The 121896-nt window shown below is 45.4% G+C and overlaps 1 protein-coding gene across 1 annotated transcript; it reads left to right on the forward strand.

The window, feature by feature from the left end:
- Positions 1-37898: 37898 nt before the first annotated feature.
- Positions 37899-118047, forward strand: GALNT10 (polypeptide N-acetylgalactosaminyltransferase 10; the record flags this gene model as incomplete). Its single annotated transcript, XM_084268441.1, has 12 exons — positions 37899-38060; positions 77792-77897; positions 78745-78883; positions 82234-82400; positions 101275-101460; positions 103089-103272; positions 104154-104271; positions 112094-112201; positions 114057-114278; positions 114986-115102; positions 116989-117138; positions 117880-118047. 12 exons carry the CDS (start codon positions 37899-37901, stop codon positions 118045-118047), a joined length of 1827 nt encoding a protein of 608 aa, XP_084124567.1.
- Positions 118048-121896: the final 3849 nt, after the last annotated feature.

A 121896-nucleotide genomic window follows, 5' to 3' on the forward strand; every position in this document is an offset into this window, starting at 1 on the left:
AGGGCTGGAACTCCAGGAGATGCTGTGGTGTCTCCAGCCTTTCCCTCTCCAGCCTCACTGTATTCTCTTTCCCCCACTCCAGTGACTGTTCATTCACCTCTTTGATCACATAGGTGCAGGATAATGCCATGTACTGGGTGCTGAGCAAAGTACCTGCATGAGTCACAGCTCTGCCTGTCCCCACCCACGCCCCAGCTCCATCCCCTCTGCAATCTGTGTGTGTTCAGTCTGTGTCCAGCTGTACTGGAGCCGGTAGCAGTTTGAGCAGCACAGCTGGGATCCTTCCTGATGACCCATGCCTGGCAGACTCTGGCTTTCCTTAGATGAGGCCAAACAGGAGCTCTGGAAAAACCCATCTGAATCCAGTGTCAGACTGGGAAGATCTCCTTACAAGACTGGCCGGGGCCCCAGGCAGAAGCGATGCAAGGAGGAAGGGGGGAGCTCAGCAAAGCAACTCTCTGGTGACCCCTCAGCATGTGCTGATGAACACTCAGGCAGTGTCCACGTGTGCAGCACCAGGAGGACTTGTAAGCTGAAGGCCAGTGGGGAGGACAAGCCCACAGGGATGGCGCCTGCACTAACACACACACAGAGCCTGGAGCACTTGCCAAGACCCCATTTCTCAGGAAAATGGCCTGAGGCTCACAAGGACCTGCTTGCCAGAAGGGAAAAGGTTCATCTCCAGCACATCCTTCACTTAACAGATGTGTTTCAGGTCCTGCTAAGCTGTAAAGAGACTGGCCAAAAGTCCTTGATGGGTGCAGATGGGCTCAGCTCCATTAGCCATCATTAATTAGCCAAAACACACTGACCATGGTGAGCCACAAAACCAACCTGCTGCTGGGAGGAGGCACGGCCAGAGGCAGCTGTAGCCAGATCCAGTGCAGGAGGCTGCAGAGCACAGGGGAGGAGAAGCTGGACTTGCATGAAACATCCTGGTGAAAGTATGGGAGTAGTTGGAGCAGCAGTTTGGGGTTTCTACATTACTTGATAATTTCAGCTGACAGATGGAAATATCCAAGAGGAGCAGCTCGTAAATCACACGGTCTGTGGTTTTCCCCTCTTCCCCTGCTGTGTTATGATGGAAAATTGCAGCCAGTGTTTCCAAAAGCCATGAAATACCGTGCAGGCCCTGGCAAGTTCACATCCAGCTGAAGCAAACTGCACTCCAGCTTGCGGCTCGCCTTTGAAAAGGTCACCGAACCCAGCAGCTGCATTTTGCTGAGTGTAATTTGCACCTTTCCCCCAGCTCATTTGGCTGCTCTGACGCCTTTCCCATCAGCGTTGATTCAGCATTCTTCTCCTGCCAGCCTCGCACCCCTGGAACACAATTGCAGCCAGTGGCTTTCTGGTAGGAAATGTGGATAAGGGCGTGGGCAGGCAGCTGGGAGAGAAGCAAAAGGGGATTTTTTATATGATTCTCCAATAAAAAGAGGAAAGTTGGGGACTTTGCTAAAAGTTACCAAGCAAAGGAAGATTCTTGGCCCCAGAAGATCTTCTCTGCTGCAGCCTCCCTTCCTGGCTGGGCAAAAGCATGGTGAGTGCTGCGGCAGAGACACCTCATGGTGCTTGGTGCCGTGGCTCTGCTTCCAAACCCACATTCTCTGTCTGTGCTCAGTCTCAGCAATGCAGCAGTAAATTGTCACCATCCTTTCCCCAGTGCTGCCCTGGCTGCCCTCACACCCTTCCCTGTGCCTCTCTGATCTACTCACACAGCTCAAGGCGAGCAACGTGCCATTGACTGGGAGCAGCAGCATCTTCATGGTGCAGCTCAGGACATACAGGGGTCCTGGATGTGGCCCCTTGGTTACCCTGGAGCTATGCTAATAGCTTTCTATTTTAATTACCTGTGAGCCATACCGTTCCTTGGGGTCAGGGTAAATCTGCACAGCACAGAGGAAGGCTTGTTCATCACCCAGCAGCTTATAGTTTTGCATAATAAAGGTAAAGTGACACTGGGGACATATGTCTTTTACAGTCCGACATCAGCCGTCTGCAGGTCCAGAGAGCCACGAGTGGGAGGGGAGAGGGAAGGCAGGCAAAACAAACAGATAAATCCCTGGAACATATGGCTTGTGCTTGATATCTTTACGCATGAGGCACCCCACTTAATAAAAGTTTAGAATGGAAAAGCCAAATAAAATTGATAATCTGCCCTGGGAGGGTGATTCAGATGAAGTAAGCACATTACAAGGGGGTGACTGATTTACAATTTTCTTCTATTTGCAGTTTTATGACTATTACAGTTATTCTTGTGAATATAATTCATTACTGTGCTATTATTCCCAGAAGTGAAAATCAAAGGTTTATCAGCCGACACCGGCAAGCATGAAATACTGCCCCTACACACAGCTCCATGCTGGAGTCAAAGCCTCAAACCCACCCAGGAGGCAGAAGCTGAGTGCTCACCTCTCCCCATCCCCAGGTTCCCTCCCAGGATGTGGGCAGGAACAGGCAGCTCAAAGCCAGCAGCATCTCCCAGCTGGGCAGGGAGGAGGCGATGATCCATGCAGGTACCTGAATAGCCAGGATCCCATCATCCAAAAGGTGACAGGGAAAGGGAGGATGGTTCAGTTCTTTGGAAAAAAAATAATCCAGGAGCACAGACTGGGTGGGAGTCCTGGGCTGGGCACCGGCAGAGGGAGCTGCAGGAGCTGGGTACCAAAGGGGATCAGGTACAGCCAAGGTCTGAGCACAGCGTCTTGCAGTGCTGAGAGGGACTGGTGGGGCAGAGTGATGGGCCCAAAACCAAGAGAGCAGGACCTGGAACCACAAAGGATGAATTTGAGGAGAGCTTTATTTTGACTAACAGAAATTGGACCAATCTGGAATTTCATCCAAGCTAAAAAGGAGTGGAGAGAGGCCTGGCATTAAATTAGGCTGCTGCTCAGTGGACACCTGACCCTATAACCCACGTTTAACTCAAAAGCAGTCATTCCTGTGGTGAGGTTTCTCTGGTGGCAGCCCCAGCCAGGCGCTGATGCAGCTGGTGCAGCCCGACAGCACAGCCCTCCCTGGCTGCATCCTGTGGGCTCTTGGGACTCTTTGCTCCCATACACTGGCCTCAGCTGAAAAAAATCAAAGAGAGATCTCTTTCCTTTGCTCCTCTATTCAACAAGTTTCTGTCTGAAATGCCACCCTGTTTGGCTCCATGGCAAATCCTCATCCCAAAGGCTTATTTTGCAGGGCACCAGCTACTCCTGCTGTCCTGCTCTAACACAGATGGATATTAGGTCTTGATTTAAAAAATAAAACCCTCCAGAAGCTTGTGATAAATAGAGACCTGCACATCATGGAGACCCTGCAACAAGCCCTGTGAATGTGGAGAGGAGAAGAGAGGAGATGGAGCCCAAGACCAGCACATCTGAGCCAGACCAAGGGCCCCTTCACCTAGCCCTGGCCAAGACTGTGTGGGATGGAGAGAGCAGGAGGGATCAGACAGATTTGAGGGACGCTTCCCTGGCGTCCACCCATCTGGGTCCCAGAGATTGTCTTGGAGCTTAATAGCTCTTGATGGATTTATTTCTTCCTTCCTAGAATTTGTCTAATTACTTTCTGAAGCCTTGCAAAGTTTTGGCATTCACAGCATCTTCTGGTAATAAGTGTCTGGCTGAAGGGCACGCTGTGGGAGGAGGTCTGTGTGCTTCCAAAGCCTCAGGCTGCGGTGCTGGGATCTAAGTCACATTATGAGGATGGGAAACATGAACGCAGATTCAAAGAGTTTATTCCTCATCGCTACAAAGTGCCACAGTGGGAGCAGAGTCTCTGAAGTTTCAATCGCTTGAGAGGAAATAAAACTGTCACCAGCTGCGTTGTCAGAGTCTGTCCTCAGCCCTCAGCTCTCTCTGAGGCCCTAGAAATGGCACATCCCAGAGCAGCTGAAAACAAGCTCCCAGGACATGCCACAGTTGCTGTTTAACAGCTTCAGAACAGGCAAAAACCCCCAAAACCCCAAACAAATGTGCCCATGGCCGTGAAGTGAGCTGAGCCTCTGCCCGGGTTCAAAGCAAAGCATGTGTCAAGTGCTCTGTAGGAAAGGGGCAGTTTGGTGATGCCAAGAGAGATAGAGAGATGCAACCAGACCAGCAAAGGCTCAACCTAAGGACAGCCCCTCCTGTGGCCCCTTTGACCGGCCGTGCCAGCTCAGGCCACTCATCCCTGTCCCATCGCCATGGCCCCACGCCAGGCTGGGGCTGCCCTCGGCTTCCCCGGCGCTGCCACCACGGCAGCTCTCAGCCAGCGTTCCATGCAGCAAGCAGTTCCAACTGGCCATGCACAAAATAAATCCTATTAAGCTGCAAACAGCATGAAGTAAAGGCAAATCAGCTGCAGCAATAACCCCTGTGCTTTCCCTGCCAGAGGCTGGGGACAGGGTGCAGTGGGGCCCCGAAAGTGCCCAGCAAGGACATAGCTCCAGACTGAGCTAATGGCACATGCGTAGCCCAGAGACTTTAGCATCATGGTTAATTGTGATGAGCAATAAAATTCCAGCTGGGGATGAAGGTCCCAGTGCCTGCCAATTAGTCCTGGCATCCTGAAGACAGACTGTAATGGGATTATTGAACCGGTCTTATTATGCACTAAAGTGTTCAGGGAACCTCGCCACTGAGCTGCTGCTGCCGTGCTGCTGAGAGGGATGTGCACACCAGCACATGTTGGGATGGGCTGTGGAGGGAGCTGGGATGGGAACCAGGCACCCACATGACCTTCCCATGACATATAAACACTTTTCCCACTCCTTGGCTAACTCAGTCATCATGCCAAAGGTGTTTGAGTCGACAAGCCAGCACTGAAGCTGGGCAGTGACTGAGACTTTGCTGTTTAAGATAAAAATGGATTGATTTACTCCCCTGAAAGACAAACCCAAAGAAGCTGCATCAGCCCCCAGCTGAGAACATTTTAAAGGCACCGCTGATGCAAGAAGCTGTTTGCTTGGCCATCTTACTCTAGTGGCAGGTATTTGTGATTCAGAGCTTTTTCCTTGGCAGACCTGAAGAGATTTCATGGTTTTAACACTGCAATTAAGGACGGGAGGATGGCCTCAGCCTGCCAGAGGAGCTGCCACTCTCTGCAGCTCACAGGTGACATTTGAAGCTGGTGGGTTCACCACGGCAGAGGATGGAGGGAGCATCCTGCAGACTCCTCGTCTCAGCTGCTGAAAATAGGTGACCCTCTGGCTCTGCTTGCTGCAAATGTTGCTGGAGGGAACTTTCTTTGTTGGAGAAGAGACAAAAATCACAATTTAGATGACAGCAACACTGGCAAACCCCAGCCATGGAAAGAGCAGGTACACGCAGCACAGGGTGCTGCACCCTCGCTTCTCCCAATGCCTCCCAGGAGGGTACTCAGCGCAGTTGGCAGCTCAGGAACAGGGCCCATGCCTGTATCCCACTCGGTGTGATCCTGGTCCCTTCCTGGAGCTCTGAAGCCATTAATCACCCCCAAGAGCTGATGTCCCCCAAATTGTCAAAGAGTGCACATGGCTCCCATTCCCCTCAGTGCCCATTGCTCACTGCTTTCTGGCTGCATGGCCAAAATGTGACTTCATTTATCTTGATACATATTTATTTATCTCAATAAAGTAATCTTGTGCTGAGAAAGGTCACCTCCTGCTCTGGTACAAGGATCTGTCTGTCAAAGGGATCTCCTGACTCCTTGATAGAAGGACCCAGGAGCTTTGTGCTGGGGGCACCATCCTCTCCACTTGTCCCCAGCCACCCTCAGTAGTTCAGGACCCAGGAGCAGGAGCCCAGGCAAGCCAGGGATGCTGCCTGCCCCAGCAGAGGACCACAGCCGTGGCAGGTTCTCAGGCAGGTGACAGAGTGGAATCGGATGCCATTTGTTAGGCAATAAAGGGGCAAGATGAGCAGAAAACAAGCAAGGTGGGAGAGGAAGGGCTCTGGGCTGTGTCTGCAGGAAGTATTAGCAGGACATGTGGAGATGAAAAGGTGCTTGATTGTTAGGGTAACACTTACTGCCTGTGGCTGCCTCTTCCCTGCTTGGCACAGCTCGTCCTGCGCCCGAGGGCTCGACCAGAGCTGTGCCATGGCCCAGGAAAAGGTCAGCAAAGGTCCTGCTGCCAGAGCCAGGCTGCTGTGCCCACGCTGGGCTGCAGCCAGCTGATCCTAAAAAAACACCCCAAGCCATTGAGGGGGTCTGAATTATATCTGCAGTCCATAAGGAGCTTTGGTTTTCCACCTGGGAGCCTGGTGTGAGGTGTCTCAAGGTGGGGATTTGTTGCACCTTTACCAACCCAGGCAGATGCCCTCAGGCTCCTGGGAAGGCTCATCCCAGACCATGTGCACATCTCAGAGCCCAGGGAGATGCAGGGAAATGCCGCAGGAGCTGCCTGTGACCCGTGGCCTGACCTGCCATCCCCACAAGGCCAAGCAAAGCTGACAGCCCGCAGCCACACTCTGAACCGACTCTGAATCCATCATTTCCACTGCATTAATTTCTACTTATTATTGATCACCTTGTAACACACTAGGACTGTGCTGAACTCCACCAGCCATGAGTTATGAGCCCATCAATATTTGGCCATGGTGAATGGTCTGCCCTTAGAAGCCACCCTTCCGTTGAGGAGGAGAGAGAAGACGAGGAGAGGAGAAGAGAGGGGTCTCCACGCTCCCACTCTGCGTATGGCTGACCACGGTAGCAGCCATCAGTGGCAAATCCTATCGTGGCCATTCAAGGTACTCACCTGCCCTTGATGGAGCACAATGCACTTATCACAGAGCCAACCACTACATGGGGTTCTGCTGTGGGTACAGCACAGCCTGTCACTTCTGCACTCCAGAGATATTTGGGAGCCAGAGAAGAGAGAGGGAGTGGAGTGATCTCAGTTGTTCATGTTTGTGAAGGCTGTAGGGTCAGTAGCCAGGATTCATCCTGAGTTAGAGGTGAGCACCAGTGCAGAGTGTTCGGTTTGCCCAGGCCCCATTTCCCACCAGTGGGATACAGACCTACTTGCTGGAGCCGCTTCTCAGCCCACAGTTGTGTCCCAGCTCACCTCTCACACTGGCATTGCCCCAGCCATGTGTGTGCCTGCCATGAGATCCCAAGCTGTGCCTAGAAAAGGACTAAAAAGCACACAAAAACCTCTGGAGCTCCTTTGTGGGTTGGTGCCATGACCTCCTCCCAAGAACATGTCTGAGTTATTTAATCTGCAAATTGCCCTGAAGTCCCCAAGGCAGGAGAAGGCTCAGGCAGAAGCAGGAGCAGGAGGTTTGCTGGTGTCAGCAGCTGCAGGGTAGAGGGGGCAATGAGCTATGAAGATGTGCCAGGCTCATCACAACTGAGCCCACTGCTCAGTTATCCCGTGGGCAAAGCAGGGGTTTATGACATGTGAGAGCACCCCCAGACACCCCTTGGCACCAGGCAGCTGCCCCCAGCCCTGCTCACCCACCCCAGTGCTCTGCAGAGTTCTCCCCAGTAGCCGCCGCAGCCTTCGTACCTGCTGCCTAATGACATGTGCAGCCAGCAAGGGCAGAGAGGGGAGTCTTGGTGTTGGGGGTCTCCCAAAAGCAAACAGAGCTTTGGTTTGTGAAAAATTAGCTGCTCAAGGGCTCAGCTCATGTTTGGGACTCGGGTACAACAGTCACACGAGTGCTGTGAGTCAGCAGGCATCCACAGCCAGAGAATGTGCTGCCAGGGCAGCCTCTGCCATCCTCAAGGTGGGAGAAATATCAGAGGGGGGTTGCTCCTCGTGTGGCAGGGCGGGAGGTGAGCGGCAGGCAGAGCCCAGCCCCTCAGCAGCGCTTCACGCGATTAAGCGCATTAAAGGATTGAGTGGCTGTGGCATCAGCTGCTTTGGAGATGCTAGGAGGGAGGAAGGATTGATCTCTTCCCTGCTGACAGTTTCTGTGACCGGCAGCAGCAATTAAAGCATCCCTGAGGAGGATGTGGAGCTGCTGCAGCTGCAGAGCACTAATGACAGTGGCAGAGGCGAGACAGGAAGACTTGGTCTGGCGATGCTGCGCGCTCACGGCTTCACACCCAGGGGATCTGAAGTGTGCACCAGGAGTCCCAGCGCTGTCGCTTGTGTCCCACAGCACCATGACAGCTCCTCACCCTGAAGAGAACACATCAGGATGTCCTCAGCTTGTTAATGGGGTCCTTCTGCTGCGGAGAGGAAGCGGAAACTGTCTGCCAGGACAGGCAGGAGTGAAGTTAAGGTTGGGCTCTGGACAAGGGCAAGATCAAATTGCTCAAGCAAGCAGTGTACTCCAGCATTCCCCCTCACCCCCACCCCTGCCATAGAATTCTCTGGCACTGGGTTTCTCTCTTGCCCCTTTCTCCTACCCTGAAGGTCTTTCTGCACACAGGAGGCAGCTCTTCCCAAAGCCCCTGCCTGGAAATAGTGCTATTGATTGTCGTGGCACATCAAGGGACCATCTCTCTGGGTGGATGGGTTTCTTTACATTACAAGAGCTGACATGCCTTCAGATGACCTGCTGTAAGTTGCAACACGAGGGAAAGGACAAGGACAGCTGGTTCTTCTTGCTCTGGGACAAGCACAACCCAGTATTGCTGCTCCTCACACCCAGCTCAGCACCTGGCCTGTGTCACCAGGCAAAACCACTCTTGCCTCAAGAAGCTCCCCAGCTCTGACACCTGAGTGTATCCTCCAAGAAAGCAGAAATCCTCCTGTGTGGGAAGCCATGCTGATGGCACCACCACACAAAGCAGTTTCCTATGTGTTATATTCATATTTTTTGTTGTAGGTCATTTACAAGCCACAGACTCAGAAATGCTGCTTTCTTTGCCTTCAAAAGAAAAACAGAGCAGCTCTTAAGGGCATTAAAACCCAGCACACACAATTTATCTCAAACCACCCGAACTTCTTGTGCTGGTATATAATCTGCCAGCATCTGCCCTGGGAGATGTTACGCAGCATTTCCCTGCGTGGAGCCCCAGTCCGTCAGAGCCTTGGTGCTTTAGATCATATTTCCTCAATAAGACATAAGCTGTTGGAAATAAAGAGCAATCACCACAAAAAAAAAATGACAGGAAGCCTGCAAGCACATATGGAGGAAAGGCAAAGCAAGTTTTGGGTTTCCCATCTACACTCTCTTGAGTGTCCTATTAAATCTGAAAACCAACCGGAGGCAGAACGATCTAAAGCCCAGCTGCTTCAGAGCTGTGCAGTGGGAATTGCTCTCAGCCCCACACTACAGTTTGTCAAACAACATTTTCATCTTTAGAGGCTCTTAATTAGCCCCTTTGTTTTTTCACCAAAACCCCTGCATGTTGGGATGTGCGACACTGGGTGCAGGATCCCAACATCCTGGATGCTGCCGCCCTATTCCCACAGGACTGTCAGGTCCCTCTATAATCCCTATGGAAATACACAGCCCCCAATATTTTTCCCAAGACATTTATTTCTTGGAAACAGGCTTAAAATCATCCTTCCTGGCTCCATGGCTCCAAAGTACTGATGCTATAATCAAATGGCAACAGCCTCAAACCTTTGGGCAGAGGCTTGTCCCTTGGGTTTGGCCCTCTCCTGAGCCAGGCTGCTCCCTGAGGCTCCCAAAAAGAACACAAGGCACCCACAGAGCTCCGGAGCAGCTCGGAGGGGGCTGCATTGTGCCCACAGCCCCTGCCAGCCCTTGCAAGAGAGGGGAGGATGATGTCACCTTCCCACTAACCTCCAACCGAGGAGGGAAAGCACAGAGATGAAGCAGGACTTAAGCATCACGGGGCTTCTAAGCAACTCAGAGGAGGAGCAGCCAAACAGCTCTCCCTTTATTGATTTATTTATAGAGAATGAGATATTAATGCAAGACCTGTTGTTTGAACTGGTTTCTTCTTGCCGTGCTGAGAGAGAGAAGCCCTGCTGTGCCGGGTGTGCGTGCGTGTGAGTGCGGGCGTGTGCGGAGTGCTAATCCCTGCCCCAGCCCCTCTTTGCTCCAGCTGTTCCTTCCCATGACTCGCTTTGACTCCTCAACTTCCTATCCCCCTTTCCCCACCCTAAGCAGGGAGCGGTTGGCAATTAAAATATTAGCAGGGGGGGGATGTTTCATAATGCACATGATTATTCCTCAGTCCAAGGAATTTCAATTAGCTGAAAATACAGAAGAACAAGTTTTGGAGGTAGGAGCCCACAGCCTGGCAGTGAGACCTTGCTGAATGCCTTCTCCTGCCCACACTGGGCCATGGATGGTCCAGTATTGCTTGGTCAGGGGCTGTGCATCCAGATTTTCCTGCAGCTTTATTATTATTTTTATGTCCTGACAGGCTTTACAGCAGGGGTTTTATATTGGTTTTTGGTTTTGCTCAGCAGCATAACAAGACGAGGGGATATATGGGCAGTTCTGGGGTTACTGTTACAGCTTTTCTTAGCAAGATCATCACTTTTGTCACGACCCTTGCTGACCGTTTTCTCTGGCTTTGGTGGTCCCAGAGAGTTGCAGCCCACATTAGTCTCCAGCTGTTGTCCAAGCAACCCAAGCAGTGATCACAGAGAAGCTGTTGTAACTAAATAGAACTTCCAAGAGCTTCAGGGTTTTAAAAGTCTTGTGAGGTATTTCTGCTGTCATCCATTAATTCTGACTTGGGCAAAGCCCTGCTTACAGGGGACAATGACAAAAAGCATCCTCAGCTGGGAAGCTAAGGACTAACGCAGCAGTCTGGAACGAGCAGCCAGGGACTGGGAAAGCAGCCGAGGGCTGTGTCAAAGCCAGGAGCTATAAACCAGCAAAGGGATAAAAAGAACCAGGGTGTTATTTCTTAATGATGCCACACTCAGGACCCAGGTGGGGAAGGTGTGAGCTAGCTCCAGAGTGAGCCCAAGCTAATCTGGGAAGAGCTGCCCCACAGCAGAGGAAGCGAAGGCTCTGCCCAGTCGTGAATCTGGGGCTGTGATTTTGAGGGCAGTGGCTGTGAGAGCAAGGAGCATCCTTCAGCTGAGGTAGTGGTGAGAATTCGGGAAACCACCAGCAACCTTCGCAGGCTGATTCCTGGTCCAGCCCCATCTGAAAAGCAGGGCACTCAAAACACAGCATCCCTCATGTTTTACCTTGTGCAGGCTAATGAGAATCACTTGTTAAAAACCCTGCCACCCCATCCACCCTCCTAGCAGGAGTGTGAGGATAAAGATCCAGCAAAAATCATCTCCACCTTGACTTTCTGGAGTTAACACTTGAGTCTTCTGATTTCCTTTAGCTGGAGCCCCAGGATGAGCACTGAAGGGTGAAGAGATGCCAGCACCACAGCGTTGTTCCTTCAACATCTCTCAAGGAAGGACAGGGGCTGATGATTTCCTTTTCACACCCTCACCTCTGACAATTTGCAGGCACAGGGACATTTCAGTGCCTTTGCAAACACTTCACAAATATTGCCCCATGTGTTTTGCCAGATGCTGGTTTTTTATCTCTCAAAAGAAAAATCCCAGTTGTGATGTGATCCGTGACGGTGCTAAGAGAAGTGCAGGGACCGAATGTGTCCCTTGTAAGGATGCACTTCCTAGAGCTGTGTTTTATCTAGCACAAGTGCAAGCTAGTTATCCTGCCAGTCCTTCCTTGGAAGAGGCTATGGAGGAATCTCTGGGGGTTTTACAACAGTGGCACACCCCTTTGGCAGGCAGTGTGCAGGCAGGGCGTCCCTGTGGGATGGGGCTGCTCTACCCAACCTCCTCATGGCTTCCCCCGAGCTCTGCTCTACCCAGTGCCACTTCTCACCACTCAAAAAAAGAAAAATAAAGGGAGAAAAAAAGGGAATTTTTAGAGGCTTAGAAAGTCTTTCCCATAGTAGGAGCTGTTGTCCCTGCAGAAGCCGGGGCAAGGCAGGGCTAAACCTGCCCTCCGGCAAGAGGAGAAATTGCTCATTGGGCAGTGTAAATATTTCAGCAGCAGCATCTTCCACATCTGAGTGCCCTGTCCACTCCTGCAGACTCGCTGCTGACTCCCTGGAGCCCTGTGCAGAAGCCAAACCAAACCCCCAGCCCTGCAGCCAATGCAGCTGAATCGCTGCCAAGTATTTCAAGGAAAAGTAGAATAAATTAAAAAAGAAAAAGGAACAAAAAAAGGTGAGTTTACGTGCTCCTAAAGCCTGGCTGGGCTGTGAAATGCTTGGCTCTGCATGGGGCTGCAGCCAAGTCGGGGCAAACAAGAGCCAGGATGAGGGGATGAGCGGAGCAGCACTTTGCTCTGCAGCCAGCCCCGAGCCCTGGCCAAGGCAGCGTGTTCAGACCCTTGATCTTTGCATCGCCAGAGAACTAGACCTTCAGGGGCATCATCGACCCAGGTCCCTGGGTATGGTCACCATGGATTCTTGTGGCCATCCATCATCAGAAGCTGTCTGGGCTGGCAGCAGGGCAAAGCATCAGCCGCACAATGAACCCTGGGGCTTCCCGGCAGCCAAGGGCTGTGAGAAGCCACCTCAGGGACACACACAGCAGGGACACTTGTCCACAGCCCCTGGGACTGGGAAAATATAAAAAGGCTCAGCCTGGAGCAGAGGAGATTGAAGGGAGAGAGGGAAGATACTGGCACATGTGTCCCAGCTCCAAGGAAAGGGTGGATGGAGGGGGATTAAGAGGAGGGGAAGCAAATATCGACTGGAAATGGCATTGGTAGAGCTGGTCCTGCCCCAGAGCTGAGAGGGGTGATAACTAGTGACCCCTTCCTATGAAATCTGCCTGTGGAAGATAAAAATAATGCTGCTCATCCAAGATTCACAGATGGCACATAACCTACATCAACAAGGCGTTACGTACACATTAGCAAAGTCTCCCTCCCAGGAACTGCAACCACCCAGACTGAGGAAGCATTACCCTGTTATATTTGGGAAGGAGATGAGCAATCTTGTATGGTTCCCCTGCATGGGACAAAGCAAATAGGGCCGGTTTCTTTGGCAGAGCCACAATAAATGGCAGAGGAGGAGGGGACAAGGCTTTGCCAGTGCTGGGTGATGCAGAGCAGCAGTGAGGGATGCTGATGGAGCATGGCTGAGGCTGTCTCCTTCCCATGCCAGGTATCTGCAGGACCCAGCTGCTGCAGGATTGGAGCCAGGCTGGGCTGGTGCAATGCAACTGAGCCCAAATCTGTTAAGCAGGGGGAAACGGTACCAGGAGAATGACACTTCCAGCTTTAGCAGAGGGAGCGCGCTTGACAGGAGGAGTTAGCAGAGAGATAAGATGCTCAAAGGGGTGCTTGATATACACAATCAGAAAATAAAAAGAAGGGGGAAAAGGGGCAATCAAAAGCAAAAGGGGTAAAGATGTGAGATAGAAGCAGAGCTGTGGATACAGGCAAAAAAATCTTTGATGGAGACACAGCTCAGAATTCGTCTTTCCCAAACTGCTGGAGGATTCAGGCTGACCTGGGCATCTCTATTCTTCATCCCACAGGAGACTGATAGCAGCTCCAGGAGGAACAATGCCTGTCCTCAGCAGCCTGTGGTCAAAATAATAATAATAATAAAAAAAAAAGGAGGCAGAAAGCAATCAAAGCCCAGGAGAGTGAGGTGAATTTAAAACTAGGTAGGAATTTCCCAGGAGACCAGTTCACTGGCTGAAAATACCAGTCTCATAAAAATGAAAATTTTTCCTTTGGGAAAATCTGAAGATTGATGAAAAATTATGTGTTTCCTCTGGGAGAAGGGGCGGGAGAACTGGAGACATTCACCTAGTCCCATTTCTGCCTTCAGGGAGAAAACAAAATTAATGGGCACAGGTTGAGCAGTCATGGGTTGAGCCAAGAAACTCTGCTGAGCTCTCCTAAAGCTTTTTCCACCCACTCTCATGGGGAACAAAAAAAATTTTAAAAAATTCTAATATTGCATTTTGCCCCAAATCAGGTCAAAAAAATGGCTTCAAAATCACATTCTTGAGCATGGGATGGGATTTCATTTTCTAGCTGGCAGCAGTGAACTTGAATCAGCAAAACCCGTCCTCTCTGCAGTATGCCCTGCCCAGCCTGCCCCAGTGTCACCAGCTTAATTAGCTTCTGTCCCCAGTGGCTACAGCTCAGCTTTACTTCATGTGAAAAACCCTGATGCTGTGCTGGCTGAGCTGGGCTCCAACTTGCACCAGGGAGAAATCAGTGTCTTCATCCTCATTTTTTTTCGCCCCAAGACTTCATGCCTGGAAGAAATTAAAACTTGGAAGATGGCCCCAGGTGGATTCATACCTGCCTCAGTCACTCAGTCTTGTCTTTTACCTAAGGAGCAAAACAGGGAAAAAGAGACCTAAGGGAAACGAATCCTCTGCCAGGCTTTGATGAGTGGCTTTCCAGGCTGCCGGTGTCTGCCTGCAAGTGGGATTAACTCCTACTATGGGCACTGTGGGGGTGAAAAATATCCTCACCATGTGAAGGAGAGTGCAAAAAGGGGCTGGGAGTAGCCTGTGGGGGTAGAAATCAGAAATACAGGCTGAGAAAACTGAATTTGAGACTCAAAAAGAGTGGGTTGTAACAAAGCGTTAGTGGGAGAAATGAAGGCAGGGAATGGAAGTGTTGGTTCTTCATCCTCTGCTGTTCAGGACGGGGTGGGATGGACTGAAAGAGCAGCAAGAACATTTGGGGTTAGACATCAGGGACACACTTTAAGGGTTAGGGAGAAAACAGGCTGCCATGGCGAAGAACAGACCAGAAGCATGTCTTTCTGGAGTGCAGGTGGAGCTGCTGGGATGCAGGGCTCTGGGCTAGACAGCTTGCCGAGGTTTCTACTGCTCCAGCCCAGGGTCTGGCCCTGCCTCCCTGCCTCCCTGGGGAAATCAGTTTACAGTCACTTTCTGCCACTTCAACACCCACAGAAGACTTGGGCATCCAGGTGGGACCCCAGGGAGGGAACTGGATTTACTGAGCTGCAGAGCAAACCTGCGCATCCCCGTGTCAGCTGAGCTGAGGAGTTGGCAGCACGTGTGGCAGGGCACACACTTGAAAATTTGGCATGGGCTCAGCAGCAGAGTGGACTCAGAAAACACCTCAGAGAGGTTTGCTGAAGCAAATTTTTTTCTTGGTTGTCTCCATCAGCTGGATCAGGAATCTGCAGCTGCCACCTCAAAGCACAAAAGCAATCCCTTTCCCACTGGATACATGATCAGGGACTTCTTCAAAAAGACAGTAGAAGATGGCTGGAATATTTTCTCCCAAGAAGAGGAGCAGAGCCAATGGGCAGGACTGCATCTACCAGGCTGGCCTGCATTTCCCTGCATCCCATGACTATGTCCTGCTCCCTTTCCCACGGCTCAGCCACCAGCCAAACCTGCCCCATCCACACCGAAACCACCTCCCCACGGCAAGGAGCAGCGGTGCGCGCAGGTAGAGGGTTTCATCTCCCTCTCAGGGCAGAGGAGGGGAGCAGGAGGGATGCACAGGAGGGGGTAACCCTGCCTCTACAGAGTTTACCAGCCTTTTATGGTGCCTGATTTTTGTCATCTGCAAAGCTATCAGCTGAAAACGTCAAATTAGTGCTGTTAGTCCACTGCGCGGCTCTTATCTGCGTCTCTCAGGATGGAAGACACTTCAAGATGATTATTGTTCCCCACTGCTCCTGAAATGAAATCGGCCCTCCCGGAGCGCTAAAAGGGAACCGAGAAATTGTTTGCCTGAATTTGCATGAAAAGCCTTGGAGACATAATGAAAGGGGGTGACAGGCCCAGTGTCACCTTCTGCCAGCTAAATGATGGAAGAAATTTTTTCCTTTGTGTTTCTGCTTCATTTTTAGGGCCTTGATTCCTTCTCCTCCTCCTTGCCCCACCTGCTCCCGAGCTCCCAAGCCCTGCGCATCTGCCCACCAGCACTGTCTGTTTTGGAGCCTGGATTGTATCTCAGCACTTGGGGAAGGCTGGACTGTCCTCCACGGAGATAGGACCTTATTCATGGCATAGCAACATTGTCTGTGTGCCCAGGGACTGGGTCTCCCACCTTCACCACCCTGCCCTGCTTTTCCCCAGGTTGGGAAGTCCTGTACACCTGAAAGGGACACAGTCACACTAATTCAAGTCTCCACTCCATCATTGCAGCTTGGTACTTTCCTTTCGATCCACATGCCTGGCTGCGAGTGAGCAAGGCTGCCATGGTCTCACAGGACAGAGGGATGGCTGTGTGCCTACCAGGCTCTTTCTGATTGCCACAGGATCATCAGCCTAAACCTGCAACACCCTGTGTGGGGCAGGAGCCTAATGATGGGGCTGCGCTTGCAAAATACATGTGGTGTCAGGGCAGGCGCTGCTGGGGTTTGCCTGGGGAAGAGGTTCCTTACTGAGCTGACTTTACAACTTTGCTGACTCCTGCAGTGCCCAAATCAGACTCCAAATCCAAGCCTGGCTTCACCCAAGCATGCTGCACACTGTGTCCTTGCCCGTGCTGGGCAGCAGGCAGGCTGTGCAGGCAGCTGGCTCGGGGTGAGCTGCAGCCAACTTCCAGCTGTGAACTTGCTCACACATCGTACTTAGTGAAATTGCTAATTCTCACCAGCCTTGTGGTGTTTGCTGCCTTGGTTATCCCCAGCTCACAGCTTTCCTTTGCAAAAGGAGAACCCTTCTGGATTTCACACTTGTGGAGAAGGCCTGGAAATCATGATGCAGAAAAGACTGAAAGCTCAAAAACCTGAAGTCAAATACTGAGGCCACAGAAAATATGTTTAAAACAGAAAATTGTGATCTGTTTGACCTGGGACCAGGAGAGGAGACAAGATACTCGGCCTCACTTCACTGGGTCAGGGCCGGGCATTTCCTCCCTGGCAGTCGTGGAGGTTGCTTTTGGAGAGTCCAGCCTCATCAGCTCCCCTGTTCCCAGAAAACTTCATCCTACACATGTGTTCCCTCTCGTGCCTCCCAGAAGGGCTGTTCTAGCATTCTGTATGGGCGCACATCCCTCCGGCTGGAGGTATAGGGACCTTAGTCCACTTCATTTCTCTTTTAATTATACACAAGGAAACACCCCAGAGGCAGGACCAGCTTCTGCTGGGATCACTTCCTCCATCTCAACATTTATCCCTAAGCTAATTCCTGCAATTCCCCTGGCAGGACATCTTCTGCTACCAATTACTCAACATAGGGCTCAGAGATCACAGCCCCTCTAATAAGAAGAGGCTGTTCCCTGTGCCAGTGCTGGTGATGAAGGGCAAGGGGAGGGAGAGCGAAAGGGCTGACGAGTGCTGCAAGCACCCACTGTGTCAGAGGGGGAGGTTCAAAGCAGAGATAACTCATTGCCTGGAGATGTTTTCCCCTCTCATCATCCGGGGAGGTGGACAGAAGCTCAGCAGACAGGTGGAAATGGACCTTTCAAAGACAGAGACTCCAGCAGCAAGCCCTGAAACTGGCCCTGGGACAATGCTCAGGGCACAAGCAATTAGCTCTGGCTTCGTTCCACCAGACCTGCTCCTTCCTCACACCACTGACAACCTCAAAACTCCCTTTCTTCTCAGTTGGTACCTTGGTCCTGGCCATGCCCAGCCCTGGGGCCACCGGAGCTGCCATCACTTGGGTGAACCAAGCAGTCGTTCTCAGCTTCAGATGGCAATGCCTCCCAGAAACCCAGGTTTTGGGGCACTGTGATTTAATTAGGGTGGCAGGAGGTGGGGTTAGGAGATTGGCTCCCAGGTAAGGAGCACAGGCAGGGGGAGGGATGCATGTGTTACTCTGTGTGTTGCAGTTCAGATGGCTGGAGCTCCAGCTCCAGCTGCCAGCTGCATCAGGGCTTTTGTAGAGGGTTGCAACCATATGACACACAGAGGATGCAAATCTGCCCCGCCACAGGGCCGTGTTTAGAGTGTTTAATCCTGGCCCCTCACTGGCTGTGGCTCTATGAAGGACCCAGATGGGTCTGTCACCCATGTGTGTTCCCATTTTCCCCATCACCCTGCCCAACCAGCATTTTTTCCTCAATCTCCACATTGGTTTGGGGAGCTGTGAAAGGGCTTTAAAGCACGGTGGCATCCCCCCAGCCCCAGGTGGAGTTTTGCAGAGTTGGTCTGTGGATGCATCGTGGCAGAAAGAGAGATGGGTGAGTGCTTGTGTTGCCTTGTGCTGTCCCTAGGAAAGGATTCCTGTCCACAGCAGGGCTCTGAGTGATGAAACACAATGCAGCAGCTATTTCCTGGGGAATCTCTGCAGGAGGACAGCCAATATGGGGCTTCCACAGTGGGACACTGTGGAATATCACCTGCTCCACATCCTGATGTATCTGCCCCTGTCAGCAGAGCAGCACCATCCCCCCAAACTGGTGCAACGCCTATTAGCAAAGGGCACATGGCTGGGATGAAATCCAGGCTATGAGCAGCTCACAGCACTGGAGGAATCCTCACCCCACATCCCTTGGGTGCAACACGGGCAGCACCCACAGCGGTCATGAAGTCCCACAGGGTGTTTCCTCCAGGTCTCTGCCTGCTTTTCACGCCCTGAAACAGCTCCTGCTTCCCTTCCCAGTGACCAGGAGCCCACTGTCTGTCTGTGCTGGCAGCACCCCGTCCCACACAGGGTTGCAGGCAGGCTGCAGGGCATCTGCACATGGGAGAAAATACAACCAGAGTCACACGAGTGTTTTCACTCAGAAAAACCACACTGACACATTCTCCCCCTTCCCTACATTTCCACCTCCAGCAGCACCGTGGGAGTTTTCTCATCACTTCACCTCCCACAGCCAAGCGAAGGTGGGATGTTGTGTAACAGGCACCCGCAGGAAGGGAAACTGAGTCACAGTGGGTGGGTGAGGGGTTGGGCTCTGTCCTCCAGGGAGGGCAGTGAGTGAGCTCTGCTTGACCAGGGCTACGCAGCCCAGAGGAGTCTCCTCCAAACCCAGGCTTGGGCTCAGTGGGATGCCTCCTTGCAGCAGACCTCGTTGCCATGGCGGGGAATAAACCTGCCTGGAGCGAGAGAGAAGAGAATATGTAAACAGCCATCGCATCCCTGGGAAGGCTCGTACGCTGCGGCTGGCTGCGAGGGGACAAATTCAGATGGAAAAATATATGGCTGGGAATTAGGAGAGAGCTTTTGGACTCGAATAGAGACTAAAAAGCCTGGCTGCAGAGTTAGAGAAGGAAACAATTAAAGCTCCCGTGGTTCGGTGGTGGAATGAAAGCAGCATTTACGTTGGAAAAATGTATATATAGCCAAGGAAAACTGGATAGCAGTCGTTACGTTCTGGAGGATGTGAAATGTTAAAAATGCAAAAAGCAAGATGAAAATGCCAGGGAAAAAAAAAAAAACGTGCCCAGAATGGCTAAGGGCAATAAGAAAGGAGTTTTTAAAATTGTATTTGTATTATTACAGGCAAATGCTTAATAGAGGCGGCAAAACTGCTAATGATGATACATATCAGGCAGAGACCGGCAGCAAATATTTCTGTTTGGTATTTGGAAATGAGCAGGCAGCTATATTTGTCTCACGTCAGGCTGCTGGAGCGCTTTCTAGTTCATTAATGATGTGGCCTTATTAAATATCATCTGCCAGGAATAAATACTGGAGAAGTGGTAGGCCAGGGTGCCTCGGCTCTGTGCCCTGCCCAAGCTGTGATCGTGGGTCTTGGAGCGAAGCCTGGAGCTGGGGATGCTTCAGGAGGTAAAGTGGGACGTAAAGGTGAGTTGGCTCCTTGGAGAGGAGACGTGGGATGACCCAGATTGGTGCTGCCTGCTCAGCTTGAGTTTAATCCTAGGCAAAATAAAAGAGAAGCTGATGTAAGATTCAATTAATAAAGAATTAAAGGATAAAAATCTAATTAATGCCAGTCCACGTGGTTTATGGCAAACAGCATCCTGTCAAACAAAGCTGGTTCTTTCCACAACGGAGTGATGAATCAGATCTGTGGAGGTGACACACTTTGCAGGGCCCTGGTTCTGAACAGGAGGGTGTCCCGGTCTCCCCAGACTGGCACAATGCCTGTGAGCAGAGGGCGTGTGTCTGGGATGAAACATGGGCTACGAGCAGCTCACGACATGGCAGGGACCCACGCCCTGCACAGCCAGGCTCAGCCAGGCTCCCAGTCCCACCAGCGGTCCACAGCACGCACAGGGCGACACGCAGCCAGCACAGTTCTGCCAGCCCATAAGCCCTACAGGGCTGGAGTCAGCTGAGGCAGGTGTCCCTTGGTAGCTGTCACCAGGCTGGAGGTACACTTTTTGTCCTCCTTGACAACCTGTGAGCCAAAACGATCTCCATTCAGCTCCTGCTCTTCACTTTTCCCCTTTTTCTCATAAATCCCTTGCTGCTTTCACCTTGATTTCTTTTTTCCCTTTCCGTTTAATCAGCAGCTTCTTGGGGTCAGATTTTGGAGGCAAAATAAAAACTGCAGGTGCCTTTCCCAGGGGAAGGGGCTGCATGATTTCTGAGGACAGGAGGATGCTTCCTCCACACCCAAGGGAGTGTGCAGGGGAACTTTTGGGGCCAGAGAGGAGTTCTCCCTCTCTGTGTGTGGAGCTGGGGTGCAAAGAGGTGCTGTATGCAGGGATGCTGGCTCTGGCACTGGTGGCAGAGGCAGTGGAAGGTCTCTCTGCTGTCCCCGCCCCACTAGCACATATGCAGCCAAATTACAGACCTGCAGATGAGGCACACAAAAGGGGATGTGCATCTGTGTCATGGCCAGGTAATCAGCCCGAAGAGTTAAACTCATAGAGAATGTTGGGCAGAGCTGGATGTACTGCCTGCCATGGCACCTGCTGCTCCATCACCTGCAAAGGCACCCAGGGTGCCTGAGCGCACCACTCATATCTCCTCCATGGGCAGGGGTTTTGCCATGGACTGCACATCACTCCACTTTTCTCCAGAGGAGGAATTATCCTTACAGGGACACACAAAGGTGTGCTACGCAGGGTGTTCAGCCAGTACATCAGCCTGAGATGCCAGCCCTGGGGAGGGGCTGTGAGAGCAGCTTGCAGGGTAAGGGGCTTGAAAAGTCTGTTTATCAATTATAATAATTGGGATTATAATAAAGGGAAAGAATAGCTTCTGTTCAAGGCACATGAGTGGAGGGGAAGAGGGAAACATTGTGGAGGTCCCAGCATGTGCAGGAGCACCCTGACACCATGAGCCCAGCCCACCGCAAGCCCCCGCAAAGCCCCGTCCCCACGCAGCTGTCCCCTCCCCAGGGGCCATGTCCCCAGGTGGGGAGCACAGAGGCACGTCTGCCTTGGTTTTATCTGCGCTCCGAGGCTCAGCCCGTTTCAGCCTTATTGTGATTCCACGTCCTCATAGCGTCTCCTGACACTGGATCATTTACAATGCCCAGGAGGCAAATACAATGACTCATTATTATTAGTTAATGAAGCATCCAAGCACTAAACCCACAGTCTGCCGAATGGATAAAGAGCTCAGGCTGAATCCGATTTACCACGCATCTCTCTGGTTCCTCTGGCAGCGATGGAGCTGCTGCCCGCCGCAGCCCCCCGCCCCTTTATCTCCACTATGGATGCGGGCAGCAGCCTGGTGCTGGCAGGGAGCAGGGCTGGGAGCATCCATCCTGCTGCAGGATCTGGTGAGTGGTGCTGGCTGTTTCTGCAGTGTCACCTTGCAGAGCAGAGACCACCAGTAAAGCACTGGTATCTCCTCTCCTGCAGTGTCCTGCAAAGCCCTGATGCAGCACCAGCTTCAAAGCCACCATCCCTGAGGGGCAAAGGACCCTGCTCTGCATTCTGAGCCTGCACAAGGGGGCTGGGGGAGATAGGGGCAGGGGGAGGCACGAAGGACACAGCACGTCCTTGCCTGGCAGCACAGATAATGCAGAGTCTCTCAGCCTGCATCTCCCTTCCTAGAAGGATAAATATTTGATAACAAATTACTTTGAAGATAATCCACTTAATCCTTTGCCATGTCTCCAGGTTTCACTGTAATTAAAGTGTGATTAATTTCCTAAAGAAAACCTAAAACCCCATGCCTCTACTCACCCCCCTCTCCCCAGGGTGCAGGAGATGGGCTCAGCCCCATGATGATGGGGTCCTGCTGAGCCTGCTGCCGGTGGCTGTGCAAAGCCCAGGATTGGACTCACACACATCTTGCACAGCTCAAACCACCAAGCCTGGAGCAAGGACACAAAAGCCAGACACGCCTCTGGCACTGGGAAAGGCTGACACAGGCATGCAGCCCCCAGGAGCTGCTCACCCAGATGTGTACCTGGACTGGAAAGGGGCCTTTTATTCCATGTCATGTCCCCCTGAGGTCTTCCCTTAGCCCTTGTCCGCTGCCCAGAGCAGTTGATGTCCCACCGGTGTCGCAGTTTTAGAGCTGAGGTCTGCAAAGCCAGTAGGATGCTCACTTCATGATCTTCTGCATCTCCCAAGGTGCAGCTCCACACTGTGGGTTTCACATGCTCAGCCTTTTAACCCCCACCTTCATAGAGGCCAATATCTATTATAGTGGGCTTGCTTGTGGTGGGGAGCTGATGGCACATAGCTGGTGTGGGCTGGGGAGCAGTGCAGAGGGGGGGTGTGCAGGATGTGCCCCGCTGATGGAGCAGGATTACCTTTCCAGTCCTCAAGTGCCAAATCCAGGGTTGACTCAGCTGATCAAAAATAGAGAGTGAGGGGAGGTGTGAAAGTCAGCAAAAAAAAAAAAAAGGAAAAAGAGAGTAAAAGGGAGAAAAATAAAGAGAAAACAACCAACCTGACTAAGGCGATCTGCATCTGCCTCTGCCACCCCTGAAGTCCCAGGGCTTGGGCTAGGGGGACCCAGCTCATGTTGGAGTATTTCAGAGCTGAGCAATACCTCCAGGGAGCTGTGCTGACATCGCCCCGACAATCCCAGCCATGGCAGTGCTGGTCCCCATAGGGCCGGTGGCAGCTGTGGCTCAGTGTCACACCTCGCAGTGCACCAGGAAGGGAGCCGAGGGGTGAGGATGGGAGTGCTGGCGGCAGGTGACGCTGTTGGAAGTGGAAGGCAGGACCGTTGCTTGGTTCCACAGTTCTCAGCATGGCTATCGGGGACTCAGACACTCAAAGACATCACAAGGCGCAGCCCAGGTGTGTCCTTTGTCCCGGCACAGATTGCAGCAAAACCTGGTTGGATTTTCTAGCTGTTTGCTGGTTGGTGTTGAAGTGGAGCAGCCCAAGAAACCCCAGCTTCCCTGCAGGCCATTGACACCTCAGATTCAGGCAATGTCTCTGGGACAGCACAGGCTGAGTTTGCCCAGCCCCATGTGCACCCCCATTGTCCCATTGTCCCCTGCCACCAGGGCAGGGCTGAGGAGAGGACAGAGGCAGCCCTGGTTGCTGATGCTTAAATAGTCCCCTTCTCTCATGGCAGAGCAGGTTTCGCAGCCGACATTGGGAGGACGGACCTTGCTGCCTGCAACTCTGACTCTTGGGCCTGCATGACCAGTGTGACCACCTCCCTGTCCCTAGGGAACTTCCCAGGACCAGGCCAACTCCTTTCAGCTTGGGTTTTTGAGGCTGGATGCCCTGAAGAGTTCCCAGCCCCAGCACAGGCGGAGAGGAGACTGAGCAACCAGGAGGGTAAAGCTTCAGGAGGCTTTGAGGGGAGCTGTGCCTGCTTGGGGACATCACAGCACATCACAGGGATGAAGCTACCACTCTTGGCATCAGGGAAGCCAAGCTGTGCATGGCAGTCAGGGGAATGTTGACTTGCTTTGCCCGCATCCAACAAGGATGCAAATGCTGGCTAAAATTAACACCATGCCTTCACTGCCCCAGTCCTGGCAGAGCTCTCCTTATCATGTGTCCCAGGATAGTTGTGTCTTCAGGTCAACCCTGTTAAGAGAAGCTTTGGAGGTCAGGACCATTTGTCAAAGACTAAAACCCCCTTGGGCACAGGGAGCGTGGGAGAGGAACAGAGAGCTGCCCTTATCAGATAGTTCAGCCCAGAGTCAGTTCTAAGGACGCAGATGAAGCTGCATTATTCAGAAAATCAGGTTTTGCTATTGAATCCCAATAGCCCAACAGCACTTTTGAAGCAGCAGAGTGGGCACCTTGCTGCAAGTCAGGATGCTGCCCCGGAGCTGCCTCCGCACCAGGCACGTATGCACGGATGGGAAAATTTACTGAAGACAAGGAGCAGTTGGTGAAGGCTGCCAGATTGTCACAGGAAAAAGAGTTACACTGCTGAGGGATCACGTAGTTATTCATCAGAGATGGCAGCTTCGTTGCTGGGATGAATCAAAGAGCCACGTCAGCCTGTGGTGGGGGGACTCTGCCCGCAGGGTCAGCAGAGGCTGTGCAGCCATCAGTGTACGTGCTGCTGTGAGCTGTCAGCACGATGCTGTGCTCTACAGGCTCTCAGAGAGTTTTCCCAATAAAATACTACTAGCTTTTGCATCAAAAGGTCTGGGGTTTTCATTAAATTAAAAGAATAAGGAATAAAACTCAGCACATTCCTGTTTTTTCTCTTGCTGGTACTCAGCACAGTGCAGTCTGCAAGGTCAGCGAGCTCTGCTCTGTGTACTTTGCTTTGTTGTACCCCAGGGTAGCCCAGAGGAAAGGAGGAAACAGTTGCTTTCATAAGCCTTCCTCCTTTCCACTTTCCTCCTACTCCTCTTCCCCATACTGAATTCAGGTTCCCAAACAAAACCAGGAAAGAAACCCATGATGGTAACAGACCAAGACCTTCACCCAGCCGCAGCAGGGAGCATCCCACTGGGCTTTCTGCATTTCAGTCTCCCCTGATAGCACCCAAACAAGCCATACTGTAAAAGACCAGGGGCAAAAGAGGCTGAAATCAACTTTTCCCATGACCATTTTGCCTCCAAAAACCACTCAGCAACACAGGAACCCCAAAAGCCCTTCCCTGGCTCGGTGACCCGGATGGCAGTGATATACAGGGGAAAGGCTGAGCATCCCTGCTGTCCCCTGACCCCTAGGATGCCCCTGGGGGTTGTGAGGCATGTGGGAGTCCACCCAAGGCAAGGCCAGCAAAGTTTTGTATTTATTTCCCTTGAAAACATCTCCTTGAGAGGCACTTAACATTATGCTTAAGTTACAGCGAATTACACATTTTATTTAAGAGCAGGCACAAGGAACAGGGTAATTCCCTATAGACTAATGGTGCATTTCTCCTCACAGACAGCCAATTAAATATTTAATCAGCACAATAGCCGGTTAAGTATTGTATATGGACATAAATACAACCCAATACATTTCCACGCCACATTAAGCTGAAGCTTGTAGTCACTTGTCTCCCCAGCATCAGGCACGACAGCTTGGTCAATGCATCCTTCGAAAGCAGTTTCTATTTATTTTCTATTGTATTAAGTAGGCATCATTTCCATCCTGTCCCAGCCAAGTACATTAACTCTTCAGCAGCACCGTATGAATAATCTGCATCAAATTGTGGATTAGAAGATTACTGCCTTCCTGCTCAGCAGCTTTCTGTGAGCTGACTGCAAATTTCCAGGAATAATTTATCTTTGGGTGGCATCCTGGAGCTGCAGTGGTGGCTGGAGAGCTCCGCACTCCTCGAGTGCTTTAGAAGAGATGGAAGATTTAGCAATTAAAGACATGAGATAGAGGAAAAGAGGAAAGAATTCTGCTTCTCCTCATTTAATGGAGAGGGCTGAGGTTAAAAAGACATTCAAACTCAGGTTTTCAAACAGGGAGGGAGGGAGGGATGGAGTTTATGGCATGCTCCAAGCCTGCACCAGACCACTCAGCATAGGAAGGCACCTGGGCTGTGGCTGTGAGCATGAGTGGGGGTTCCCATGGATAAGCAGAGCTGGGTCCCAAGGAGGGCACAGCTGGATCTGTGCATGCAGGACTATGCCCAGCACAGCATGCAGAGAGAGAAGTGCTCACCCCATTTTCCCACCACCTAGGAGATGTGTTGGTTCCACGAGTGTCTTCCTTCGGGCTGGATTTCTATTCAGCTTTCTTCCAGCCTCCACTTCAAGCTCTCATCGGCTCGATTAGAACTGTAAGAATAAATCTATTTACAGCACATTGTTGCAAAATGAATCAATAAACCTGAAGCAAACACAAGGCCAAATCCTCAACAGCCTGAGCTGTTTTGTGTCTGCTGTGGCGAGTGCTGCCTCCTGCATCCCCCCTGGGTTTCTCAGGTGAGTGCTGTTCACAGACACAAGGGTCTATCCTGATACAGAAAGTTTAGCATGATGGGTTATTGGCAGCTGGGTTTATTTTCTGGCTTCTGAGTGACTTCAGATATGAGTCAAAAGCCTTCTTCTCAATTCTGCAAGCCATGGTGATCAGTGCTGGTAAAGTAACAAATATGAGTCCCTGCTTGCAGACATAAGCTGCTCTTGGAGACACTGGCATGCTTTCACACAGCACCTAAACACAGCAGAGACCGAGGGAGAATGTGATGTGGTGTTAGATGGCACCTTCCTTGTTCAAGGTGTTTCTAGGGCTCTGCAAAGCACAGAGATAGCAAATTGCGGGCAGTGGGAAGCTGACTCCGACTGCCCCGTGTTAGGATGGAGCTCCCAGACACCAGGGACCAGTTAATTAGAGAGACATTGAGGTAAGTCCTGCAAAGCATCACTGTTAAAAGAGGAAAGAGGCTTCTCAAGGTTTGTGAGGCACCATTTGGAGAGCTAGATGCTGAAGGGGTGGTGTGTAGAGGAAGATCAAACATTGGGAGGGACACCCATTTGTGGTTAATTTTATCTTAGAATGGTTGCTGTAGGAATCTGTTAGGTTACATAAGTGTTTTGGGGAAGCAAAGGCTGTGTGGCTTGCTGGAGACTGACTAACTAACTGGGCACTCCAGCATCTTCCTGGCCCCATGACCAGTTCTGATGGGCTTGGCCTGGCTGAGCAGGTTCACACCTTCCCAGTGAGCTGTGGTGGCCAGTCGGGGCTATGATAACAGGCTTTGCGACCTCACCATGCTTTCATCTAACATGGTATTTCATCCTCAGCCAGCCTATGGGCCAATTACATCATCACAGCTGAAGCACAGCGAGGCTTTAAGCCCCATGAATGCCCCCAGTTATGTGCCTGTTGCCTTAATTGCAACCTGAATTTCATCAAAGGTTAATTTGATCCTAGACATGGGGAGCGATGGAGCTGGGAATTTGCCTCCAAGTACCTCCCAGCTTCCTGTTCATAAATCTCCTTCCATTAGGAAATGACAGGCAAGTGCTGAGGGTGATTTCCACTTTTCTGTCTCTGTTGCTCTTAGTTCAACCTCTGCAACAGCTGCCAGGCGCCATAAATCACTGAGCACAGTCCTGGAGCTGGGGATCACTGTCTTGTAAAACAAATATCTTTCAGATTTTGTTGGGCTTGATGCCGGTTACGAACTGTTGGGTGTTGGGTTCTTCCTCCTCTCTTCCATTTATTTCCCAGCCCTGCGTCTCTGCTACTCCTTGTCTGCTATATATCTGTGGTTTATTGTTATTTCTTTCCCCCCTTTGTTTTAATAACTCTTTTACTGTGGATTCTTGTAAAAACAGCTGCTCTAGCCAGTAAAAAAAAAAAGGAAAAAAGAATATCTGAAACAGATGCCCTGGCATTGCTTCAGCTGTAATCTGCTAGATTTATAATTCCTCTTCGGTTCAATATTGATTCAGGATAAAGCAACTCAAAACACACTGGCAGCTCACAGCTTTTTGTAGGCTTCTTCTATCTTTCTTCTGTTCCATGGCATTTCTTTTCTCTTCATCCACACAGTTAGAACATATAAAGGAACAAGCCGCTGCAAGCTGACGAGAGACACCCAGGTGCCTGCAGAGCAGAGGGTTTATGTCTGGGAAAGCTCAAAGGAGTCTTGTCAGATGCTTTTTTATTGTTTTAATTTCTTCCCTCTTGTCCAGCATTATCTACCTCCTCTCAGCATCCCCTTTAAGTCACTCCCCTGTGTTTTAGGGACTTGGAGAGTCCCTGAGGCTCACATGGAGACAGTGACAGCCTGACAGCCTTGGGATGGGGCATGGTACCTGCTGCAGCATGTGGTTGTGGACATCCCTCTCAGGTTCTGGGTACAGGAGCCTGTGGGGTGGGTACTGCAGCTCCTTCTCTGTCCCCTTGTTGCTGAATGGCTGTGCGCGGGGTAGGAGTGTGTCCCTTGGCACCATGTAGAAATGGAAATAACAACATTTCCCTTCGGTAAAGTGCCTTGAGAGCCCTCAGAGATGTGCAGAAGAAAGCTTCTTTCAGGCACAAAAACCCCAGCATTAACTGGACGGCTTCTATGCCTACCGACAAGCACTGGGAGTCCCTGCAGCCTGCCTGTGTGCAGCTCAAGGGCCACACCATCCATCCACCAGCATACAGATTTCTTCTGGCTTTCCCCATGCTGGTGAGGCTGTACCTCAGTGCAGAGCAGAAGGCTTGTTTGGACCGTAGAAGAGGGATCTGCTCCTCTGAGCATTTTCCTACACATCAGACAGTGCCATCTCTCTCACACATCTCAGCTTCTCTCAGAGCTATTTGATTTGAGTGGTTTGGACTATTTGTGCCTGACTCTTCCCTCACAAGCCCAGTCACCCCTTGCTTCCTCCTGACAAAGCTCTGCCAGCCCCACAAGCTGTGTCTTCCCGGCAGAGCTCTTGTTTGGGCACATAACTTAACCTATTGATTTCTTCTTCAGCAGAGGAGGTTGCCAGGGCTCTCTTTATCTTGTGAAACCCCAGATGGTCTCCAGTTACCACATCTCACTCAGATATGGTACCACCTGCACTCTCCAAGCCCAGTGTAGCCCTTTGGATCCCCCCCAGGTTCTCCTTCAGGCTCCTTCTCCCCCTCCAGCTGCCTTTACCTCCAGGAAGAGGGAGCAGCACATGAAGCCCAGCAGCCACACACCTCTGTGTTCATCTACAGCCAGGCACTGAGGTACAAATTTAGGAAGTGGAAGTAAAGGGTCAGTCCTATGATAGGGTGAGAAACGCGGCTCCTAGCAGAGCTACACTGCTGCAGGGCATTTGATTTGGGAAACAGGCTCCAGCTCTCCCCACCAACAGCCAGCCTGGTGATTCAGTCAGGCAAAAAGTTCACTGATTCTGCAGCTTCCGTCATGTGTCAGCCTGGGGCTGGGAAGCCCTCGAGCTATCCTTTACATCGCTGCATCTGGGACGCAGAGCTGCTCCTAGAGATGCTCCCCAAAGCTCTACATCAGCAGAAGATCTGCTCCGTGCTGTCTGCCCATGCACCTTGTCCTCACCCAACATGGGACCCCATAGTGGAGTGGGTGATTTTTCCAGCTGGCAGGAGGGATGGGAAGGAACATGGTTTTAGCAAGCTCAAAAATCATACTGGTGGCAGTGACTAGCTGCATCCCAGCCTGGGGTGGGACAGGATCCCACAGGGAGTGTGACCACACAGGGAGGTTTGTCTGCCCCGACAACAACAGTGCCAGGAGCTGGCAGACCTGCTGCCAACCACTCTGGGGTCATCTGAGTTTGATTATTTGTCAGCTGCCTTCAGGGTGCTGGAGGATGATGTACTCAGCCAAGACATGCACATGGGTTCACAATGGAGATTCATTAGGCTGATTGTATAACCTGCTCGACACAGCTATGAGAGCAGGTGGCTGACACAGCTCTCTAGAAAGATTTGCAGTCTCACTGTTCTTTCTCGGTCAGTCTTTGTTTCTGTGAGGAAAGGGGCATCTGGACATGATGGTGGCTGGGGAAACAGCCCACACAAGTCCATAGGGTGGTCCATACTGCTGTAATCCCTGTGTGAGGAGCTGGCAAACCAGATTTCCCAGCTGAGAGCATCTTTTCTCTGCTGCTGGACACATTTACGGTGTGTGTGTGAGGTCCTGCTGTGTTGGCAGCAGGTAGAACACTGTCCAGAGGAAGGAAAGGCAGATCTCTGGCTCTGTGTGAGTGAGCAGTGCTGGGTCTCTGCCGAGAGCTGGCAGGGACCCAGGGTGGCTCTTGAACCTTGATAAATCACAGCAATTCTCCTGCCCTTCTTGGACTGCCCAGCAGCAGAGCACGACGCTGCTCCCTGAACTCTGCTTCACCCGGTTCCTCCCTTGCTCACTCTCCAGGGCAAACTCACGTGTTGGCTGCAAGCTGATATCCAGGAGTCCCAGAACTGACCTTTTTTTTGTTTGTGTGTGTGTGTGTGTGTGTGTTCCATTCTCCAACAAATCAAGCAAGTGACCATCAGACCTGCAGCTGGACATGCTGGGTCACAGCAGACACTGAACGTTTCCTCTTTGCTGCTGCCATGCAAATATGGGGACCCCTCATACCACCCCTCCATCTGCAGCCTGCTGTGACAGTGACAGTCTGTGGCTGTCATTTCACCCCCTGCTGCCTCACCATCACACAGACAGGACTCAGCCTCAGCTCTCCCTCTAAGGATGAATTTTCTGGACTCCTCTGAAGCTTTTAGGTGTGTTTCCCTGGAGGGAGAGTCTGGGGGAAACCCCATGGGAAGTGCTCTGTCTTGCAGTGCTATGTACTGCAAGATGATGGTTATTAGTACACTCAAAGAAGCTCTCAGCTATCTTTCATCCTGCTGTATCTCCTGGGAATAAGGCAGAAACCTCTGCAGAGCACCTTGTTCAATAGGCTTGAGTCTTAATCATGGAGTTCTTGGGCTTCTGAATTACAGATTAATCATGGGGCTGCTCAATTATGAATCATTGGCAATGTGATATGATAACTATAGCCTGGTATCTTGTGTGTCGGCTCTGCAGACTCACCTTCCAAGAAGCACGGGTATAGGGCAACTGGGTTTTGCTTCCCAGGCTTCCTCCAAAAGAAGGTTCAACCCTCCTCCCTTCCTACCCCTATCCCAGCTCCTTGCTGGTGCATCCACATCCTCTTCCTGCAGAAGGAGCCATGGAAGGCAGGCAGATTGCCAGTGCTGAGCACTTGTCGCAGCGAGTTTTCCTCGTGGTCCCAGGTTAATCACTGCCTCTCATGCAGGCAGTCACTTAAGGTTGTTCTTTGCTGCCCCAGGAGACTTGTGACCAGCTGGGCTGCCTCACAGGGCAGGAGGAGGGGAAGGAGGAGGAGGATAGTGGGAGGTATGGTCTGCAAACTGCAGGGAGATGAGAAGAAAGGATTTTTGGGACCTTCAGGATGAAGGCAGCACCCTGCATGCTGAGCTTCAGTTCTTCAAGTGCAAGCATCTGGTCTAAGCAAGTCACCACAGCATCTTCTGTAGTCACAGAAGTGAAAAACACTTCCAAATGCACGTCTGGCTGTTAGAAATGCCAGTCAGGACAAGGCCTTCCAGAGAGACAACTGTCTCTTCATTAACCTCCAGATAGTCTGTGTGTACTGCCATATATTAGAGTTAAAGAATAATGGGATTTCAGTTGAACTACAAGTCTCAGCTGATGGGAGGGGAGCTGTACAATTCCTTACATGATGTCTTTGTGTGTCTCAGAGGCCAGAAGTGTTAGCAGACTCTGAAGCAAGTTGTGATATGGATAGAAAGAATGAGAGCAACCCTGGGGACACTGGGAGGAGAGAGGAAACAGGAGGGTATCTATCTGAAGCTCCAGCTTTACACTATGTATTCACCTCTAAAAGATAAAAAACTGGGAAAATACAATGAACAGAACCAGCTCCATCACTAACTGGCAGCTACCTGGAGCCACATGGCAGCCTGGAGCTGTGAAACTCCTTGAAGATGCAAAAGGCAATGTCTTTGAGACACAGCAGAGATGCTGACCTGAGCCGCTACAACTCACCCCACATCAAGCTCCTGGCAGCACAGAGCTCTTGGCTCTCGCAGTGCATCACCACAGTTCAGCATCACACTGGCAGGTGCCTGCCCTCCCAATCTCAACCTCTTGTCCCATCCCATACCACATCTGCCTTGCTTTTCTGCTTCTCAAACATTGTTTTTTCTACCTTTCTTTTTGAGACAAAAAATAAAGAACAAAGGACCTGGTTGCCTTCTGGCTCTTGAACACAAGAGCCCTTGGAGAGGACCTATTTTAAGAGAGGAGAGCCTTCCCCCCACTGGAAAAGTGGCTCAGCAAGGGCAGGCTCAGCACCGTGCCCTCCAGTCGGGCACTTGAGACACCTGCTAGCAGCCACTTCAGCTGCCAAATACTCATCCTGTAGCAGCAGAAACCAATGTCTGCAAGATGTGCTCCGGGAACATTCACCGTGAAGGTGGAGAGATTCATATCCTGGGCAGAAGCCCCTGCTTCACACTCCCCTGCACTGGCTCACTGCTCTAGTGGCACCAATACCACCTTCTCCCTGAGGTGGGTACCCCATGGGACACGGGCAAGGGACCTGCCAGGTCCCTTGGATCCCCTCCAAGGCTGAACCACTCCTGCTTCCAATGCATGGGGCTGAAGAAGCAGGAGGTTCTCATGAGAAGAGCCACCCTGGCTTCCCTCACAGCTGGCAGTCGCTTTTTTGTTCAGCATGAAAAATCCTGAAGCTGATTTTATGTCTGATGTAGAAAGCAGGGCAGGATCCCACAGAAGCCATTTGGCACTTCTCACTCTGTGCTTAGCCCCAGAGGCACATCTCACCTTGGAAAGCCTTGACATGTCTGCTCCAGCCTTGCCCAGCAGGTCATTCCCTGCATTTTTGATTCTCCATTTGGGAAGGTGCTTCTTGACATCTGTTCTGAATTTGATTTTCCTCTATTTACAGTTTATAGCCCTTGCTCCTCTCCCCTTGGTGGGGTTGAGTGCAGTAACTCAAGATGATATAATCCATGTTGCTTAAGTTTTTATGCACTTCGCTTAAATTTTCTACCAGCTTTATTTTCCCCTTTCTCCTGGCTATCTTCAGCACTAGATGTTTTAGTGCTGGGATAAGCATCTTTATCCTTCTTTCCCCTTTCCATAAGGCTATTTTTTAATGGTGTAAGCAGAGTTTATTACACTTAACAAAAGACCTGGTAAAGCAGAGCTTGAGCACATAAGTGTTCTTGATACACTGCAGACCCACCCTGAAGAAGACCTCAGACTCGAGTGATGCTCCTCTCACTCCAGAGGGCATCCAGCATCCTCCAGGTTCAGCTCAGTGATGCACCAATTACTCATGTTCATAAGAAAGCTGCAAAATTCCCTCAAAATCAGCTCTGTGCTGCTCTTAGGTGTGCACTGGGGAGTCTGCTTTAAGTACCCCATGTTGAAAGCCAGTACCTGCTCCAAGCACCTGGGAACAGCCAGAAAAGTGAGGCTGAAGGCTAAGATGTTCAAAGCTGCCTTAATTATTAGAGCGTGAGCTTCCAAATCCCTCGAGGAGTGAGGAAAATGTTGGCCTCAAAATTCACGGTGTGCTCAGAGAAGCAGGAGCCAGGGAGTTTTGGGGACATCTTGACTGCAGTCTGCCTGGCTGGCTCCACTGGACTTGGAATCAGTCCGATTCATTGCAGCAGCTCTGAATTGAGAGCAGAGGGAGCAGACAGGGCTCATTGCCTATTCTAGCCAGAGAGGCTGCAACAACAGTTGGGGGTTTCTTCTTTTATTTTTTTTTTTTAAAAAATCAGGTTACTTGAGTAGACAGCCAGGAATAGACCCTCCATCTCCTCATCCCCAGAGTCCCACTGATAATTATGCATAACCTGTCAGGGCTGCTTTGGGGAAACAGCACTAGAACTAAAGCAGCCTGATGTGGCTTTGTGCAAGGCTTTGCCTGCAGAATCAGGGTCCTCAATGACCGCCAAAGCCCAGAAGGGAGAGCAGAGACCGTTCAGTCCTTGCAAAGTGCAACAACACCTTTTTCTCCTCAACCACTAATGGTCCTGTTGGTTGGGCAGCCTGGCACAGAGGTGGGCAAGGGATTCCAGCTACTCCTGAGGAAAAGGACATTGTGGTGCAGAGCAAATCTCTGGATATGTTGGTGCAGCCGTTTGCAATGCAGAATGCATGAGACTCACATCCCTCTCTGCTTCCACGCTCTGTTCCAGTATTTAGCCTCCCAGCAAGCCGCTGCCACCTCATCTTCCAGGACTGTGCTTCAACTTAGACATCAGCAATTTCCCCTGCCACAGGCGATCGGTGAAATTACCCACCTGATTTAAGGCCAGGGGAGTTAAGAGAGTGTTATGCTCCGGGAAACTCTTCCAACAGTCTGGTTGTTTTTGCACCTGTCCAGGCTGCAGACAGACCTGGCCGGTCCTTCCAGTTTGCACCAGGCTGGAGGAGCAACTGCTGGTGATGGCAACCCTTCCCAAACAAGGCTCTGAGTGTCCTCCACCAGCATCCAGCCTCAGCCACCTTCTCCTGTCCCACACTGCTGGGCTCTGTTTTTCCAAAGTAAATGCAGGCAGATTTCCCTGTTGACCATGGAGATTTTGCTTGCCCAGGTGAATCCACTGGGAATATCATTATTTTTATTTTATTTATATTTCTGCTAAGAGCTTTGTGTAGGTCTGTCCTGCATGACTAAAACCCCCCCAGGTCAGCCACAATAACTCCCTACTTTGCTTCCCAGCCACGGGAAAAGGATTCACCGATGTTGGTGCTGCTGTATCTCCATCCCTGGGAGGGATGAGGAGAAGGCTGGATGCCCTCCTGCAGTGCATTCTGCAATTTCTTTTTAAAAGCCTGTAATCATCCTCACTTCTGTGAGCCATTCAGGCATTTGCATTGTTTCACAGCATTGCAAGTGCAGTCTGGAAGCAGCTCCAGGTTTGGGGGAGCCCAGCAGGATCACTGTGGGGGTCTGAGCTGGCAGGCACCCCACTGCTGAGCAGCAGAGGAGGGCTGTGCTCTTCCCAACAGATGAGCTGGATCCTGGACATCTCCCTTTTATCAGGAAAGAAAATGGGGGAAACCCCCCCGACAAATCAATTCTCTTCACATGAGATATGAGCTGAACTTCAACCAATAAACACTGAAAGATAAAGAAATGCTGCAGAAAAACCAGTCCTGTTGTGACACAGCCACGGTTGAGGTTCATTCATTTTTTAAAGATTGTTTTTCCTTTACTCCTCCTGGTTAAAAATGAGATTTGCAGAAAAGAGAAAGCATCACCAGCATACAAACATCTACCCAAAACCCCACCCAAAGGAGAAGGAGTTGGCTTTCCCTGCAGGTGCAGCTGTCTGACACAGGGCATGGTGCTGACACGGAGCCCTGGACCAGGGTTTCCCACTCCATCCCCTGTAGTCACCACACGTATCTGCAGCATCTGTGAACCCAAGAAAAAAACTAACAGGCTCTGGCATGATATTTTGGTTCCCACATCCCCATTGCTATTAGAGGCAGATACACAATCCCTCTGGCAGTATTTCCCCCCACTAACCCGTGTTGTTGGGCTGGCACAGCAGCCAGGGGCATGGAAAGCCAGGTCATGTCTCACTCGTGACCACTTAGCAGGAGAGAGCAGATCCCACAACCATTCAGCTCTCTTGCAGGGTGGAGAGGACTCATTGCTTGTCATTACCCATCCTTGCAAGAGTTCCAAGGTCAGATCCAACCCTCCCCACAAGTCAGTCCTTGCCCTGAGGAGCTGCAGCCAGAACACACCAGAAGGCAGGAGATTCAGGCAGCGCTGATTCCCTGCATCTTTGCCATCTCGTTTCCATGCTGTCATGCTGTCTGTGGGCATTATCCCAGCAACTCCTGTCACATCCACTCCCGTTAGCATTTTGCAATGCTCTCTTGCCCTCTCCCAGCATCTGCTGAACAAGTTCCTCCAGTCACCCCTGCTCCCCAGCCTTCGTCCAAGGCTTCATGATGCTGCTACCCACTTTTTCTTCACTGTGCCCTGCAGCATCTCAACACATGAGCTGCAAACCGGGTAACCCAGGTCACTAACAGAGAGAGCTTCCAAATGGGGATTGAGCTGCTATTAATTTATCCTATATTTGTTTTGAAAAGATGCCTGGGGAAGGTACACCATTTCCCTTTCCAGTTAGAGGCTTAACAGCTGCAGGCTTTCTTCTTTCTCAGAAAGATAAATCCGTGTTTATTTTGTATGTACCCCATTACCACCTTGCATCCAACAGGCCAAAATCATCTCTACTGAAAGACTTCAGGAGAAAGAGGAGAGGGAAAAAAGCTGGACCTTGCATAGAAGAAACACATCTATTTATTTAGGACCAAGGCAGCTGCATGTGGCATAAATTATTTTACTGGGTAACCCTAGGAGGATTCACCCCATCTTAAAGATGGAAGGAAAGACCTGGATCATCCATTTCCAGTGTGATCAACAAGGAGCAGCCACACTTCAATTCCTACGAGGCTTTTCAGAGGGTTTCATCATTCAGGATGCTCTCAGATACGAAATACTGATCTACCTGCAGCACCAGCCATATTCTGTTCCCAGTTAAAACGTGTACAACTCTGCTGAAGTCAATTTACGAGGCAAACATTTAATTTAGCAAGCAGGCTCACAATCCTAAATTTAAACATATGTCAAGCCAGCTAGTAGCTTTGTTTTAATTAACTCTCAAACTTTGTGGCTGTCATTTCTTTATATAAATGAGGATCTTCTGCCAAGGGCAGACTGTAATCCTATGTGCATACCTACGAAACCGCCTGCTATTTCACAACCACTTTTCGAAGAGCTCTTGCAGAGACAAGGGGATGTGGATGTTATTATAAGGGTCCATATGGCAGTACGCTGGCACTGCAGTACTAAATCAGAGGCACTGTACCTCTCCAGCCTGGATTCTCACAGTTCCAGGTAACGGATACGTAGCTTTATTGTCCTACAGTTTTAGTGGCTATGCATTATTCAACGGCGGCCAAAGTCTCTGCGCTGCCGGAGGTGATTCAGTGATGATAAAGGGAATATGTTTTGCTCTAAAGGCAGAAGCCAAGGCGTTTCATGGGTCGGTATTTTCTTCACCCAGGGAGGAGCAACGGAAGCATTAACGTTTCTAGCAAAGAAATCAGCTGCTGACAAATTCTCATCGACAATTAAAACAAAAGTACAAGCTCTCTTAACATGTAGTTAGACTTCGGGACTGTAACCTGCTCTCTAAATTAAATGCTTTCCTTGATGGTGTGGCTGGCGCAGCGGGAGCTGAACTCTGCTGGAAGATGCCATCTAGCGGGTTCTGGAAGTTTATTTAACTTTAAATCCACTTGCTGGGGTGACGGTGGCAAGAACTGCAAATGCTGGAGTGCGTCACGGTTTTCATAGGCTTTGTGTTGTTGTCATTCTAGGAAAACAAAATTTCCCTGCGGGGGTTTACGTTGGAAGACACCTAATATTTATTTTGCCAGTCCCACAGCCGGGCACTGGATTGTCACAGCTCTGCTACCGACAGCAGCCGAGCTGCACGGCTGTGCCACGTCCAGGCACCTCCCTGAGTACCAGGGCCCTTTGCCCTTCGTTTAAGGAACGAATCCTTTTTTGGGGGAAAGCTGTACCGCCATTCTTCTCTTCTTAATGAAAAGCACCACCCCGTGCCCACACATTGTATATAGCTCATGACGACACTTAATTGGTACCCGAATGAAGCACACTCCTTGCTGCCCCATCGCTGGGGGATGGGTTTGGAGCGGTCCTGCTGCGGGCAAGGCCGGCTGAGGACAAGGACCGCATCTTCATCCACGGAGCAGTGGGCATCCCCATCCACAGAGGGCTGTGGAAAGCAGCCTTGTCCCCCCGACGCCGTGTGTCCATGGGGCAAGCTGCACCCCTCTGGGGAGCCCCCGCACCCCTTGGGGAGCCCCCGCACCCCTCTGGGGAGCCCCCGCACCCCTTGGGGAGCCCTCGCACCCCCCTGGGGAGCTCCCTCACCCCTTCGGCTGCTGGGCCTCACTGGAGCAATTAACCACCTTCAGCCCCCACCGGCGGCCGGCTCGGAGCCCGTTCCCCGCCCGCTCCCGGCCAGGTGCCCGCCGTCGCCCCGCTTTTCCTTCGAGAGCGGTTATTAGGGAGTCATTACGGGAGAGTCATTAGTGGGGAGCCAACGGGCGAGGGGGCGCGAGCCCGGCGGGGCGGGGCCGCCCTGCGGCTGTGGGCGGGGGCTGACAGGCCACGCCCCCCCCCCCTCCCCGCGCGCGGAGCAGAGCGGAAGTGCCGGAGTTGCCGCCCGCCGCTGCCGCGCGCGCCGGGGAAAGTTGTGCTGCCTGAGGGCGGCGGCGGGGGCGGCCGGGCCGCGCTCCCTCTCTCCCTCCTTTCGCTTCCTCCTCCCCGCCGGCGGTTCCGATGCGGCGGAAGCAGAAGCGGCTGCTGCAGGCGGTGGGGCTGGCGCTGGCCGCCCTCGTCTTCTTACCCAACGTGGGGCTCTGGTCCCTCTACCGCGAACGGCAGCTGGAGGGCGGCGGGGCGGCCGGCGGGGAGGGGGCCGCCGCCGCGGGGCCGCCGGGGGCAGCGGCCGGCGAAGCGCCGGTGAGTGGCGGCGGAGTGGGGGGCGTACAGCCTCGGGGGGCGCGGGCTGAGCGGTCCCCTCGGTGCGGCGGGGCGGGGGGAGGCGAGAGTCTCTGGGGCGGGGGCTCCCGTGGGAGTGGGAGCAGCCGAGAGCTGGGGGCAGAGCCGGGTTGTGTAGGGAACGGGTGCGTCCTTCTCCCGAGAGGGAAGCCTGAGCTATGACTGGGGGTGGGCGAGAAGCATCAGCCGTCCCTTACAGGGGAGGAGGTGAGGCAGAGGAGCGCAGGGAATGGGCTCCTGCGCCCCTGAGGAAGGAGCTGTTCCTGTGCAGCCTAAGTCTGGGTTGGAGAGGAGGAATCTCTTGACAGGTTGCCTGTATGGGGACCCGAGGGTCTGCTTGCCGTTTTTAGCTGAGCTTGGGGAGGGAATAAAGCAAGGTCTTTAGCTCCTGTCTCCAAGGAGTGAGGAAGGGGAGCTTGTCTCATCCCTGCAGAAGAAAGAACGGTAATTCTGTCTCCCAGGGTCCACCTTCTGTGCCATCTCTTTACCTGCCTTGGAAAGGTACAGAAAATGAGCATCACCTGTTACCTCTGGGTCCTCCCAGGGCTAGGAGAAAGTGCCAGGTGGAGCTTTGAAGATTATGTCTGTGTGCTGATCCTCCTTTGGGGAAAAGGGAGTGGATAACTCTTCCTGAGAGAGGCAGAGGATTCCTGCTGGATACGTGGCCTGATGATATTGCAGCACATGACTGCATTCCTTTCCTGTCCCACTGGTGTAGTAGTAAATTTAACAGACAAACCCTTCTGCTTATTGTGTGAGACATGAAGGCTAGATCACCCAAATTAGACATTTGGAAGCTCGCTTTAGCTGCATTTACTTTTGGCTATGTAATTGCTTTATCCCCTTCTGGGTTTGGCTTTGTACCATTAGGAATGATTTGGACTTGAAAGCTTGAAATGTCAGTGTGTAACTATCAGTTCAGCTGCTACCCTACAAGGCTCTGCTTGTTCAAAAACCACTTAAAACTCTTAGTTGTCTAAATCTTTCCCTCCTTGGAGACTTGCCACTGTAACTGTACTGTAAAAGTGGAGAAACCTACTGTGGCAGTTTCTGCTCTGAGGGAGAGAGGGCTTTCAAAGAGGTGGTCAAACTGGGGCTGAGCTCTTCCTGCCCACAATAAAAAGGTTTGGTTTGATTTTTTTTTTCCTCAAATTTGGGCATTTAGTACAAGTCTGGGTACAACCATGATTGTATCCTGTTCATGTCCCATGCTGGTAGGGAAAAAGAGTCAGCTGTTACCTGCCATAACGCATAAATTTGTGGCAGAACCTCAAACCGGCACAGAAATCCCTTTAACATGCACAGTGATTGTTACGTGCCTTGAGCTCCTGATGTTGCTGCCTTATGCTTGTGCTTCTGTTGGATGCAGGGCATCTATTTTGCATGACTGCTAAGAACTGAGCCCTGTAGTCCACTGCTCTGTACCTTCCCACTGTAGGCTGGTATGGCAAAATGAAAACCTTTGCAAAATCACGTGTCTTCCAGATGTTATGAGGAGAAAGTGGTAGTTACTCTTAGGAGGCTTCAGAGTTCCTTGTTGGAGGTAACAGTTAATTCTGGTTGAATCTGTGAAGGATGAAGAGACAATGACATCACCATTGATATTTTTGCTCTTTCAAAACTGCCCTTGTCCTGTGGGCTTTGGGTAGCTGTAAACCAGTCAGTTCCTATGGTGCAGTGCATCCCTGATAATTTCTGTGTATGTTGAGTGTTCTTGGTATTCACATACCCTGTACTGCCCATGTTGTGTGGAATGTTCAGTCTGGTTTTCTTTGTGTCTTTTTAAAGCATGGCAGCTCTCAGTAAACTGAGACCTGCTTTTATTTTGATGGTGGGTTGAGCTGGGCAGGAAACATTTGTGTAGGTTTTGGAAGAATTTGCAGTAAAAACTTTCTGCGCTGGTGTAAATAGACTTACTGGGTTTTAGGCTGAAGACTTCATCTTCCAGTTTAATTAACGTGGAATTGCAGGCTGCAGTGGGTCTGTGAGTGAAGATCATTGTATCATATGCCTTTTTTTAAGGATTGGCCCCTGAAATGATGGCTCTTGTTCTACTGAGCAACGAACAACATACCCTAAAGGACAATTGGCTGTCTTGGTAAAGATAATTTCAGATGAAGCAGAATAGAGACAAACCAAATGTTTTGGGTTTTAGTGTTGTCATAGAGTTACTTATCTGCCAGCTGACTGCAGTTTTTCGGGCATCCTCAGATTCAATGGGTAAAGCCTCTTTTCCTTGGTCCTGATGAGCATTCATGGGGTTTGTACTTACTAATCAACTTCCAGCTTGTAAATGAATATGCTGTTTGTCTGCCTGTTCACAAAGCTACTTGGAAGAGCTGACTTCTTAATACCAAAACTCTAGATGATAGGAAGCTATATCATAACAATGATATTCATGGCAGTCAGAAAGGATTTTCTTCTCTTTCTGGCTGTAACGTGCCTTTTTGTGCAGGCTGATCTCTGAATTGAGGACATTTCGGATGTGATACAGAATGGAGCTTTTCAATGAAATCTCTGTCCAGGCTCATTCTTTCTCTTTAAATGGTGTAGTCTGCTTTTTCAGTCAGTAATTTTATCTCTCAGAATAACAGCAAAAGGAAGGGGTGGGGGGGATATGTTTTAAGAAACAGCTGAATTAAAGCTATAAAGCAGTTCCTAGAACATAGAGTTGTGATGCGAAAATTTGGAAGTTTAAAACCTGGGAAGAGTTTGTTTTGCTGCCTTGTGCTGCCTTCAAAATGGCAATAGATCAGTGTAGGCGATTTTGCCTTATTTAATCTTTTTAGTGCCTGAAACAAACGTGTCAGAAAATTAAGCAATTGGAAGCCATGTAAATATTATGCTAAACGCTTTCTGCAGAAGTGCCTAGGCAGCTAATTGCTTCTGTATTTACATGTTCAGGGGAAACATTATGGTGGCTGAAAATAATGTATTGCTTTAATAAGTTGGATTAGATTTGTGTTGGTTGGGTTTTTTTTTTTTTTCTTCTGCCTTTGCATTTGTTCTTCTGCAGGTCTGTTGGGTGCTTCTTGCTTCGCAGAGAAGGGATGGCCTTAAGTCATCAAGGTCTTGGCCTCAAGGTCGTGCTGCAGATCTCTTTAGAAAAGCTGATTCATTGAATTACTCTTCACTACAGCTGCATGCTCAGGGCTGTGCTTTATTGGTGTGTATGTACAGTCACTCAGCAGATGATAAGGAACTAGGAATTCCTTTTCATGGCGTGTGTAACAGGTTTGGCTAGTGTCATGGCTTTCCATGGCGACGATGGTATCAAAGTGCTGAGGTGTTTCTGCTGAGAGCAAAGGTATGAGCTTAGAGGCTCTTACACTTCATGATTGTACCTTTTTGCTCACCGGTGTGTGTGTGTATCAGTATGCTCATGTAATGCAGATTGACTTTTGCATAGTTTAATCTCTTTCTTTTTTTAACAAGTATCCAGTAAATACAAACATATGATCTGTAGGTGTGGGGGTAGGAAGAAGCAAGAGAAATGCAGCTATTCCTTTTGTCTTGTGATTCTCTACTGTCTGCATGAGAGGCTGCTGGGCATCCTCAGCTGAAATGCTCAATTGAGGAGTAGTCCTGCAGTACGTGAATTGGTTTGTGAGCTAGTGGTTTATGCTTAGGCTAATGTAGGTATTTATGTGGCTTCTAATGCTCTGTGGAGATACTATTCTGTATCTGCCTGGTCAGGCTGGAGACCTGCACTCTGCTTGATAACTGCTCTTATGGGAATGTGTCATGAACTCGAGCAGATATTAAGCTTGGACATCTCTTCCTTTGAATTGCCAACTAAAAGCACTGTAGCAAATTAGCTGCCTTTCATTGCATGCTTTTTTTATCTGATGTGATGCTTTATGGAGTTACCCTGTAGCTTGTCATAGGGAGTAATTTGTGCTCTATAAATTCACTTGTGTGCATGATGGAAGTATATAAATCACATAGGTGATTGTGTGGTGCCCTCTACTGCCAGCCGGCTGGATTGAAGGGGATGTACCTGCCTCCTGGTAGGTCGTGAATGAGAAACCTACTGCAAACTTGTGATTGAAAAATGATTTGTGAGAATGGGCCTCATGAAAAGTTTGGGGTCATAAACTTTGCCTTCAGTGCAATTAAGCTTAGAGTTTCCAGGCAGTATTGCTGAAAATGTAGCCCTAACGATGAGCTGAGTGGGGAGCGTTGCTGTGCTGCCTTTCAGGCTGCTGCTGCTCCTGCTTGTGTCCTCCTCAGCAGAGGAAGATGACTGGCTTTGCCATTCTGACCTGGGGGCAGCTATGAAGCTGTCAAGGGTTGTCAGCTTCATGTTGTGCTTGGCAAAAGCTAGTAAGGAAGAGGGTCTTTTAGCAGACTGTGTGTTGCCAGGGTTAGGGAGGGAGGAGGATGGCTTGGGAAAAATGAGAGGAAAACCTTCCTGCTCTCTGCCAGACAGAGGTAAGTAGAATGATGACTTACCATACTTCTGAGGCAGATTTTCTTGGCAGTTAGACTGGCCGTGCCCTAGATCTTGCTCCTGGTGTTGAACTTTGGGGCTTGGCTCCTCACGGATCTCCTGGAGACTGCTGGGTTGGCAGTTGTGTTTGTTAGTCGTTCACCAGCTGAAACAAAAGCAAACTTTGGAAAGCTTGTTTTGATAAGCTGAAGATTGAAGCACAAGTGCTAGAGCTGAACAAATTCAAATTAAAACCTGTTTTAATTTGAATGATTGATTTCCAGTATGGACTGCTCTAAAGTTGATCGCTTCAGGGTGTGAAATGAGCAGGTTTTCCTAGACTAGATAAGCATGTACTGCTCTTCTGATTAGCAAAGTGAGCTGAAATGAACATGGAGTGGCTAAACCATCTTGCAGCTGTGAAGTGAAATGTAAAATCTGGAGAAGATGCCTAGCTGTAGAGGTCTTCAGTCAGGGTCTTATTAGATGCTCCATGCCATATGAAAATAAAAGGTTTATTGTACTTGGGTTTTTTTGGGGGGGCAGCAGCTATCTCTATTGTGGAAGTGGTGCTCCTGCTATTGGACAAGTGGTTCAGTGTTTTGCCATTCAACTGTGCTCCATACTCAGTTCTCAATAGCTGCAGTGGTTACCTTCATGGGAAGCAGAATTTAGCAGGAAAACTTTTTTGGCTCCTGGCATCTGGACTACTTTTTAGGTCAATGTTGAAAACCGTAACTGTACAGTAATCTCCAGAGCTGTGTGGTTTTTCCTGTATGAATGTGGATCAAATCATGAGAGACAGCAAGATTTAAGAGCATCTATGGTTAGAAATTTCCTGGCAGACCTACCATGCATTTGACTAAGTGGACTGATAAAATAATGGAAAGTTTCTAACCACCAGTGAGGAGTGTTGGCAAAATTAGGGAGAAAAATGCTACCAACTAGACTTTGTTATTCCACTCCCTGTTTAAATAAAAGTACAGGCACCACTCTCAGAAGATACAGAACAGCAGTTAATATTCCTGCCACTCTTTATTTGCTTCCCTCTAGAGCCAGTCTTAGAGGAAATTGTTATCCATGTGTAAAAGCAATCTGGTCACTGCTCCTGTTTCTTTGCAACCTTTTCCTATACCTGGCGACAGGGGCAGGTAGTCTTCAGCTTCCTTACGGAAAGTAAAGACCTGGTAGGGTGCATTAGGAGTTTGTAGGAGGTGTTCTACTTTGTTCCTGAAATACCACCAGAAAAAAATGTGCTGCAGAAATTCATTTTGATACCTATTTGCTTGGTATCCTATTGACTTAAGCAGAGCTGCTGTTGGGTTTTATGGAGTGTGCCTTAACTGGACTGCACTGTGCTGGGTTCCATGGTGCTTCAGGGTGGTGTAAATGCTTACGTAAACAAAGCTGCTGTGGTATTTACTATCAGAAGACACTCTCTTTCTCTAGTGTCTATCATGCTTCATGTGTTCCATTCTGTTAACTCTGCAGAGTGGCCTCTAAGTTACACCACTTTAAATGGCTTGATAGTACCATGAATAATATACCATACTGCGTGGTCACAGGGAGGGGGGTGGCTTGAGTGACTGTGCATATGGCATCTTTTAAGTGAACTGAGTGCATGTGTGGATTTTTTTTTCCTGGATCACCTTTACTAGAAAACTGGAAAGGAATGGATTTAAAACTGGCTGTTCTGATTGGCATTTACTGCGATGGCAAACAGACAACCAGGATTATTTAAATACTAATTTATTTATTATTTAAATGTTAACTAGGATTTAGGTATATTGTCTTAAAGCTGAATAGTTACTATTTGTCAACCTTAGATTTATCTGTTCCTGTTCTGGAATCAGTTCAGGAATAGTCTTTCTGCCCTGTATTTGGACTTAGTCTTAACCTGAGCTAATGTCCCTGGACAGAACAGTTTTGATCAGTCCTAGTGCAGTTTGGCCACCTGCATATTCCTTTAAGATACAGCTTGGCCTGGGATTCCTCTGCTTCTAAGGAGATTTGTAAGAGATACTGACCCAACTTCAGGTCTCAGATTGTTTGCAAAACCGAGACCTGCCAGTGGGGAATGTTGGCAGTTAACAGAAAGTGTGAATCTGTTCTCCAGATTTCACAGACTCCTGAACAAATCCTGATGCTCGAGTCATTTTCAGTATAACAGCATGGTGCTTCATTTCCAAACCCAGGGATGCTAGACCCCCTTTTCTAATTTAAAATTTTTATGTTCTACTTTTGTCTTGTTTGTGGTGAATGAACTTCCATATTCTCTATTACCTCTTCTAAGAGTCTACTTGTGGTTTTACCTTCATTTGTCATGCTGCTCATGACTTCTTGCAGCCCAGGGTGGTAGGAAGTGTTGCTTTATTCAATGTGAAGCACAACCTCTCAGTGGTAATGGTATCTTTTCTGTCAGTGTAACTGACACTTGTGCTATTTCCTGTGTTTTGTGTTACACTGGTTTGATGATGGATAGGTAACAAGGGTGAGAGTCTTTATCCACACAGCTTTAAGAATATAAGTAGCACTGGATATCAAATTATGGCTGATTTGTCAGACTGTGTCTCCTTTGTTAGATTTAAAAGGTCTGGCAAACAATTGGAGAACGCTATAGATAAGCAAATCAATAAGTACCACAATAAGTTACCAGGCAGCTTGCCTTTTCAGATGCTTGGGTAGAAGAGTAACTTCTGCTGTGTCTGAGATCTACTGGCAGCTTGGCATCTGAGTTCCAGGGGGTCCCTTATAAGATAAGAAATATATCACTTGACATGTCTCCTTATTGTTTGGCAACTTGATGAAGCTTTTAAATCAGAGCTGCAGAGATGGGAGGTCTACCATTTCTTGGTCCTTAAGTTTGCTTCTCTTTCTAAATAATTAGCTCTTTTCTCCGCCCTTTTGCTGTTCCTCTGTTTTTTCTAATCTTAGCTCCAGGGTTAAGAGAGAGCTCTCTAGAGCATATATCTATAATTAAGGTTTTTTAACCACAGTTACAGTGGAGCATAAGCAATGTTCCAGTGTTGCTGATACCCAGGGGGAAACTAGCTTCAGTAGAAAAGCTGGTGATGATGTTAGAACTGAACTATGCTGTCCTAGTCATGGAGTTTCCCCTGATACTCCCTCATGCCTTCCCACTTTGATAAGTTATCTTTGTAAGGTTGATACCCATTCATGGCAGATCTTCTGTAACTCACAAGACTAAAAATATGTTATTTATTCTGCCTGTCACTTTCTTGGAAACATGGGGTGCCAGCTATTGCTAGTAGTGTCCCTCATGAGTATGTTCAGAAAGCTTGAGGAAATGTCATCCAGCTCGTTTCTAAGGTGTGACTTCTTTGTGCCTTACCACAACTCTGTGCAGGCATCCGAGCTAAAACACAGCTTTCATTATACTGGTGGTTGGTGGTGTTCAGCAGACTTCTCTTCTGGAGGTCACGCTATAAGCACATGAACATGTTGGCACCAGCATGAGTCAGGGATGAAGTTCCTCACTTAGACTCAGCGTTGTCAGAGGTCTTACAGCTACCAAGAGCGTGCTTAGAGGCAATAGCTAACCAGTAGCTGATGGCCTAAAAGTTGGTTTATACTGCTATATCCTTTGCTTTTCTGTACTACAGAGTCAAACTGAAATGGTAAGCAGCTTAAGCATACTAAAGATTTAAAATGGAAACCCTGTTTAAAGGGAGTTGGTGTAACTCCTGCGGGTGCTGTGATTCTTCCCTTGGCCAGTAGCAGAAGGCAAAAAGGAAGGGAGGGAGGATGGAGTCAGCACCGACTTGAATGCATAGCACCACCCAGCCTGGTGGAGAAGTTCACTCTTAATGCTGATTTGGTGACTGTATCTTCCAGTCTTAACTCCTTAGTAAATTCAGAGCTACATTTTCTTTCCAATTAGCCCAACAAGTAGCAGAAAGCAACTTGTAACAAAACCACCTTTCAAGCAGTGAATGCTGGCATCCTTCCATTGAGCTGAGCATTGCCTCTGCAGCCAGGTAACTAATTTCTGTTTGAAGTGTCTCCCTTCAAACACTAATACGTGTTTCTCACATGCATGTCACGCGTAGCTGATGTAGCACTGACCTGACACATCTCCCTGCTGTAGCTTTCAGATGGAGAATGTGGCCTGTTCTGTGTCATTGTGGTTCATAAGTCAAACTTCCAGAAGGCATTGCAGAGTGTATTTTTAAATACACAGAAACTGCAGCTGTTTACTGAAATAATGACCAGCTGAGGGGTTAAACTCCAAACAAATGTTGAAGGGTGGTTTTCCAGGTACAAGTATTTTAACTTGTATCCTAAACTTGGATGTCTGTAAATGATCAGTCTTCCTGCTGTAGAGCTGTTGGGTAATAAAAATAAAGGATTTGAAGAATTAACAGTAAATCAGTCTGTCCCCTGTACAAACTTCCTGGATGCATGAAATCTTCCATCTTGTTTGACTCCTCTCCCTTTCAAAAGATCTCATTAGAATCACATTTTGTCTTTGTTAGTCTTGTGATGTTTTAGGGCTTTATCAGGGCTTGTCTGGCAACATTGTCAGCTGTCCCTCCTCCATGCAGAGCTGCTGCACTGTTTCTGCCCTCTTGAACAACTCTTTTAACAAGATTAAGTTGTTAGAAAAAGTTCTGCTCTGCTTGATCTCTAAAGCCTGAAATCACTGGTTTCCAGTTATGCGTGCAAGCTAAGGTGATGACTTTCAAAGAAAAGTCATCCTCTTCTCCATCTTTGCTTACGATTATTGAGAAGATCTAACACTTAAAACCTCAAGTAGCCAGTCTCTTTTTTTTTCCTTGGTGGAAGGTCATTTATTCTTGTCTTGTGTTCAAATTCAGTTGGGAAGTTACTTTTACCTAGTTCATTGCACTAGCAACAAAACAAGTTTTCTCTGTGATGGAAAAGAGGTAATTCTAATTTTTTTCTCAAGCTTATCTAACATTTCTCAGCCTTCAGATGAAGCCCAAAGAAGAAATGTTCACAGGGACTAGTAAGCATGAGCTGTTGCTTAATAAATAAAACAGGTGGAACAGAGTTTGAGTGTTCTTAATGTTTAGACCAAAGTTTTCAAAGATGCTTTAGAGTGTGATGTTCCTTTGAAAGTCTCAGTGACTTTGATCTAAGGTATGATATAAAAATAGCCATGTAACCAGGCCTGGCATCCCATAAGACTTTTTTTGTTTTCTCTTCTTTATATTATTATTTTTAAAAGAGCAGGTAGCTCCTTCACTTCTGCTCAGACTGACTTTAATCTTAACTCTGCTTCCTTGAAAGTGGCTCTCCCTAAAGACTGTACTTTCAGCTGAGATAAGTACAAGCAAAATATATTCCCTCACTAAAGAAAATCAGAACCCCAAAAAGCTAGATAAAATACAGACATAAGTATGTTGTAAAGGGCTTCAGTTAGGCAAGTAAGTTATTTCCTGTAACATTACAGAAGGTCACTTAAATTTAGCCTGACTGTCAGTTCATGTTAGCCACTACATAACAGGATTATTCTGGATCTCAAAAAGAAGTGAACCCTGTGATTATTTTCTGTCTTCTCATTTATCTTCCAGGTGGCCTGTTGCCAAGGTTTAGTGTGTGATAGCCAAGTAAGAAGGAATAACCCTTTTTTTCCACTCCTGTGTATGTTAGTTTTGCTGATCCACCAAATAAATTCTGGACTGCTGCTTCCCTGATTCTCAGGCTGTAGCTTACTGTGTTGGAAATACCTAAAACTCTTACTTATGTTTTACTGTTAGATGCTGCCTAATTTTTTTTCTGTGTCTGTTTTGGAATCTAATTCAAGGTACTAATTTAGCCTGGGGGAAAAAAAATTCCCTTCAGAAAACCAGCATCTGTTCCGAGGCCTTTATCATAGCAGCAAAGAAGTTATATTGGTACAATTAACGTGCTTGGAATAAGACTGGTCAAAATTATTTTGCTTGCCTGGTTCTGAAGGCATGGAAGTTAGCTGCAAAAACTTCTGCAAAGATTTGGAAGACCTGGGATTTTGATATAGACGTGGACAGAAGGGTATTTGGATATATGTATGGAGACCAGGGGACTGCCTGAGTTATCACTCAGTTGCTGTCTTCCTGCTCTTGCTGCTGTTTCTTTAGAAATGTGGTTCTTTCCCCATTCTACCCCATAGTGTTTCTGATCTTCAGATACAGGTCGTGTGCTCTGCGATTAGGGATGTAAAAGGCTTATCTGCAGCGTGTGAAGGTTCTACTTGTGTTGTCCTTGGGTTTCAATTGCTGCAGAGTATCTGTATATAAAAGATAATAGGTTTTCTTTCACCATAGTAGCGTATTTTCTGCAAATAGGAACTTGAGCCAGCTGATTACAGCAAAGGAGTCCTTGGCAAAGCAATTACAAACTAAGAAGAAAGTGTTTCGAGCCTCAGCCTGTGCCAAGACCCTTTTCCTTGCATTTTGGCCAAAGCTGTTATCAGCATAAAATAATACTGGTTACCATGGGCGAGAGGCCTAAGCTCTGGAAACAAGTAATGTCTTGTGGCTTTCCAAGTGCTGATATTTTTATAAGAGGCTGCTCGTAGTAGAAATTTGCATCAATTCACAGCTTCTCAGATGCATGAGCAGAGAGCGCTGGTGTTGTCGATTAAACTAGCTGGGAATTGTCAGTCATGTAAAAGAATTCAAATATTGGCTTAACCTGAAATTGTTAAATGAAATATAAAACTACCGATTTTCTCTCTGGATATTTGAAAACAATAACAAGTCATCTGAAAATGTGGGTTTTTTTAAAAAATTATTTCTAGAGGGTATGTATGAGATTTCAAGCCTAATGCAGAGAAGTCTATTTTTATAGTCCTTGAAAACAAAACCTGACAGACCATATTTGCCAGCACTTACATTGCTCTGGTGACAGTGCTGCTTTTTAAAGCGTGCCAGAGGAAATGCTCTGTGCTGGAGCATATGCTGGTGATTAGTGGGACCTGCAGGAAAAAGTGGGAGAGATATGGTTGTGTGTAGAAAAAGCTGAATGGACAGAGCATAAGAAATGTAGCAGTTTGTGGATTTGTTTTACAGTAGAAATGGAGGATGGTTATTTTTAGGATTATCTGGAAAGTGTTACAAATCAGTTGAGGTTTAACTGAGAAGGCAACTGGTGCCTTTCTCTGTACATTTCCCTCAATTTCTTCATTTAGAAAACTGTTTGCCCTTTGTATCTATCACTGTTTATACAATGCAGGTATTTTTATTTCTGGCAGAGTGAACTGAAAGCCCTAGGAAGTGGGAGGCTTTGGTACCCAACTCTTTTTTGTGCAGTTAAGGGCCCAGGCAGTGAGTGATGCTCAGAAACTAGCCGATCCTCTCCAGACCTGACATCCTTGATCGGGAGCTCTTGCCAGTCAAACCCCAGGGTGCATGCTGACGTTTTACTTGTGAATTGCTCTAGTTGTTTCCTTCTCCTCCCTAAAGCCCAGCAGCAATCCTTAGCATTGACCAGCTCTTGTCAAGGACACTGAGTTCAGAGCACAGCTGAACAGACCCGAGTTCTGCGCCAGCCGCATGGGACTCTAGGTACTTGCGTTGGAAGCCCTGGGGTAAAGGGAAAAGGAGGACAGTGCCCTGCTACCTTTCCACAAGGGCTATTGATGGCTTTTATTCAAGAGTTCTAGTGTGGCAGTAACAGCACTCGATTGACTTTGCTTGTGTGCAATAACCCCTGTTCTCTGTTTGAGAGGAACAGCTTAGACCTACCTGTGAAGCATGCAGATAGGTGCAGGTGTTTGATTCGTATGCGATACAAGGCAGCCCTGTGCAGAAGGGCTGTGTACCTAAGACCTGGAGAAAATCAGAGGTCAAAAGCCTGTCTCAGCCAGTTGTTTTGAATTTGATCCTGAAGGTGCCTTACTGAAGGACACACACACACAGCTGTGTGAACATCAAAGCTGCAAGTTGAGTAGCAGGATGCACAGCACTGCGATATCAAAGTTTCTTGCAGATTTAGCCCTTAATATCATCGAGGTGGTCATCACTCAAGTGCTGTAAAAGATCTTCTCCTGCCTTACACCCTATTCTTCATACCTTGTCAGTTATGCTGGAATATGCCAGAAATTTTTCAGCTCAATATAAATGAGAGCAAAATGAAAATGCCCTGCTCCCCTTATCACAATTGATGTCTGTATTTGAACTTTGCCAATATTTATTTATGAAAACGGTTTGTTTGCCCCTCTGAAATCTTTTTGTCAGGGCAGTTCAATGCAACTTGGATTAAGGGAAGTCACCAGAGGTTAGAGAATCCCTGAAAACTATAAAAAAGTATTAGACTTCTGCATAGCATTACCCTGCTAGTATCAGAATTAGACTGCTGCTTTTAGTAGACTAGACATGCGGCTATTAATATTGAAAGAGATAATTGGAGAAGCCAAATTATTTCCAATTAAATCCAAGTTATGAAATAAATGTCTTGAGCTCACTGCAGCTGTCACTTACCTGTCTTGCACTTTTTGTGTTGAATTTTTCCTAACGTTTAGGAGTTCTTAAAGCTATTTTCAGGCTGGGGTTTGCTAGCCTGTAAAGTTCATGCTTTTGAGTAACTCTTGAGATACTCAGAAAAACAGAATTAAATTCTTTGGGCCTTTTAGGGAAAAGTGATGGCGTCATGAGGATTGATTTGTATTTCTATAGCTTGGAGGAGGCCCAGTCAGAAATCTGGAGAAGACAAAACACCCAAAGGAAAATTGGTTCCCGTAAAGTAACATAAACTGGAAGTGTACTTACTTTTCTTCCCTAAAGATGCTTTATAGAAAATGCCTTAAAAATTAGATTGTTTGCTGGTACTTGTACCCAAAAAAAGCAGCTTCACAGCAGTGTAGTAATTTGGTCTTCTGATGTGTGTTGTCTCTTTAGATTTGTAATTGTTTCATATTTTAATCTGCTGGCTCAGGCACGAGATTTCTGTACCCAGCTTCGTCTTTCTTAGCTTGTGAGGGCTATGAAAGTGTCTGACTTTGGAACCTTGATTATTTTTAATCTTTCTTTAATTTTTTTAAACTGTTAAAGGTCTAAATATTGAAAAGGAGCACCGGCTTACCTCATTTGTGAATCACACCTTCACAGTAACAGGATGTCTTCAGCAAAATATCTTTAAGCTCTCTGAAGTTGGATCCATTACCAGCGGGTTCATGTGGGGTTTTGGCTGTATCTGCAGGTACAGAAATATGTGTACAAGTGGTTCTTGGAAAGGCTGTTACTTCTGGATAGCAAAGGAAAGGCTCATGACTACAGGATCAGCAGAGAGGCACAGTGTTCATACATCCTCTTCTCATGGAAGCTTATTGAAAACTATCTGTGTGTCTTGCTTGTGATATGTCCTGATGCACTGTAAAGGTAAACTTGTGTGTAGAAACCAGCGATCTCCTCTATTCAGGAGATGGAAAAGAATACCAAAGAACACTGTATTTCCATCCTATTTATAAACTTTGTCAGCTTAACATGAATGAGTTTGGGCATGTGTTCAGTGCTACTGGATTATGCAGTTAGGATTCTGTTCTGGCTTCCTAAATGAGAACAATGTGTAACACATCATTTAGCATGTGCCTAAGCTTTTCTTGGTTCTGGGCTGTGTACAGTCAGCAGGAAGGGTTAGGAATTAAATAACAAGGACATCAATTTGTGTACCTGGATCTTACTTGAGATCATGGGCTACTATGGTAGAAATCATTGGGGTACATAGAAAATCTTGAAATCAGGGTGTACAAAGCTTCTGAAGCCTCTAAAAACTCTCAGAGGCTCCGCAGAAGAGAAAGCTCCTTGACAGAGAAGACACTGAAAGCTACTTGGTTATATGGAGTACTCTTAAAGTTTAATGAAATATAATCAAACATTTTAATTGCATGTCTGGGCTTATGAATTTGATGTTGACTTTAGCAATTCTGCTTAGTACCTAGTGGGGTTAAACTCTTTATGTAACAACGAATCTCCTCCAAAAGATCTTAGTCTTAAGAAATACCAATACTTGGAAAAAGCAGGGAGGGAGAGGCACAGGTTGTCAAGATATCCCCTGATATCATAAAGATATCATAAAGTTCCTCGAATACTAAGTTTGTTCTGTCATTCAAAACAATCTTGGCTTTCTCTTTATGAAAATTTCCTCCTTACTAGACTGCAGAATAGCTTGGACAACCTACAGCAAGTATGCAAGCAATTACTGTGATCTTGAGCCAAAATGGTGGAAGCATGAAGCTGTGCTTATTAGCAAAAGAACTGCAGAACAGATTTCCAAAGGGATCTGTAGCTCAACTAGTAGCCACAAATGCTGGCTTGTGTCCCTGGAACGCTGAATGTTTGGGAAATGACACAGTTTGCAGCAGGAGTTAGTCAAGATTTAGTTTATGTACATCCCTGCCACGTAATGCTGTACCATCTCTTAGTCCTGCAATATTGCAGGCTTTGGCTGCTTCACTGTTGGCTTCTGCTTTTACCATCTCTGCTGAGAGATGACAATAAGACAACATAAGAAATGCTGCTGAGCTGTTTGTCTTCTGATGGCTGCTCATGAGATCTCCCCAGTTCATCTGTTTGGGATTGTAGGGGTAGGCAGGGGAGGTTGCATTATTCCCTGGATAGTCAAGCTGTTACAATTTTTCTCCTACACCTTTGCTGGTGTAGCTGTGAGCCCAGTTTGAACTGGGATGCTACTTCAGTGATTCTTGCTCTTCATGGGGGTTTACATTCAAACCCAACATAGGCCAGCAAGAGAACTGGTGTACATCTTGCCAGTCCAATGTTCCCTGACCACATGAGAGTCACTCACTGTGCCCCTTTACAACTACATAGGCTGATGTGGGAGTGAGACTGAACATGTGTCTCTGGACCAGTGGACTTCAGGGACAAGAGGACATAAACATCTGTTTCTTTATCTTGTCCTCAGCCAAACCCAGCTGGCAGAATGCGCTGCATTGGGCAAAACATTTGGCACTAACTCTAGCAAGGCTGGTGGTTTTGTAGTACTAGACAGCTGGCATCCCATGGATCTGACACAGTGCTTGGCATAACTATTAATCTGTGTTAATGGGATTGCCTGAGTGGCCTTAAATTTTCATTGTGGAGTCAGCAAGGTGGACGCTCTGAGTCCATGGGGTTGAACATTCACTCCCAAGGCACCCACCTAGCTCAGAGGTGGGAAACGTGTTCTGGCGCAGCAGGCTAATGTGCTGCTGATGCAGGAAGTGCTGGCACTAAAGCAGCTGTGTTGGAGGGGATGGATTGCATGTCTCTTGCTTTCACGTTGTGGGGATACCTCTGGTTTCTGTAGTGGTCTGCAGCTTGGGACTGAAAGAAAATGTCTGTCATGTAAACACTGCTGTGGCTATATAACTGTTAATGTTAAGGTGTTTTGGTATCTTGCAATGCAATGTACCATCTAGAAACAGCGGTGCTGGTTGGATGGGCAGCTTTCAGAAACATTGACTCTGTGACTTCTGTTGCTCTGTCTTTGAGTTTCTGCTGCTAGAAGACCTGCTGTACTTTGGAAAGGTTATAGTTGAGAGAAGCTACAAAACAGCACCCAGAAGGGTATAACCTTCTCAGTCTCTTGGGAACTGCACGTGCTTGATAGACATTTCAATGCATAATCCTTCTCTAAGGAGTAAAGGAAAGTTCATTGGTAGCCAGACAAAGACCCTTTGGCCATCTGGACTTGACTTAGATGTCTGCTGCTTGCTGGTGGGTAAGGAAGTGCTGTCTGAGCTGTGGATATAAGGTGCTATGCAACATATTTTAGTAGCACTTAAGCTTGCTTGACCTAATTTGCTTGCTTGTTTTACTGGAGCACGGATTAGCAGCAGCTTGCTAGGGTAAGAGTAAGCAGCAGTTAATTCTTGGAAGTCAAGTCCTATATGACTAACTTGGGTAATGCCATCTTCTAGGTAAAATCCTGAGCAAACTCCTCGAATGACCATGGCAGAGGACAGGCAGGGGTGATCCTGGTGCCAATTACTGACGTGGCAAGCCAGTTGTGTGTTAAAACTTGGATGTTGCTGGCTACTTCTGTCTGTTCCTTTCCTTCTCTGAGTCACAACTGATCTCAGCTCTTAGCCAGAGCAAGCTTCCTTGGAGGCCTTAATGCATTCCACAGGATTCCAGATTGTTCTGAAAATGCTTTCTAAATGCTGTCTTAATTAAAGATTTCTTTAAGTCAGAATTAAGTTATTAAAATGTTCCAGGCATTTTCCAGAAGTCTCTGAAAGCTGACTGTACATTCCTTTCAAAGTTGGTCTACTGCCTGTTGGGAGTTACAAAGTAATATTGTGCTGCTCCAGGGTTACAAATAAGTTCAAGTAAGTGTATGGTTTGGGTTTTTTCTTGCAGCAGTTTGCCTTTTTTGTGAACTGACACTACAATTTAGTCACTCCTTCTAAGATTTTGCAGTTGTGTAGTTGTGATCCTTCAGCAGCAATGGAAGAAAACGTCTCGTGTTCCTGGGAGGGCTTTTCCAAAATCCCAGGGTGTGTCAGACTAGATAGTGCTGTGTAAGACAATAGACTCACAGCCATCCAAAATGCTTTTGTTTTGTTTTGCAGAACCTGCAGCTGCTTGTAAAATACTGGGTAATCATACCTGATAGGCTTTGTACTTCACAGAAAAATTGCACTATGTGGTGTTGGCAGCTCTTGAAGCTGTGGTGTTGCAAGTATTTAATATGTTCATTAGGTACCACAGGTGTTCAAGAGATGTGCCTTTAAAGACAGTGACACCATCCTCAGTATGTCCCTGCCAGGATCTGTGAGAACAGGTGGTTCTCTGCCATTAAATAGTGATTAGAGCCTCAAAACTAGACCTTATCATGACTGTTCTAGATGAGCATACCACTGTGGATTGAGTGCTTAGATTGGGCTGTGCTGGTTTGGGTTTTTATTTAGGATTTTAGTATTCTAAAAGCGTGCTCCAGCTAGCTGTATTCTGTGTATCTAGTGGAAAAGGCAGTGTATTTGGAGGGCTGTGAATTTCTTTAACAGTAAAGCAGAGTTCTTAGCTTAAAATGTGTTTTTATAAAAGCTCTGGGTCTGCCCTCTTTCCAAATCCATGTTCTGCATAGATTATATCCTTCCTTGTGTTTTAACAGGCAGTTTGGAGGAGAAAGTGGCTTCAGTAGAGTTGTCACCTTTTCCTGGTGAGTGCAGTTAACTTCTGCAGATGATATTCAATGTTCCTTTACTCACCTAGGGTTAGGAAAACTTGGTCTCAAGTTCAGAGATGAAGTCAGAGGAGAGGTGTGGTTCTGAGCTTGCAGTTGGCCTTTGATGTTCGCTACTCAGTTATACAAAGTTGCAAAAGGTTTAAGAAATTAAAATTGGAACCTTGTCGGTTTTTGTTGCTTTGTCTGGAACCTATGAGCAACTGTGAAACTGCTTATCAAGTTGATGTTCAGATTCTCATTGACAATTGCAAGAGAACATCAGCCTAGAACCCGTTATGGAGGCCACTATTCCCATGCACATCAGCCTGGCAGTTCTTACCATAAGTGAAATGTTAATTCTCTTCTACTTGCTTTGCAGTCTTCTGATGTATCAAAAGCCATGTAATTATCCTTATTAGAGGTTTTGCAGTGGGAATGGATGAGACTGTCTCTGAATTTGCTGTGCAATTACTGTTAAGTAACGGGGAAGCCTGCGAAGTGGACAGTCAGAAAAAGCATTACTGGGAAACTAGGGGGCTACTGAGCACTTAAGAGCTGAAGACAAATTTTGTAGTGTCTTCTTTTGTTCTGAAAGAAGGATGGGAGGCAGTTGTTACAAACTTTGCACTGAGATCAGAGACTGAGCAGCAATGCAGTGAGTGAATGCATTAATCTGTGGGGCTGAGAAAAACATTTTTCCCAAAGAGAACTAAGTATGACAGGGCTGTTTATCTCCTTTAAGCTTCCCAGGAGATGTGAACCCAAAATATGTTGTGCTCAGCCTCTTTATCACTGTACTAGGTAATTTCTTTGCAAAATAACTTGCCCAGAGAGGTCAGTTCTCTAGCACAAGCCTTGCTCCTCTGTTCCTGCTCTGTTCTTGAAAGCGTTTTGCAGATTTACCTGTTCTGAGAGGTGCTTCCTTCAGAGCAGCGTGGGTACGAAGAGTTTTATTGCTGCTTGCATTAAAAAGACAGCAATAACATAGTAGTGTGACAGTTCCTTCTCTCTGACCCATAAAACAATGTTTATTGGGAAGGTGTGGTTGGAGAAGTTTCACATAGTTTTTGGACTGCTTCACTGCAATCTGAAGCACAAATCACATGTTTATCCAGGACATTTCCACTTGCAGTATATCATTCTCCTGGTTTTCTCACTCTGGATCAGAACAGTGGGCTGTGCTCAGCAATGTGGGGCTCTTTGCTCACAGACCATGAGGTTGTCCTGAACACTTGCTGTTTGTTTGAAGTTGGACATGGCTTTGACCTTTCCATACAGGAATGCCTGCTTGGGCCAGAGGAACAGCTGAAATCACTGGCTTTAGAGAAAAACTCAAGGAAAATGTTTTATAGAGCCAAACCCGTGGAAAGCTTCTTAATACAGTAATTTCACATGAGGAAATGCAAAGTTAGGCAAAGCACGTGTTGCTTGTGGCAGCTGAGGGCTTGTTTAGAAGCAGCCCACAAAGGAAGGCAGAGGCTTGCCTGAGTGCCCTGTCAGCGGTTGGTTACACACACGGAGGTGACACTCTGCCCCTATTTTATAGCTGGGAGTGAGTCCACAGCCCTGTAAGCCTCAGCTACAGGTGATGCAAGTTGCTGTGCTTTTCCAGCCTCAGTGTTTGGATATCTTTTTATCTGTGCTGATTTATATAGCTCAAGAACCTTTGGAGCAGGCACACATATCACTGTTTGAATGGCTTTCATCCAGATGTAATGGAAGACCTGGGTCAAAATTGAGTTTCTGGCTGGATTAAAATCTCTGCTCTCATTCACTTCATTTGAAGCAGTAAGATGCTATTTATTCAAGATAGAGTTTGAATTTAACAAACCACAATGTGAATTACTTGGGAAGGGGTATCACTTTGTGCACCCACAGTGGTGATACCCTGGATGAAACAATCACTGGCAGCTTATTTCATGGTGGAGGAGCAAAGGGAAGCATTCTGGGCATAGCAAACTGATAACCCCTTACCAGAAAGGTGTTTGACTGGTGCAATCAAAGCCAGCTGGATTATGGGAATTTAAAGGGTGGGGTTTTTAAGCATTTTTTAAAGAGCCCAAGAAGTCCAATTAGTAGAATTCAATTCACAGGAGTTTAAAAATTAATGGTAAGTTACCTTATAAAATATAGATCACTTGAGACTGAACTAAGAGCAGGCATATGGTTTTGATTTTTTTTTTTTCCCTTCAAACACTGGCATGGTACTGAGGCCAGACAACTTTATTTTCCTGATGCATTATAACCAGCTGCAGATGTTTTAGACATTATCGCTTTTAAATGGGCTTTGACAAATGTCTCTTGGAAGCCAGCAGCTCTAAATACTACATGCAGTGTATTCTGAGGAAATGTAGAAAATAAAGTTTTAGGAATTAAGCGTTCAATGTCTGAAAAAAAATGGCTTGAAAATTTACTTTCTGCCCTTGTCAGGAGACTTGCTAACTGAAACCATTTTGGAAAGTGTGCACAGATCACAGGTCAGGATACATACAGAGGCTGGAACAAATACTGCCATGGATGGTCTTGCATAGTCTGTTATTTACTGGCACTCTGTTGCTGATATTGGAAAGTGGATGCTTGTTTGAAGGGGTACTTCAGCATATATCTAAATACTCAACTGACATTTCTAACAGGTATTCGACTTTTCAGCATTAAGACAAAAAGGAAAGGAGGTACCTGAACATGTGGAAATGTGTTTTGACCATTGGTGACAACAGTATGGCTTTCTGCTACAGAAACCTTGGTTTTCAATTACTCTACTCAGGATTAAAGAACTTTAAATGAAGATCTTTTTGTGCTTTTTGTCTTTGCTGCATAGCTTTGAATTGAACACTTGCCCAGAAGACCATCTTCGTGTATGTATTACAGAGTGTTGCTTGTGTGTTCAAATGTCTGGCTGTGGAGTGGAGAGGGACTGTGTGATTGTTATGGGAATTACATCAGGTGTCCTCGACTTCCAAAACTCAGACAGCTTGATTCATCACTGCATAAACCATTCACTCCTTTTTTTCCATTTCCTGAGAGAGGTTGGGAAAATTTGGGCTTTGCTATAGACACCACATTAACATGGGATTCAGTGTGCAGCACCCTGAGTCCTCAGTTTGGTCAACACAGGAGGAGGGAGAGGAGGCTGAGTGCTCAAAGCTGGGCAGTGGAAATACTCCCTCAGGCAGGGATGTGCCAAACAGGCAGCACATCTGATAAGGATTGTTTATGTGTTTGCAGTTAGTCAGGTAATGGTGGTTCGAACTGTTTGAAATTGTTTTTTGAAAAAATCTTTATAGAGAATTTGAAAGGGAAATGAGGATGGCTTGAGTGTTACAAATAGCTTTTGTAGCTGCTTGTTCAAGGACCTTTTTTGGTGAAAAGGCAGTTCAGAACAAGGTGTATACCTTACTGTGTAAAGGTTAATGATGCATCTAGATCATACCACACAGGGTGACCAAAGGGAATCTCCCTGCCTGTTTATGTTATCCCTAAAGAGCCTTCTTCCAGCTTTGGACCAGTTTAATATAAGCCAGCTTGTGCTCATTGAAATCCCCAGAGTCTGCCTGGCACTGGGGAGCAATTCCAAGAGAAGATTAGAGATGGCAAGCATCAATGGGTAACTACTTGAGCAGGGACCTGCATGCTTTGCTTGATGGGACATGGCACGCTGCCCTGCAGCAGGGAGCTGAATCAAGCAAATGCAAGTCTAATGATTTGGATTTTGCTACTGCACATTAGTGTTTAAAACTGCTTAGATATAATCCTCCTAGCAAATCTCTCCATGCTTTGAGATGGTGAACATTCACTGCTGCACACTGATTTATTTTTTTTAAGTATGAACTGGTTATACTGAATTCTTGTGCAGCTGAACAAAGGCATTCACTGATGCCTGTCAAAGAAGTTTTCATGTTTGATTCTGTTTGTACAGGGACATAAAATGGTTCTTTGTATCAATGGGCTATAACAACCGAAACATTCAGTCAGAGGTTTGGTTTTGATAGGTCTCAGTTGTGTAGTGACTCTGGACAGTGTATACATCAAATACTTAGGAGTGTGGTTGGGGGGAATTCTGCTGAGTTGCTGTAGAGCTACTGGTGGTTACATGTGTTTAGTTGAATGTGTTTTATTTTCTTAAAGATTATTATTATTAAGAAAATTTGTATTGAAGGTGCTGTTCATGATATGAATATTTTCTTAGTGGTTGCTCATCTGAGCTATAAAGTGCAGGGTTTCTTCTTCCCCAGTCACCCAGGATGTTTTCTCTACCACTAGAGCTTGTTTTGGTGTCTTGCCATGACTTCTTCAGAAAAATCTCAAAGATAGTATGTACCCCTCAGCTGCAGCCTTCTTAACTAACTTACACTCAGAGGTCCCTTCTCTGTACTGTGTATGGAGCCCAAAGTCCTTGCATTTCTGATTAGAAGACAAATCACCATCCATTGTCTGAACCATCAATGAAAAGCATGCAGCGTTTTTATGCAGCACTCGAAAGGTTGATCTGATATGTTAAAATATGTCGTAGCTATGAACTTTGGCTTGCATCTTCTTGTGAGGAAAAGGGTCCTACCTTTAATGGAAACTAGCAGAAAGTTGGCTGCTGTTTAATTTTAAGGAATTTGGGGTGGTTTTTCTCTCATGTGGTCTAAGAGGAATATCTTGGCTTGTCCAAAACAACTGCTGCTTCTTGAAAATGTATTTAAAGGAATTGTGGAGGTTAAAGTATTTGATTTTCCTACATCACCACCCTGTACTATAGTTTCTTCATATTTCTTGGACAAAAGTATTTAGCTTACTGTAATGTTAGCTGCTACATAAATTGTTCCAGGCAGACTAGTTTTCTTACTGAGGATGGAGGATTAAGTGATGAAGACTTTTAACTACATGAGCATTGGGGGTTTTTTGGGTTTTGAGTTGGGTTTTTTTTTTTTTTTTTGCATATAGGGATCTTTCTGAAGCCTGCAAAGAAGATTAGTTCAATAGACCAGTGTTGCAGTGGAGTTGTCATTTAATCAGGATCATCTTTGGCTGTCGCTGTGATTAAAGTGCCAGCATGGGCTTGATGCAATCTGAAAACTAAAGCGAGTGGCTGGTTAAAGATTTATGTAAGAAAGGTGGTTTAAATTGCAGCAGTCCAGACAGATGAGTCTGAGATGTTAACAAGCAACCAACAATGTGCTGGATTTCCCACCAGCTAGTAAGCATTTATTGATTCCTTAAAGGCTGGCACACTGAGGTTTTCCTTATTTTTTTTACATAAGTAGCTTTCTATTTGGAAATGGTTCAATAACCATGAAGGTTGGAGGATGGTGTGAATTTACTGGTGTTCCTGTATAAGGGTGCATGAAAGTGTAAATGTGAGTGTGTGCAGAGCAGAGATAGAAAGCACAGTAAATGAATCGTCTGAGTAGTCTCTCCTGCCTGACAAATAACGAACCGGTAACTAAGCAGTGTGTGTTAGGGAAGGCTTTGACCTAAGGAAGGCTTTGACACAAGTTATCTCAGCAGTACAGGTGATTCAATGGTTTTATGCCCATTTGCAGTTTACTTCCCCCCTCCATTGTGCTGGTATAGCTCTGGATGGGGACCTGTTGTAAACTAGATGGTTAAGATGAGCGGGATTTGAAACAAGAAAAAAGCCTTTTAACAAAGCTTTGATCCCAAAAATGATGAGTATAATGTAGCAGTGTAATTCAGCAAACTGTTTTTGCTGACTTGTGTAGAGAAGCTGTTGGTCTCACCTGTTCAAATAATTTGCAAGGATTTACTTCAGACCTTGGACAAAAGTGTCAGGATCTATCAGTCTGAGATTAGTTTTACTTCAAAGTACACAGCAGCCTTGGTTTTGTTTTATATTAGGCAAATTGGAAAGTAATTCTGCTAAATTGCATGTGTTAAGAATCTTATTTTTTTACTTTTTGGCATGATTGACATCTAATCCTTACAGTAAGCGTTATGGTCCTTCCTCCTCCTAATGTAATTTGTGAGAATCCAGTCCTACATAGGCTGCTTCTGAGCAGCTGTCCTAAATGGGATTACTGACACGTTGACATTTATCTGAGCTTTTTACTTCTATAATTCATAATGGCCAACCACTCTGGCTTATGCTTTCTGGGATGGAGAACTTGTCTTGCCTCTTCACACAGTGGTAAATTTATGGAAATAGATAAATATTTCCTAATCTGGGAGCATCATATGAACACTTAAATCTTGAAGTCTCTTTGCTTGTTACTTTAAGAGATGTTCTTAAAAGTGAAAAGGACTAGTCCACTTAACACGTGGCCTCTAGAGTGTTTCATAGCATGAGGCTTGGGAAATAGATCTAGTTGAAGGCATCTGTGAAGTGATACTGAGAGAGAAGTAAAGGCTCGAGGAGGAGTGAGTGTGTTTCATTGCTCTGTGTGCACACTGAAGTGAATTTAGCTGCATCTGAAAGGCATCCATTGCTATGCAGTACCAGGGCTGACTTTTAGTATGTGTTACATATGAATTATGAAGTGATCAGAGTCCATATTCAGTGCGCATCTCTTAATAGCATAAAATTATTCAAAGTTGAGTTGTTTCCTAACATTAAGTGCTTGGCATATTTATGATTCTCTTGCCTTTCTGGCAAAGGTGGTAACTTTCACATGTAGCTTTTTTACTGGCATTTTATATCATCTTAAAATATGTAGCTTGTCTCCCAACAGTGCTGACAGATGAAGCTAGAATTGCATGTATTTAATGGATTTTGTTTGGGATTCGGGCTAATATTCTTGGGGGATGGAAGGGTAGCATGTGGGGAAAAAAAGCTTGCTGTGTAGCATCATGTTCCATAATCTTAGGGGAAGAGAATGCTCGCAGATTTAGGTGTGTCTGCCTTTGGTTTGGGCTCAGTTATCTACTTTTTACTGCTAGTTCTAGTAAACAGAATAATGAATTTTTTCCTGAAGCTTGACAACTGCCCTTCCTTTTGCAGTTCCAATTTTACTGAAGAAGTCATCTTTCTTACCACCACCTTTATATTTCTTTCATCTTTTGCTTAAGAATAGCTCTCCAGAGATGATGTTTTCCACAACAGGTTAGTTGATAAAATGTTATCGTGAAATACAGCTACTTGAAAGCAGTTGCTGTTGTCTTTCATTTTAGTGTCAAGTTAGTCTGTTTTAAGTAAGTGCCAAAACTCTTTGTCTCCCTTTTGTAGAGGTCACTATATGTGGCTCACCTGTCAATGTCTCATCCCTGTATGTCCTCTCTTTTATGGTGGAGAACAGATGCTGCTGTCTATCGAAAGATGCTTCAGGCATTTGCTGCAGGAGATGGTCACCAGGCTGTCAGAAACAATCTTTATGGCCAGGCTGGTCTTTCACAAGGAGATGTGTTTACAGAGCATGAAATTAACATTTTTGCACAGAGGCAAATAATTGCTTACAAAGGAGACTTTAGTGGCAGATTTGAAGCTTGAATGATTATTAGTAAGGTCAGATGGAGCACATAGTGATGTCCACCTCCCAAGCAAAGTCATTCAGAACTTTTCAGTCGTTCATTTATGCTGAATGGTTTTAAGATGTTGTAATGTTCACACCTTGAGCTTGTCACTTCTCATGAGAACTTGTAATAGCCTCTGCTGCTCTATCTGTATACGTAGTATGATTCCTTCAAGACCATTCCTGAACAGAAAACTTCTTTTTTTTCCTTGCAGGAAGGAGGAGGGGTAGCTTCCAGTTATCTGAATCTTGAGTTGGTATCTAGCAGTACCCTAGCAATGAGTGCTAGTACCCTAGTAATGACTTTTTAAGAGATTTTGCAGGAAATGTCTATAAAGCAGGCCACTGTCACAATCAAAAGGGATCTCTGGCAGCTTTTTGTGGTCAGGAGATGGGGTGAAAGGGCCAATAAGTCTCGTATAATGTTGGCTGTTCTAAGCTGCTGTGGTTAATGCTCTTAGTTGTCAGGTCAGGGCTTTTTCCTGAGCAGTGATGAAAAACCATTTCTGAAGAATAGATATTGGCAAAATTAATCAGATTGATTCCTCACTTATGACACAGATTAAGTCTTGAACTTCAGTCTTTTACAGTAATAAGACCAGTTCATCACCACTAATTGCATCTCTCTGTTCCCGGTTTCCTCCGCCTGCTTACTCTCTCAAGGTGACTTCACCACACAACAGATGTGCATGTCTGACAGAACATGTGAAAACCATCAGGCTTGAAGTAGATGATCTTTTTGTAAAAGAAATTCTCTGCCATTGCAATTAACCATGTCACAGAACCTAGTAAGCCTGACTAATAGTCCACTTAGGTAGCTTTTCCTCCCTGCACACCACACTTGTAAATGGTGTATAAAGCTTGGAGCACTTCATTTTCAAAATGTTCAGGCTTCTTCAGGGAGGGCTGAGAAAGTAACCACCACCACAAGAGTGTTTGGAAAATCTTTTTAAAATGCTACATGTTACACCCGTGATCTTCCCATTGTTGTTCTGTGGGACAGTGTTCTTTGGGGGCAGTGTGATTACTGCTTTGTCCATGTCATGTTGAGCAGCCCAAACCACAACACCTTTCAGAAGATGCCCGTGTCTGTACCAAAAAGCCAGTGCATGTGGCTCTTACAAGGAACACCCAAGCATCGTCTGAATACTCTCTACAACAACTGTCCTCATGTTCTAGGAACACCCAAAATCTCCAATACAGGATATCTCTCGCTCTCTGCTCCCATTAAAAGAAGGCTTTAAAACAATTTAAGCTACTTCTATACAAGAATTGAACAGAGCTTCACGTTCTAAATTCCAGCAGAGGTGAAATGGAGCTCAATGATTCTGCACACATTGTGCAAGCTGTGCAGTAGTATAGCTTTGCCACCACTGATTTTGCCATGAGGTGTTACACCATAATTTTTCAGAGGACACGACATCATGCATGCAAAGAATTACTCAGATGCTCTGTAACAAGACCTGCTAATAGCTTGCCCCCTTTGAAATAGTCCTAGCAGAATGAACTTTCTTTTCTTCCTGTTTAATAACACTTGGTAAAACTAGCACCTAACCAAATGCCAGGAGTTTGTATTGGTCATTCTCTGCTGTTTTTTATGTACAACCATACACTATTGATTTTTCTTTTCTTGTCACTGTTTAAATGGTATTCTTTAATATGAAGTGAGACTCATAAAAATACTAGATATAACGTGTTCAAGTCAAATTGGGTACTACTTTATTCTGGTACAGCTAGCTTCAAAAGCTCAGTTTCAGAGAACGTCCTGCTATACAGCAATTTTTCTCAGTCCCATGGAGCTTCATTATAGTGAGGTCAGACTATGTGCCATAGAGAAGGGGATCTATATTTTATCATAGGGCTAATTGCTATATTCTTGTAATGACCCTGAAGGACAGTAAATGCTCCAAATAGTTAAGATTATTTGGAATATATTTCTACTGTGCTGTAGGAGCTAGAGTAGATCTAGCAAAGCAGAAAATATTTTACTATCTTGTAATGTAATTCCTACTGGGTGCTTTTGAGACTGTAGCTGCCATAGTCTTCACTTGAAACTTCCAGAAGGCAGATAGTGAAGATGGCTGAAATTCAGTGTTTTCAGTGCACTCCCAAGGGACAGACTTCTCTGAAGACCCTTGTGGTAAAATGAGACTCCTCAAAGTCTAATGGAACATATTAATTTCTCATGTATGTATTCCTCTTCCATAATTTCCTGTGTTGTGCTTTTCATTTAATGTCTTTCCCTTTTCCTCTTTGTAGCAGTGTGGAAAAGTGTGAGGAAAACTTCCTTTCTGCCCAGGCATCTCTGCCCTAGTCAAGACCTATTCATTTTTCTATGTATGATGCTTCTGTAAACATCTTGGTATTGAACTTGCTACTTTTCTAGCAGTAGGATATGGGTTCATACGGTCTGTGATCTGTCATCACCCAGCAATGATGATAAAACAGCTGCTGAACACCTGCATAAGAAGTCACTCAGGTCTTTTTATTGGTACAGTTAATGCCTTCTTTACTTGCCATTTGAATTGTATCCCAAATTTTTGGATGCTTTCTTCTGTTGTCAGGGCCTCTTTTGAATTTTAATCCTGTTCTCCACTTAACTGGCAACATCAGCAGATTTAACAAGCAAGCATATTGAAATCGATAGATAATTTACAGCCTCTAGAAAGATTCTGATAAAAGATCATTTTGACATGACCTGAATGTTTGCATCAAAACGTGTAAGTTTTGATTAGATTTGAGTGAATTCCAACTTGGATATTGACAATAACAAGACTCAATATACTCAGTTATGCATCATTGAGTGGACTGATGCATCTCTCCTCTCTCTCTCTCTCTCTCCTGTCTACCCAGTTGTTACCTGTGCCAGAAACAAGCTGCTTTTCTCTTAGTTTTTAATTCTGACACTGCTGTAGTTAGCAGCTTGTCACTCTTAAGGTGACACTTAAAAATGATGTGTCACCTTTTAGGCATGCATTTTGGTATCTGCATCCCCAGCCCTGCCCTTCCTCAATTCTCCAGAAATGTTTCTGTTACTGGAAATCTCATCTGTCTTCCACAGGCACTCGGACATAATGACCCTGAGACTGTCAAGCAGCTTCTTCCCTGGCCCAACCAATTCATCTCACCAGTTTCTATATTTTTTTTCCCTGTTGCACCCTAGCCAGGCTCAACTTGCCCTCTTGTTATGCTGGCACTATGAGCAATCTGGTAGTTTCTTGACATATTACAGTGTGCAGCTGCCTATTCAGGGGGATATGGCCAGCCCCTTTTCAATGCTCTGTGGAGACAAGGACAAGGGGCGATGGCTGCAAGTTGGAGCACAGGAAGTGCCACACCAACACGGGGAAGAACTTTTACACAGTGAGGGTGAGGGAGCCCTGGGACAGGCTGCCCAGGGGGTGTGGAGTCTCCACACCCCCTAGGGTGTGCTTTGGCAGGGGGGTTGGGCATGATGATCTCTCAAGGTCCCTTCCAAGCCCTGTGATTCTGTGATACTATGTCAAGTGGTGATCCCTACAAGACAGCATCTCTCGAAGGGACCAGGGTACTTATGCAGGATCTAGCATCTAGATTCAACATGTCCCTGTAGGTTACTTGATCCTTTCTCGGGTCAATAAAAAGCCTTGGGATGGCATAAATACGCAGCAGTGTTCACAACTTAGTGCTGTAATCAGAGGGGGTGGAGGCAGACCCCTTGAGCAGCTTGCGTAGGAGAGAAGTATTAGACCTGAGAAGTGTGATCAGATGGCACATACGGTACACAGAGCACTGCAGGGAGCTCTGCCAATGCTTTCCTTGTGCAGGGAGAAGTGGCGAAAGGATGGTAGACAGTCCCTTGCTGGGTACGCGTGCTTGGCACTCAGCTTTTAACTGGTGAGAAGTCTCTATCCATTATTGTAAACACAACTTATTTTAAGGTGCCCAGAACTTTGCATGGGATAACCCTCTCTATATGGCTTGTGGTGGGATTTTAGTCCTTAATTGGGTGATGTGAACATTCTGTAATTCATCTTTGTAACTCGGCAGTGGGGGCTTCTTTTCCTAGAAGAGGTTGAAGACTGAAATTGGGATTTTTGTGCACAGCTTTTTGTTGTCAGTGGAATAATGCAGCTTGTGCCTGGTCTCCAGGAGTCTGTTCATGCTTCCTGAGGAGAACTGCCTACAGAAGTGCTGTAATGCTACAAGAGTCTCCTACAGCTATTACCTAGCTGTTCTGTTCTGCAGTGTACAGCAGGACTGCTCCTCACTGTCAGGACAGTAATTATGTGCTGCCTTTTGTACAAAGAGAATCTGGAGATGCAAACAAAGCACAAGTACATCAAATAAACAATCTGACAGCATAAACAAGGGGAAGCTGGAGGTAGTGTGGCTCAAATGTTTTAGAGTAACTGGGGTAATAGCAGTAAGTCTGATTTTGAGAGGAGCGTGATTAATCCTGGCATAGATCCGTGCACTTGCTGTTGCTGGGTGCAGTGTACTAGTTGTCTGAGCAGCAGTTAAATAACTTCTTGGGAAGAAGAGACATGTTAAATGTTGCTCTTTAGTGCTGACGTTTTGGGTTTAACGTAACACTGTCAAGAAGCATCAAGTCTGCTGGGAAGCTGGTAGAGAATTCACTTTAAAATCCTCAAGATAGCTAAAAGGAAAATAGTGGTATTCTGAAAAAACAGAAAAATGAGAGTTCACTGCATTGCTGCTAAGAAAGCTGTGCTAAGACTGATGCTAACAGCATGAATCAGGAAGCAAAGCAAAAGGTAGGCTCCTTCAGAGCATCACCTGAAGTAACAGTAAATTTTTAATTGAAAGCACTTTTTTTTCCACAAACCAAAGCTGCCATGGCGATTGTCACGGGTACGGTTTGTTTCTCAGTGAGTGGAAGGCAAGTGAGCAGTGTCAGCACTGAAGGTACAGAGTGGGGAAAATAAAATAGGAAAAATACTTGTGATTCTCTGATTCTCTTTGCTTTATTGGAGCTCCTGTGAACTCTTTTGTTCAAGAGATGTTTAAGCATTACATCAGCATGGTATTGCTCCCGGTAGCAGGAGACAGATAACGTAGTCTCTGAAAATACCTGTAAGCTTCTTGATGTCTCAAGTTCTTCCTGGTATCCTTTTGGCCTGGGTCTTTATTCAGCAGGGGGGTCCTGTCACCCAGCCGTGCTTCCAGTGACAGTTTATTGTTAGGCTGCAGCTGTGATCTGATGAGCAAGATGAGCTGGCACAGTGTGTCTGGGGATTATTTCCTGTACGAGCAGGTGAATGCCACTGGTAGGTGTTTTGGTGACATCTGCTTCTGGGTCTGACTTTTCAGCAGATGCTATTGTCGTTTTCAGTCAGCTTGTGCCTCCTTTTCAGTTTCTGATAGGAGATATTTGTGTGATTTTATGTGTAACTCCTAATGATGAATAAGGGCTTGAGGAAAAAGCTGAAACACAGACTTTTTTCCCAGTATCTTTCAAAATTCATTAGGGGAAAAAGCAATTTCTAAGCTTAATAAGAGCTTGCTAAGGGAAGCACTCTGTGACATAAACAGCAAAATCTGAGTACTGGGCATACAACTAAATGGGAATTAGGGTTCTCATTCCAGTTTGAGGCATACCTGTCTCATAGCTTTTGTATGGATTGAATACAGTTTTCAGCAGCAGTAACTGTTGGGGTTTTAAACGTTTTTGGAACATTTCAGAACAGTGGTATTAACCTTTCTGAGTCTCATGTACTTTGCGAGCTGGTAAATCTTTTGCCCCTCCCTAGGGCATTAAACTTCCGTAACGTGCCCTTGAATATTTCTTGAATAAGTTTGGCATCAGCCCCATTTCTGTGAAGAAAGGTAAATATCTGATCTACACTGCAAGCTTGCAAAGCTCTGCAAGACTTATGGACACCTCACAGTGCTCTGCCTGCTTTCCCAGGCAAAATCCAGGTCACTTCGTTTGCTATTATGAATGGTGGCTGTTGGCAAGCTTTCAAGCTACCTCAGGAAACATAACGCAGCCTCTTGTCTTACTTGTGCCTTTATCCATCACAAAGTACATCCTGGTTGTATAGTTCACACATTGGTAAGTCCAAAAAGTGAGTGGTTTTCTCTTGATTTGTCTGTCTCTGCAGAAAATACTCAGACTTCTTTGTGTGCCTAGCAGGTAGGGTTTGTCCTGTCCTCACTTCAAACACTGTTGAAGCATTAGGAGCCATTTCTTTTGGGGTTTTTTTATGCCAGCTTATGCCAAGAGTCGTACCAGAGTTTCCCCAGGCCCTGGTGTCCATGCAGGTAGATTCCAGTTTATGAAAGGCAAAAATCTTCATGCTTCTGTCATAATTTAAATAGTTAGAAATGGTGTAACTTTCTTCTAAACTGAATAAACTAAAATCAGGTATCACACATTTGTCAGGTCTGCCTATGTGCAGCACCAAGCCTACTGGTTGTCTGAGTGCTCTGAATTTCACTGCTGTGTAGTATTTCTGTTTTGAGACTATATGGGATGTGTGCTGTGGTGTATCTTTAATGAGATTTCTGCTAGTATGATACATGGTTTGATTCTCTGCTAGCGTTCAAAATATTTGAAGATGTGTTCATCTGAGCAGTCCCTGATTGGCTTAACATTCCTATAATCTGATCAGGAGTTTATAGCTTGAGCAGAGGGAATGCTGGAATTAATAGGTTTTGCATCCTGCATTTTTATGAAATCTTAATGCAGATTATTGAAGTGTTTCTGCATATGCAGCATGATTTAACTGGGAACTCAGATTTCAGCAACAGTGCTCAGAAAGTGTGCCTTTACAGGCAACCACTACAGCTTGTGTGCCGTTTGCTGCTGTTAAATGGAGCGTGGATATATGCAGACATCTGGAGGGTTCTGCTTCAAATGTCCTTTCCTCAAATTGATCTCCAAACCTGCTTGTTCACTCTTCTTTTTCTCCTTTTTGGATATAAGACTACTTGTGTTTAAGACTGCTTCAGATAGCACCAAACGCTGTGGATGACAAAGTGCATCTCTGGATTTCATACCCATCGCTTCTGCCAGAAGTTATGGTCAAAGCCCAGCTCTTGGTAACATACCACATGCATGTTGGTTCCTTGGGAGAGCTCACCTAGTTTTATGTTTCCAGAAAGGATGTGAAACATCAAGGGAAGGGTAGATGGGAAGGGTGGGAAGTCTTTCATCTCGTTTGGAATGGCAGTTCTGAGATTACTTTTGTCTACATCTTCATCCTTCATGTGTTTGCTGTCAAAACCCCCCCTGGCTCTCACACCTCAGGCAAGATGAGTAAGGGGCTGTGTGTCCCACCTTGGCCAGAGGGTAGCCCAGGGAGAGATGTCTTGCTTAGGAACTTTGTGTTTTGTATTTTGCATTGTGGTGGTGTATGTTAAAGCAAGGTCAGACAAATGTGCTTATTGCTTGAGGGGGAATACAAGGAGACTTCTGATACAAGGAAATGCCTGCAGGAGCTTATTCCACAGTTTTGAGCAGTTCCCTGAGACATGCTACTGTGTGGGAAACAGTGTGTTTGTGGCTGGGAAGGGCTGTAAGCATTTTAGCAAACAGAAGAGATGAGAAAAGCTGTTGTGAGCAAATTAAAGCAACGAGTCTTGTTCTGAAGTCTAAAACTGGGCCAGCTGGGATTTTAACAGCTGAAAGAAGTCTGGAGAGCAAAACTGCTATCACAAGGTGTGCTGAAACCTGGGCAAGAACTTGCTGCTTGGTGCTCTGCATTAAGGGCCTGGATTGAGTTACTCAGTTTAGAGCAGCAAACGCTGCAAGACTGTAATATTATTTCTAAGGGGAAGTGAGGAACAAACTGTAAGGTGTTTGGTAGGGATTGATGACTAGGCTAGATGTCATCTAGCTGTCCTCAGCTGCTGTGTTTACACTTGAATTGGCTAATGAACCAGGACTTTTTGCTAGACAAAATTTTGTTTGTGCTAAGGGATTTTTAGCAATTGAGGCTGAATAAAACTTGTTAACTGAAGGAATTTAGGGATGGGGGAAGTTTCAGTTCAAGCAAGTACTGTTCTAGCACTTTATATCAAAAGCTTTCTATATTAAAAAGTACAGCGTCAGGTAAAATTGGGTGGTGATTAAGCTGGCCTGTCCCACATGGAGCTGCACGCCTGGCATTCTGCAAGGATATATTTCTTTAATATCTCAAAAAACAGTAGCTGAGTGTCCCTGGGTGTTCTGCAGAAAAGGCTCTGCTTTGTGTCAGTACGTGCTGCTCTGTTCAGCTGGTTCTGGTCCAGCTGTGGGTTAGTGAGCTGACATGGGGTCAGGACAGATCCAGGGGTGCCTGCAGGATTTGTGGCTCTACTTTCTGAAGGAAGCAGGCAGGTTATTTCCATACAGTACAGCTTTCTCAAAGAAAAGCACAGATCTGAACGTGTGGATTTCAGGATTAGCAGTGTTTCAGGTGGGAAGGAAAGAGCATCATGGCCAATGGTAGCAACCTGCAGGAAACTTGGGTCCAGTTCAAACCTCTTGACTGGATACGAGTCACAACACAGCTCTGAAGACGTACTTGGCTTTTTTATCTTTGAAAACATCTAATCATTCTACAAAATGTCCTGCTGTTCAGTCCTTTGTAGCCTTTTAATAGTTCCTGAAATGTGGAAGGTATGGATTATGTTAATGTAGCTTTTAAATTTTTGATGGACTGAAATGGCTTCAAAAATTAACCTTTTGAAAACACTTTGGTAGATGGCACGACAGGCTTTCAGCAGCTTTCTTCTTCTAGTACTATGTTATCTCGTGTTCCAGTAAATGAAGAGCTTAGACTGGGGTTATGCCCAGCTTCCTGACCCAGGGTGAATGTCTCCAGCTGATGTTGAAGGTGATATTATTTATTATTGGAACATCTGAAAGGCTCAGCTGTTTTCATGCCAGTACAAAGGATGGAGGCTGTTTGTGCTCTGTGGGTGTTGCACCAGTTTTGTTGTCCAACACATGCTAACAGATCTCTGATAAACCAGAAAGAACTTTATTTCTTCATGGTGCAATAAGAATTGATATCCATTTATTTATGGAAGGGTTACCTACTTTTTAGTGTGGATGGTCCCATAGTAATTAAAACCTGAGCCTGTGACTGCAGTGAGAGAGAGAATGGAGAGAGAGAATGCTTCCTGGTCTCTGCCAGACCACATGTTTCCTGCCTTCCGAAACCCCTCAGGTGCTCTGGGTTTTGTAAGGCTGAAGAGAAGCTGCTGAGAGGTTTTTATTTCTGCTTTGCTGTGGCACAGATCATGACAACTAGCTTGTACCCAAAGTGCATGCTTGTGAGTTTTCCACTGGAGTCCACCTAATAAATAGAGAAATGGTCTCTCTTTACTCTTTCTTCCTGTTTTTCTAGATTGTTTTGACTTTGGTGTTTTATTGTAGGATATAAGTGCAGGATGCACTTGTGATGCTAGGATAAATGAAGAGACCTGGGATGGAACAGATGCCCCCTGTCTCCAAAGATCATAGTGTTTTGGGTCTTAGCATGGCTTCTTGGTTTAAAACACACTAAGATAAGTTTGAGCAGGGTCTGAGATCTGTACAGCGTTATGGTTTAGCATATGCACCTCAGCAAATCGTTTATTTCCCCTTATGTACAGAAAACTCTTGGCTTACGCCTCCATCCACCCTTCTTTTTATTCTGGCTGGAGCCAGGCACACTAAATAGTGATTAAACAAAAGATTAAAATTCCATTTTTGTGCATTTGGCGTTTGAACGCTGATCAATTGCTTTGGCGGCGTGTTAAGTAACAGCATCGTAGACAACAGAAGGAGCTTATTTACAGCAATCTGTCTAAATCCATTTTCAATGTATTGCTTAATATGCTTTTCTAGTTTAATTCATTTTCAGTTTTTAAAAAATGAAGGGTGGAAACAAGCAGGAGATTAGTTTAAGATATTGCTGGAGACGTAATCACTCCTTTGTGGTAAACAAATTCCAGTGCTTAAGGAAAAGAAAATGTGCTTGAGCTGAGATAGAACTTAGGGGCTTGCTGTAGGAGTTAATGGGTAAAATTCAATGGCTTGTGCACTTAGCTAGCTTGACTAGATGATTATAATGAACCCTTCATGCTTTGAAATCTCCTTTTTCATTGCTGTTTACAACTGTCCATTTCAAAAGGGAAGAAGGCTTTTGCAAAAACAAGAAGCTAAGGTAGAACAAACCAGAAAATTGCAAAGGCTGTAGCCTCGCTGACCTGTGTTCTAGGGACAGAAATCCAGATCTGTATTGCCAATTTACCCTAACTGTGCAGCACTGGTATCTGGAATACAGTGAAATGTGCTGATGGGGTTTGGACAAAAAGTCATGCCTGCTGCTAGGTAGTTAGAATTAATGAGAAATTAGGATAAAAATGAAAATTGACATGAAATATAGCATTACAGGTAAGAGACAGCTCCCTGCAAATGATATGCTTGTTTAATAGTTAAAGCAAAAGTCAGTTCTAGGAAACTTGCTGTGTTTTGCAGATTGCTTGGATATCACAGTCTAGAGCGTCTGTTGAAGGGGTATCATCAAGTTATGTAATTTGCATAATTGAGTCAAATCCCATGCAAGCATCCCTGAAGGAAACCACTAAAAAAAGCAACATTCTGGTCTCCGTGTGCTGTGTCTGGATTTCTACAGCTCAGACACTTCTACATGGATGAAAAAAAGAGAAAAGGAATAAAAAGGAGCTTCCAAAATGCCATCAGTGTCAGCAACCTCCCCGTTTTCACTCTGAGAGAGACTTTGAGTGCTCATAAGCACATCTTCCCTCTGCCATGATGGTATGTGGACCGCAACTTTACACGCTGCTCTGCTAATTAATAGTGATGACTTGAGCATAAAAATTGCAGTCAAGGTGAGGAAGGCAAATGTTTTATCGTTCACACTGACTCTTTTTTTGGTAGTCTGGTGAAATTAAGTGGGTCTTGAAAGTGTGATTCTTACCAAGAAATAGGATGCTAATCAGCCTGCTGCAGCTACATCTTCCCTTCGGGGCTGTGAGCAGCACAGGTGCAGGCAAGGTCACTGAAGCAAAGGCACTGATACTCATTTTCTGGCAGGGAAATTCAGCTCAAAATTAATGCTCAGACATTGTTGACAGAACTTGTCAGTGGCTCAAAGCAGACTTTCCAGATAGGGTGTTTTAACAGTGACCTGCAAAACCAATGTAAACATTACATGTTTGCGTGCAAGGGATGTGGTTAGGTGTGTTCTAACCTCTTAACATTTACCCAAGTTGAATTAAATCTAACAGAGCATTTCTGAATTGGATTGACTAATGTAACTTCTCTGCCCAAGACCAAAAATGCTCCAGAATGTAGTGTGTCTGTCATGACCAGCTGCAGCTATGCCTACCCTTCAAGATTTGAAAAGCCACTTAGAGGGGTATGTCGATCGAAAAGAGATTAATGCTGTGTTTATCTTGTGTGAATCCCGTTTGGGTTTAGTTGTACAGGGCAGTAACATCATGAGCACTGCAGGGAGAGGAGCAGATGATGAGTCACACAACACAGTCTTCACTTCACTTTTCCAGTGCCAATGTGAAGAAAAGTCAGTCCTTGTAAGTCTCCGAGTCTGAGAGCTGTACAGAGCCTGTTCCTCGGGATGTAAGGATCAATAACTTATTCTGTGTGCCTCCGGAGTCCATCACTGGAGTTCAGAAAGGTCTAAATAACTGATGCATGTACTCCATGGTTTCCCCTCTTGCTTAATCTAAAGCTTACAAATTGCTGAAGTTTTTCCCTTGGCATGTGTCGTCTTGATTGGGTTTAGATTGCACATCTCAAAGATGTTTTCATGCGTAAATTTATTCGGGAACGAGAGAAGCAATACGTCTGTCTGCTAGGCTGTGTGCTGTCTGCCTGCCTCATCTGGGCTCTGTGACTTCTCTTTCCCTTTTTTAGCATCACTCTTACCAGTGCCCTCTTGGGCAGTTTGGATGTCTCTCTGCTGGTGGGTGTCTTCTTCCCCCCCCCACTTTGTTTAGTGTTGCTTGAGTTTTTGTGGTCACTTCATAGGGACTTGGCATAGGGTGCTGGGGTTAACATCAATGGGTTTCATAAGGCTCAAAGTCACATTTCTCCTTTTAGATCTAATCCTTAGGTCCCCTTACAGTGATGGGTGGATTTGTAGAGTAACTACTGGTAAGGGGTTGACATCTGTTGAATGGCTGCAAATGGTAGAAGGGATAGCAGCGTTGTAAATGGTTCTTCTGGTGTGCTCATTCAGTCCAGAGTGCTATAAACAGGAGACAAGAGAGACTTAAAATATTGATGTTTCAGACTTGCCAGTTGTTGCTGTGCCCAGTATGACACTTGTGCTCAAGCTTAACGCTCAGAAAGTTGGCAGAAGTCTCCTGGCAAGGAGGTCCTCTGGTCTGTGAGAGTTTTCCAGGACTTTTTCCTGGCAGGGGAGCCTGATGAGCAGGCCTGGCAAAGCAGAGACCTTGAAAACAGGCAAAAATTTCACAGAGCAATAGTGTGCTCTGTGGGTTATTTGGTGATGGGAATTGTTGAGGGGTTTGCAGGGCCTCTTGTGAAACCCTCAGCAAGTGCAAGTGTCACATGCAGTGAGAAGTGAACTGCAGATACTGGATTGCTGGTGGTGATCTTCATTTTATCTCCTCTTAGGTGCAGAGTGAAATTCAGGAAGGCACACTACCAGTTTCTGTGTAACTGTCCTTTCCTGCTAACCAGCCTTTTCTGGCAGATGTCTGGTAATTGCACCCTGCAGTGTGGTCCTGCTCCTCTCACACTGCCCTGAGAATTCCTTTCTCTGTCATCCTGCATCATAAGTATTTTTCATAGAATATCCTTGTTAGCCCCAGCTTGCACAAGTGGAATTTCCTTAATGCTTGTTCATGTTGTGAACTAGCTGTGTGATTGACTTCTTGTCCACCTTGAATGCCCATCAGCTCTATTTTAGCGAAAATAAAATTAATTGCAGTGAGCAGGAAGGCCAATGCTCTGAGTATTGATATTGGTTAATTGAAATGTTAATTGAGTGTCTGGTTTCATGGATGAAACTTTACTTCTGCCAGGTATGTTACCATCTACACAATGTCCTGTCATGTAGTCAAGAAGCTGATCATTTTATGATCTTTGATTGACAGGATCTAGAACAATTTAAAATCTTTTACATAGAAGAAGAAGAAAACATCATTATACACAGATAACCCACAAATAAGGTCTAATAGTTCACAGGCCAGCTTTTAATCAGATTGAGCTCTGTCAGTTTTAGAGCCCTGGATGGTTGTAATTTGGCCTGGTGATACAACCAGCTCGACTCATGGTTGTCATGCAGTTCCTTTGCTGCAAGTTACCACCTGTAATAGAGCAGGTGAAGCAAACAGGCACCTGTGCTCAGCCGCCCTGATTCGCTTTGACATTGGAGCTGAAACCTGCCTTCACCCATGTAAGTTAATACATAGGGCTCCAAGCTGGAGTGGAAAAGCTAGTGTTCCCTTCCTGCTGACTGCTGTAGGAGAGGGGTGATGTGATGGGGGATAATCTGTTAAACCTTCACAGCAGGGTTCACCAGAGCTCATCCATCAGACTGCAGTGAGGTGACCTCCATCAGGCTGAAGTCTAGTGCCTTGGAATATCAAGTGAAATGTTCAAATGTCCTATTTTCCCAAGACAAATCTGGGCATAAAAATGAAGAATTTGTAATCTAACTAGTCAGGCAAATGACATCTGTGTCCCAGATGTCGAAGATGCCTGATAACCCTGCAAGGTTACTATGCCAACCAGTACTTTTTGGTGGGTTTGACTGACCCATTAGTGAGACTTTAAACCTCTTGCCCTCTAGGGAGGGAAGCTTTTTCTTTCTAGGAAGTTCTAGCCTGTGGAGTTTGCTCTGCACATCACAAGAAATTAGAAGGGAAAAACCACTAAGTTCTTTCTGTAACTATTTCTGCAGTTAAGATGCTACAAGTGACTTGCACCTACACTCTACCAGCATATTACAACATAATTGAAAACTCAGAGATGATGCCTTCTTGACCCTAAACCGTACTTAAATATATCATGTCTATATTTCCCCTGGATTTGGGGGATGTCAGTGTTTGAGATGTATCATGGTTTCCTTTCCACACACAGCAGTCTTTGATCCTGAATTCACCCCATCTTTCATTTGCTAACTTGTTCCCAAAGCACTCATTGCTTTTGAATTTCAGGAACAACATAATGAAAAGAGGAGCTCTAATTGGGTTCAGTGTAGACTCATACCTTCTGTAAAATTTGCTTTTAAGTTGAGCAGCAAGAGTCTTAATAAATGACCTTTTAAATCTTATTTTGATTTTATTCAGGTATAGTAGTGTGCTCATTAATAATGATCCTGCAATAGGTCTCCCATTACAGCTTTATTGTTAATTAAATAGGATGTAAGATGTATTGGATGTTTTCAAAATGAAAATGGGAGTTTTTAATAGATTCCCTGATTAAGAATACTGGTCTGCATACATGATGGTGCCCTGAAAAAAATATCACTTAACTGCTATAGATAAAGTGCTGTTCTAAGGCAAGCAAAACTGGCTTCCTCACCCCTTTCAGGGTAAAAACTACATGCTGTCACGGTCTTACCTTGAGGAAGGTATTGAATCTCCCCTTACTGTATGGGGAGGCTGTTAAGAAAAGGTTTCCCATGTTGTGTATTTAATATATCCAATCTTTCGTTTAGAAGGCATCACACGTGAGGCAAAAGAAAGACCCTTACTTTGGCGATGGACAAAGGAAAAAGGACTGGCATAACAAAGAAGCTATAAGGAGGGACTCTGAGCGTGTAGGTATGTAAGTTTACTATAAAAACATTTTAATACAGATTGTAATTTAGTTTAATTTGTAGGCTGAGTACAGAACAGCATATTCAGCTTCAGGGTCAAGATGATGTTTTTGCCACGATGCAACAGTTGCTGTGTTCTAATCCCATTTAAAGTCATTTCCTCCCAACTGCACAGTAATTGTTTGGAGATGAAAACACAGTGGTAACATCTTGGGTTTTTTAGGATAGGTGCAGTATTGAATTTTAAATAGTTTACAAAAAAAAGTGTACCTATACCCCTCCCCAAAATGGGAGATCCAGAAATTAAGAGGAGGAATAAAAAAAAGATTATAACGTTCATGCAAGTTTTATTCTGTAGTCCTGAGATTTGTCTTGCAGCACATAAAAGGGCCCATTCTAAACGTCACAGCTTTACGCTGTGTATCTGCAAGGGCTCTACCTCCTCTGTGCAAGAGCTCAGGTTGTTAAATATACATATCCATCTGTGCTGAAAAAAGCAACAGTGATGAGATATTCAAACCATATGTATTCTTCCTGCAGTGAAACAAAAAACATTCTATAGATCCTCCCCAGTGTTGCCACAGCCCCTTCATCTGTTTCTGATGTTAGAAGGAAGACATTTAACTTCCTCAGTTTGCACAGCTGAGTGGTTTGTAGCAAAACTGCTTATCAAATAAAATTGTTATGTTGACATGGTTGACCCAGTGCTAAATATGACATAGAGCACAAAACTAATGAAGGAATTTTCAAAGGGCTATAAGATGACTGCTTTCCTTTCGGTGTATGGATTAGTTTCTGGCCAGTTAAACCCCAATTAGTAGTAATGATGCATGTTTACTCTCTGTCCGTAGGAAACGGAGAACAGGGAAAGCCTTACCCAATGACTGATGCAGAGCGAGTGGACCAGGCATACAGGGAAAATGGCTTTAATATCTTTGTGAGTGATAAAATTTCTCTGAATCGTTCCCTTCCAGACATCAGACATCCAAAGTGAGTATATAGCTTGCTCTTCTACAAGTGAAAGCCCTAAATTACCACATCTGCAGGAGTGTGCTGTTTTTATTAGAGATTCTTGTACCTTCATCAAATACAATCCTTTCACAGCTGGGTCCTGCTGTCCCTTTAATAAAGGGCAGTCTGTAGTAATTGCAATGAGGAGACCAAATCTAGGGAAAATATCCTGTTTTGATTCCAGAAGGTTTAAAACTACCAGAAAAGTCAACCCTGTGCAGAAGAAATCTTGAACTTCCCCCAGAGGTGACTACTACCTTCACGTCTTCTAATGTGGCAGATCTGTTCCTGAGCCCACTGACGTAGCCAACAACTTTTAGCAACTAATAAGTTGGAGCTATTTCTTTATGTAATTTAGACTGATGTGAGTGTTGGACTCAACTGACAGATGCCTTAAATGATAGCTTTGTTGCTCAACACCCTGCCCAGTTATGTTGGCCACCAGCTGGAAATAACCATGAAATGCTCAGGAGCAGAACAAGATCTGAGTAGCTTCACTCAATTACGTATGAAGAGGGCTTTTCATTCAGAAATCTTTCTGATTTATGGATTAGTTTTAGACATCTTCCTCATAAAAGCCTCATCAGGGTTTATGAGTAGAAACTAGTTCCAATTGAATTCTGGCTTTTGAGTTCATCTATTTTTGGACGTTCTCCCATGGATGGTGTCAAACTGAATTTTGTGCAAGCCAGAAGGAACTTTTAGCCAAAGTGCCTCAGTTAAGTCTTAACCCTTATTTATACAAAGCTGAGAGGTTTTTAAATATTCTCTGTGCAGTTCTTAATCTGAAAGCATTGCTAGACACTTGAATGAAAGCTTGTTTTGTGTAAAGCCATTTCTATCACAATTTGGTGAATCTGAATTCAACATCTACTTTATTCATTAAATATGATTTCCAGAAGTCAGGCTTTCTAATTCGTTAGCTGTGCATTGAGAGATTACCTCTTCAGCTGTCACAGCAAACTAATCAAATACACCAGCTTGACACCCTTTCTCAATATATACTCATAAACCAGAGTAGTGAGTATAGCTCCATAAATATTTTAGGCATGCAGCTGAAGTGTTTAAACATAGACATAAATCAGGTAACTGAAGATGCTCGTTGATCAGCCCAAACTCAAGTCCTAGGAAATGCAGTTTGAGTTTGCTAACCTAAATTATATCTGGCTTCCAATTACAGGGACTGCCAAGGGCCCTGAGAATTTAAACTTCAGACAATGCCAGTATTTCCTCTTCTGAGGATTTAAGATATTACCTCCTGTTCCCCATTGTGTCTCAAAGTTGCTGACTCCTTGTTGCTAATCCTGCTATTTTAACTCTCTTAAAACGTGTAATTTCTAACTTCAGTTGCCAGCTAAAAGTAGTAAGTGACCCATGGGAATCAAGGGGCCAAGGAAGAGCACGTATTGCATATACCTGGGGACACACTGTTTGTTTCAACAGTTGTCTTCCCCTGCTAACATTTTCTTTAAGTGCTTCTAGGTTTTTTAATATTAAATGCTAATTCTGCAGGTCTTGTAAAGCAATTCTAGATGTGGTAGCTGGAGGGAAACAATTTCTCTCCTTGCTTAATAGTTAAACTTAATAGCTAAAGTTTGCTGCTTGTTAGTCAGAAAACTTCATTTTAAGAAGAGTTAGAGATTTGGGAGCTCTTGTTTCATATTGGAACAGAATTATAGCTAGTAGCTGTCTCAGAAAAAGGTTGAGATTGCAATGCCAAGGGCTGGATGAAAGCAGTCCATGCAGCTTTATTTTGCATCTTGTATCTGTTCATTGCAGCCATAGTCTGCAAGCTCTTGGCAGAACCCCAAGACAATTCATTAGACCCAGAATAAGCTACTGTCCTTTCACGCAGGCACCGCAGCCACTTCCTGTAATCGCAGATTTATTGAGCTGGGATAACATAGGTGCATCCTCCTCCCTTCCCTGGGAAGGGTACAAGGGAAAAGCTGCTGCTGCTGCCAGAGCTGCTCTCATTGCCATCTGCCCTTCCTGGGAACAGGGAGGGAGTTACATGCATGTGCTGCTTTGTGTATGGAGAGAAAGCCTCGCCAAGGGCCTGGGAAGGGGGAATCTGCAGATCAGCCCTGGTGCAGGCTGTGCAAGAGGCCTGGTGTTGTGGCAGGGCAGGGAGTGGAGTACGGCCTCCCGCCCGTGCGAGAGGGAGGAGGGCAGCCTGCCCTGCTGGCAGTGCCATGAATATATTCTAACAATCTCTATTCACATCGCCACCTCTCTCTGTTTGGCACTGGGCACGAGGGGTTCTGGGAATGAAATAGATTTTTTGTCCCTTATTGAACAGCTGCTGGGTACTTTTTAACTACAATTGTTCATTGTATGGCCTTAGGTCTTACCTGGTTAACAGTGTTTAAACTCTGCTGTTAGGGCCACACCTGCAGGAAAATAAACACAGTAATGGGATTTTTGTCATGAAGGTACCTTGAAGCCACTCCCACAAGGCGAGGGAGCATTACCCCGGTTTGAAAATTAAGATTTATACAGGAGGAAATAGCCCATATTCAAGGAGTCCATACAGGGAGTCTGCAGAGCTGATTCTCCAGCCTTATCCAGGTTCTGCAGTGCTTTGTGTTCAAACCCCAGGTGTCAAACTAGGTCTGCTGAAAAATGGAGATGATGAGATTAACTGGATAGGAAAAGTACAATTTGAATAACTTGTCCAGGGTAACAAAGAAAACCTTTGGTAGGGGTTGGAGGTTGATCTATTGCTGAGGGAGGTGGGTTTATTTATGGAGCAGATTTTACCACGCAATTATCCTGGTGCTCTTGTTCACAGAAGCTTGGACTTCTGGGACTGTTGAGGGGAGGTGCTCTCGTACAAAATGCTTACTTCCTGCACATGTTATTTAAAAATAGTTATGCATATGATTAGAGTGAATTGTTTCTCTAAAAGCTGGGAATAAGCAAGCTAAACCAACACACTGACAGTGCCTAGAACAGATACATTCAACGTCTGGAACAACATTGTAGAAATTCCTCTTCCTCACAGGCTTTGAGGTGTAAGGATAGGAAAAGCAAATACTTTTGAGACTTCTGTGTCCTAATATGTACCTGAAGTTTCAGCACCTAATAGATCCTTCTGTGTCATCAAGTATCAGTGGCCACTAAGAGTCCCCAGTTCACTTGGAATGGTGGTGTTTTGGCAAGGTACACTACGTCGGGTCAACGCTGGCTTGATAAATGTTTTTTTTTTCATGCACTTTGCATCAATTTGAGGAGTAACAGATGAACTAAGTTACTTAATGGTAATTAATACAGAAATGCTGGTGGTGTTTGGCACTACATTTTAACCTGCCTTTATCTATGTCCAGCTGCAAGAATAAGCTGTACTTGGAGAAGCTTCCAAACACTAGTGTGATAATACCATTCCACAACGAAGGATGGTCTTCTCTCCTCCGGACAGTGCACAGTGTCCTGAACCGCTCCCCTCCTGAGCTGATAGCGGAGATAGTGCTGGTGGATGACTTCAGTGACAGAGGTATGGGAATTTATATGTAACAGCCCACCCACCCCCCCCCCCCCCCCCCCCCCCGTGTTTACTTACCTGTGCAATCATTGAACTTGCAAATATGTGTATAATGACTTGAGGTTTTTTACTTGCCAAGAGCAGAGCTCTGGTGAACCTTGCTTCAGTACGCTTGAAAAGTCAAAAGTCTAACAAACCCCTCCTGTTCTGTATTCAGTTTGTGCTGGTTTAGCTGCTGATGATGTGGGCTGGCCTGTGTGTTGAACAATGTGAATAACAGGGAAGTTGGTTTTAATATTCAGCTAAGGGCCTGTGTGGTTCTTAACATTTAACCCCAGGTTTAAATGTTTGATGCTTGGAATAAAAGAAAGAGGGGTGAAAAGCTCACTTGTATCCTGCTTTCTGGATACAGAAAATGGTAAAATAAACCTTCATAAAAGGTTTCCACCTTGAACTGCCTATGATTTGGCTTATTTTTTTTCCTGAATTTTACTGCTGAAAAGTAAATGGGCAACATGCAAAACTTTGACTGCTCCCACTTGCTGACTTGCTTGCAACTCCACTCTCTTAATCTCTACTGCGTTGCCAGGAGCAGTTATTTTTGGATTGGGTTTAAGTGCTACATGCAAAGACATGTAGTCAGTGGCATAACGCACCAACTCAAATGGAACAAGCACTTGTAATTGCTGGAGTAATGTGTAGATGTAGTTGCTGAATTTACTACTTCTGTAGCAGAAAGGCAAAGGATCTTTTGCTCTGAACCATTTAAATGCTATGTGATATAAATTAAGCTAGACTTTTCCTGTAGTTTGTGCTCCTGGTGTGGTGGAAAAGGAGTGAAGGAGGAATGAATGCCTCTATCACATAGACACTGCATAACTAGAAAGATCACAGAGGAAATCCTCTGAAGAAGCTGGTGCTTCTCTGTGTTGAAGAGGGTACAGTGACTATAAAAAGGGGTAAGATCAGATATAGAAGCTATTTTCTCCTTTAAAATTACCTAGACAATTACTTAGTTTTGTGAGCTACAGAGTTAGAGTTCTACCATTGATATCATTCAACTGGGGGGCGGGGGTTGTGTCTCTACTGGATACTAAAGGATACACCTCCAAAAATCTGACTCACAGGGACCCCCTAAAATGAGCTTGGAAGCAAGCTTGTGTTTGGTGTCCTGACCTATACTGTCTTTCAAATAAGCACTACCAAACTGCTCCAGCATTTGTTCTAAAGTACATCTCTAATTAGTTTGCAAGCAAGGCATGCTGGTTTGAACAAATCAATGTTATATGAAATAAGTATTTCTTTAGAGGATTTTCAGACTAAGCTCGGGAGGGGAAAAAAAACCCGACTAACCACCCTCCTAACAAGGTCTCTTTATTGCTACTCAGTCTAGAAGCAAATTAGACAAGCTCATGCTGTAACCACAGCTGAACTGTACAAACAAGTTTCTTTTGAGGGAAGTAGAAGTAATGAAATCTGGTTTCCTGTGGGTCTGTTTTCCTTGTTCTCTAGATATGCCCTTCTGACCAGGCGAAAGAGAGCACCCTGACTCTCCTGCTCCTGTTCCTCATCAGTCCGTACACGTGCTGTTTGTCTGGCACACTCTTGCTCTGTTCCACCTGCCCTCTGATAAGATGCAAGCTCTTCTTCGTCATTCATCCATCTTTCATACAAAGGTTGCAAGAAGTAGCTAGATTAATTTGTGTGCAGCATCTTTCTCTACATAAAAGACTGTGAAGTTGGACAGTGAACTAAATTGTCAAGGGAAGAGAACAGCACACAGGCAGAGTGCTGATAAAATCTCTTTTTTTTTAAAACCAGTGTTTTCCTGCTAGCTCATTTGATCTGTGCGTGTTGGGACAGTTACTAGTTAGGATGAAACACTTTTCCTTCACCGCTGTCAGTTCTGTTATCTGTCCTGCAGCTTTTCCTGCTGCTCCTCTTGCAGCAATCAGTGTTCCATGTCAGAGTTGGCTTCCACACCTCTCCTTGGGGTTTAAACAGGGCCTTAGTCTTCAGAAGGATGTTAAGTCCTCAACACATGATCTTGACTTGAAAGGCTACTGGCTACAAATTTCTGGGTTTAATTTATCCATTGTGTGTATTTCCATTAAAAAACCCCCAAACATCCCAACCCAACACCTGAGAATTAATAATTTTAATGCATCAAGCTGAACTGCACTAGGGAGTGAAGTAAAAGTTTTCCTACAGCCCCTACATATTGTATGTTAGAAGAGGGCATGTAATTGGGTTTGGAGTGTTAGGCCACTGCTCTGGCTATCTGTTTCTCATGATTAAATTAAGCTGGTGATCAAAACCTTGTGCCCGAGCTGATGATCATCACCAATGTGCCACAGAACCCATGAGCTGTACAAAGAAGGAGGAGCAATTTCTTCATTTTCTTTGCAGATGACTAATCATTTATAATTTTCAAGGTGGAATGCTGGGCTTCTGTTTCAAATGTTGATCCTGCAAATTTGTAACAGTATCTTTCTTCTAAAATTACAGAATCACTGTTGGCTGTAGTGATGGGAGAGGCCATGTTTGAGATCAGAGAGGCAGAGCGTGAGCAGTAAATGTCAGCTGCTTCCCTAAAGATCAGTAAACACTCATCAGAAACTCCAGGAAAAAAAGAAAGGAAAGGATAATCGCTCAATAAAAATCCATTATTAATTTTTATCAAGAGGTTACCCTGACAAGATAAAATATCAGATACACTCTGCCGTAGCTCATGATGGCCTTTCACTTGTGGGTTGTCTAAACAGACCTCCAGCACTTCAATAACTCTTTAAAAAGACTAACCTTCAAGAACTTGGCTTTCCCTGGCAAGGAGCCTATAGCCCTCTTGCTAGCATTTCTTGTGGGCTGACCTGTGGTGGGGTTAAACATACTGGAGGTTGCTGAGCTGCCTTTGAGGTTTTCTTTGCATTGCACTCTCGTTGTGCTGTTGCACTGCTTTCTGTAGGGTCTGGTGATAGTGCCAGCCCATCACCCTTTCATCTGTGTGTCTCATACACAGGGAATCTGCTTCTCATGAAGCAAAGAGGACTTTGCTAACAATAGAAATACTAAGTATGGAACCCTGGCTCCTGCACATATCAGTGTGGGGTTTTTCTGACAGATGTTACTTTATATGTTTTTCATCTGTTTTTAAGCTTGGGAGTAAGGAATTTTTGGTGTGACTGAGGCCAGTTGAGAAGTTGGCGAACAAAGTGATAGAAGAGTGAAGACAGATTCCTGGGTTGGTTTGTGGCTGCTGTGGTCTGCAGCATACCTGAGAGGCAGCTGTGTTTCTTTGCATTATTGGAGCTCTTGGACAGATGAATCATCATCTGGAAGTGTCAACAGCCATTTATTTCTTAATTTGTTTGAGAGAGACAATTCAGTGACCTTTAGCAATAAACATTTTTCAACCAAAAGAGGCTGTCCTGATGACAGCAAATCTCAACAGCGAGCAGCACGAGCTTTCAGTTGTGTCTTTGAAATGTTTTCTTTGCTTTGTATTTAAAAAGTCAAAATGTGCTGGAATAACTTGCTGGCTGGAATTTTCTTTTCTTTTTTTTTTTCTTTTTCCTGTCTGTAGTATAATGCAAGTTTACCAAAATCCAGCATTACTGTAAACACCAACCACGGTGCTCTGGGAAAGTCTCAGTGCAATCAGTCTGATGCTGCTCACTGGTATCATCCAGTTTGCCTTGAGCTGTGGTCCATGTTGTCACCTCAAGTGGCTGTCTTTGCTGACATTAAAACCTTTCTTTGTGGGGATTGCCTTGTTGAGTTTGCTTAAAAGGAGCTGCTTTCCAGCATGTGCCTTTGGTAACAACAAAGTGTTGTGGGTGTATTTTTTACTCTTAATAGTCTCCAGTAACATAGCCTTCCCAGAAAGACTGTGATAACTTATGCTTCCCCACCCCAAATTGAGTTGGGATGTCTGATAGAAGGATTTTCTTCTTCTGACTAATAGCACTTCAAAACAAATGCAGGGATTTGATGTGTGGAAGAATATAGGTTACCTTGAGGAGAGAGGTACCTGTTCAGCAGTCTTGGAGAATTAGATTTAGCCTGCTCAGTGTTGTGTGCCATGTCCTGCTAGACACCCACAGACTGATCTCCCTGGATTAACCTCAGTTATTTCAAGGTGGTCCAAAATAATGCCTACCCCTCTGGATAAGCAGAAATCAGAGTGCAATACATGTCAATTATGACTTTAGAATTCCTGATCATAAAAACGCTTAGCTGTGGCAGTCCCGTGTGGATTTGTGGCTTCACTTTTAATTTCTATAGCTATTCTTTAGTCCTGATCTCAGTTAAATTAAGCCTTTTCATATGCTGGCTTGCAGGGTACTAATTATATCCCTCTGAGCTTGTTGTTACCAGAATGGCCCTAAGTAAACTAAAATGCTTTTTTCATGTATATCAGTTTTCTCCTGGGGACTGTCAGATGTGAAATTTGTTTGCTTTTTGATTATTCAATTACAATGCTGCTGAGTGGTAATGGGTTCCATTATATCATAGGAATGGGAGGAGGGGAAGAGGAGTTGAAATGCAGGTCAGTTTGTAATAATGCAGGTTTTTTCTATTGGCTCCAATAGTATTTATTATTGATATCAGGCAATCAATAACAGACAGTCAGGGTCTGCTCCAGTCCCTAGACCTACAGCCTGAATCTCTAGGGTCTGCCTTGTACAAAAGGGATTGCTGGTCTCCATCTAATTCTTGTAGCTCATGGACATCTCTGCTGTATATGCCAGCTCTAAGTTTGGATGAAGAAACATAAAGGTGTCTTCTGTCTCTCACTAGATAAACGAACAGCTCTAAGCTGGGGAGGCAGAGGACGTTTTATCTTTGCAGGATGCGTGTCTAAATGTTCTTTACTTTTCACCTGATACATATTTGGTACCTCTGTACAGCAGTGGAACATCAAGTAAATACTACTGCTGGGTGAAAGGTAGAAGTCTGCAAAGCTCTGTTCCAGCTGCTGGGTCCCCAGTGAGTACTGGCACATGGGGCTACTCCTCCCCAGGTGCAGGAATTTGCATTTCCCTTTGCTGAACTTCACAAGGTTTCTGTTGACCCATTTCTCTTGCCTGTCAGCATCCCTCTGAGTGGCACATCAGCCATTCCTCCCAGGCTTGTAGCATCCACGAACCTTCTGAGTGTGCACTGGGGTCTTGAAGATGTGTGCAGTGGTGTTAGGTCTGATGTCAGCCTTTGGGGTGCACAGCTAGTGACAGCCCAGGACTCCAGCCTGGCTTTGTGTTGCTGCTGACAACCCTTAGAGCTCTGCTGGCTTTCTGCCTACCTTGCTGTCTGAGGATTGAGCCCAAATTTCATCAGTTTGTCCATGAGGAGTTATGGGGAGGCAGTGTTGAAAGTCAAGATGCCTTTTATAGGTAAGAAAAAACTTAATGAATGAAACCAAACATACTGGAAGAGTGGGCCTAATAAAATGGTTTGCACAAGCATCCCTTATGCCCCAGTGCCCTAGTTCCCTTGCTAGGTCTCCAAAAGGTATAATTATCTAGGGAACACTAATTCCTCTAAAACTTAAACTGACTTTTTGCATTTCTGTGTTTGTCTGGAACAGGCTGGGATCACCTGTTTTTAAGCCTTCCTTTCATGTAAAACATGGTAGGGTTTTTACCTTTTCCCCCTTTGCAGCAATTGAGAATTTTAAATTATTCAAGACATTGTAAACTTCCTGTGTGCTGGAAGGCTGGGACTTAACTGCCAAATGTCATTTAAAAGAAACATCTTGCCATGTGCTTGGACTGCCTGTGTGCAGAGAGGGAAATGTTCACACCACACAGGTGGTTCAGAAATACTTTGGGTATAGCTTGTTTTACAGCTTAGCTTGACAGGACTCAGGGCTTGTGGCTAAGTGCTTAATTTTCATATAAAAGTCACGTTTTGCCGTTGTTATTTGCATACTGACTGACAGTCTGTTCTTTCTCATTTTAAGACCACTTTTGTAAAAATGACAGTGTTTTAGAACAAGTGGTGTCCCTTGGTGAAGGAGGAGAGCCACAGCATCAGTCATCCCCCAAGCATGTGTTCCAGGCAAAGCACTGTGTTGATACAGTGAGAAAGTTGAATGTGGCAGCACTGAAAGTACTGCAGTCTCCAAACACCAGGACTGTTCTGGAAGCACTAACCCAGCCACCCTGTCTGCCTTATGGCATCGTACACTGGCAGTACATGAAGACATAACAACCTTCTTGCAGTAACCAGTCAAAATCCCCACCTGTGACTGGGAATCAGTAGCAGTTTCAGCTGAAGAACTTTATATTTAACCCAATGTGACAGTGACACTTGCAAAGTCAACCTCCTGGCTTCTAGGTGAAACATGGTGTATTTTAGGATGTGGTTATCCAAGAGGGGTGCGTACTTGGCTATTTTTGACTTGGAGGAGAAAACTTTGTTATAAGCAAGGTGTATGTGATCGTTTTCCCTCAGGGGGTTGTTAGGGATGTTCTGGATTTCAGCTTTGTCTGTCTTCCAAGACTACCTGGTTTCCTTTGGCCTTACTTCATGAAAATTGTATCTATTTAGGAGTCCTGAAAATACTTATTTGTTCATCCATTTTTAGATTTTTCTTATTCTTTCCCCAATCTTACTCCTTTTTGTAGGTCTGTGTTTTCAGCAGGACTCTGTGCAGTGAGAAGTCGAGCTGCTCTTTGACATTCAGAAGATAGTGAAATGAGCCCAGGCTCTGGCATGTGGCCACAGCTCATTTTTGGCAACAAGAGGCTTTTAGGCCTTTTAATAAAGGAGTCCAAGGACTGTTTTCCCCAGGCAGTGTCATCTCAGCCCTTGGCTTTGACCAATATTTTTCTCTCTGCCCTCTCCCCTCTTGTAGGGCCAGTCATCCTCCTCACACTGTGCACCGATGGGCTGTCTCTGTGCCACGCTGCAGCTGACAGGGAGTCTCAGTGGAGCCCATCCATTCACTGAGTGTCAGAGGCAGCCACAGTCAAATCCCCCATTTCCCCTTTAAAGATAAATCCCCGTGACTTTTAAAATCTCTCTTTATATTGCAGTGCAAGTAATCCTGGGGGGAGCTGTATGGAATAATCTGAATGGAAAAACAAATGTGGGTAAGGCTACTTGGCTGAACCACATGCAGCATAATTTGGTCTGAAGGGCAGAAGTCACTAAGTAGTGTACTGAAGGGAGAAAGCAAGGGGTGATTAATGTGTCATTTGGGGCAGCATCAGGTATGTAGCAAATACAACTCCATTCCATTAACCACATCTGTCAGGCCTTAATTGAAATAAATCATGTTCTTAGTATCTGAAATAGAAATGGGTTTAATACTTGAATTCTTTTTCATCTTTAAATGGAACAGTAAAGGATTTATACAGCTAAAGATATTATCTTTTCATCTGGGCACATGCATTGTAAAAGTCTCTTTTTTTCTATTAAATGCACTAAAGTGCATCTGGTTAGTACATCTCTGAATATGGAGCTTAGGACAAAGTGGTGAAAGCCTTTCTGACTGAATTTTGAATATGATTCTTTCAAAGCTTTTTACCTTAAGGTCTTTTAAAAAGAAAAAGCCACACTTTTCTTTAGGCAACTATGCTTTTCTACAACCTTTTTTTAAATGTTGCTTTCAAGGTCTCTTGAAGTTGTGGTAACTGTTGTCTCAACTTATGAAAAGATTATTTTTGTACTTAAAGTCACAGAATAAAGTAGTGGGGGTTTTTTCCTTGCTGTTAGAATCCATTGCAGATCATCTCAGGTCTGTTTAGACTCACAAATAACTATCAGCGAGATCTCTCTTGTGTAAGTGGGAAAAGGTTGTCTCCTCTAGATGAAGAGACTTGGAAGTCTGAGAAAACAAATATATTCTTTCATTAGAAGAAATTGTGTCATGAAACATACTCGTTTTGATACCTGTATCTAATTAAATCTCAGGCTCTTAGCAATGCTCAGTTTGTGGGCCTGGTTATTTGGTGATTTAACACTACCAAGTGGATAAAGTGACAGTGACTTCTCAGGCTACAGCCAAGTTCTAAGGTTTTCAGTATTGTGCTTCTGATGGAAGCCAACACCGATGTAATTTTAAATGCAGAAAGTACTTGGCTCTGACCATCACCGATTCTGGTAGCGGCACAAATATGACAGAGTTAAATAGGCTACAAAATCAGTCTGGATTGGGATACCTGTTACCCAAACCCTGGTATCACTTACAGGTAGCACAGCAGAGAATTTATACTGGTGTGGGAGTGAATTTGTGAATCACCAGTACTCTGCTCAGTAATGATCACCCAGTGGTGTGGAGCAATAAAATAAAACCTGATAGAAATGTCTGGGTTTTGGTTTATGGAAAGACTATAATTTGTTGTTCTCAGTTTCTGGCAGTGTCTTGTGGGTCTTGGGGTACTTTAGGCAAGTGTTAGTGACAGAGCTTGCTTTGGATCCATAGTGAAATAGCAATGGGATTCAATTTTGTTTTCCTTTTTGAGTATTAATTTTTAATGTATCTTTAAACACCATTTCTGTACTTGTGTATACCCTTTGTAATGGGTTGTATAAAACCAGCGTTGTTCATTAGGCAATGGCTGGAGAGTACTAAAAATATATTCTCCAGTGTTTGAAGGGACCAGAGGGCCCATTGTTGTTGTTTACTTCAGCTTTTTTTTGTGACAGCCTAAATTAACTAACCAGTTTACTCTTCATCCTCTTGTATTTGTTGCTTTAAGCTCAGTTGCTATGGCTGAAGGATCCTTCTAGGAAGGAGATGAGATGGCTTTAAAAGGTCCAGTGTACTGTGACCTCTTTCTTCACTAATTATTGTGTAGTGAAGGATGCCTGGCAAACTAAAGTTTAAAAAAATAAATAATTGAGAAGCAGAGCTTCCATTACAGCTCATTAAATAACTCCAACTGCTTTGCTTGCTAGTGAGAAACCCTGTGTATGTAGCTTCTATTAGTGAAATCTTGCAGGTAAACAGCTTTTATTTTATTCTCCTCACCTTGAAGTATGTGTCCTCATCTGCTAGGAGTCAAAAATCTAGATACCTGCCAGCTGCAGTGCAAATCAGCATTTTAATGCTTTACAGCTGCTTCTCTATAGAACTTAATTAGAGATGTGATTCAGACACCCTCTGCCAGTACTCATATATGATGCCTGTTATTGGTAATCATAGTTTCTGCTATTTAAGCATGCATTTTGTGTGGTGTTGACAAAGCAGCTGTTCCTACATTGGGACTTTGATAAAGGTGGAAACTTTTTCACTTTGGAAGGTAGCATTGCTGTGATTTAAACCTAAAAGTGGGTAGTCCAGAGCACATTCCTTTTCTGTGCAGTTTTAATTGCAGTGCTGTTTTCTTAGTAAAGAAAAGAAACCCATTCTCTTGCTATAGCATCTATTCAAAAATGTCATGAGGACCACAGTTGGCTACTACCAGCAAGCAAAGTGTGCTTTGATGTCTCCAGTGGAACACAGTAGTTTACCATGCTGAAGAGTGGAAGCCAAAGCTCAAGATTTAAAAGCATGATGCTTTCAGCTATTGGTACTACCCTCTTTCATCCAGCTAGAATGAATGTGTCAGCTGAGAACAATATTGCCCATGAGAGAGTTTAGTTTTTGCTGTCAGAACAGTCTTGGGTTTTGTGCTTCAGGATTTAATAGATTTATTGACCTTTCTGGCAGATGTCACTGACTTACTGTAATAGTTGAATTTCTTCACATAAAGTAAACGAGCACTGGGGACTGATGGTGAAGAAATCTAGAAGACAAGTGAAGTATGAGTTTGTAAAATGTGCTTCTAACGTGACAGTTTGTTGCTACAAGTCAAAATGTGTCTGTGGTTTTCCTGCAGCTGTATTGATATTTTTTTCGTTTGCCAAATACTTTGGGTTTTGTAATCTGACATCCAGACTACAAGACAAACATGGTTTTGCTTTGTCCTTCATGGTTATTAAGGTATGAGCATTATTGTCAGAATGAAGGATTATCAATTAGCTTTCCAATATTCCATTTGGCTGCAAACCCAAAGCAAAAATTTTGTAGGTCTGTGCTATTAATTTTAGGCTTCATAGTTGTTCTTCCCCACTTGGGCACCCAAGATCAAAGCCTTTGGACTCCAAAGGGATGCATTTCTATGGAATCAGAGCAACATTCAGGTGTGTTACATCTTAGACCTAATGAGACAAAAGCTCAGAGTAGAGTTTTCCATTGACTCTTGTGCTTTTTCTGGAATCTTTCCTTTTTCATTGGTTTGCACAGAGCAAAAACTTTCAGGCCAAGAAGTTCTTTGTACCTGGATACTGCTGATAAAGGCAAAGCTGAATCTCTGAGGACTGGTTTGTTATGGGTTGGTATTTTTACCTTTTTGCCTTTTTTCCCAGCAAAACTCAGTGACTCTTAAGGCTTTAATCTCACAGCTTTGATATGTTCCAAAAAGTTTCAGCATGAAATGCCTTAACATTTCATCTGCCTACAGCTCTCCAAATGATGGCAAGTTTTGTCTTGCTGTCAGTCATAGCCTTTAGGTTCATGTCATGATATACTGTGCAGCACATGGCTATCAACAGTGAATGTATAATAACATGCTCACCAGAAGCAGACACAGCTAACCCCTCTGGCACAGCATCTTATTCTGGCTCAGTCCATGTGCACCTGCTATGTTCTGGGGATTGCAGAAGAGTTGTGTTGAATTGGGTTTGTTCTGTTCCATGAGCAAACTTCTGAAATGCTTTTGCACCCCTGCTTGTCTCTCCAGTGCTCGGAGAGCAGTCTGTGATGTAGATTAAAGCTAATTAAAGGCTAATCTGGTCTCTCACAATTTCTAAATCTGCATGGTGTGTGTATATTAGGCTCAGACTGCTGGATGCCATTGGTGTGGTGGCTTAGGTCTTAGTGCTTGTCAGTGTTTTCACCTGCCCACACAGCATTTATCAATTTAGTAAAGAGGGTTTTTAAACAACTGGATAATCAAAACCACTTATTTAGCCTTAAAATGAGGGCACAGATTCCCCAGATTGAAGGCAGTATTTGGGACAGTAATGCCCTTCCTGCTAGTCACCATGGCTACATCAAGCTTGAGCTGAATATTAAGTGTGCTGCAAGGAGTTCACTCCTGTTTCAGCGGGTACGTCGGCAGAAAGCTGCAGCTATCTAGTCTGTACGTCAGCAAAGCAGTCTCTCTGATGTTAAAAGCAATCAACAAGGAAATCTGAGAGTCACAAAATCACCTCTTTAGATCAAATGTTGTCGACAGAAGAGGAAAAAACCTAAGTGGGTGCTTTAATCTCGATACATATTTAATGAAATGGAAAGGGAGAAGAGTAAGCTAGAATGACTCTTCCCCCTGGGAAAGGTGGGTTATGGCACAGGAGGAAAAATTGATGTTGTGGGTTGATCAGGGAGTTGGTATGTGGGAGTAAAGAACTGATGCATGCACTACAGGTTGGCTTCACTGCTCCCCTCGAACAAAAGGTGCTTAAACCTTACAGCATGAAGGCAGGGTAAGTAAATGGATTTTTATGGATTCCCTCAGGAAGAAACAGTTGAAATAGACTTCCTTTACAAATGAAACTTTCCTGAGAGATTAAGAGGTTATGCTGTAGCTAAGATGATTATTCCCTGTGTATTTCTCTGCTTAGAAATGCAGCCTACTAAACTTTCCTTAGGGTCTGGGTGGATTTATATGCTAATGCCAGCAAATGTGAATTTTCTCATTTTAAGATTACACCTTTGTCTCTGCATTCAGTACGTGTATCTCCCGAAGCCATAACTGAGCAGGCTTTGGATGTCTGCTCTAGGGTGGAGGAAGCTATGAGAAAGTTCCTGAATTTGCAGAGGGAAGTAATTGGTGGTAGAGACTAAGCAGCAGAAGTTTAGGCACTTGAGTTTATCGTAGCACACAGCACAGGCTCACACAAGTGGTCTTTGCCCCAGCAACCTGTAGCAACTGGCTTATTTCTTAGGCCCCACGCTTCCACTTTTGTGTACTTCAGTGTACCTAAAATGGAAGACTGATTTTAAGTTGTTCAGAAAGAGAGCAAAGTCAATAGGATCTCCAGAAGCCTCCCTCCCAATCTTTGTTACAGACTGAGCAGTGATGACTGCTGTATCAGCAGGTGGGGCAGTTCGCTTCAGGTATTGTCCCACACACAGAAACCCTTCCTTCCCCACTTCTTGGGTGTAAAGATGTGCTGAGACCCAACAGTGATGCAGGATGGGCAGTGGAAACTGCCCCCCCCCCCACCCCTCCCTTTAAGAGTCCCCACAGACCTGTAACCAGTGAAGCAACAGCGATTACTTTTCTCCCTTCCCAAGGCCACCTCTTCTTTGCTTGTAAGAAGGTTCAGCTTGGAAAACCATGATCAGCTTAATCAGTTTGCTGTTACTTGGCCTCATGTTCGCAGTACTATTTATTAAATGAGTTTATTATCCTCCCAACCAACTTCAGTGATCAGAGGGTGAAAACATTGAAAGAAAATTAAAACTAGTGTAAGTGCTGCCTGTTTGGATAACAGCGTGTTCTGCTATTTAAAAGGATTACTCATCTGCACCAAAACAGGGAGAGGAGTTAATTTCAGTGATGTAGAGCTTTCTATTTCAGGGAGGCCTGGCTTGCACATTGTGATAGATTTGGGAAGAAGTATAATCCATTCTTAAATTGTTAAACAGCACATTAGGGCCAAATATCTAAGTTAAAGATGAATGGATTCATTTGTAATCTCAAACGAGCGTGTCTGCGTGAGGGAGGGTAGGGACGGGAGGCTGGGGTAACCTGTAACCAAATGCCAGGTGAACAGTTGCACTTCAGGTTTTGGTGGTTGGAAAGTAGCCACAGTAACCTGTGGGGAAGGGAAACCAGCCCTGTCTGCTTAAAAGGGAATTCTGCAGATCCTCCAGTCCTCTCCTCCTCTGCCATGTGCACTTCAGGAGGAGGGGGAAGGTTCCCTGAATTTCCAGAGTGTGGTGGCTTTCCTGTCTTCACAAGATCTTCAGCTTTCTGGGTGTAAGCTGGAGTGAAACACCCTGTCAGGAGGCACAATATGATTCTGTAGGGCAGCAGGGGCTTCGGTATCTGTCACCGGTGGCACCTAAGTAACGCGGGACGGTGCCTGTGGGAATGTTTCTGATTTCTGTGGAGCTGCACAGTCTGTTTTTGGTTGATGGTTCTTAAGCAAGGGCACTGGAGTTGCAGATGTAGAGCTGCTGTACAGTATAAAATTCAGAAACCAGAGCTGATAGGGTCTTAAGTAACATCAGAACCATAGAGCACACCAGTAGGACAGGGGAAGTGTTTCCCTTACAGTTCCTTCTTTGGAGTTAACTTTTTCCTGTGACAAGTGTTGGTACTCCTTTCCTGCCAAATGCTGCAGAGATGTTACAGGCACATGTATAAAAAGATGCTATGCCAACTACGTCGTTGCCAAACAGTTTTGAGTCCTTAAAGCTTTTACCCCCATTGTCCTCTGCAGAGGACAGTTTGCCAGCGTGGAAGTAAAAGGTTTGCTTGCAGTTCCTTTGAGTTCAAACATCTGTGAAAATAAAGGTTTTGTCAGGTAGGACCAGAAAAATTAGCTGTCTTTGCAGCCCTGCTATCAGTCAGTGACCTGAACAGCTCAAAGGTCTCAGCCATGGCCACATTATTCACAGCATCCAACCTGAATCCTCCAAAGTAGAGAAAGCAAATGTGTGTTGAGCATCTCGCAGTTGTAGCTGCCCACAATTCACTGCAGTCAGAGGTGGAGGTGGTCTTAATAATCTTAGCTCTGGAGAGACCAAAAGTGGCACCAGACCATGAGTCTGCTCTAAAAGACCCAATGATTTCCTCAAAGCAAAACCTGTATCTGTTCCTCAAGAGAGAATGACCCCTAAGCCATCAGCTCCATGATGTTCCAGCAGCATCTCCTGCTTTAAAACCAAAACAAACTCTAGAGCTCAGCAGGCCTGGTGCAGCTACTTTAACTCTGCCAGCCTACTGGGAGGCTGCCTAGCACGTTTGCCTAGTGAGGGAGGTACGTGCTGGCTGTGTGTAGCAGTGAGGGAAGGAAAAGTGCACAGAACAAGCTGGTGTTCATCTGTGAGCTGTAGCTACAGCAGACTGCTGCTGTCTGCAAAACTGAGCTGCATAAGCTCAAGAGAATGAGGTTCCTTTGTACTCCAGAGCAGCTCTTGAGGCAAGTAACTGTTGAATTTAAAGCATGCAGGCAAGATGTTAGAAACTTGACAACTGCTGAATCTCTTCTACTGATTTTTGTGGGAAAATTACTTTGGTCAGAGCCAAATCAATTCAAAATAGGCTACAAACCCATTGGTGATTTTGCACAAGCCTCTGTGAAAAAGTGGCTGAGGGAATGGGATGTGGAAGAGGTAGGGAGGATGCAGACACTGCTGAGTGGAGACAGACTTTGTGGTTTGTCAGAAGGGGATGTATTGAGTTGAACAGTTGAGTCCCATGGACCTTGCAGCTGCAGTGCTGTTTAAGCTGCTCTGGTCTTAGAGATCCAGGTCTACCTTGCTTCTCAGGTCAAAAGAGGTCCTTCTCCCCCTCTGCGCTGCCCTGGTGAGACCACACGTGGAATATTGTGTCCAGTTCTGAACCCCTCAGCTCAAGAAGGACACAGAACTCCTTGAAAGAGTCCAGTGCAGAGCCACTGAGATGGAGTGGAACACCTTCCCTATGAGGACAGGCTGATGGAGCTGGGCCTCTTTAGCTTGGAGAAGAGGAGACTGAGGGGTGATCTTATTAATGTTTATAAATATGTACAGGGTGAGAGTCAGGAGGATGGAGCCAGGCTCTTCTCAGGGATGGCAGCGATAGGACAAGGGGCAGCGGGTGCAGCTGGAGCAGAGGCAGTTCTGTGTGAATATGGTGAGAAACTTTTTCCCTGTGAGGGTGACAGAGCCCTGGGACAGGCTGCCCAGGGAAGTTGTGGAGTCTCCTTCTCTGGAGACATTCAAACCCACCTGGCTGTGTTCCTGTGTGATTTAGTCTGGGTGGTCCTGCTCTGGCAGGGGGGTTGGACTACATGATCTTTTGAGGTCCCTTCCAACTCCTAATGTTCTGTGATTGTGATTTGCCACTCTGAGCTGCAAAATAAATAAATATGCTTCTCTGGCTTCTGCATGAGTTTGGCTTGAAGTTGTGAAACTTCAACTGGACAAAAAAAATCCTGTCTTGGAAAGTCCTTGCCATGCTACAAGTGGTCACCAGACTAATGGCAGCTTCTGCTTGGATGGTGAGGCCAGGAGGAAGTGCAGCAAGGTCACCTTCAGAATTTGACCTAGGGATAAAAAGAAGTCATTTTGGAACACTTTGAGACTGCTGGTGTTAAGCAAGCTTGCTGCTGAAGCTTCTCTGCTGTCTTCACTCAGTTTTATTTACAGCTCAAAATAAAGCATGCAGTAGTTCTTGACAGGTACTATTAATGTATACTCTGTATATCAAGTTTATCACAAAGTCTGTTAGCAAGCTACCAGCTTAGTTTTTAATCTGCAGATAATCTTACTCTCGTTTATCTGTTTGGGCTGTGTTACTTTGCCCAGCGTAGGCACAGCCATTGGAATCCATCCAGTTCACCTAGCAACATTCATTAAAGAAAATTGCCCTTGTAATAAAAATTACTCAGTGTGACAAGATTCCATAATATATTTTTTAAAGCCTCATAAAACTTTGTAGCAGTTAATGCCACTTGTTTGTTTTTAGAGATTTTCTTTTAAAAGGAAAAAATTGACTTAATTGTGGCAATATTTGTAATAGAATGAAAGAACTGTTTTCTGGGAACATAGAGGCTCAGCTGGGTGGCAGGAATAGCACAGGGAAATAAGGAAATAAGGAAACTGTGTGTTTGGAAATATGTTTTGGTGCAGTTTGTATGTTTGTGAGGTTGCTTGAAAGTCTGTGGCCCTTTAGGAAGGAAAAGTAGCTACAATAAATTCTGCTGGTAGTTAATATACGATAAGCCTTAACCTTAAAAATGCAATATCAAGCATGGATTTTCCTGCAGCAATCAGATCTGATCATCTGTCCTGGCTACAAGGACAGTACTTGGTATGTGTAGCCTCTCCACCACTGAGAATATGTGGAGCACCTGTAGCTTTAAGTCCCTTCTTCCAGCCATCAGAGGCATAAGAAGATTCCTAATGTGTGAGATGTTTCTTACCAATGTATAGAGCAGACTACTCCCTGCAAGTGTAAAATGCTTTGGTATTTTTTTTACTATGGAAACGTAGTGAAGTGCTAAAGAACCAAGCACAGCGCTTGGGAAGGGAAAGTCTGTGGATTAGACATCCTGCTGTCAGTGCACAGTGCTCTCCAGAGAAAGCTCTGTGGCTCCTATGCCGCCTTTTCTCCTGTTACACTATGAAAGTGGAGACATCTCTCAGTTCTTCCCTGCTTGTTTGTTAATAGAGATAAATCAACCTGTCTTCAGCTGATGTGTAGCAGAGCAGCCCTCACATTGCTGCAACTCTGGCCAGGTCCAGGGGCCTTTTGTTCACTTGCTGGTGTGTCCCCCTGTGTGAGACCAGAGCTAAAAGCCTGCTGGTGTTTCTCGGTAGCAGGTTCAGCTGTGCTCATGCCTCAGGGACTCCTGCTGCCTTCAGGTGTTGCTGCAGATGAAACTGCACAAGTCAGGATGGTTCAGAAAGGTAAACGAAGACAAACCTCTGAGAGCTTTCAAAGTCTCATCTGATTCTGTCAAAATAAGAAGTTGCAGAAAGTCTGTGTGTGTTTTCCATAGTTTTGGAGCTTTGGATTTTTTTTAAGACTTGACAGCACTTAGTGCATTTGGTTTAGATGATGTAAATATTGTGGGGTCTGATATTGCTATGTTATCAGTGGCTGCTGCTGGGGAATCAGACCCCAGCCTCTGTGATGGTTACCCCCCTTTACAACAAGCACTGGCAGCAACTTGTGCTTGTCTTGGGTCCCTTACCTGAGGTGCAGCTCCTGGCTTCAGCTTAGCTGATTTATGCTTGAAGCAAGGATTGATTGTTCTCTCTTCTGATGAACGAATCTTTTGTGATAAAGTAACAATGGCAAGGGATGAGCTGTGATGTTAAACAGTGGTGATGGCTTTTTTCCTTTTTTTTTTTTCCCTCCCTTGCCTTTTTAAAGTCTACCCACTGCCTCAGGAGGAAGGCATCTGCACTAATAATATATCTAGTCTCTATGGAAGGCCCTTATTTGAAATATCTGTAATTGAGTTGACAAAATTTCTGGTTGCTTGAGAGGATCTATTCAGAAGAGACTTGAAAAGGATAAGGGGAAAAGTGTGATAGACAGCAAAAAGTACTAAGGGAAACCTATGTAGATATTGTGGGACAATTAGATTTGTCAGGCAAAACACTGAAATGCATTTGTGAGCAAAAAATCCTGGGGAATGTTAAATAAAGCTTTGTAAAGGGCAGTGAGGTTGCTAGGAATACCTCAAAAGAGAGTTTGATTTTTGGGTGATCTTTGAAGGAAAGTAGGTGATGGCTGCTTCAAAGTGAAGGTGCAGAACATGTGTTTAGTCATGGGGACCTTGCCCATTTTTTTTCTCCAGTAGGTAAAGCCCTGAAGCACAATTGCTGGGTCAGTAGCATGGGGGAGAGAGTTAAGCTTATTTGCCTCTTTGCTCCTTTTAGAGAGCTGTTCCAATACCCAGGTTCTCTGGTACCCTGTCTGGGGACACTTTCATGCTGTCTGCCTTTTCAGCCCCAAACTTTCATGCCTGCTTTGGAAGCCAAGAAAGACTCTGCACTACAGAACAGAGCGGATGCATCGTTCCTTGTAGTCAGGGCAAATAAACCTGTGAGGTGGTTGTTTATTTGAATGATTGCCTCTGAGTTTTGTTGTGATATTTGAAGATTAGTTAATTACTTAGGTTTGACAAACAAGCTCTTGCCTAGCGAGGCTTGTTTCCTTGATCAGTTGCTGGTGGCAGCGGATAGTACAGTGCATTAATGAACAGTCCCTGGCACGCTGTGAATAGGATTTGCTGTCAAGTCAGTCAAAACTTCAGATGCCTAAAGATCAACCCATTTGTGATTAGGCCAGCATCAGCTCTTAGCCTATTTTTAGGTTGTTCTTTGGTGCTTCAGTCTTTGATGTAAAGACAGCTGTGTGCCCCTCACTCTTTGTGTAGACCAAGCTTTTTATTTCCACATCTAAACAAGCTGTCTGTTGTTTTCTTCACTCAGTAATTTATTTCTGCAGCTTTCTGGTTTGAATTCTAGTTAATTGTAGTGACCACAAGTGTCTGTGCTAATTCAGATGTGGCTCTAGTCCATATTCAGTGGCGTAAATATTTCCATGTGTAGATGCAAATATCTCCTCTCATAAGCATTTTATGTTGCCATCCAAACACAGTGGCTGTGCCTGCCTTGCCAGCTTGGAAGTCCTTTTGCTGGTTTTTATTCATGTGTGAGTGGCTGCTCATATTTTATGTTTTGAAGAAACCGAACATGACTTAACTGCATTGGGTGCAGTTTACTTCTGAAGGTAAATTGTCACGGATCTCTTCTGAGCTATACTGGTTTTCTGAAAAAGTGTCTGAGAATCTCTGCAGTCAGCTCTGATAGAGTTCTCCTAGAAGTCTTCTGGTTGGCATTTTATTCATTTTCACCTTCCTCTGCTGTTTTCTTTCTTGTCCTGCACTCCTCCATCTTCTAGTTCCTCTTTGTTTTTTTTTTTCTTTTTAAAATTTCTTTATTGCTCCTAAGGTTCTGGAATCTCTTTAGAAGCCTTGGTTAAGAAGTTATGTTTAAACTTTGCATTTAAACAAAATTATTACTACTCTCTTCCTGTTTCTGCCTTTAACTGATCAGGACCTTCTTCCAAAGACGGCATATCCTGATAAAGAAGGAACTGTGTTTTGGGGGAATCGGTTGTTGCGGTGTTTAAAGTTCTCATTTCTCTTTTCCATATAGAGCACCTGAAGAAACGCCTGGAAGATTATATGGCCCAGTTCCCAAATGTAAGAATCCTCCGAACCAAGAAGAGAGAAGGGCTGATAAGAACTCGGATGCTGGGGGCCTCTGTCGCCATAGGGGACGTCATCACCTTCTTGGATTCCCATTGCGAGGCCAATGTGAACTGGCTGCCACCCCTCTTAGGTAAGTGTGTGGTGCTCTCCCCTGGCTGAAGACTGACACAGGTGTTGGTGTTGAATTTGTTTTATTCCCACCTACTGCTTTCCCCTCGTGCTCCAAGTGAACAAAAGGAAGGTGACATGTTTTAAAAGGGAAAACAAACAAAAAAACAACCAACCATGAGACTCGGGTGAATTGTTGGCAACTTGTAGCCTTTAATACAAGATTTTTTTCTGTCCTAGGGTCAGTCCTGCACTGTACAACCCTATCCTTTGCTTTCTTTAGTTAAAGAGCAGAGATCATATTCATCTGTATACTCACTAAATGAAATCTTAAATAATTTATACCTTGCTTGATGAGTAAACTGTCAGACAATCGTTCAGCAGCTTGCAGAGAGGAATAGCTTTATGGTACAGAAATGATCTTTACATACAATTTTAAAGTAGCTTTTAGGTTGGTTTGGGTTTTTTTCTCCTATATAACTATATTTAACTTCATAGTCTGCAAGCCTGTGGAAGATACTTCTTGTGAATGACAGCTGCTGGTATGTATTTGCAGAACATGTGCAGCCCTTTCCAAGGCAGTGCTTCATCTTTAAGGATGCATCAGTTTTACAATGTCAGTTCTTTTCAAGGATGACTAATTGAAAGGACAGTGCCTTCTGTCTCTGGTACCTGTATGCCTCTGGCCAGTACCAAGCTCCTTTACAACCCCATTGCCAGTGACCTGTCAAAGCTCTCTGAGGTGTGACTTTGTCAAATAAACTGTGGCAACAGTAGTCAAGTGGAGATGTAAGAAAAACTCGTCTGATTTGTCAGCAGGGTTGTTGGATGGTAATGTTGCTTTCACTACAGTTTGTGTCTGGTAATAGTGTAAAACATTTGCAGCTTCAGGAGCCCAGGAGAGGGGGACAGAATTAACTCAAATGCCATTTAAATGAGAACACATAGAGTATGCTTTAATTTTAAAGCATAGAAAGGATTTCTGGTCGACGTGCGCTGGAAGCTGAAACATCGGTTGTCGCCTCTGCTCTGAAAGTTAACTTCCAACAAGAGACTGTCTCAGTAATAAAGTATTTAAGAAGTTCCAGATGTTTATGCAGGAATTAATCCTGTGTTGTATTATTTGGTTGGAAGAAAAGGTTCAGGGGAGGAGGTACACTTGCATTTCTTGAGCCTGCTGAGAGCAGTTATGCCATTAGTCTGAATCGCTTCCTGCCAGATTCTGGCACAGCAATTAAATCTAGGTGGTACAATGGGTTATTGCCCTGGCTTTGAATCGCTGCAGAAAGGGTTCATGTCCCGGTCGCTCGTTAAAACAAGAACTTAACTAAATAGGAGACTGCCTGGTTTTTAACCTGGTGGTTTAGGTGTCTCTGGTAGTGTGGCTGTGTCTTTCTGTTCTGCTTCTGGGTGGTGGTCACTGTAGCCTGTCTGGAGGTTTTATTTCAGTAGCTATAGTATGAATATCTCAATTATTGCAGAAACAGCAGATAAATTGATACATATTGGAGCATCTGCCCAAAAGAGCACTAGTGGGAAGAAAGTTTTGTTGCTTTTGGTCAACTTCATATTTTGATGCTCTCTTCTGTAATATCATGGTCAGTGGAACTAACTGGTGCAGGCTTTCTAACGTGTCTCTCCAATCTTCAGATCGCATTGCCCGAAACCGCAAGACTATCGTTTGCCCCATGATTGATGTTATTGATCACGACCACTTCGGATATGAGACTCAGGCTGGAGACGCAATGCGAGGTGCATTTGACTGGGAGATGTATTACAAGAGGATCCCTATTCCTCCTGAGTTACAGAAACTTGATCCCAGTGATCCCTTTGAGTAAGTTACTGAAATCGTGTGCTAAGAGCTGGCTGACAAAATAGCACCCTGTTACAGGGTTGGATTACACCTCAGTGTAGTAGAAGTCAGGAGCTGGTGTTAAGCTACTTGCAGCTGTTTGCTTTGTTGGTTTCAAAGAAATGCATTGTGTAGTAGCTGTGAACACTCCTTTTCATTGTTATTTTTTGTCACCTTAATTCCTGCAGAAGTTTAATATTTCGCTTAAAACTGTAATGTGTAACACTTGATGTGGTCATTTATTACTGAGATCTTTCAAACATAACTTAATATCCCTAATTCTGTGCCAAAAACAACAGGCCAATGGTGGCTTATATGTCATTCCCAGGTGTGGGGGAAGAAAACCTAGCAGAATAATTACAGCAATTTTGATGATTGCAGTGTACTGCAGAAGTAAATCTGTGATCAAATTATGTTCTGCTGTTGCTGTGCTTGCCAACATTGAGACAGTTCTGCTGTCCTTTATACTTCTGCACCGTTCCAAAAAAAACCCAGCAAAGCACCTTTTGAGGTCATGCTCGATGACTTGATCATACTACTGAGACAGCACCACATCTGCAACATATGGGTCCCTCCAGGAGAGGTTGTGTCCTGTCACTTAGCCGTGAGCTCTCCTGCCTGTATGGAGGAGGGGCATTGACTGGTTCTAAAGGGAGCCTTATCTGGTCCTCCTCATTTGCAAGTGGGAAATTAGTAGATAATGCAAAACCAACTGTTTGATGCTCCAGCAGGGCTGCAGAGGCACTGGGAACACCGGGTGGTGAAAAGAATATTTGTCAACTCTTGCTTTGTTTTTTAAATGTTTAGCTAGAGATCTGTATCTTTGAATGTCTTTGTAATATGGAGTCTGGTTTTTCCTTAAGGTCTCCTGTAATGGCTGGAGGACTGTTTGCAGTCGATAGAAAGTGGTTCTGGGAGCTGGGAGGGTATGATGCAGGTCTGGAGATATGGGGAGGAGAGCAGTATGAAATATCCTTTAAGGTGAGCTATGTTCTCTGGAAATTACTTTTTTTTTTTTTTCTAAAGTAAGAATGGTTCTGAGGCACAGAATGTGGGTGATCTATCTTGTCCTTGCTTTGTGCGTGTGACTAAAGGCGAAAGAGCTGGGAATTTGTAAGATAGTACACGGAAGAAACAGCAGAGATGTGACCAGTCATTTGTGAGGGTCAGTTTTGGAGCAGGATTAGTTGAGATGTCCCCTGTTCTGTGGTGATAATTTCAGATGATGTGCTCTTCTCAGCAAGGGTAAGTCAGTTGGCGTGGCGCTCACTCTGTTAGGTTTCTTAATACTCGCCCTGGCCAGAAGATTAAATACTCTCCTTCCAAAGTGAAGGAGGATTCATCAGATCTCAGTGTTTGCCCAGCTGAGTGCCTCAGTCCTGAGCTTGAGTTCCCAGAGATGAGAGTAACTTACTGGCTGTAGTCAATCCATCTGACTCCTGGCTGCAAGGAACTGAGACTATTAATTACCCTGTAAGAAATCATCAACGATTGGAATAGTAACACTGTTGTTGGCAATGCCTTCAGATCATTATCTGCCTGGCTTGGGGACAGTTCTGTTACTGATGGGCCAAGCTTTAAAATAAGTTAGCCAGCTGACCAGAGATGCACATTAACAGTAACAAGTCACTGTGGCTCACTAAGACCACTAGTAGCTGTGTTATCTTGGAATATGGCACTCTGAAATCCCTTCTAGGAGACCCACTGGAACATGCCAGGCCACTGAAGGCAGGTGGACATTCTTCTCTTCAGTGGCAGGAATGCCTTCCCTGGCCTGGAGTGAACCTATGTTAAATGCTGGGCCAGTGGTTGAGTATACCATCTTACAGGGGTCTGAATGCCACTGAACTAAGCTAGTTGGCCTCAGCACAAGGCTAGAAGTTGGTAGCGATGTAATGTAGTGCACGGTTTAGCTTTGGGGGCTAAAATTCTTTATCTCTCTGGCTAGCAAGTAAGGAATGGCCAATCTTCACACAAAGCAGGTTCCTAATTCTTGGTGCAGCCATGCAATTCAAAGGCAGGCCACACTGCATTCAGCAAGCCCTGTTGCCACATGTACACATCGTGTGCCACTGTGCAGCGAACAGTGGAGGACAAGACATTGTTTTCAAGACACTGTCTGTCTTCCATTGTTTGCTCTGAGCAAACTCTGAGCACCAAAGTCACATCAGATGTCCCTCAAAATCACATCGGATGTCCCTCATCCTCTGTAGCAATAGCTGGAAGGACAGAGTGGGGGCCACCCTCTTTGGAGATGTCGTTATGGTTAGAGACCTTTATTCTTTGTGTTGCCTGTAAGGAAATGGTGTAACAATGTCATTCTCTGCAGGAGGGGCAGGGGCAGCATTCAGCCTCTTTTCCTTGGCCCTATTTGAAAAGGTGGGTTTCCCAGAGTGATGACAGTGGCTGGGCAAGCCCTTTGTCTGCAGTGCCACAGCAGACAGTCACACTGCTTGATCTGCAGGAAATAAGACTACTTCATTCATCTGTTTGCTATCCTCTCTGAAACACGCTGTGTTTTATTTCAGTCCAGAGATGGTAATTTATGGAGGGATAAATTTGCTTTAATTAATCTCGGCAAAGACCGCCTTTTTCCTTTCATTGTGCAACAGAAAAATGAAGTTGTAACTGAAAGAGGCTCAGTGTATATTCAGAAATTAAGATAAATTGATACATTCATCTGTGGCTGATAGATTTAATAATTCTGCTGGAATTGCAAGAATAGAAGGTTTGTTCATAGAATTTATGAAGCTATGACATTTCCTGGCAAGCTCAGAGCTATGTTTTTACCTTTAGAAGCAGACTGAGATTTTGTAGTTAAAGGGGCACTGTCAAATAATTTAAAGCTCTGGGTGTAGACGTGGGGTACCTGCTTTCCCATTATTTATTATCTAATGGGAATTCAGATTCTAAGTGTGCCAAATTTACAGCCCAGCTTTAACAAAGAATCTGTTCCTGCGCCTGGGAGTTGTGTGTGCACATACTCTTTTGTACTGCTGGTCTTTGATCCATTGCATCAGATCTGGCCTCCTTGTGCCTCACCAGGAGTGGATTATTTTTTTCCTTTACTATATTCTTTTTTAGCGATGTGTGAACTGTGCTTTACAGGTTTTTGCCTTTATTTTAAAATCTAGGGCTCTGTTGCTGAGAGACTGGAAATAAACAGTTTGTTTAGGAGTCTCTTGCCTTTCTGAGATCATAGATATTTCTGTCATCAACCAGCTCTGCTGCTGCTTCTTCCTTCTGAGAAGGAAGCTTTCAGACTGAAAAGAAGTGAACAGAGAAGCCATCAGTTTTTAGCACCTCAGAAAATATTTAGCTGGAGGATGGAGCAGTTATAGATGGAGCATGATGCTGTATGATATGGAATATCCCTTGGGTCAGCTGGCTTCATCTGTCCAGGCTGTGTCCTGTCCCAACTCCTTCTGCAACCCCAGTTTACTCCATAGGGTGAGAAGCAGAAGAGGCCTTGGCTCTGTGTAAGCACTGCTCAGCACCAATGGAAACATCTCCGGGTTATCAACACTGTTGTTTTCAGCACAAATCCAAACCATAGCCCTTTACTAGCTGCCGTGAACAAAATTGACTCCCAACCAACCAAAACCAGTGCAGCTCAATTTACTTGTGATCATGTCACCTCTTTTTCAGTGTTTTTGTGGTTTCTGTTCTGTTTGCCTTATGTAATCCACACTAAACTGCTTCATGCCTTTCTTCCATAATTCATAGTCTCAGGCGTTTTTTGGAGTAAGGGGAAACAGAAGAGGAAAAAGTGATGTCTCTGATTTGTGTAGGCATAAATATAGATGTACTTTGTACCTTGGCTCCTGAGTGGTGTGGTTCTCAATCCTTGAATTGTACATTGTATTTCAAGCAGAAAGAGTGAGAATCATGAATGTCCCTCAGAGGATGATGGATGATGTCAGTTTTAGAAAAGCTTGTTCTCTCATTTAGAGATTGTAACACCTTCATAACATTCAAAAGGCTTGGTGCAAACAAGCCATATGGATGGTTTGCCCTGGAAAGAACAGTTAAAGGAGATAAAAACCATGGGCAACACTCACTGTCTTTCTCCTACCTTCAGCGATGGGAAACATCCGCTGCTCTCACCCTGGTGCTCACAGATCATTGCACTTTTCCAGATCCTTTTCCCAGAGCAGCCACAGGGACTGCTTATTCTGATTTCCCTAGCATAAAACATGTTGCATGTTTCCCAACAAACCCCAGTGTTCCATAGCTTCTCCTCACATATCTAACGTGTGCAGCTCCTTTGCCACGTCAGCAGCACGTTTCTGACTCGCGTGGTGCCGCTGGCCCCCCGGCAGGTGCGTGGTTAGGGTACAGCTGCCAAGGGCTCCCTTCTGACAGCGGTTCTTGTATCCCTGAAGTCAGTGCTGATTGTGAGCCACCGCTGCTTATTCCAGGCACATCCTCACACCGCTTTCCAGCAGCTCACTTTTGCCCACACTGAAACAGGCTGGGCTTTCTGCTGCTTTTTTTGGGGGGGGGTTGTTGGGGTTTTTTTTTAAGCCAGCACATGCAGCTTAATTCTGAGGCTCTCAGCTGCAGCACAGGGTGGTTTGGGTTTGTTTTTTTTTCTCTCCCTATCTGGTGATGCAGAGATCAGTTCCAGACCATTGACTTGAATTTTTGGCCTCTCTTCACCTTGTGTGCCTGGTTCAGGTTGCAGAGTATCCTCCCATCAAGCAGCAGCAGGAAACTGGACCACCCCCTATTACCCCCCACTCTAAAACTTGACTATTCCTCTAAAAAGCTCCAGACAGTAAGGAGGGGCCACACTGGTGTATGTTGTGTGAGAAAGCCCTGTGCAAACACAGAGATCCCAGTGCCTTTTGAGCTACCTTAATCTTTTATAGAGCAGTAAGACCCAGCTGCAACAGCAGCTGATGCTTACAATACATAGGATTATGATTTTCCAGAATTATTTGTTGCCCTTGCTTGCATCCTCTCACCTACTCTGTTATGCAGAGAACACCCTTGACTTACCTACTGTGTCCTTCCCACCTTTGAGTGTGTGCTTAGACAGCCAACCAGCTTATCTCCATTGGTCCATCCCATGGTCTTTATTTCTACTGTGGCTTGCAAAGCAGCTTTCTTTTCAAGGCTTGACTCTTTCCTTTGTGGTTTTTTCCCCTCTCTTGGGAAGTGTTGGCTCATCATGGTGCAGTCTTCGGAAACCACAAGCCTTCTATACCCAGGTAACTTGTCTTCACACACCAACTGCAGCATTGTATTGTGTGTTTGAGAGGAGAGGTTCAGTTGTCTTATGTGACATTGTTTTCTGAAATAGCAGAAGGGGAATTGGATCAGAATAACATTCCCATGTAGAGAATAGGTGGCATATTATCTGGTGCTTTCATAGCACACTAGCCGATTCAAAGGCCCTTGAGCTGCTTTATGAATATGGAGTTACAGCTCTCCAGGCCACTGAGAAGATGGAAATTATCTCTGGTGGTGTTATTTTACTTCTCCTGTACATGGTTTTACTATTAGGGTGAGATTGTGGCCTTAGAAAAATCTCTTACAGTTTGCTCATTGACCTCAGTGTAGCCAGGTTTTCTCTTCATTCCAGGAGATCTGTCAGTTGCTAGCTCAAAACGTAGATTGGCAAAATTCTGCTTGAGGAGGAAGAGAAATTTCCTGTTCTCCCTTAATGAGAACTGATTAGATCATTGTATAAAGCACTGCCTGCCTGACCAGCTTTAATTCTTGTTCTTACGGCATTCTAGGGAATGGCTGATTGAAATGAAGTGCGTCAAGTTCAGACTCTGGTGTTTACTGTCATGTCAGCCAGGGAGATGAGGCACTATCTCACTCTTCTATAAAACAACAGGAGCAAAAAGAAAGGACCTGTCCTGGCTGAAGGAGAAGACAGTGACTGACAGTCAGTGTCCTTATGAAGACACAAGGTGCTGCCCCACAGAATGGCGCTGTCTTTTTAGCAGTGTAGGTTCTGGTGTGTCATGCCTGTACCCTGGTTTAAAACCAGCCAAACATCCCTGACCCAGTGAAAGTATTCTCTCAGCTAGCACGCAGCTATTTTGAGTTTGCTCCACTTGCAGTTATTCCTTGACAGACCCTTGGATGTGAGTCCCCTGACCTTTAACTCCAACTTCCTAATGCTTTTGTTAGCTGTGTTTTACCCATGCATGTCACGCTCTTTCCCTCTCCCCCTTCTTCCAGTTTTATAGATAAGGACTGGTAATTGTCTTTATGGAGGTTGTAATGAGTTCTGTCACCACACAAAGCAGCTCACTAATAAAATAAATCAAAGCAGCAATGAATGAATGGAAAGCATGCTTTTAAAATTAGATTTGTACTGCAAGTGCCACGCTGTCACTTGCAGTGCAAGACAATATTAAAAAGGCACTGAGTTGGCAAGGTACCTTGAAGGGGTCACTGAGCTCTGCTAGTAGGAATTAGGAAGCTTTCCATTGCCTCCATGCAGCACTGGTAATTGTGGCATCGTTTGGGATAAAGCTTGATTAGAGAAAGAGCACATAAAAACTGATCTTAGATTTTACTTGTTCAGTAACTCAGTTAAGTGGCTTTTCTTATCATGTCATTACATGTGTTTGTGTAATGTCATCTTCTCTGCCTGGAGTCTTGTACCAGCTTGGAGTTCTTGGCCCAGCGTGTCATCAGTTCTGCCTAGCTTCCCATGCCCTGCCTCACCAGCAGATGCTTCATGGCATCCTCCATGCAGGGACAGCCCTCTCCTCTCTAGCTGCATTTAAAATTAGATTTGTACTGCAAATGCCACACTTGTGGCTCTGTTCCTCACCTTACTTCAGGAAATCGTGTTTTCAGAGGAGTTTTTCTTTAGGGATCAAGGGCAGAGGAGGCATTCCGGGGGCAGGCAGCAAGAAGAACAAGCTGGTGTGTTTGTTCAGGCTTGAGTTACATCAAAATGCAGCTGCTTGTGAACTGATATGGCTTTTGTGATGCAGAGTACAATGCACAGGGTAAGAACACAGGTTGTTGAGGAACGTGTGTGTGTGTCTGTGCAACTGAGCTGCAGTTGTCTTCAGCTGTTCCTGCAGTTTTTTTATTGTTCCCAAGACTGTTGCTGCTCTTACAGCCTTGCACAAACCACCTCTGTCATAGAAACACAAAACATCCCCCAAATTCTTGTTTTCTCAGTTTACCTGTTAATTTCCTAGCAGCCATATCACACTGTGGCCCTCTGCAGCAAAAAGCTCAGCAGCTACAGAATAAGCAGCGTTTCTGCTTCCTCTGGAAACTTCACAGAGCGATAGTTTCTGTTTTTCATCTTCATCCCTTCTGTATCAGCCTCTCAAGACACAGCAGGGACAAAAGGAACGAAATTCTGTAGAAAGAGTGTTTGTCAACTTTCTTCTTGTCTCCCTCACCATAACGACTCATAATTAAGTACCTTGAACTTTAGAAGTCGTCTGTGAAAAATATTCCTCTAACTGAGAGCAACCAACCTCCATTAAGTTATACGCAGTCAGCAAATGACTATAATTATTAGGGCCAGTAGACAGAGCTGAAACTCCAGAGGACTTTAGTGTCAGAGCTAATAATTATGCAGCAGCCTTGGCTAAATATTTCTCTTCCGAGCTAAGTATTTAATATTGTCACTGTAGAATATTAATGGAATTGCCTGCTATGTGTGAAGCTGTTGACTAAGCTCGTTGTACAGTGAACTGCGGTGGCTCAAATTAGCCACAGTGAATGGAGGGATCAAGAACACTGCATCAGCCTGCTGCACCAGCACACTTGCTTAAATATCGCTGCCTTCAGGGCATTAACATCAGCTCTGGGGACACAATGAAGGGCAAGACAGTGTCGTGCTTCAAGAATTCAGAAAGTCATTTGTTTTGCATACTCAAGGGTACTTTTTCTTTAAGTATTGATTAGATATCTCTGGGAAGCACATATGAATGTATTTCTTAAACCTAATGAAGTAGATTGGCTGGTTCAGAAAACATCTCCTTTGGTTTCATTTAGACAAAATTATTGCATCCACGCTATAAATAAGGAATAAAAGAAAATTGTTGCAGAGTGTTGGCACAGACTGAAATCTTCCCAGATGGGGAAAGCAGCTTCTGGGCCTATTCTGGTCATTAACCAAGCATTCAAGGTAGTTGTCTTCAACTAGTAGTGTGTTCCATTGACTTCCTGAGGGCTTTTTGTAAAGCCAATTATGTTTTCACCAGGCATGGATTTCTACTTCATTGTAAGGCTTCAAAAGCAGTGAGTGCATGTCAGCAATGAAACTATTCAAGAGCAGTGATAACCATGGGAAAAAGTAGCAGTTTCTTCTGGTTTCCAGCACTTGAACAGAGCCTTGAACTCTCTGGGGTGTTTTGCATAACCCATGTCTTCTGCTACAGGGATGGCCTCCCTTTTACAGCAATGTTATACAACATACACCCAGGTCTTATCTACAAGGCAGTCCAGTTTAACAGTGTTTACTATTACTGTAATAATAAATATCAACTTAAAATGTGCTGGGTGCTCTTCTCTGGGTGCTTGTGGGGGTGGTGGTTCTGGGCTTTTCTCTAAAGAATGCAAAATTGAACTGTTTAGCCACTGGGCTTGATAGTACTTGTGCTAAATCGAGGCTTGCTGCATGGCTCTAAGTGGGTAGTTATAGGATTTTAGACTAAATCAAGCAGGGGAGAGTATTTGGGAGAGAGTATACTTTAAAGTAAAAAAAATCTGGGTTAAGTTTTTTCATAACTTGAAAGCTTTTTTTTTTCTTCTTCTTTTTCCTCTATGTAACCAAGAGTGAATCTGTATCTCTGCTGTTCCACAGGTATGGATGTGTGGGGGTCGCATGGAGGACATCCCTTGCTCTAGAGTTGGTCATATCTACAGAAAATATGTTCCATACAAGGTTCCAACAGGAGTCAGCCTGGCAAGAGTAAGTGGCAACAGCATTCCCCACGACAGATGTCTGACTGCAATGTGACCATGCTGCTGTCTCTTCTCACCCTATGATGGGAGGCAAATGTAGGCTTTGTAGTCTGTAAATTATACTTGTACAGTGGTCAAATTAAGCAGTTTTGCAGAAGGGGATGTGTAGCACAAAGGGAAGAGAGCCTGGGGAGCTGCATGCTAGTATGTGGACAGCCTGCCATGCTCCAGCCATCAGCCGTTGCTCAGTGCTGGGAAGGGACTTTGCAATCAGGTGCTGGCTATGGAATCACCAATAAAAACAAGATACGGCTTTATTTGTATAATACTTCAGTCATTTTATAGCTGTGCTGTCCAAGAGCAGCAAGCTCCAGCGTGGTGATTGTGTTTTGGTGATTGAAAGACCTCTCAGCTTCAAGCATCACAGACCACTGAATGGGCAAGCTGTAATTTTCCATGATGGAACATTCTGTGCCATCTTATTTCTTAATCTAGCGTAGCCCAAAGAGGAAAGAGCTTCTGCCTATCGTGCACCAGCTTTCTCCAGTTAATTTCCAAATTGAGAAGGGATTGCATTGCCCTCTGCTGGGAGAAAAAAAATTAGAGGAGCAGGAAGGCTGCAAACCACAAAAGGGTACCCTGCTGTTCTGCAGTCCTATGGCTTGCACGGTGTTAAAATCTTCCCCGGTTTAATAGCGTCGCCCTAGTTATAGATTTGGATTTATTGCTCAGCCCAGCAATGACCTGTCAGAGCGATGGAGTGCTCTCCTGTCTGTGCCGTCTCCTCAGCAAGGAGCTATATTTCTTTTGATTCGGTATTTGGCTCTTGCATACTCCCACAGTGCTGGAAGGAGATGGCAAACAGGTGGAAGGAAGGCTGTCTCTTGGCATCTTAAGAATGTACAGTCACCTTGAGATGAACACCTCCGCTTGTGTGGGGGCTGCTTTTGGGGCAGGGTCAGCACGCTGCTCATCCGTAACGTCCTCGTTTTGTAGTAGTAAATGGCCACTGCCAGACTGGCCACCTTCACACAAGGTGGGCAGTGCTCTTGTGTCGCTGGAGTCATGACAGTGCATGACACGTTGCTGTGTGGCACCAAGAACGTACCTGATGTTGCCAGAGAACAGTCCAAGGTCCAACAGTCACTTGGGTGTGTTGTAACAAGTAGAGCCCACGCCTCGAGAGGGTGGTGTTCATTGCTGCCTTGGAATTGCACAGTGGATTAAGCTTTACAGGGATGTGTGAAATATACTGCTGCCAGGAAGTAAACCTGTCGCTGCTGCTATTCTGAAGGCGCATCACCTCAGAGTTCTGTATTCCTGCAGCACCTCAGAGTTTCTCTTAAACACCTTTTTGAGCAAGAAAATGGAAGAAAAGTGATTAGAAACAATATCGTGAACTAAAGCTTTCCAGAAGGGAGTGCTGCAAATCCCATACCTAGATGGATATAAAAGATGCAATAAGAAGGATTTAAGAAAACAGCTTTTTGTCAGAGACTTTGAATGTCCAGTGGTATTTACCAGCATCATTTTCTGACTAGCTTCTTTACAGGGGAAAAAAAAAAGGAAGGAACACTAACTTTTGATTAATGTTTTTCTTAGCCACAAAGACCTAGATATAATGGCCAAGGGCCAGGATTCTGTTTTGACCTCAGCTGAAAATATCTTTCTAAAAGTCCCTTGGAACTAGAGAATAATAAAAATAATCTTCATCCTGAAGCTGGAGAGAAAGAGTGGATGAGAATGAAAATCCTTCCTGAGCAAAACCACAAGAGCTGCTCTGAATGCTAATGTCAGTAGCTTGTGCAGAGTGTTGTCGGGTGGTTTTCCCTCTTTCTCACATGTGGCTGTTGCCCACACAGAACCTGAAGCGAGTGGCTGAGGTGTGGATGGACGAATACGCAGAGTACATATACCAGCGCAGACCCGAGTACCGGCACCTTTCTGCGGGGGATGTGGCAGCTCAGAAGGAGCTTCGCAACAGCCTCAACTGCAAAAGCTTCAAGTGGTTCATGAACGAGGTCGCCTGGGACCTGCCAAAGTTCTACCCACCAGTGGAGCCTCCAGCAGCTGCTTGGGGAGAGGCAAGTTTGTGCTCTGAAATCTGTGGTGGGCAAACAGGCTGTGGTTTGGGGTCTGGTTTTTTTATAGCTGCCTTACCCGTGTGCTCCAGTGTTTGCTGTAAGGTGGCAACCGAGTGGTTAAAGGGATGTTGAAATGTTTCAAAGAGAAGAGCTCCTCTACCCTTATATTGGCCCAAAGGCAGCAGTTTGGAGCAGCTTATGGTAGCACAGAGCTACAGAGGGAACAGAGACGTGGCTTGTTCTGCGTGTTGGGTATTTAGTAGAAGGCAGAACGTGCCAACAGGGAAGACTAGGCAGAGGCGGCAGCTGAGTGACAGCAGAAATCTTGGCTTTCCAAAGGGCTGCACAGCTGTGGTGAGCTGCTCTGCTCCTTAGCTTTCCCACTGGCAAGCCAGGAAAACCATTCCTGTTTGTGAAAATCTGATGTGTTCTGAGAAAAGAATTACCCCAGGAGTGGTCATGGATTTGTTACACATAGCAGAGGTGGGCTCTGCTGTGTCCTGGAAGTTGTTGCACAGCTGGGGATGGGTCCCACTTGGAGTTCCTGTGCTTTCTTCTAGCTGTTATTTGCCAGCTCAGATACATCATTACGTGTGGAACCTTTAAACTGTCTTTATACCAATACTGCCATTATTTGTGGCAGTTTAAGCCTTCTTTCCTGTCACTTGGTGAGAGTAGGAGATTCAGTGACTCATTTACTATTTCAGATACGCAACGTGGGAACAGGATTGTGTGTGGATACTAAGCATGGAGCCCTGGGATCCCCACTGAGGCTAGAGAACTGCGTGAAGGACAGAGGAGAGGCAGCATGGAACAACGTGCAGGTAACAGTCTCTCAGATAAATCATTGTCCCCTAAATAAATTTGGGGAGGGAGAAGTTGTAAGACCAGATGTTTGAGAAAGAAGGCCATTGCAGAACTCTGTCAGTGAACAGAGGGTGCTGTGCACCCCAAGGCTCATGTGCTAATTATATTTGATGGGCTTGTAGCAGGATGTGGCTTGTGCATGTGGCAGGGTCTGGAGCCTGGCAGACTTCGTGCAGAGCTTTTACCTCTGCTTTGAAGTTCTCAGAGCGAACAAAAGAAAGCGCAAGAAAACAATATGCCACAATAATAAAAGAAACCATAAACAGGGCAGCTGTAATATGTAACAAAGTGAATATTAACTTCAAAGGTTGTGCTGAAAGAAGTGATAGAGGAGCGTCATGCATATTAATGAGCCTGCAGGAGCATTCAATAACCACTCACTATCATCCTTCTGACAGGAGGCAAATGCATTATAAACACCCAACCATTGCTGGAGAGAGATGAAACCGGCCAGGCTATAGATTCACCTTCTCAACGTATAAGGTGCCAGAAACGACAGCTTTATTGTAACAGAAGGGAAGGAAATATTAGTTTGTCTAAACTGTAGCAGCTGAGTTGAAAAAAGATCAAGAAAACAATGCCTCTATTACAGAGCCATGCATAACTCTTCAGGGGAATGGCCTCAGTAGTAGGAGACGGAGGGTTGTCGCATATCAATTTTGATGCATGAAAACTAGAAACAAAACCAATTTTCTCAGGCACAGTCCAAAGCTAAGCTTCTGTTGTGTCAGGAGGATCTTGAACAATTAGCGCTGGCTTATGTTTCAGAGAATGTGTTTTCAACTCCTGTCTAGCACTTAGCCTAAATGATTGTGGTAATTTCTTTCTCTCAGAGACTTGAGAGACAGAAACAGAGTAGCTTCCTTCTGCAGATGCTTTTGGCCACGATGCTTCAGACAGTAGTTGCCCTGCTAATTCGTGGTGACTGCCCCCTCTCTGAAGAGGGGACCATTCCTCCACCTGGCTTCAAAAGGAGCCTGCAGAACAGCCCTTCCCCTCAGGGACTGAGGGGTGTGCTGGCTAGTAGCTCTGCAAAATGACCTTGGTTAGTGCTGGTGAGAGGACAGTTGCATCCTTGCCAGAGAGACACTGTACTTGTCAAAGCAGAAGACAAAAGCTTGACAGCAGTGTCTGTCTTTGAACAAGTTTTTCTGTCATAAGCCAAGCCATGGTCATCAGGCTGAAGAATGCATCTTGACCACACTGCTGTCTCAAGCTGTGGCCTCTGCCCCCTTGCAGAGGGGCAGTGCAAGGACCAGAGCGTGTGGGTGGTGGCACTTCCACCGACAGATCACTGCAGGGTCAGGACAGAGAGCAGCAGGAAGCATTGCCCTTGTGGTTGCCCTTCAACAGTCCTGAAGAGTGGGGCTGGAACTGTGGTCTCCTGGTCCCAGAGGGTGTGGGACAGAGACTTCTCAAGGTGACTGCAGGCTGCCTGTGCAGCAGAGTGTTTGCTGCCAGGTAACTCAGAGCTCCTGGAGCGCTCTGCCTGTTTTGCTAGCTGTGAAGTGCTGTAATTGGTCAGCTGCTCACTTAATCCATGATGTATGTCTGCATTGCAGAGACATTCAAGGCTGCTATTAGTACCCAAACTAACTAGTCTGGCTGTTTGCAGCAGCACAGTCTCATTTAGCATGCTGTGTGGCAGTCTGCGGGGTAGCTGTTACGGACTCCTCTAGTCAGCAGTCCTTGTCCCCAGAGGTGGAAGTAGTTTTTCTCTAGAAGATACTGTCCTTTCCCTGAAGCCGTCCCCATCCTGTGGGCAAAGAAGGGAATGTCATTCTGCTGGTGACAGCGCTGGTCTCAGTACCAACCATCCTGAGGGTCCTCTTTGTCCTGGCAGGTGTTCACGTTCAGCTGGAGAGAAGACATCCGCCCGGGGGATCCTCAGCACACCAAGAAGTTCTGTTTTGATGCCATTTCCCACAGCAGCCCTGTGACCCTCTATGACTGTCATGGAATGAAGGGGAACCAGCTCTGGAGATACAGAAAAGTGAGTGTGTGTGTGTGCTTGCATGTGTGTATTTTCATTTAAGGTGTCAGATTGCCTGTGAGCTCTTGAGTTTCCCTAAAATGTCACACCTACAGTTTATTCCCTCTCTTGATGTAGCTGTGATAAGAGAATCTGCAGGCACTCTGTTGTCATTGTGCCATTAATTACCCTTGATTAGAAAGAGGTGACTGCCCTGTTCCACTGGTTGGAACAGGTGAGGACTGCTTCCCCAGAGCTTGCTAAGCAGAAGGACACTTTCCTTGCAGTCCTGTCCACAGCTGGCAGCGAGGGGATGGCAACAGCCTTGCAAAACCTGTTTGCAAAGAGGCATGCTGTGTTTAATGGCTTGTTCTGAATACCAGATCATGCCAAAATAGACAAGCAATGCTTTTGTGGCCAAACAGGTAAGTAAATTCTTGACTAAATGACCTGGCCTAGTCCTTGTAATCCACATACACGGTGCTGCAGAGTGACCGTGGCACGATGCGAGCTTGTGGCTGGAGAGCCTGGCTCCAGACACAGCCTTAGAGCTTCCCAGCACAGACATGGGGATTGGGCTGGATACCATTGCAAGGGCTGGGAATGGACCCTGGCATTTGCCAACCAGTGGAGTGTGGAACAACTTCAGATACATCCAAGGAACAGAATAGCTTGCATTGGTTTTTAAGACTTCTTTCTGTTGGTTTCAAAACAGCTTTTCTTCTCTGCTTAGAAACCTGACATGGAATTTCTCTTCTCCAGGACAAGACCCTCTACCACCCAGTAAGCAGCAGCTGTATGGACTGCAGTGAGAGTGACCGAAAGATCTTTATGAACAGCTGCAATCCTTCATCTCCAACACAGCAGTGGATATTTGAACACACAAACTCAACTGTCTTGGAAAAATTTAACAGAAATCTTGATCTTTAAAAGACTGAGGAAAAAATATATATATATATTTTACAATTATAGTTTTTACTGGGGAGGGTTACAAAAAATTTTTTTAAGAATACTTTTTTTTAAACAGTTAATGAAGGTAAAAGGGAGAATCTCAGGAGAAGGTTAACTAGCAGGCTAGTCTTTATTGTGAAGATGCTGCATCCTTCTCTTCTGGGGATGGTGGAATTTTAAAGGCTTTGCCAGAGCCACTTCTGTGCTGAGACTGGAACAGAAACTCTGTTTTTAGAGGAGTCTGAATGTGATTCAAACTGCTTTTTTGTTGTTGTTGTTTTTCTTCTGTTTTTTTACTGGTTTGTTTCCCACCTGGGTCTGATGTTAAATGATTTTTATCCAGGACTCTCCAGGATATTCTGTAGCTGCTCCACCACCTGCTGAAGTGTTCCCACATAAGCTTTTTTTTCTTCCAAAGTCCATCTAAGTAAAATCTTGAACACAAGATTTAATCCTTAAAAAAAGGCATCAAAATGTAAAATGAAATTAATTCCTTTTTTTTCTTTCCCCTAAACCAAAATATATTTCAAACAGGTTGAGTATTACGACTTTCCAAGTCATAGCTCTCATAAAGGAATGAGCTGTGGTGGAAGTGCAGCCAAGTGCTGGGAATATCGCTGTAGTTATTAGCGACGAGGAATCCAGGTTTCTGGTCCATTCACTTTGCAGTCACTTTGTCACTCACTGTTGAATCTTCAAGGTGAAAGATTAGCAGAGGTTTTTTAAGTAAGCACAGTTCTTACAAGTGAAAATTTTTGCTAAGAGCCTTTAGATAACCAGGTTCCAAATTTGCCTCTTCAGAGTCTTTTTAGCACGGACGCTCCTACGATTTCTCAAAGTTAAATCTACTACATGAAGGCAACTTCCATTTTTCCTTTAGAGGTTTGAAGGCTGACTTAATTCAGAGTTGGTCTGACCAGATTAATTCAGGATAATTAAGTCAGGGCTGAGATTAGCCACTGGTCTTCCCCATTTGTTCATCACTCTGTAGTTTGTTGCAGTCATGAGCTCTGTGGTCAATAGTGGTCTAGCCTTGTGGGAATGTGCTGTGATCTCTCCTCCTTTCCCAACATCCACACCATGGTATAGTTTATTGTGACTGGAAATCTGTTTGCTTAAGCAGAGATGTGGGATTGATGGGCCAATTTTAGTGCCGCCCTGTCGGGTGTAGTCAGCAGTGCAAGGTGTTACCCTTCTGGTTCAGCTGTAGGATTTGCCAGATGCTGAACCACAATTATCTCATTCTAGGAGCTGGGAAGAAGTACTGATGCTAAAGGATGAACGGCACATCACTGGTTTCCAGTTTAAAAAAACCCTCATACTGGTTTAATATTACATTCTTGCACAACCAGATTGAGGAGTTCACGTCCTCTTACACCGAAGGCAGCAGTGGCCTTTTCTCATAGCAGCTGTGAATGATGTTGCAGTTAACCTTTAGCACAGATGCTGTATAAATTAATACAGCTAGCCCTTTCCCAGTAGCTGCCCAGCTCCACAGGTGGTCCAGCTGAGGAGGTAGTGTGCAGCCAGCTTTAAGAAGGCTGGAGCACTCCGGGTACAAGTGGAGCACCCCTCTGGGACTCTTGGTAAGCGTGATCAATGGCCTTCCGTGCCTTGGCAGGGCAGGGAACTTCTGCTCTGGTGTATCATTCTCTCCTGTGAAGGCAAGGAGATTTTTGCCTAGTGTCAAGAAACAAGCATGCTGGTTCCCTCTGCAGAGCTCCAGAAGTAAGAAGCCCTTTCTGATGCCAGTTGTAGGACCATTGCCCATGTTTCAGATGTCTGAGGCCATGTCATGCTGTGTCTTTCACCTGGGAGCAGAGTATGACACAACTAGCTGCCTTTCAGGTCTGAGGTATTGATTGGGGGGGTCAAAATCTTCTCCACCTTTCCCATCCTCACAGGTGAGGCCAAATCTGACCAGTTCTGCCGACTTACCTGGCCCACGCAGTCCGGAAGCAAGGGAGACACGGGCACTGCATTGCAGCTGGGACCTGGCTTGCCCAGTGTGTTGGTGTCTAGCATTTTGGGAGTAAAGAAAGAAAAAAAGCTCTAGGCTTTCCTGGTGACAGTTTTGGAGCAGTATCACTAAGGAAGTGAGACCAGTGTCAAACAGGGGACAGCTTGTGTTCTCAGTCACTACAATATGTCTGTCATTAAAGATCCCTTTTCATTTCCCTGGGAGACAGAGCCACTTCTCAGTGCTTTGTGTCTGACTCTTGCTTTCCTTAAGTTATTAATACTCTCATTAATAGTGCCGACTGTGGATGGCTAGATGGCCTGGTTTGATGTCTTCATGAATGTTCTAATACCTGTGGAACAAGAAGCTGTTTGTCCATGGACAGTGCTAGTTTTTCATAATTGGGACACGATCAGCAAATGGTGTAAACAGATGGGAGGTCATTCTGCTTGCAGCTTGCAACTCTGTGTGTCTTTGTTTTCCAGTGAGAGGATTAGCTTCTGTTTCTAAAGTGCATGGCTTGCTTTGTTCATGGGCTCACCTTGTGTAGAGAGTCCTTGCTGCTTGGCTTCCTGGATGCTCGCTTCGGGGAGAGCTGCAGTATCAAACAGGTCTTTTACCACTTAATGATCTTAATTTGGAGAGAAAGGACAGCTCTGAGCAGTATGCAACAAAAGACTGGGTGATTGTTGATGCAATTCCTGTTTGACCACTAACCACCACCATATGTGGAAACTGGAGCTGTAGCGTGAGTGGGTCCTTCTCAGTGTGGTTGATCTGTTTTCTGAAGATTCAGGATCCTGAGTGTGGTAAGAGCCCCAGAAATCCTGTACATCTCTGATTGGCTCACTGGGCTTTGAGCTATTAATTTATTTACATCAATTATAGTTTTCAATACCCTAGAGGCTTTGCTGACTAATGAGAAGACTTAATATAGCCAACCATCCACTGATTGAGAAATAGCTGTATTTCATCATCTACATCTTTTAATTGAGCCTTTGCTGGGCAATCTGGTTAATTATTCCAATTACTTTTGGTTATTTGTAAGCAAAATTGCTAAAGCACGAATACATAAGCAGATATTCACATCTGCATGCAAGTCAAGACTGGAGATTAAATACCAGTGATTAACAAATGCAAAATAAATGTTTTCATATCTTTCCCCCAAAAAAATATTCAAACAACCCTTCTCTCCAAGACTGCATAAATTCTGCTGCTTTTAAGTTTCAGAATCCCAGTGAACAGGGGGATCCTGGATGTGTGTTATGTCACATAATACTTTGATTTGCTCTTGGAACTCTTGTTGATGTATACTGGTGCTAATCTCCAAGGCCTCCAGATGGAGTAATAGTTTTGTTAGTTTATGTGTGCAAGATGTCTTTTTTTTATCATGCCTGGGAAATTAACTTTCTTTTCTACACAATAATAGAGGAAAAGTGTGGGTCTCGCTGAAGGGGAATACAGCATCATTGAAATAAAGATGTGCCTTTTTAAATGTAAATGTACAGCAAATGCTTAAACTTGAACCATTTCCTAGTGCCTTGCTGGACAAGAGAGAAGAGGGGAAGAGGTTGGGAGATAAGGATGTAAGAGAAGTGTAGTGTTTGTGTGTGGGCTTTTTTGTTGCTGTTTTATTTTTAATGTCTGACTTTGGGTGCAGAATTTGTGTGAACAGTAGTAATTGAGAAGCTCCTGTGTTTCCTCTGTTAAATTGATATCATGAATGCCTCGGGGGTAGGGAGGGCTTGTCACTCCTAATGAAGACTTGGAAGGGATGGCACCTTCCTCTTGGTACCCTGTAACAACTAAAGCTAGACCAGAGGATGTCTTGGTTAGCTGTTGGATGTTTCACTGCGTGGTGAAGGCTC

Source organism: Gallinula chloropus (genome assembly GCF_964237585.1).
Source record: "Gallinula chloropus genome assembly, chromosome: 10".
Lineage (NCBI taxonomy): Eukaryota > Metazoa > Chordata > Aves > Gruiformes > Rallidae > Gallinula > Gallinula chloropus.